At 37.0% G+C, this 144,179-nt stretch overlaps 2 pseudogenes; one reads left to right on the forward strand and one right to left on the reverse strand.

Moving 5' to 3' along the window:
• Window positions 1-5,070: 5,070 nt before the first annotated feature.
• LOC121482467 lies at window positions 5,071-98,883 on the reverse strand (annotated as a pseudogene).
• A 15,246-nt stretch (window positions 98,884-114,129) lies between these two features.
• LOC121482385 lies at window positions 114,130-114,535 on the forward strand (annotated as a pseudogene).
• The last annotated feature ends 29,644 nt before the right edge of the window (window positions 114,536-144,179 follow it).

Below are 144,179 nucleotides of genomic sequence, written 5' to 3' on the forward strand. Positions count from 1 at the left end.
ACCTATAAAATCTCTCTTAAAATTTTCCATCATTCTTCAAGATAACTATTTTTAATCCTCATTTTATAGAGAAGAAAACAAAGGCTCAGGGGTAAAACAATTTGCTCAGAGTCAAATAAGGAAGAAGAATCAGAGTTTGAACCAGATCTGCCCGATACAATGTTAATAATATTCTATCCTCTATATTAAACTACACCATGTTTGTCACTGTAGTGATGACAGCATACTAGATTTTTCTTGTCAGTTATAAACAATATACACAGCTTAAAATGTATACATTGTCATTCAATGCTACTATAAACATATTACAAAATGGATGAAAAGAAAAAGTAAGAGCAAGGTCAATATTTTTACAAGCTGTACTACAGTATATTCACATTCTTCATAAGTCACTTACTTGAATCAGAAATTTAACTACACCATCTCTCATTGCATTCAGCCTAGGTCCATCCTCATACCGGCAGGGTTGATGAAATAGGTACTGAATGAAAAGCACTGTACATATCTGGATAAACTGTCAGTTCTGTTTAAAAGGATTAAGTAGCAGATGTTTCAACAAAGGCAAGAATGTTCTCCCACTTGTGATATGGTGAGCTTGCTCTGGAGTGTGTGTGGGGGGGCTTGAAGGTTGCTTGATTTATGCAGCTTCTTTAAGAGAAGAGAGTATTAAATTAAAATTAAAAAATTAAAGGGGTGCCTGTGTGGCTCAGTCAGTTGAGCGTCTGACTCTTTATTTTGGCTAGGTCATGATCTCTGGGTCCCGACTCAGTGGGGAGTCTGCTTGTCTCTCTCTCCCTCTGCCCCTCTGTCTGCTCTTGCACACATGCACACTCTTTCTTTCAAATAAATAAAGAAGAGTCTTTAAGATAAATACATAAATAATACAATTTTAAAATTAGGTTTGAAAAGGACTATTTATTGGGGGTGCCTGGCTGGCTCAGTTGGTGGGACATGCAACTTTTGAGTTCAGGGTCATGAGTTTGAGCCCCACATTGGGTGTAGAGCCTGTTTAAGAAAAAGATTAAATGAAAGAAAAAGACTATTGAAAATGGGAAAAGAAATAACAAATTATAAATTTTGAAAGCTGATATATACTGTAAGCACCCCCCCAAAAAAAAAACCAGAAAAAATATATATAACTTAATTAATTGCTTGAGACATCTGTGAAACATTTATATTCCTGTTTTTTCTTGTCTACATACTTTTTGATTCCCTTTACATGTTGTAGGAATTTTATAATATCATTTTCTATACATAATCCACTTACAATGATTAATTTTATGTGTCAACTTGATTGGACTAAGGGGTGCCCAGATAGCTAGTAAAACATTTCTGGATATATCTGTAAGGCGTTTCCAGAAGAGATGAGTATTTGAATCAGTAAACTGAATGAAGGAAATCTCTTTCACCAGTCTGAGTGGGCATGATCCAGTCCACTGAGGGCCTGAAGAAACTAAAAAGTGGAGGAAGAAATGGGCCCCTGGGTAGCTCAGTTGGTTAAGCGTCTGACTTGATTTCCACTCAGGTCATGATCTCAGGGTCATGATCTCAGGTATTACAAGATCAAGCCTGCTTAATATTCTCCCTCCTTCTCCATCTGCTTCCTCCACTTCTTTCTCAAAAAAAAAAAAAAAAAAAAAAAAAGTGGAGGAAAAATGGATTTGCTCTGTGCTTGAGCTGGGATGTTTATCTCTCCTGCTGTCCAATATCAGTGTGCCTGGGTTTCTGGCCTCCTCGAACTAAGACTTGCACCTTTGTTTCCTCTGGTTCTCAGGCATTCAGGTTTGGACTGAAACTCATCACCAGCTTTCCTGAGTCTCCATCCTGCAAATGGCATGAGCAATTGTGTTCATCTACTTGGATCCACTGCACTGTGGTAGTGGGTTTCTAAGCTTCTATGGAAAGCCTTCAGTTTTAAAGTTTCAGAATTGCTCAAGAATCTTCTCATCCTACTAATTCTGATAGGCTATGTTTAATTACTCACACAGTAGGAAAGAATTTTTGAAGGGTGCTTTGAATTTGAAAGAGTTTCTTAAAAATGCAATGATGTATAAATAAAGTAGCTTAATAAACTCCTATATCTGAGTTTCTTTTTTTTTCTTTTTTTTATTTTATTTAAATTCAATTTGCCAACATATAGTATAACATTCAGTGCTCATCTCATCATGTGCCTTCCTTAATGCCTGTCACCTAGCTATCCCATCACCCCACCCACCTCTCCTTCTGAAACCCTTTGTTTGTTTCCCAGAGTCAGGAGTCTCTCATGGTTTGTCTTCTTCTCTAATTTTTTCCCACTCAATTTCCCTCTTTTTCCCTTATGGTCCCTTTCACTATTTTTTATATCCCATTTATTAGTGAAACCATATGATAATTGTCTTTCTCCAATTGACTTATTTCACTCAGCATAATACTGTCCAGTTCCATCCATGTCAATGCAAATGGTAGGTATTCATCCTTTCTAACAGCTGAGTAATATATATATATATATATATATATATATATATATATATATATAATATATTATATATATTAAGCACAGGGAGATGCTCAACCTCTGAGCCATCCGGTGCCCCCATGTGTAGGTCTTCTTTGGAGAAATGTCTGTTTGTGTCTTCTGCCCATTTCATGACTGGATTGTTTGTCTCTTAGGTGTTGATTTTGATACGTTCTTTATAGATCTTGGATACTAGCCGTTTATCTAATATGCCATTTGCAAATTTCTTCTCCCATTCTGTAGGTTGTCTTTTAGTTTTGTTGATTATTTCCTTTCCTGTGCAGAAGCTTTTTATCTTGGGACACCTGGGTGGCTCAGTGGTTGAGCATTTGCCTTTGGCTCAAGGCTTGATCCTAGGGTCCTGGGATTGAGTCCTACATTGGGTTCCCTGCAGAGAGCCTGCTTCTCCCTCTGCCTATGTCTCTATGTCTCTCATGAATAAATAAAATATTTTTTTAAAAAATAAACTTTTTATCTTGATGAAGTCCCAATAGTTTATTTTTGCTTTTGTTTCCCTTGCCTTCATGGATGTGCCTCTCAAGAAGTTGTTGTGACAAAAAGGTTGTTGCCTGTGTTCTCCTCTAGGATTTTGATGGATTCTTGTCTCACATTTAGATCTTTCAAGCATTTTGGGTTTATCTTTAGGTATGGTATAAGAGAATGGTCCAGTTTCATTCTTCTGCATATGGCTGTCCAATTTTTCCAGCACCATTTATTAAAGAGACTGTCTTTTTTCCATTGGATATTCTTCCTGCTTTGTCAAAGATGAGTTGACCATAGAGTTGAGGGTCCATTTCTGGATTCTTTATTCTGTTCCAATGATCTATGTGTCTATTTTTGTGCCAGTACCATGCTGTCTTGATGATCACAGCTTTATAATAAAACTTGAAGTCAGGCATTGTGATACCCCCCATTTTGGTTTTCTTTTTCTTTTTTTTTTTTTTTAATTAATTTTTATTGGTGTTCCATTTACCAACATACAGAATGGTTTTCTTTTTCAACATTCCCTTGGCTATTTGGGGTCTTTTCTGGTTCCTCAGCTTCTCATATAAATGCCTTACATGAGAAAAGCTTGCCAAATCACCTTTTCATTTGACTATAAATAACCAATCACAACATATACAAAATCTTTTTGATTGGCCAAATGGGACACACACATGCCCACACATGCATGCACATACACAAAGAATTTTATCTTCTCCATATAAGTGCAAAATGTATCCTGGCTGTTCAAAATTCAACAAAATTTTGTTGTTATACAAAATATCAAGAGTGGATTAATCAGCCACTAGAGCCTTCTTCCTAAAGCAATCTGAATTTATATTCAATAGAGCATCTACAGCCTGTCTTGCACTCCTAGGAAGAACTATGTCTCTAGCACATAATCGAGAATGCAAATTAATGTTGTGCCAATTTAATGAGGGCTTCATGGTAAACAGTGGAGTTACAAGAGTGTCTTTCTTTCAGCCTGACAAGGTAGATACAGTTGTCAAATTCATACTTTTCTTCAGTTTGTATATCTTCCTTGCTAGTGTTCTTGTATTTAATTGTGCTCCTATTATTGCAATAGAATACAATTTTAGTTTTGAAATGTCTTTCTTCTTCCACTCACTATTGACAGGATTCCTGCTGCCAAATGCCAGGTATTCATCTGGAGGCCAATGCTGCCCTGGTAGGTAAAGGACAGATCATCTTATGTAAAAACAGAAAGTGCAGAATATGTCATCACTCACTGATTTATTAACATGAATGAATTTATCCCTAAGCCAATCATCTGGACCTACAATTAAAACATTTCCTGATTTGAAGGATGGGAACAGAAAGAATAAGTCAAGCGCTCACTAGCACTGGAACATGACACCATGAAGGTGGCTGGAGCTATCATGAAACATCAGAGCCACCTGGGGAAGGAGAGATGGAAAAATAAAAGCAAAAAGGAGAGTCTAAAGGACCATGATGGGATCCAAGCAAATCTACTCTTCTTTCTCTGAAGTATCCCAAGGCACTGATTCTGATTTTGCAATTCATTCCTGTCCTCTAAAAGAACAATAAAATGGTTTGTAGCAACCAACACTTGAAAAACCAGAGGCACCTTATTGGTTTTTATGCTTCTACATCTATGCGACAGACCACACTGATCATGGGAACAAGACAGCAAAATACAAATGCGATCTCAGCCAAACTTTGACACTATGCTTCCTGGCTTTCTCAGTGAGACAAACTAGTAGAAGGTAGAAGCCAAATGGAGTCCAAAATCCACATATACATGTATCATGTGAGAGAGTTTTCAAAAAAGAGATGTATAACATCTGGCCATAGCTTTTTAGGCATTTTCCTGCCAAACTAAGAAGAGAATAGTGAGAGGAAAGAGAAGACAGAAAAAGCAAAAGCTTACACTAGATAATATCTTAGCATTTTCTGTCGTGTTATAGTCCCTAAATTTAGTTTCTTTCTTTCTTTCTTTTCTTCTTTCTTTTTTCCTTCTTTCTTTCCTTCCTTCCTTCCTTCCTTTCTTTTGTTTGTTTGTTTTTTTTTTCCTTTTTTAATGATAGCACTAGGATTTATTAAGCTGTGTCTTAGTACAGGTTCTGGGGCTTGCCCATGATGCTCTTGATGTATAAAGCTCCGCCATTCTTCCAATTCTTCTTGAACAATGACATCAGGAAATTGACAGTTAAGTGGATGCTGTACACAAGCTCATCATCTGTAATTTTTATGTGGCCAATAGCTAGTGCCAGACACTGCATCTTCTTCATCTGGAATTTGATATGGGCTTCACTTCATCTACTTTGGCCACCATGTTCTCATTGTGGGTTAGCAAGGAAGGGAAATTCCCAGCTTTATGTAGGTCTGGGTCCTAGGATTCATAGGATCTGCTTAATTAGTGATTCTTTTTTTTTTCCTTTTTAAATTTTATTTATTTATTCATGAGAGACACAGGGAGAAAGCAGAGACATAGGCAGAGGGAGAAGCAGGCTCCCTGCAGGGAGTCCGATGGAGCACTCAATCCCAGGACCCTGGGATCATGACCTGAGCCAAAGGCAGATGCTCAACCACTGAGGCACCCAGGTGCCCCTTGATCAGAGATTCTGAAGCCAAAAAGGCATCATAGCTCTTGTATTTTTTTTTTTTCAATTCTTGTTGAGTGTCTGCAGCGCTTCAATGTCCATGTGGGGAATATCCACAGCCTTGGACTCATCATAGTGTTGCTAGTTCCCCAGAATACATATGGAGAACTTGAGGTGAGGACTGGATGTAAGCCTGATTGTGCCCAAGGAGAAGCATCTGTCTTTCTGAGGGTCAGAGTTCTTCAAGTCAATCTGCTGCTCCACCATCTCCAAAAGCTTCCAGCACTTGCACTGGTTCCTGTGCAGGACTTCCCACACAGTCTCCTACAGGGTGTCAGGGGAGACTTTGCTGCTCAGCGTGCTGTGCTGCAATAACTGGAAAAGAGCCTCACTATGTTTCTTAAAGAGAGATAGTATGGCACAGAAATACTAAGCAAAGATTCTAGAAACAAATTGCCATAATTCAAATCTCTGCTTTGCCACTGACAAGTTATGTGAATGTCAACAACTTACTTAAACTCTTTTGTGCCTCAGTTTCTTCCTTTGTAGAACAGTAGAAATAATTGTACCTTTATCAAATGTTCTTAGGGATTAGAAAAGAATACATATACATATACATACATAAATATATACATACATACAGGCATATATACATATACATATATATGTTGTTAGTATTTACTTAAAAAAATTTTATTTATTTATTTGAGAGACAGAAAAACAGCTAGAGTTAGGGGATGGGGAGAGGGAAGAGAGAGGGATAAGCAGACTCCCCACTGAGCACGGAGGCTAATGGCAGGACTCCATCCCAAGACACTGAGATCATGACCTAAGCTTAAGTCACTTAACTGACTGAAGCATCCAGGTACGCCAGTGTTAGTACTTTTTAAAAAGGAGTGCTGTGTTGTTCAGCAGTTATTAGATGATATAGAAAAATGAAACTGATCACCATTTTACATTTGTGCCTTGCATCTTCTAGGCCAGCTGTATAACAGATTTTCTCTGGGGCATGCTTTATTTGAAGATTAAAAGGTAAATGTCAGGGGTGTCTGGCTGGCTCATTCCATTAAGTGTCTGCCTTCAGCTCAAGTCATGATCCCAGGATCCTGTGTCAGGCTCCCTGCTCTGTACAGAATCTTCTTCTCCTCTCCCTCTGCCCCTCCTCCTGCTTGTGCATGTTCTCTATCTCTCAAATAAATATTTTTTTAAATCTTTTTTTTAAAAAGGTAAATTTCTATTAACACAGTGCTAACATGCAAAATATGCTCCCTACATTATTTTTCCTATGTTGAAAACTCTGTTTTACAAAATGTGAGGGTCAGGGATAAGGTAGAGATGAAAATTACCATATTAAATAAGAGTGATAAACATTAATTGAGCCCCTACTAGATTAGCACATTTCATTTATTCTCATTTACTGCCTATACCCATCCTGAAAGGTTAAATATTATCTGTCTTTTCCAAATAAGAAACCTGACATTCAGTGAGGTTAAGTCAATAACTCAATGTGACACAACCAGAGAATAACATAATTGGGAGTTGAAGTCATGTTTATCCAATTGCATAAAATGATAGGGAGACCTAACATTTATTGAGTGCCTTCTGCATGTTCTATGCTAGGGGCTGCACAGCACCATCACCCATTGATGGCCTAACAGTTCATTATGTAAGGAGTATTTATATTATCATTCCATGGATGAGGAAATTGAGGATCAGAGGAATTGAATAACCTGGCTCAGGTTTCAGAGACAGTAAGTGATAAGTAGATTCAGAGTCTGTTTTCCATGTAACATGGGAATATAAAAAGCAATCATATTTTGATGATGAACTTTGATTTTTAAAAAATCATTTTTGAAAAAATATTACATATTCTTAGGATACATAAAATAAATCGAAACTAGATTTTATGTAAGGTGATTCTTAGTTATTACAATATTGTTGGAAGCCCTGAAATAGCTGCACATCATTTAAATGACAAAAATTAAAGGATGGCTTACTCAGGATATAAGAAGTAGTTTGGCTTATATTCAAGAAGGAAGAGAAATCTCAAAGATCTCTCAATTAAAAGAAAGAAAAAGGAGTGTTTTGGGGCTTAGTCAGTTAACAGGCAACTCTTGATTTTGGCTCAGGTCATGATCTCAGGGTCCAGGAATTGAGCTTCATGTCTGGCTATACACTCAGTGGTGAGCCTACTTCAGGATTCTCTCTCTGCCTCTGCTCCCCATCCCCCCCCTTAAATAAACAAAGAAATAAATCTTTAAAAAGAAAGAAAAGGATTTCTTCATTTATTGATATTTTAGAAAATAATATATAAAATATATTTTATAAAAGTAAAAATGGAGTAAGCTTGTTATAAATGCTTTGTGTTTAGAAAAAAAGTTGTTCTCATGGGGGACCTGAGTGGCTCATATGGTTCATATGGCTTCCTACTCTTGATTTTTGGCTCGTCATGATCTCAGAGTCCTGGGATGAAGCCCGGCCTCACCTCTGCCCTTCACACAGAGTCTGCTTGTTCCTTTCCTTCTGCTTCTCCCTCCCCATCTGCTTCTCCTGCCTCTCATGCTCTGTCTCCTTTCTCTCTCAAATAAATTAATAAATAAAATCTGTAAAAATAAATGTTTTTCTCAGGTCAACTGTTATGATTATGGGATATTGTCTTAAGAACAAGGATAATGCTAAAAATCAATAGAAATATAACCTTCACTTTACCTTGAAATGTTTTCAAAGGGATATTTTAAGAAAGCATTGAAAACCAAATTGTTTGGCTTCTGAATATGTTCTTTTCGCAATAATAGTTAAATAGGAAATTGCAAAGTATGAGACATGCCATTTTGCCATTACAATGTGGTAGATAACATAAATATTCTTCCCAAAGTTAAATGAAAATACAAAACTAAATGGTAATACTTGTGTTTGGCATCACTTTTTAAAAATGCACAGGGCAAGTGGTGCTTCTCATTACACATAATATTAGAAATCAAATTTTGAATTGAATTTGTCACTTTAAAGATGGCAGTTGGTAATAAATATCTTTCTGGAAAGTGTATCATTTCAGAGAGTGGCAGAATGTTGACTATAAAAACTATTTCTATCTTGCTTTAATGTAGGCCTAACATAAGAACAACTTTATTGTGCTCACATTAAACATTTTATTTAGACATTAAACAGAAGTTTTCTGATGTCAAGTCTTTACCAAAGCTGAATAAAAACTTGTTTGCAATTGTTTGGATGAGGCTTTCTTGTGCCAATGTCATAATAGATCTCTTTCCAGTGTTCTAACTTCTGAATTGCAAATTTTTAGAAATGTGTTTTAGCTATAATTCACACTTTTGAGAATTAAATGAATACAATCACTTTTCAAGCAAGTAAAAAAACACTTTTACAGCTCCTATTGAACAAAAATATAAAGTGTTTGTTAATTATGTTAAAATTAATCATTGTTACTTATCTTCTGGAGCTACAAACTTAACTATTTGTTACTATTAAAGGTCATGAGTAATAGGACTGAATTTCAGACTACTATATTAAGAATGTTCAGTGTAGGGGCACCTGGGTGGCTCAGGGGTTGAGCCTCTCTGTCTTTAGCTCGGGTCGTGATCTTGAGGTCCTGGAATTAAGTCTCGCATCAGGCTCACTGCATGGATCCTGCTTCTCCCTCTGCCTATGTTTCTGGCTCTTTCTGTGTTTCTCATGAATAAATAAAATCTTTAAAATAAAAAAAAAAAGAATGTTCAGGATAGAGATTAAACTTACTAAATATTACTGGAAATCACCTTAATTATGAGTTCTCAGGATTTAATTCTCTAACATAAACAAAGTTAAAGCAGCTTGTGGACAGCTTGAACTGTGTCCATGTAGTGTGCTAGAACACTTAAAGACTTGCCACTGTAAGTAAATGCTATATGAAAATATTCTTGTTGTTTAATGTTTGGAAATATTTTGGTCCATCAGTCAAGGTCAACATACTAAATTTTTAACAGCAAAATCTTTCCAAATAATGTACAGATTCAGTACAATCCCAATCAAACCCAATCAAGTTTTTTTTGTAGATATTGATGAACTTATTCTAAAGTTTATACAGAAGAGCAAAAGAGGGATGCATGGATGGCTCAGTGGGTAGAGCACACAACTCTTGATCTCAGAGTCATGAGTCCAAGTTCCAGTTGGGCCTAGTGCTTACTTAAAAAAAGAAAAAAAAAGTGAAAGATACAGAATAGCCAACACGCTATTGAAGGAGAAGAACAAATCTGAAAGACCAACACTACCCAACTTCAAGTCTTACTATCAAGCTATAGTAATTAAGACAGTGTGGTTTTGGTGAAAGAAAAGACAAATAAGTGGATAGGACAGAATGTAAAGCTCAGAAATAGACTCACACGAGTATCAACTGATCTCTGACAAAGGAGCAAAAGAAATACAATGCAGCAAAAGTAATCTTTTCAAAAAATGGTGTGGGAACAACTGGACATCCATATGGGAAAAATTAATCTAGACACAGAACTTAACACTCTTTACAAAACTGAACTCAAAATGAATCACAGACCAAAATATAAAATCCAAAACTATAAATCTCTTAGAAAATAACACAGAAGAAAGCCTAGATGATCTTGGGTACAGCAGTGACTTTTTTTGACATAACATCAAAGGCCTGATCCATGAAAGAAATCATTGATAAACTGGATTTCATTAAGATGAGAAACTCTGGCTTGTGGAAGACGTTGTCAAGAGAATGAGAAGACAAGCCAAAGGCTGGGAGAAAATATTCGCAAAATCACATCAGATAAAGAACTATTGTATAAAAATAACTCTTAAAACTCAACAATAACAAAACAAACGACTACATTAAAAAATGAACCAAAGACCATAATAGACACCTGACTAGAGAAAATATTTTGATGGCAAATAAACATATGAAAAGATGCCCCACATCAAATACCATCAGGGAAATGAATATTAAAACATCAGTGAGAGGGACTCCTGGGTGGCTCAGTGGTTGAAAATCTGCCTTTGGCTTTGGTTATGATTCTGGAGTCCTGGGGTTGAGTCCTGCATCAGGCTCCCCAGAGGGAGCCTGCTTCTTTTTCTGCCCATGTTTTTGCCTCTCTCTGTGAATAAATAAATAAAATCTTTTAAAAATTAGAAAACATCAGTGAGATATCATTACACACCTATTAGAATGGCCCAAATTCAGAACAACACCGAAATACTGGCAAGCATGTAGAGCAAGGGAAGCTCTCATGCATAGGTGGTGGGACAGCAGAGTGTTATGGTCACTTCAGAAGACAGTTTGGCAAATTCTTTCTTTTTCCCAGCATTATTGGGATAAAATTGATATATAACACTGTATATGTTAGAGGGTACAATGCGATGATTTGATACATGTGTGTGTTGCAAAATGATCACCACAGCAAGGTTAGTTAACACATCAGTCACCTCCCATAGTTATCATTATTTATTTTTGTGGTAAGAATCTTTGAGATTTACTCTCTAGTAACTTTCACATATATAGTACAGTGTGGTTAACTATAGTCGCCATGCTGTACCTTTGGCCCCAGAATCTGTTCACCTTATAACTGCTTACCTTATGCAATACTGTTCTATTACTTTGTCTTCTGTGTCTGAGGGTCTTCTTTCACAAATTCTCCACTCCTCCTTCATGTAGCATCCCCCAAAGTATTGTTTTACCCCTCTGCTCTTCTCTTGTCCTGTACCTCGTTCCTCAGATATCTTACCATACTCACAAATCCATATAGCATCTTTTTTAAAAAAGATCTTTATTTTTTTATTAATGAGAGACATAGAGTGGCAGAGACATAAGCAGAGGGAGAAGCAGGCTTCCTGCAGGGAGCCTGATGTAGGACTCAATCCCAGAACCCCAGGATCACGACTTGAGCCAAAGACAGATGCTCAACCATTGAATCACCCAGCACCCATCCATACAGCATCTTGTTCCATATGACTCCCAAACTAGATCTTAGATCAGTCTCCCCCAGAACTTCAGTTCAAGATTAACAAATGCCCATTGGACATTTCCTCAGCCATTAAATGATACAAATAACCTTGCTTCTCCAGACATATTTTAACTTCTCATTTCTCTGCTTTTGTATTGTAACAACTTTCCTATTTACTTGGCCAGGAAATACTATCAGTGAGAGCTTTGCCACTTTATTAAAATTCCACATTCACCGGGTCCTAATAATTCATCACCCTGCCTACTAATTCATTCTTCATTCTTAAGATCAGGATAGAGCCGATGATAGATCAACTCAACTCCTATTTCCTCTTTATGCTTTGCTCAACACTGGCCTCTTGCAAGCCATTTTGTTCACCACTAACAGAGTTACAAGGATAAATCCCTGCTTGCATCACACTGGTGTACTATCAGAAGAGTATCAAAGGCTGAAAAATGTCTATGAATTAAAGTTTAAACCTCTTGTTCAGGAATGTACATTCCTTCACCATCTGGCATCATTTACATCAAAGGAATGCCCTCAGAGAAGGGTTTCATTGAAGTAGATGGTGCAGAGGGACCACTGGACTGACTTGTCAATACTCAATTCACCATAAATGTGGCCCTGGCAGAGGGCAATAGAGCAGGACCTGTCATGGGTTTCCAACCTAGCATCCATGGAGTCTGGCCCCCCAAGATGCCCAAGTATAGGATTCAGAGGATTGAAAAGTGTTGAAGAATCAGAGGAAAAAATAACATTTATGTTTTCACTAACATCTCACTGAAATGTATCGTTTCCTTCAAGTATGAATGTGGACCACCTAATGAGGAAGAAGTACCTATGACTAGGTCACCAGTAAACCTCCCAGGTATTTGGAAATCATGTAATGGTTGTGATATACATCTTGGAATTATAAAAATTATGGGACCACTCCCTATATTGTGTTGTTCACTATGTTAAGGAGCACATATCCTACATCACAAATGCATTTCATTTTTATTTTGACAGCACTATTTCCAAATTATTGCTTTCCTTTGCTATACATATATTTTTATTTATATACAAATAGTATTCTGGGTATATATTTTTTAGACTGCCAAAAGAATCTGTGTCAAAAAATGGGCTAAAAACAGCTATACTGTACATAGTAGGTTCTGGAAGTAGGGAACTGATAACACAGAAAAGTGGTCCTGAAGGTGGCCCTATAAGTTTAAGCACTTACCTGTTTATTGTTATGGAAGTTTTCTTTTTAAACGTATATTATTGTCCTGATATTCATAACCTGGCGAGCATCAAGCTGATAAGTGTAACATCCTCATAAGAAATTCAGACCTGTTGTGCCTGAGACACACACCTCAGAAGTATGAGTTCTATGTAAATTATTAAAGAGCAACTGGAGAAAATTATCAGAAAAACGATGTGCAGGTTATACCACATTATACAACCTCTAATTGTGCAAGTTAATTTTCATAATACTGCTTTAGAAGTGAGATCTCTCTATCTTATGAACATGCATCTTTTATAACTATCTTTAAATTACGTTTGTGAATCATATTATGTCATTGCAATCAAAATAAATTTAAGGATGCTGTTACTAAAGCACAAGTTAACCACTTAGGCCCAATCATATTCACTTAAATTTGTCTTGTGCAAAACAAACTTCTTCCTGACAAAAATGGAAATCTACTTGCATATTTCACTACTTCAAGTAAATAACAGGCCATACTACTACATTTCTACAACTTGTTCTGTAGCAATTCTGCAATAATAGACAGTAAAATTGGCTTTTCTAATTATAATTTATATCCACACCAGAGAGGTCATTTTATTGTTATTCAAAAAAGAATCTTAACTTTCATCATGTCTGAAAGTGTGATATCATTAATATTATTTCTGCCATGGTCTTAAGAAAAATGAACTTCACACATAGTGTGTTTGCTTGCTTGCTTTGTTTTGCTTCTTTTTCTCTCACTGAGATGATGTGGTATTTGTGAAACTAGCTTTCATATTTTCATATGTAGGACAACTTATTTAATATATTTTCATTTCCTGATAATCTGTTGGCAAAAAAAGGTAATTTTGACCTCAAAATTTAACTGGGATTTTATCTGCTGAATTTCCCCCTCTCTTTAAATTACTGGCATCACCTGCTCTAGGGTCTCTCAGTGCCATTACCATATTTGCCTATTTTTTCTCCCTAGTCTCTCTCTATCCAATCATCATCAAATGTACCTGTGGTGCAAATTATCAAGTGCCAACCAGGAATTACTCCCTCAGTTGTTGGGGTCCTGTAGGGTCCTTTTGGCTACTAGCCTTCTGTCAGGTTTTCCTCAGCTGAAGAAAACGGCTACATCCAAGATCATGCTTCTTTCCAAAGCAAACCAACTTTCAATGACTGACCAACACAGGGCTATAAAGACCTGGCCCATTTGCCCTGACTGGTGGCAATTCTGGAGGGTGAGCTCAGTTGTTGCATGCCCCATGAGGCTGACAGAGGCCTCCATTGGGACTGCATCCCAGCTCAACATGTACCTACCTTTCTCCATTTCTGTTTTATACTCTCTCCGCCCCCACCAACACACACACACACACACACACACACACACACACACACACACACGATGGCATCAGCAGTTCCTAATAAACATCTTGCATCTTCAAAACTGCTTCCTCTGGAACCCAACCTGTGACAGACTCTTTTACTGTTTATTTCTCTTAAAACTATCTTCCTGAAAAAAAAAAAAAAAAACTATCTTCCTGTTCCGCATGGACCTATATTCATTTACCATTAACTTTGATTTCAAGTGGCCATTCTACTTTTATTCCACATCATGTTGGCTTTATTTTTTTTATTTTTTAAAGATTTTATTTATTTATTCATGAGAGACAGACACACACACACACACACACACACACACACAGAGGCAGAGACACAGGCAGAGGGAGAAGCAGGCTCCATGCAAGGAGCCCGATGTGGGACTCGATCCCCAGTCTCCAGGATCACACCCTGGGCTGCAGGCGGCGCTAAACCGCGCCACCAGGGCTGCCCTCATGTTGGCTTTAAAATAAATGTTCCTCCCACAGACATGTGGATCTTGATTGGAGGTCAGTAAAGGGACACATTTCAACTTCACCTTCTCTTAAAAATTTTTCCTATTCACCTATATGCCGTGATGCCCATTGAAGCACATACTGTTCCTAGCTCACCTACTCTCCACAATGGTTCTCATATCCACTAATGTTTTCCTGCATCTCTCTGCCTGAAGGCATTCTTTGTCATGGGAGCATACGTAGACTGTTTATGTCAGAAATATTTAGGGGATAATATCTCAAGGGTGTCCTTCAAATAATGGGATATGATGAATACATATCCAGCTACTTCATTGCATATTGTGCAATTCTGAGGGGTATTCCACATTGTCTCTAATAAGGTCCCCAGTGAGGTACTCCAGATTTTGGTAGTAATCTGTTTCTAATTCTACCTATTATTGGCTTTCACTCTTTGGGCTCCTACTTTCCCACTTCAGGTGTTTCCTAAGATAACAGGTGTTTCCAAATAAATTATGTGCATTCAAATCCCTGTTTCAGAGTATGCTTTGTGGGAAACTCAAAATAAGGTACTTAACGCTAATAACTGATGATCTAGAAAAGGAGTGAACAGGCCTGTGTGCCAAAGCTGGCTTGCCATCTGTTTTTGTAAGTAAAGTTTTATTGGAACACAGTCACTCACATTCATTTAGATATTGTCTAAGGCTGCTTTCATGCTATAACAGTGGATTCCAGTAGTTACAACAGAGACCAGATGATCTGCAAGCATAAAACCTTTACTCTCTGAACATTTACAGAAAAGATTATTGTTACATGATCTAGATTATTACCAAAAGCTTCTAGATGATCTCCCAAATTTAGGTGTTCTATCTCTTCCTCACCATTTGTTTAATATATTAATCCAGATTTCTAAATTTATTGACTCATGCCTCTTGACTCCTTCTGAATCTTCAATGGCTCCCACTTCAAAAAGAAGTAAAACAAAAACTCCACCCTACAAATTCTGCCCATATGTCATTCTGCATTCAAATCATACACACCTTCCAAACATACCTCTTTATTCACTATTTATAGAAATTGCCTCCTCTGTGTTTAAATTAAGGTTGTTTCATCTGCGGAAATGCCCTCCTGCATCCATATTGGTTGATAAATCCCAGTTCATCCTTCAAGATTCAGATAAATCCCTATATCTCCTAAGAAGACTTCTCAGATCCACACTGTTGTGATTAATCTCTTTCCACCATGCTCCCCAGCACTTTGTTTAAATTTTCGATATATCAGAGTATACCTTGTACTGAGATGATTTATGACTATCTATTTCTATCACCAGATATAAATTCCTGGGAGGCAGAAGCCATATCATATCCATCTTTCTATCCAGTAATAATATTAAATATAATTAAAAAGCATAGATTAGAGTCTTTACCAATCTGAAAGGACACCTGAGCAAGATTCTGAGGCCCCCTAATACACTATGTATTAACTCCTTAGTTGTTACCAGATTACTGGGAGATCCAGAGGGTTCTGAGGGAGGGCCTGTGATGGTTAGAATGGCAAGGGTTACACTATAATAAAAGCAACTATTGCAGTATTTTAACAAGCAGAACATAACTGGTTGAAGGTCAGCCTTGTTCAGAACTACTGTGCTTATCAAGGGTTTCTTAATTATAGATCCTTGGTGAATAATTGCTTTATACTTAAGAACAATTGAAAATGAATGCAACTTTTTTTTAAGACTGCTGCATGCACACACACACACACACACACACACACACACATATGTTAATACACATCTTTGACCAGAACAAATAGGGAGATTTTCATATATGTGTGAAAATTTATAGTCTAGTTTTCTTATGTTATTTCATATTAGTTAACAGCTATTCAAAAACAATTGTACTTAGTGTTTAAAAGCATGTACAAGTCTTCCAATAGTAATATCAATAAAAATGAAATTAGCCTTTCCTTGACTGCTCAATTTTTTTCAGAGCATAATGGCAACATTAATTCAACTGTAAGGGAAAACTCTGGGCAGAGCTATCATAATCATGTTTCACAAATATTTTTCAAAATAATAAGACCTGCAAATCTCTTATGTAACCAGCAACATTTACAGTAATCCATCCTCACTTTGCATTTTACACCCTGACTTGCCTTTACTTCCCTAAATTCCTTCTGAAATTTTCTATGCAAATATGTCAGAAGAGCACATATTTGTTAAGCATGTCTTAAAATGTACAGCCTTACAAATGATAATTAGACCAGTACAAAAAAGCTTATATAAAGGAAAAGCATATCAAGTGTAATTATTTAATTATTCTGTTCATTTCAATAACTACTGGCCCAGAAGCTTCTTTCATGGTTGTCACAAATATTCTTAATTCAACAATGCACAGTTCATGATCCCTCACGTGTTCCTTCTCATAAATAGCAGACTTTGCTGCCTTATATACAACAGGACACTGAGGTTCATTATGTTTTGTCTAAAAATAATCATGCCAATTCTGAGGGAGTTGTTGCTCTTCACAAAAAGAATAGTTCAATTGTAGAGTTGTCATTTGATGATTAAAAGTGAAATTCATTTAGTCAGTTTACATCCCTGGATTACATGCAAAAAAATGACGAAAGATACTACTTCACTGAAAGTTTTAAAATAGATTTATACTACTCTCTTGTGAAATTTTCCCCCTAATGTTATAAAGGAAAAGAAACGTAAAGCAATAGACTGGAAGTAGAACAAGTGAGCCAGAATTCCAGACGAGGACACATTAAAGTGAAACTCAGGTAGTGTTCATAAAACAATCCTACCAGCCACTGTTGTTACTTTATCTCATAGAAGCCATACACGAATTTTTGAGATGAATATTTCTATTCTCATGACCCTGAGATCATGACCTGAGCCAAAATCAACAGTTGGACATTTATGGACTATGCCACCCTTTTTTCATGAATTCTTAATGGACTTTGTAAAACAAAATTCTTGAAAGTTATGAGAAGATTTCAGAAGATGTTAAGGACTACTGTGGTGGTGACATTTGATGTGAAGTACACCCAAAGTTGAGGAGTGAGCCAGTGGATGCCTCCATTACAGTATGTTCTGTTACAGTAGCAAAGGATGATGGAGTGAAACAGAACTAAAAGTTTATGCCATGTTTATGCCTTTTAAAAATTTCCCTCCTGCTCACTAATAGTATTTGAATTCAGTCTACTATTTATGCACTATCTTCTTTGCTCCAGTTCTCTACACCTTCTGTGTTAGTTATGGACCTTCCCATCAAACAATTTTTGATTCTACCTTTCTTACCTGGTTCAGTTCCTTAGTTTTCTGTGATCTTTCTGCCCATCCTACCCACTCTACCCCTAACTGGGTTCAAATTTATCCATATCTTCCTACCTAAGCTTGAACTGCTATTTCCTTAAATATTTGCTCAGTCATCTGCAAATCTATTCCCCAGACTCAAAAGAAGGCAAATGGAACACGGATAGAACATCATAGATAAATTCAGACCATTATTCTTCAACTGTCATTCATCATAAGTTTATAACCTAAACTTGTCTCTCTGCATCATTTATTTACTTCTCTACTATCATTTTTGAAAAAAGATTTTATCTATTTATTTGAGACAGAGGAGAGAGAGCATGTACAAGTGGGTGGAGGGGTGGAGGGAGAGGGAAGGGCAGACTACCCTCTGAGAAGGGAACCTGATGTGGGACTTGATTCCAGGACCATGGGATCATGAGATGAGCTGAAGTCAGACACTAAACTGACTGAGCCACCCAGGGGACCCTACTTTAATTTTTTAAAATATGCTATCTAATCCCAGAATCAAGGTTTTCTTTTATTTGTCTCTTGCCATTATCTTTGGAAATGTAAGGTGATGTCATAAAAATGTCTGATAGTCATCTTGGTAATTAGCATAGAGCTCATGATCAGTTATTTCAAATGTGCCCTTGAATCTCTTACTTATTTGATGTTCCTCGATGTTACAGAAGTTTATCTATCGTAGATTAACCTCACCCCTACTATTTTATTCGAATTCCTGCAAAATGGTAAGGAAAGCACAAATATGGGTTATTCCTAAAATTTTGTGCACTCTCACTGTCTTTTCCACCCCTGCTTTGCCATATTTTCATCAATTTCATGTTTTCCTAACATGGTAGTTTCCAAAGGACTCTTCAGATCTTTCCCTGAGCACTTTAATTACCAAGACTCATCTCTTCTCATGTTGAGTAGACGGTCTCATTTCCTAGTCTCTGTGGTAATCACAGATACATAAGATTTTGTATGCGAATGTTTACCTGGCCCCAGCTCTGTATGATTAATTTAAAGAGCAGAACATACACATACACAAACTTTTCCACAGGCTACACCTGATCTCACTCAGTATGGGTTGCATTGATCTCTAAGCTGGAGAAACTATGGAAATCCTGAGAACTTTTTGCACTCATATTTATATCCTCAGCCCAGTCAAAGTCATTTGAACTTTTTTTTTTTTAATTTTTTTTTTTAAATTTTTTATTTATTTATGATAGTCACAGAGAGAGAGAGAGAGGCAGAGACACAGGCAGAGGGAGAAGCAGGCTCCATGCACCGGGAGCCCGACGTGGGACTCGATCCCGGGTCTCCAGGATCGCGCCCTGGGCCAAAGGCAGGCGCCAAACCGCTGCGCCACCCAGGGATCCCTCATTTGAACTTTTTAACCTATGTGAAAGCAAAACAAACTTGGTTTGACTAACCATTTTGATAATCTTTGTAATTGGAGTAGTAGTAGTGTTTGTAGGCTGGCTTGGCATACAAGTCCTACAAAACATACTTTGATTTTTCTTTTGCCTCTGCCCTTATTTGTCCATATCCATTATCACCACTTTAGTTCATGATTTTGTGACTTAACAGCTAGATTACTGCAAATATCTACCAAATTGATTTCATAAACCTAAAATATTTTCTCTAATCTTAGACTGCCATTGTAATTTTCCAAAGAACTATTTTATGTTATACTTCCACATAAAAATTTCTCATGACTCCCCAGTACTCAGTGAGTGCTGCAAACAATCACTGACATGAATATACCTTTGCAGCCTCAAGTCCCCAAATTTCCCAAAGGTGCAGTGTCTCAGTCAATTTGGAAAATTCCATATTCTGAGAATTTATTCTTGTCATCCACTTTCCCTGGATTTACAACCACCTCTAAGTTTACATATAAATGTGCTAGTCATTCTCCAAGCCTCAATTACAGTGCTAGCTCCTTAGAGAGGCTAGTAGATTGCCTTTCCTTAATACCTTAGCTTAAAGGGATCCATCATTTTAAGGATTCTTTTTTTTAAAGATTTTATTTATTTATTTATTTATTTATTTATTTATTTATTTGAGAGAAAGATCACAAGCAGGGGAGAGTGGCGGAGGGAGAAGCAGACTCCCCACTGAGAAAAGAGCCTGATGTGGGGCTCAATCCCAGGACCATAGGACCAAGACCTGAGCCGAAGGCAGATGCCCAACTGACTGAGCCACCCAGATGCCCCGTTTTATGGATTCTTAACATTTATCAGTCATATGGCACTCACTTTCCTCTAGGGAGGAGATTTCTGAGCTTGAAGAATATTCTCGACCATTTATTCTGGTGCATAAAAACAATATTTGGATCTTAACAGATGTTCAGGCAAGTGGGAATAAAGAGAGAGAGCACTCATCAGGATCCTGGAATTGCTGCTAGCTGTGTGCTTCTCACATGACAAGTTTGACTCTATTAACTTTTACCAGCCTTTGATCACAATCCCTAAGGCTCTTTCTAGATTATATGTTTGTTTATTGCATTACTCAGATCAGCTAACCAACTTGCTTTCCTCTGAAGCCATCAATGCTTTAGATCCAAAGGAAAGATGGACCTTTTAAAGTCTATTGAAGCCTGGTGAAAAAATAGATTTGTACAAAGACATTTTGGCACCACTGATGTCACACCATCTAAGCAGATACCTACTTAAAGTCAGCTGTACAGAGGTTGATGGGCAGGAAAAAACTCAGGAAAGTTTGGCACTTGAACTTTCTGTTTAGAAATTTAGTGATAACTGTTTCCTGGAGCATTAGCATCCCTGAGAGACATGTTACATTTCTTCATTTAATATAAGATAAAAATTTGCACCTACTATTGAAATATTCTGAGTCACCTCAACCACTGAAGGCTGTGGAAAAAGGAACCTGTGAAACTGAGGCTGAGAGAGGTTAAGTAGAGGTCATAATTTCATGGTTCCTGAGACCCAGCCCTGTGTGGAACTCTATGCTCAGTGAGGAGTCTGCTTGAGTTTCTCTCTCCCTCTCCTTCTGCTCCTGCCCCCCGCCCACTGTCTCTCTTTCTCTAAGTAAATAAATCCTTAAAAAAATATGTTTTTATTTTTAAGTAATCTCTACACCCAGCATGGGGCTCAAATTCACAACTGGGAGATCATGAGTCTTACGCTCCACTGACTGAGCCAGTCAAGTGCCCCTAGATCATTTCTGTTTACCTGATGAATTAATAATAACAACAAAAACAATTAATAACATTTAATTAGTATCTATCATGTTCTACACATTGGCTTAACTGAATTAAATATAACATCATATGTTCTTCATTGAACCATCTCTGTCCCAAAATGAGACAGAGCAGTTATAGAGCAGTTCAGTGACTTGTCCTGAGGATAGTAAGAGCTGATACTAGGGTTTTAAACTTTGCCTATTTGTGCTGTACTTTACTGTCTGTCGAGGAAAGGGAAACTTCTTGCTGTTTGTTTTCATGAAATTAATATTCTCCTTGTTTGCTCTCTCATTACATTATAAACTTGACCCAAATTTAAAATGAGAACAATTGCATTACTAATATCACAACTTTATTAGGTTTCACATATTAGGTTCAATTATTTTTGAAACAAATTACTTTGTTCTTTCATAAGGTCAAGATTAATGACCTGTTAATTTGAGAATTGTTATTTTCTCTGTTTTTTTGTCGAGCAAAATGTTATACCTACTGGGGGATAGTATTGTAAGTATGTCATTTCTTTTGCATATAATTAATCTTAATTAAACAATTTACTTTAAACAAAATTCATGAGTATATTTTCAGTATACTTGCCTATAGTCAATTTCATCCAGTTAGAGAAATACAGGAAACACTGTACATGAGCACTATACTCACATTCTTTTTTTTTTTTTTTAAGATTTTATTTATTTATTTGAAAGAGAGAGAGAGGACAGATGAGCAGAGGAGAGGGGCAGAAGGAGAGGGAGAAGCAGACTCCCCACCGAGCAGGAAGCCCAACATGGAGCTCGATCCTAGGACCCTGAAATCATGACTTGAGCAGAAGGCAGACACTTAACTGACCGAGACAGTGCTCAAAATTGCTCAAATTCTACTTTAATATGTGCATTTTATTTTAAAGAATAAATTTATGACATTATGAGTTTCACCATGCTATATTGCCCTGTGTTTAAAAATAAGCATAAAGTCAAATGTAGACAAATATGTTAAAGAAAACATGTTTCTGTAAAAGAGGAAAAATAAAAAGTATTATTAAGTAGGTACACTGAAAGAGGTTTTTGAAAACTCCAAATGACATTCCTCCCTCCCCAAATATGATCTTTCCTTTTCATAGTCACACTCTTGAGTTTCTTTGTATTTTACCTAGATTGCAGGAGGCCCATCTCTCACCTGGCCCTCCTCAGTCTTCAGTATTTCTTCTCATATTATTGAGAATCACTTCTGACTTTTACTGCTCCTGGATTAAGCTCAAAATTACATAATTTAGTTTCTTGAAAACACTTGAATTTCAATATGCCTAATTTTTAAAAAATATTTATTTATTTGAGAGAGAGACAGAGAGAGAACAGGGGGAGGGGCAAAAGGAGAAAGAGAGAGAGAATCTTCAGCATAGTCTCCACTGACTCAAAGCCCAAGGCAGGGCTCCATCTCACAACCCTGAGATCATGATTTGAGCCGAAATCAAGTTAACTTAACCAACTGAACCCCTTAGGAACCTCATGTCTATATTTTTTTTAGTCTCCCATCTGCTGAACATTTTTTTCTCAGACACAATTTCTGACTCTCATAATTTGTTTTCATTGTTCAGACCGTCATATCTACTACTAAACACAGATTCTGTCACATATAAGAGCCCACCAGCATTACCTGAATGAATGAATAAATAATTGATTTTCAGTATTTTAGCATGACATTCAGAGATTTCCGCCTGCTGGTCTGAACTTCATTATATAATTTTCTTTCTTTCTTTCTTTCTTTCTTTCTTTCTTTCTTTCTTTCTTTCTTTCTTTCTTCTTTCTTTCTTCTTTCTTCCTTTTCTTTCTTTCTTCTTTCTTTCTTTCTTTCTTTCTTTCTTTCTTTCTTTCTTTCTTTCTTTCTTTCTTTCTTTCTTTTTCATCAGCACCTACAAGATAAAACTTTTCTGTAATTCCCTAGTAACTTCAGCATTGATTCCTCCCTTAATTGTCCTGCTTTATCCTCACCATAATATCTTAGGAGATTTTACTTTTCCTTCACTCCAGACTCTTGTTTTCCTTCTTAAATCTGTGCAAATTATATTATTGAGGATCGCAGGTAAATAATTTAAGATGCTTGATTTATCCAACTGAGAGAAAGAGGCAAGAACAATTTAATGATCTTTTATTTTTTAAATGAAAATGTGGTATTAATTGGGGCACCTGGGTGGCTCAGTTGGTTAAGCATTGGATTCTTGATTTATACTCAGGTCATGATCTCAGGACTGTGGAATTGAGCCCCATTTCAAGGTTTATGCTGGGCATGGAGCCTGCTTAAGATTCTCTCTCTCTCTCTCTCTCTCTCCTTCTGCCCCTCCCTTCAGCTCTCTCCAAATAAATAAAGAAATGATAAGGGATGCTATTAATTTTTTAAGGAGAAACTGTATCTTCAAATCTCACTTCTAGACCTTCACAGGATATTCAGTCTACTACTCAAATACCATTAAGAATGGACAACATCAAGGCACCTGGGTGGCTCAGTGGTTGAGTGTCTGCTTTTGGTTCAGGGCATGACCTGGAGTCCCGAGATGGAGTCCCACATTGGGCTCCCCACGGGGAGCTTGCTCCCCCTTCTGCCTATGTCTCTGCCTCTCTCTCTCTGTCTCTCATGAGTCTTAAATGAAAACTTTAAGAAAAAGAAAAAGTAAAAAGACGGTAGAAGGCAGACAGCTGGACAACATAAGCATAATAATTACTCTTACTTTGTTGAAGACATTCTCATTACCTTGCTGTTTAGCCAGGGAAAGCTTTGCTGAATTTCTTCAAGGCCTCACACTGGCTAGGCAGGCTATCCTTTGTTTCACTTATCTATGCTGATTTTCCCTTTGAGCAATGTCACTTTTTCTCGAAGGTTACCATTTTTGTAATCCTAGTGAGATCCCAACATCATTCTGAGTATCTTTTCAACCCTAAGGTAGGACACAGTATAAAAAACATAATACAAATGTATGAATTTGTTGAATCACATGTTGTACACCTGAAACATGAGATATCAACTATAACTCAATAATAAATTTGAAAAATAATAATAAAAATTAAACCATTTTACTTTTATTTCCATTTACTGCCAATATATGTAAGTAATCGATAAACAACTAGTGATAAAAACTGTCCTGAGGCCTAACTCCATATGAGGAAATTCTCTGGAAAACTAGAAAGAAAGTCAAGCACATCAATCAGACAAGTATCCATGACAATGAGACTGATTGGCTAGAATTTTAATTCACTATGAGAAACATTTAACACATCAAATGTTAAAGATGGAAACTTTATTTTCAAACACACTGAAATCTATATGTCAAGAAAATCAGTTCCTCTTGCAAGAATATTAACTTCTTCAAATCCTTTGTAAAACAAATCTAGCTATTGTGGTTATGTTATATGTATGAACTATATTTTATATCACAAATTAATTATATGATACATATTAATTATATAGCACATATTGTTATATGCTGCTATGTGCATATACCATAGTATAATTTAATATTATACAGTAACACACATTGGCAATGAATCACTGTTGGAATCCATACTATGTATAACCAAAGCCCCAGCATTCTCAGCTGGTCTATGGGGGAAACAGGTAGTCTCAAAGATTGTCAAAATATTGCTATTTTAATTCCATCCTACTCAAACACAAATATATAATTTTAGAATGTAATTTTCTCTTGGCAAAAAAGGACTCCAGGCACATTTTATCACCTTTGTTCATTGATAACTTTCATTCTGAGAGAAGTATTTGGGTTGTGGCAATCTCATTAAAGCAAATCAGGAGAAAGAATTGTTTGATCAAAGTGTGTTGTTTTATTAACAGAAATCGCCCAAAAATATGCCTGATTTTGCTCACACAGGAACAGATTGAGATGAAAACCTTTAGAATAGGAAATTTAAGTAAAAAGAAATATTTAGAATAGGAAATTTAAACATCTCAATAGTATTATTATTTTTTTTTTCTCAATAGTATTATAATGTCATCAAAGATAAAGAATCACCAGCTATTTTATAGTCTACAAAAGTGGAAACGCACAAGTTAAAGTATGAAGCTTGTGTCAAAAGCTTTATGTTATACACCATTCGTTTTTCCTAAAAATATTTACTTCTTAATGATACTGAGCCTGAAAGTGGAAGCCAAGGACATTCTTAAGTGTACATTTTCCAATTCAAGAAATGTTCATGAGTTAAGACCCAAAGGAATGCATAGGGCCAGTCTCTCTCCTTCCAAAAAGGAATTCATCATAACAGTGAAGCTCATGGTAACATAGTTCTGTTTTTGAAGATGTACTGTTAAAATAACATGTATCTTTTCTTAAACATGCAAAGTAATTTGATTTGTGTAATAAACATAAATAGAAGTATTATCAAATATTATAAATAAGAAGCCACTTCTGGATCAAGAGATTCATCCTTCTGTATTCATGTCCCTTCAGATGTAAAATAGCAGAGGTAGATGCCATTTTGCTCTTTAGAAATTTGGAAATTTTACTGGCCACATTATGCCATCATACCATCATTCTCTTTAAGGGACATGTTTTCTCAAAGACTCGTCCAATTCTGCACTGTAGCAGATGCCATCCATGCTCTGCCAGGTCCTCTGGGGATTTAAATCTTCCCTGTAGGTTAATGGCTTGAATGGAAAGCTTCTTTCTCCTTGAGGGCTTTCTCTGGCTATAGGGGAGTGCTCTGCCCTTGGAGCACTCCTGATCCATGGATCAGGCCAGAAGTGGCCGTGAAAGCCCACAGGAGCAGTTCTCAACGGATGATGGATGGGGATTAGCAGAGAAATAACCCAGCTTCCTCACCCTTTGGTTAGAATAACCTGAGCTGAATTCTTCCAGAGGTCCTCAACAGGATTAAGCTCCAATTGCCCACAGTGGTACCCTGTTCATTTAAAAAAATGTTTCTTTAAAGGTTTAAAATTTTTAATTGAAGTATAGTTTGACATAAATATTAAATTAGTTTCAGGCATACAATATAGTGATTCAACAATAATACACGTTACAAAATGCTCACCATAAGTGTATTACAGTATTTTTTACTGTATTCCCTGTGCTGTTCTTTTAAAACGTGGTGGCATTTCTTTCTTTTTTTTTTTAAACTATTTTTTTTAATTTATTTATGATAGTCACAGAGAGAGAGAGAGAGAGGCAGAGACACAGGCAGAGGGAGAAGCAGGCTCCATGCACTGGGAGCCTGATGTGGGATTCGATCCCGGGTCTCCAGGATCGCGCCCTGGGCCAAAGGCAGGCGCCAAACCGCTGCGCCACCCAGGGATCCCGGCATTTATTTCATAACTGGAAGTTTGTACTTTTCAATTCCCTGTATTAAAATCACCTGACTTGATCTCCTCTCTTCACTGTCTCCCACTCCCCTATCTATGCTTCTTGAGATCACCTATTAAATAAACTATTTGTAGGGGTGCCTGGGTGGCTTAGTTGGTTAAGCATCTGCCTTCAGCTTAGGTCATGATCTCAGGGTTCTGGGATGGAGCCCTGCTCCATCTGCTCAGCGCTCTGTTCAGTGGGGAGTCTGCTTCTCCTCCTCCCTTTGCTGCCCTCCATCCCCCCACCTCCGACCCCGCTTATTCTTTCTAATAAATAAATAAATAAATAAATAAATAAATAAATAAATAAAATCTTAAAAAAAAAAAACCCTATTTGTTCTCAATGTGTAGTCTCAATATCTGCTTCTGGGAGTATACAACCTAAAACCTCCTTTCAAACCAATCAACTGAGGTCCCTGCCCTAGGCCTCATGCTTTTCAGAGCCTCACTTTACCCTTTTTCTGTCTTTGCCACTCCTCACAGGGCAAGGAGGCTGAGGATCCAACGGAACGTGTCCATCCCCCCTCACATTCCAGGCACCTGTAAAGCCAAGATTCCTTACTAGTTAGCCTGACTCTACTTCTAGCACTTGCACAGGACTTCTCTCTGAATCAGTCCTCCTGAAGGTAGACTCTTAGGCCCAAGAGAAAATGAAGTGGTGCCTGTTAGAGGAAAGATGTGAACTGAGTTACAGCATGCTGGCTAAGGCATCTATATAATTCAAAACGGGGTCCCCCACAATATGGGTTAGAGTCCATAGTATCCTTCATGTGTCAGAATGTCTCTTGTAGTTTTCACTTATGTCTTCCTATGCAGAATTCTGGATTCTGAATTAGTTTACTCAAAACTTTGTTGCAGTTCTCCATTTCTGTCATCATCTGCAAATATTTGCAACTTAGTACATCAATTGAATATATATATATTTTTAAAAAGTCAGTGCCTATATTTTTCACTCAGAAATTTCCAGTTCTTTTGTTATTTTTTTAAAAGTCTCATTGTTCTAAAGATTTTATTTATTTATTTATTTTATTTTTAGAGAGAGAGAGAGTGCACCCAGGCATGCATGCAAGCAGGGGAGGGACAGAGGAGGAGAGAGAGGGAGAGAGAACACTGAGCCTGGAGTCCTACACAGGGCTCCATCCCATGACCTTGAGGTCATGACTTGAGCTGAAATCAAGAGTCAGACACTTAACCAACTGATCCACCCAGCCAGCCCCTTCCTGTTTTTTTTAAAAGGATCATTTTTCATTACTGTTTCTTTCTTTTGTTAAATTACTATTTCAATTTCATTTTTTTATGTCTTCGCCATTTAAAAAATGCTTATATTTTATCTCACATTTGTGCAGTATTTGCTTATGTTATTTGGGCTCTACTCTTTCTGACCATTAGACTCATGATTCTTTCTTTTGATAGACTGCTTCTTTATGTGCTTTTGTGTTCATCCCCACACACCCCCTTGCCTCCCTGTGCAGCCTGAATTGTATGAATTCCTTTCTTGAATTACTTTATGTTTGCTTTTACCAGTAATCCTAGGGGATATAACAGTCCCTAGACTAATTTCTATGTAAAGTTCTTGGTTTGGGGTTCCTGATCCATTCAAGTAGAATGATACAAACCAAGAGTGCACTGGATGAACAGACTGCCCATGCTACCTCCTGGGAAATGCTTTTTCTCATCTAGCAGTCAGACAAAGACACACAACAGAGTGTTTGTAAACTTTTGCTGGATTTGATCTAATCACTTATTTCAACAAAGGTACACATATTTTGAAGTTCCCATTTTATGCAGAGTTTTCAGTTACAACTTTAATTTTCACATGAAACCCAAGACCTTATCTCATGTTCTCTTTTGTCACAACATAAGCCGTTTTGACTGAAAAAACAAACACCACCTTTTCCTGAATCTCTGCCCTGCCTTTCACATGCTTTTCTTGTTTCTATCATCTCTATTTTATAAATTTTGTTTCAAATCCAATCAAATATCCATAATGACAGTTTTAATTATTTCATGTGAATAATGCCTTATCATTATAACAATACAGGTTATATTTATTGAGTGCTACAGTGCCTCAAGTATTGCAAGAATGTTAGTAACTCATCATTATTGTGGAGCAACTTTCTAGCATTATTTTCCTCACAACAGCCTGTAATATAGTTAACATAATTATTTTCTCTATTTTATAAATAGAGAATATAAGGCCTGCATATATCTTGTTTCAGTTTTCAGATCAATAAAGCACATTAGGATATATTGTTAAAGATGGTTACTCCATTAAGTTTGCAGTCCACGCTGAAAGTAGAGACCACAATTCTGTTCTCATGTCTTTGTTCCTCTCACCACAGGAGCACATGTCATGTCAAAGGGAGGAGAGTAGAGCTCTGGGCTTGAGGTCTCTTTCTCTCCCAAGTAAAGAGTATATATAGAACAGATGAGCTCTCTGATCAAATTGGACTTAACTTCTGCCAAAACATGAAGCAGAGCTTGTTTGCATATCATTTCATAAGTGCTGTTTAAATAAAGCATCTGTTTCAATTAGTGACGAACATTTTGGGATCAATAAAACTATTCAAAGCATTAGCACACAAGATTAGAAGATGATACATTTGTTAATGAAAGTATGGGTGACCCCAGTTCAACCTTGATATTAAAAAATGCATAATTGCTACCCTCTATTAAAGAATTTCACTACAAAGGGAACTCCAGTACTGTTAAAAATTAACCTGTATATACATAGTAAAGGAGTCACCCATAAATCTTCAATTTTTTTTTTATAGTCTATGTAACAGTTCACAACACAAGGTGTGAGGGAAATTTTGACCTGGGAAGTAAAAGACTGTTTTATGTACTCCATAAACTCCTCTTTCTGGTGGTTTGAAAATATGGCCACAAATTGTTTGACACTGCCTGGAATGTGGTGATACAGTGGGCCCGGTTTAGTGACTTCATTCTAGCCTAGTATGCTAAAATGCAGAAGAAATGAAGTGATGTAATTTCTGACACTAGATCAGGAAATTTTATGAAACTTCTTGCCTAATTCTCTGTCTTTTTGACTCACTCTCCATTAGAACCAAACTACCATCCTATGAAATAGACTGAGTTGCACGCATAGGCATGTACAGGCCAACAACCCCTGCTAAAGTCTTGGCCAAAAGGCAGCATTGACCAACAGACATGTGAGTGAGAAAAACCTTTGGATGATTCAAGCTCCAACCTCCGTCTGACTGGAACTACAGGAGAGACTATGATCAAGAGGCACCAAGCTTAGCTTAGTCGCCCCAGAAGTGTGACAGAAAATAATCATAATTGATTTTCTTTGTTTAAGCTGCTACATTTGGGGCAGTTTCTTTTGTAGCTAGAGATAACCAGAACATTCCTATATCCATTGTCCTATCTATCATTCTATCCATCTTTTCTAAAGCTTCAGTTATTTCATAAAACAAAAAAAAAAAATCTGTGTTCTCCTTATAATTTTAAACATGGTGATATCCATCACCTAAATAGGTTTAAACCATTCAGAAAAGCCAAAAGAAACATAAAAGTCATTGCTCTAAATACATTCATTGTATGGGTAAGGAAACTAGGATTTGCAGTTATCAACATAATAGTAGGATATTTTAGCATTTATAAGAAAGATCATACAGAAAGTGGACAGAACATAAAAAAGAATAGAGATATTTTCATATACGTACCCAAGTGGCTATCTAAAGGACAGTAAAAATGGGATGTTTGCTACATTTCATACCCCTTTGCATCTGGGAAATTGAGTTATCTGAAGCAGCTCTAACCTGGGGCCCAAGAATAGTCGATATGCAAAATCCCATGTTTATTTTCACTGACTTTTTAACTGCAATACAGCATTCCCAAACCACAACAATATTAGTCGTATCTATAACTTGGTCATCACAGAACTACAGACATGTTTATATTACATTTCAGTTGTTAAAGATATCTTGAAATATTATTTATATTTATCACTACTTTTAAAGTATGACAGTTATAATAGCCCCACCATTAGATCTTATTATGCATTGTGTTAATGAAGAAGTACACATTTTAATGTATTATAATATTTTTTACTTTTTGATAACCTATTGGAATGTTATTATTTTTTTCTATAATCCTTGTAACTTTTTTTTTTTTTTTTTAAGTAGGTTCCTCTCCCACCATGGAGCCCATTGTGGGGCTTGAGCTCACAACCCTGAGTTCAAGAACTGAGCTGAAATCAAGAGTCAGATGCTTAACTAACTGAGCCACCCAGGCAGCTCTGTAATTCTTGCATCATATTTTATGTATTTATGTATGAACTCCTTGTTCTGTGAAAAGGCATAGGCTTCACCAAACTGCCAAAGAGGCTGATGGCATAAAAAAAAGGTTAAGAAACTCTGAACTAGAACAAGAGGGTCAAAACACATTATTACAATCTCCTCTTAAAAAAATTTTTATTTATTTATTTGAGAGAGAGAGATGGCAAGCACGGGGAGGAACATAGCAAGAAGGACAAGCAGACTTCGCATTGAGTGCGGGGCTGGAGGAGAAGGAGCTGGCCCACAACCTTGAGATCAGGACCTGAGCTGAAACCAAGAGTAGGAGGTTCAATCAACTGAGCTACCCAGGTGCCCCTCCAATCCCCTCTTATTCAGTTTCACTTTATGCAGTTTCGGGTCTGCAGTTTTGTGTCTGGTTTCAGTTATACCTGCGGTCAACCTGGAAGCCGATGATCCTTTCTGACGAATCATCAGAAGTCAATAGTAGCCTACTGCTACATCCCCATGCCTGTGTCATTCACCTCACTTCAGCTCATCACATAGGCATCTTGTCAGATCATTACAAGAAGGCTGAGTACATATAATAAGATATTTTGAGAGAGAAAGACCACATTCACATTACTTTTATTATGGCGTTTTGTTAAAATTGTTTGATTTTATTATTGTTGTTGTTAATCTCTAATAAAATTGTTTGATTTTATTATTATTGTTGTTAATCTCTTACTGTGCCTAATTTATAAATTAAACTTTATCACAGGCATGTGTGTATAGGAAAAAATATAGTTAGGGGGATGGTGGGATAGGTGAAATAGATGAAGGGATTGGAAGAGGTACAAATTTACAGCTATAAAATAATTAAGTCTCGGGGCACCTGGGTGGCTCAGTAGTTGAGTGTCTGCGTTCACCTCAGGTTGTGATCCCGGGGTCCTGGGATCGAGTCCTACATTTGGCTCCCAGTAGGGAGCCTGCTTCTCCCTCTGCCTGTGTCTCTGCCTCTCTCTCTGTGTCTCTCAAGAATAAATAAATAAAAATCTTTTAAAAATAAAATAAAATAATTAAGTCTTTGGAATGAAAAGTACAGCATAGGAAATATAATCAATAATATTGTTAATAACCTTATATGGTGACAGATGTTAACTACACTAACTGTGGTGAGCATTTTGTAGTGTATATAATTGTAAAACCAAATATGTGTTATACCTGAAACGAATATAATTTTGTATGTCAACTATTCTTCAATTTAAAAAAAAACATTAAAAAGTAAGAAAAAAAACATAGTTATATAGTTTTGTATAGTTTATAGTACTATCCGTGGTTTCAGGCATCCATGGGGTATCTTGGGATTTATCCCTGGTGGTTAGGGGGAGACACCTGTACTTAGTATGTACACTTGGCTTGTGATCTGCTCTGTTTCTTTAGAGACATGCCTAATTCTAATTGCTAATTCAGTGCAGTAGAATGAAATATTTTAAAATCATGGCTCTCTAGAATCCAGCTTTTGGTGAGCTTTTAGTAAGGTCAGGACACACATAGAAATCTCCACTCCAGCATTCTTTCACTTGACTGACTATTCTGGGTCAAGCTACTCTGGGACATAGGATGAGTGATGAAGCCCCTAAGCTCATGTACCATTTCTTCCACAAAACGCAGGCTTATAAGAAATAATTACAGTGCAGAACGGTAAACAGTTCAGCATCTTTTCAGCCTTTATTCACACTCTTCTATGCCAACCTTGTGGTCCATAGGCACAAGCATATGGCTTGTGCTATCCCTTTGTTGTTCCCCCATTACATCTGTTATTCTTTCTTTGCCTCCTTTTCTTGAAGGGAACATCTTCCCCTTCTTTCGACTCTGGCCATCAAGATCTTATTCATTTTTCAAGGCCTCATTTGTACATGATAAATAAAAGCAACAGAGTACAGTATATACATGACTATAATATCTAGTGATATTCTTCTTTTATCAACTCACATATCATTTTTTTCATATATATAATACTGGAAGCATCCTACCTTGAGCAACTGCAAACATTTGTGTAGTTTTTGTACTTGATGATGGGCTCCGCGAGGACCAGAAATAACTGACTCATCATTGTATTCTTTAGTACTAAAGAGTACTTGAGATACCACCCAGTATGTATTGTTGAATGAGTACATAAGTCAATATTGCTGGAAAGAAAAGCAAATCATATTAGTGTAGAATATTATTTTCAAAGGGGTCATTTTTGAGCATAGAAGATCTATCGATCAATTTTAAATTGTGTCTAAAACTGGTCCTTGCCAGCCTATTCTTTTGGGATTGATTAGAATAAGAATTTGTAAACTGTTCTTGCTTATGTTAATGCCTCATATTTTCATAAAATAAAATGTGTGTGATGTTTATAAAGTCTACCTTCCACACCATTTAAATTTTTTAGGGCTTATTTTTTAGTAATCTCTACACCCACCACGGGGCTTGAATTCACAACCCGAGACTAAGAGTTGCATACTCTTTCAATTGAACCAGACAGATGGCTCTAAATTTTTAAAATATTTATCTATTGCTTATAAAGAACAGTTTGTAAAAATATTTTATTTTTTAAAAATATTTTATTTATTTATTCATGAGAGACACACAGAGATAGAGGCAGAGACACAGTCAGAGGGAGAAGCAGGCCCCCTGCAGGGAGCCTGATGCGGGGGACTTGATCCCAGGACTCCAGGATCATGCCCTGGGCCAAAGGCAGGCGCCAAACCGCTGAGCCACACAGGTGTCCCTGTTTTAATTTTTTAAATAACATTTTCTATTATATTTTTAACACCTGAAAGATAATTTCAGTACCATAAAGCTCATTTGAGAAGAGAAAACACATCCTTTTGGACACATCATACCAAATCAGTGGATTTACATAATAGTTTAATTCTTGCTCATAGTACGTGTTCATCATAGATGGAAAGGGTATACTCAGAGGTACACTGAGAAGGTACACCCATGCTGAGTGAGGATCAGTTTCTACATGTGGCAGGGAAGGGGAGCTTGAAAAATCATCCAATGACATTCAATTTGGAAATAACATACAGCACTTTTTCTCACACATTTTTGGTCAAAGAAGTTATATGTTTATATTTAACCTCAATATTTGTAAGGAAGTGTAGTACTACCATGTGCCTCAAAAGAGAAGAAACATGAATTTTTTTAAAAAGTTCAATAGCAATTAAGTCAGTTTATGGGGGTTTTTTTTGAACCTTTTCTTATTTCCCAGTGTTACCTTTCTGATTAAACCTAGAGACCAGACTAAGGGTTTTTTAGACAATGTAATGTTGTTACATTTTAGATTACATAAAAAAGTTAACCATAGAGATACTCTACAGGACTTCTAGTTCTAGCTATGATCTTAAATGTCCATTCTTTTTATTTTTTAAGATTTTATTAATGTATTCATGATACACATAAAGAGAGAGAGAGAGAGAGAGAGAGAGAGGCAGAGACACAGGCAGAGGGAGAAGCAGGCTCCATGCCAGAAGCCCAATGCAGGACTTGATTCCGGGACTCCAGGATCACGCCCTGGGCTGAAGGCAGGTGCTAAACCACTGAGCCACCCAGTGATCACCTTAAATGTCCATTCTTACATTTTATTTGTGTCTGGAATTTTTTTCAAAGTCAAATAATAATAACATTAAGAAAAATGTTATCTTGCAACATTACTATACATTATTTATTAAGAAATATTTAAACATCAAAAGGCCTCATTATGCCAATGAAAGCAGATTGATGAGATATTATTATTATTTATTTTTTTAAAAGATTTTATTTATTTGGGATGCCTGAGTGGCTCAGCAGTTGAGCATCTGCCTTGCCTTGGGGCATGATCCTGTAGTCCTGGGATTGAGTCCCACACTGGGCTCCCTGAATGGAGCCTGATTCTCCCTCTGCCTATGTCTCTGCCTCTCTCTCTCTCTGTGTCTCTCATGAATGAATAAATAAAATCTTTAAAAAAAGAGATTTTATTTACTTATTTGAGAGAAAGAGAGAGTGAGCATGAATGGGGGGGCAAGGGGTACAGGCAGAGGGAGAAGCAGATCCCCTGCTGAGCAGGGAGCCCAACACGGGACTGGATCCCAGGACTCTGAGATCATGACCTGAGCCAAAGGTAGAGGCTTAACCAACTGAGCCACCCAAGTGCCCCAGATCAATGAAATATTAGATAACTTTGTGCTATTTGTGATTTAAAAAACTCTTTTTATGAGCTTTTGTGGAGGAGACTGTTGATTGTTTACCCCAATAACCATTTGTCTTTTCCTCCTCACTGATAAGACTTTGATTTTATTCAGTCATGTAAGGAGGAGAGAGAGGATTCTCAGTCTTCATTCTAGCTAGTTTCAGTAATCAGGTTAATATTTGGCCAGTGGGCTATAAGCAGAAGTGCTGTGTTGAATTTTTAGGCAGCTTTTCAAAATGGAGAGGTCATACTCTTTCCATCGTCCTTCCTCTTTTTCTGCTGCTGTCTAGAATGTGGATATGATAGTTGGAGTTCATTCTGACTTGGTAATTATTTTAGATGAGTACTTCTAAGGTTTCCTTTCCTGCCAAAATTATATTATAAATATTTTTATCCTCATGGATTCCATTTTATTTTTGGCTTGGCAAATATACCATAACAAGGAAAATACCTTTACCTATAACTTTAGTGTCTATGGCTTCAATAACTTTGGAACTTTGGATCTAGGAATGTGTTTGGGCATTCCAGAACATTATATAAAGAAAGTAGGGACGCCTGGGTGGCTCAGCGATTGAGCATCTGCCTTCAGCCCAGGGCATGATCCTGGAGTCCCCGGATCGAGTCCCACGTCGGGCTCCCTGCATGGAGCCTGCTTCTCCCTCTGCCTGTGTCTCTGCCTTTCTCTCTGTGTGTCTCTCATGAATAAATAAATAAAATCTTAAAAAAAAAAAGAAACAAACATGGTAAAGTTTGTAAGACAGAAAGAATTCTTATATTGCCTCCCAAATTGTGAAAGTAGACTTAAATTTGCTGTTCATTAAACCGAGTCAATTTTTTGTTACGTATGCTCAGAGATACCTACTCCACTGCTTTGAAGTTTGACTGTAGTTTAATATGTGATACTGTAAATTATTCAAAATTACAAGTAAAGAAAATTTATTGAGACTACTTAGGTGAAATCTACATCACAAAGGAAGCATTTAGTTAAGAAGATGCAAGGGGGGATCCCTGGGTGGCACAGCGGTTTGGCGACTGCCTTTGGCCCAGGGCGCGATCCTGGAGACCCGGGATCGAGTCCCACGTCGGGCTCCCGGTGCATGGAGCCTGCTTCTCCCTCTGCCTGTGTCTCTGCCTCTCTTTCTCTCTCACTGTGTGCCTATCATAAAAAAAAAAAAAAAAAAAAATTAAAAAAAAAAAAGAAGATGCAAGGGACTGAAAGGTTAGATTTCTAGACGAATTGTTTACTAAAGTGTTTGGCAATGATAATATTTGCTATCCACAAATAAGTTAACATAAGATACCTAAAATTTCCTGGTATGGTATGTTATAGCATGATATGTAGTGTGGTATGGTACGGTATAGTATTAAAGCTCAACTTATTAATTCATGTTGTATTGTTTATGGAAGCCAAATGAGAAAGCAAATGGTATCTTAACATCTTTTCTTGCAGAACAATCAATAGAGAAATCATACATCTTATAGAACCTTTAGAAATTCTTAAAATTATTGGCTTAAGTACAATTCACTTTTGAAAATTAAAATACGCTAATTTTAACCTTGGTGAGCTTAGACTAAGCATTGTAATAATTTCAGATGACTTTAACATTGGGAAGTCCCATGTAACCAAAACTACCCCAGCTTTTACCTGTTGAACCATTTTTACATCTAAGAGGATCACACAGACAGAGACAAGGGTATAAAATACGTTAATGGCATAGCAGTAAAGGCTAATATATCAATCCATTTCATTAGTAAAAGTCTACATTATTTTCCTTTGCCTTGACATTCCATAATTATCATAACAATACTTCTTAATCTATTTTGCCCTTGAGAGTTTTCTGTAGTTTAAAAGATATTAGAATTTTAAAGCAATTTAAGTTTTAAAAACTACTTCTATATTCAGAATTCAAAGACTCTTTTTAAACTGTAAACACTGACTTCACAAATCTGATGGAAGAAGCTTAAATAGTAATGCTACCAGGTGCATATTTATTCAGTTACCATGCACATAAACCTAGTAACACATAACCAGATATATTTGAATAAAAGTGTGAATAATATAAATTATTTGATTAAATTAAAATCAATATGTAAATTTATTTTTTCTGGGGATTCAATATGTAATTTTAGATAAATGATAAAATGAAATGATACTGAATTCCCTTTGACAATTAACAGTTATAAAATAAAAATATCAGTGGTTCAAGTAGTTAGCTAATTGTCCAGATTTAGTTCATTGTTATGGTAAAGATACAATTAGTCAGGAGTCCATCAAAATGGCACTGGAATAAATGAAACAAGAATTATTTAGAAATCTACTGCACCAACATCCACATGATCACAAAAAATTCTTCCCCTTTTCCCGCCATTCATGAAAAATCATTATAATTAGAATGAAAAAATTTAAAAAGTCTAAGTCTTCTTACTCTGCCATTCAAAATATGTATGCTTGAAGAGAAAACACAGATTCCCAGGTCCTTGGAGAGTCTGATTCAGTTGATGTGGAAGGGGTCCCAGAAATCTATGTATTAAAGGAAATATCCCAGAGTAGCCTTATCAGAGAAATTGAGAGGAAATGAACTAGCCTAAGGAGATTTTGGGAAAGCCCATAATCTACCAAAGGCCACTTCTGTGCCTCTGTCAATCACTCTTCATATTGCCCTGCCCATTCCTACCAGCAGAAAGATCTTAGGGTAAGTGAAGAAGGTTTATTCTTCTAGCCCACTTTTTCATAATCATTTTGGCGTTCCTCAAACCAATATTCAAAGAAGAAAAAGAAAAAAAGGAGGAGGAGGAAGAAGCCATAACATGTATACACATGATGCTGTCCTGTACATATCTTCTGTTTATCATCTTTATGCCAAATCTTAAATACTTTATTCCTTATATCAACATTTTGATTTAAATACTTTATTCTTTATATCAACATTTGATTGGGTACTCTTCTTTAATAGCTGTACTAGCAAAAATTTAGAATAAGTAATATAGGACAACTTCTGAATGCAGAAAAATCGAATCAATAAAAAACAGGCCAGCAATAAGATTAATGAAAGTTTGTTTACATTTTTGCATACATATGTGCACACCTACCCACACACACCCACAGTCACACAACTGTAATATTTTGGCATTTGAAAACTAACATCAAATTCTCTCCTCTTTTTTTTAAGTATGTATGTATGTAGGTATATATGTATGTATGTATTTATTTATTAGAGAGAGGAAGTGGGAGGAAAGGACAGAAGGAGAGGGAGAGAGAGAATCTTAAGCAGGCTCCACACCTAGTGCAGAGCCCAACATGGGGCATGATATCACAACCCTGAGATCATGACCTCAGCTGAAATCAAGAGTCACCCACAAGTTTTTATTTTAATCACCTACTTCTCATAATGACGAATGTACTCTTTATTCATTGTTACCCATTTCACCCATTCCCCCACCACCTCCCCTCTGGTAACCATCAGTTTGTTCTCTATAGTTAAGAGTCTGTTTCTTGGCTTGTCTCTCTCTCTCTTTTTCCCTCTGCTCGTTTGTTTTGTTTCGTAAATACCACATATAAATGAAATGGTATCTGTCATTCTGTCTGTTCATGTTCTGCACATTTTTTATTTTTATTTTTATTTTCCTGCCCATTTTATTATTGGATTATTTGTTTTTTGAGTGTTGAGTTGTATAAGTTCTTTATATATTTTGGATACTAACATTTTATTGGCTATGTCATTTGCAAATATCTTTTCCCATTCCATAGGTTGCCCTTTAGTTTTTTTGATTGTTTCTTTAGTTGTGCAGAAACTTTTTATTTTGATGAAGTCCCTATAGTTTATTTTTTGCTTTTGTTTCCCTTGCCTCAGGGGACCTATATATAGAAAAAAAAATGCTATAGCCTATGTCGGAGAATTCATTGCCTGTGTTCTCTTCCAGGATTTTTATGTTTTCAGGTCTCACATTTAGGTCTTTAATCCATTTTGAATTTACTTTTGTGTATAGTGTAAAAAAGTGGTCTAGTTTCATTCTTTCGTGTGTTGTGTGTTGCTGTCCAGTTTTCCCAACACCATTTGTTGAAGAGATCTCCTTTTGTTCTAACCTGAAATATATCTATCTATATAGATATAGATAAAGATTTTTTTTTTTAAAGTAGACTCCACATCCAGCATGGAGCCAAATTTGTGGCTTGAACTCATAACCCTGAGATCAAGACCTGAACTGAGATCAAGAGCACTTAATTATGCTAATTAAGTGCTTAACTAACTAAGCCACCCAGGCACCCTTTTACCCTGATATTTCTAATGCCTTCCTATTTTTTAAAAAGATTTTGTTTCTTTATTTATTTGAGAGAGAGAAATCAGAAACAGGAGGGGCAAAAAAAAAACAAAAACAAAAACAGGAGGGGCAGCAGGCAGAGGCAGAGGGAAAGGAGACTCCCTGCTGAGCAGGGATTCCAATGCAGAGCTCAATCCTAGGACCATGGGATTATGACCTGAGCTGAAGACAGATGCTTAACTGACTGAGCCACCCAATTGCCCCTAGTGCTTTCCTATTTGAGTTGTAAGGTATACCATTATTATTTACTAAAAAATTTTCACTCTATAAAATTAATTATAGTAAAGGCAGTGTATGAATTATGCAAGACATATGACAGACATTCAGATGTACCTATATCACTATGAAGTTATAGTTAGACAAATATGTAAGGAAGTGTTCCTCTCCAGAGAGTAATTTAAATTTAAAATCAGGCACCGCATTCTCATTTAAATTTCATAAAATTATGAAGCCAAAAAAAAAAAAAAAAACCCAAACAAACCTCCAATGCTTCTTAATATTTCTGTGAATCTAAGGTGAATCATTGGTGCAATTTATTTGGGTAATAATCTATTGTGGCTATTACACAGGCACAATGATAAGACATTTTGACATACAGATCAAAAGATTAAGCCAATATAATAAATATTTGATCTTGTATATGCTGTAATGTACTATTTAGAGATAAAATAGCATTCTTGTTGCTTCTGTTTGATTAGCCCCAGCTTAATTATGGTAAACACATTGTCTTTAAAATAAATGGAAAAATTAATTGTAAAAGTGAGATACAAATTGCTTGATAAAAAATGTACTTGATGATTGCAATTTTTAAAGTAGCAGTTCTCACATTTCAGTGGACATTATAATCACTTGGGGTGCTTGTTTAAAATTCAGATTCCCAAGGTTTTACCTGCTGAGACTCTCATTAGGTGAATCTGACATAGATTCCAGGACCCTTCATTTAAAGCTGTATTTATTTGAGGGGGAGGGAGAGGGGTCCAGGAGAAGGGTACAGGGAGAGGGAGAGAGTCTTAAGCAGACTCCACGCTGAGTGTGATGAGCTGGACACAGGGCTAGATCTCATGACCCTGAGATCACGACCTGAGCCAAAACCAAGCATTGGACACTTAAGCGACTATGCCACCAAGCTCTGCCCAGGACCCTGCATTTCAAACAAACTCTCCAGGTGCTTTTGATGTAGGTTGTCCATGGATTTACCTCTGATAAATCCTGTCCTAGACCTACCCTTCTCTAACTTTATTCTGTATAGGAATCCCTTGGGGATTGTGTTAAAATTCAAATTCTGATTCAATAGTTCTAGGGGAGGGTTCTGAAGATTCTAGCTTGTTTCTGTAGTGAGATCAATGCTTATTATCCATGGACCACACTTTTTTGAGAATCAAGTTTCTAAAACCTAATCATTTGATAAACTTACACCTAGATCCTCAGAGATAAAATAACTTATGACAAAGTCAATACTTACCAGTAAGTTAACTGAGTAGAGATGGGAAATGAGGGGTAGGATTCAGGGATTTTTAGCTAGGGGGTTATTTAGTGATCATCTTAATTAAGGATTGTAAATGATCACTTTAGAGAGGATCTGAATAACCCATTGGTTTGTATCTATTGGGTAAAAAATTAGTGCTACTGTTCATTGGACAAAAGAGCCTTTAGTCAGGTCCAGTGAGATTCATTCAAAGATAATAGCACTTTTTTAGCTTTAAGTGTTGGTTATAGCAGTTGTGATGGAGTTTTATACCACCTAGACAAATGCTGCTACAGATGGGAAGTTTTCCCCTTTACTGCAAAGAATTTGCCCAGCAAAACAGGACAGATGATTATGAAGTCATAAAAGCTTGGTTAGCAGAGTTTTTTCCTTAAGTTTTCTCAAGTACCTTTTTTCTGACTTTATTATATTTTTTCATTTTATGTTAAGAAATGAATTCAACAATTAGGAGAACTCAGTCTCCTGATTTATGTATTTATTTTTAAAATATTTTATTTATTCATGAGAGACACACACACACACAGAGGCAGGGACATAGGCAGAGGGAGAAGCAGACTCCCTGTGAGGAGCCCAATGTGGGACTAGATCCCAGGATCCCAGGATCACGACCTGAGCCAAAGGCAGATGCTCAACCACTGAGCCACCCACCCAGATACCCCACTCCCCTGATTTAAACAACAAACAGATTAATGCTTTAATGCTTCCTATATTATGTGTAGAGTGGAGAAGGAACTCCCAGCTTATGGTCTATTTCTTTGAGTTGCCTCAGGCAGACTTAAGGATCTCAAATATGTTCAGGTGGCTGGGTATAAAAAAAATCTGTGATTTTCTTTGGCAATACATGAAATACAGATGCTAAGTTTAGCTAATGACATAATTTTATGCAATACTAAATACTTCGGCAAATGTTAGTATACATAAGTTTTATGAACAGTCATAATTTATAAGAAAAATGTTCTTGCTAACTCCTTCAGGCAACATCAAACCTGCAAAAGCTGTAAGGTGAGAAGCAACTTACACAACAACCACAATGAACCTGGAGAGAGGGAAGGTTGTTTAGGACTGTTTGGGGACTGAGGATCATGTGAACAGTTGAAGGTGACAAGAAGGAAGCCATGAGAGGAGATACTGGACGAGCATGTGAGGTTCTTTTCTTCACCTCTTCCCTGGGCTATCTAGGTACAACCACCACCCTCCCTACATTACAGAAAAAAGTGTCAACAAGCTAGACCTCTGGATGCCTGAGTCCAAAGTTGGAGTGAGGAAATAATGCAAAGCTGGGCACATGGACTTTTCAGATAGTCCCTCGTCACCCACTCCTTCCAGGTCCCCAAGGGTTAGTGAACTGATGGATTATACCTTTAGATATAATTAGCACTACTGCTAATCTCTAAGGAGTTCAAGAAAAGCTCTGAAAAAAGGAGTTGCCTGGGAAGTGGGTAGCAAACTGGAGTGACTGACAGCCATTCATGTCATGCCTAGGGGTTTGCATTTAAATTTCCTGGGATTGACATAGACCATGCCTCAGCTTGGGTGCTTTTCCAGTGCAGCAGGCCAGACAAGATGGCTGACCTCCCTTACCTATACTCACATGAGTTCACAAACCAAAATAACTAGCCATCTGAGAGGTATAACCACGTTAAGGAAGTCTCCCAAAAAGCATCATGCAAGCATCATGCAAGGAACTCTCCCAAAAAACATCATACAGATAAACAATATTTCAAGGAGAATTGATTTACTGTTATTATTTATTTATTTTTATCTGATGATGCTTATACATTTATAGGATTATAAATACATATAATTTCTTTTCAAAACAGTTCTTGTTGAAAAGATGCAGACAATTATGTGTTTTTCCTGAGTGGAAAATGCTAATTGCAGTGAATACATACAAAGACAATAACTTATGTAAGTCCTCAGTACTTTGGAAGGAGTTTGACGTTCACGGTGATTTCTTTCTGTTGTGGGGTTTTGTAGTTTATGACTTTCTAAGATAAGAAACAAATAAATTATAATATCTGATAATAACAAAAAAATGTATCTTAGATTAGAAACTATAAACTTAAAAATATGCAAAGATTTTCATTATAAATATTACATTGAAATTAATCTATGTAATTCTCCTTTTCCTAGACATAGTCTGCTGCTAAAGTCTGGGTGTAAAAAGTATTGTCTCTAACATCTTATTTATACTCTTTAAGTCCAAGCATTATTTCTAGTAATGGGCTAAATAAATCAAGAAAGCGTGTTTTCAGTTAAATATGTTTTAATTTTATTTTTACATCATAATTAAAATTTGTGTTTAAATATTAACTAACATAACTTCTTATGCTTCTGAAACTTTATCCTGAAGTAAAAAATACTGCAATGTAATTACAACACTTGGCCTGTTAGCCTCTATAGCCCTTGCACGTCATTGCAGTTGGTGATACATCTTAGTAAATACTGCTGAAGAGATTTTCTTATAAGGTTTGAATCTCTTCTTGGGACAAAAACAGAAAGAAATAAAACCAAAAGAAAAGAACACATCTTAATATTTGTTAGCAGAAAATGGCAAAGGAGATGCTTTTCTTTCTCTAATCTGGGCCCTTTACACTTTGAGACAAGAATTTTTTTAACTTTTTATTTTAATTATAGTACAGTGTCATCTTAGTTTCAGATGTACAATATAGTGATTCAATAATTCCATACAATACCTAGTGCTCACAACAAGTGCCCTCCTTAATCCTCTTCACCTGTTTCACCCATCCCCCTACCACCTCCCCTCTGGTAACCATCAGTTTGTTCTCTATAGTTGAAAGTCTGTTTCTTGGTTTGTCTCTATCTCTCTCTTTTCTCCTCTGCTCATTTGTTTTGTTTCTTAAATACCACATATGAGTGAAAAGGTATTTATCTTTCTGTGATGGACTTATTTTGCTTAGTATCATACTCCCTAGCTCCATTCATGTCCTTGCGAACAGCAAGACATCGTTCCTTTTCATGGCTGGATAATATTCCATTGTGTACTTATACCACCTCTTTATCTGTTCATCAATTGATGGACACTTGGGCTGTTTCCATATCTTGGCTATTTTAAATAATGCTGCTCTAAACATAAGAGTGCATGCATCCCTTTGCATCAGTGATTTTGTATTCTTTGGTTAAATACCTAATAAATACCCAATTGCTGGATCACGGTGTAGTACTATTTTAAACTTTTTGAGGAACCTCCATACTGTTTTCCACAGTAGCTGCACCAGTTTCCATTCCTACCCACAGTGCAAGAGGGTCCCCCTTTCTCCACATCCTTGCCAACACGTGTTGTTTCTTGTGTTGTTGATTTTAGCCATTCTGACAAGTGTTAGGTGATATCTCACTGTGTTTTTGACTTGCATTTCCCTGATGATGAGTGATGGTGAGCATCTTTTCATGTGTCTCTTGGCCATCTGGATGTCTTCTTTGGAGAAATGTCTGGTCATGTTCTGCACATTTTGTTTCCCTTGCCTCAGGGGACCTATATAGAAAAAAGTTACTATAAATGATGTCAGAGAAGTTACTGCCTGTGTTCTCTTCTAGGATTTTTATGATTTCAGGTCTCACATTTAGATAAGACAAGAATTTGGTTTTTTTTCCCAATTTATAACTGAATCCTTATAAAGCATCAGTCACACTTTTTTGCAGGCTGCACTGTTATTTTCTCAAGGAAATTACAGTTATAAATTAAAGATCACCGGAACACACTTTTGAAGATCAATATGGATAAGTTTTCAACATAAGAATATTTTTATCCTAATAAAAGTTTGAATAAGAATACATAGAACAGTTTAAAGAAAAAGAATTAAAAAAAGAAAAAGAATAAACATGAATCAGATCAAAGCTGTAAAATATTTATACAAAATAAAGTTATATCAGCCCATTGTGTGCTGAGAAAAAAAGCATGGGGAAACAGATAAATCTGGTTAATGATTTTATGAAAAGTAGTAGTAGGGAAAATCTTAGATAAATATAAACAATTTAAAATTGTATGCTAGACAATATTTCCAAAGTGGTAATACAGAACAAATAATTTGAAGAAAAATGGGTTTAATGTAGCCTGACAAGATATAGACAAGAATAGAGAAGTATTTCCACCACAAAGATGACAGTTGCAAACACTGATGTAATTCTATATAAATGTTATCAGCACCAGACTCAAGTTTCATTTTCAATTTCTTCTGCAAATTGATAAATATATAATTACACTTTCAGCAATTCTAGTGTATATAGAACCAATTACTGGGAATAAGATGATCCTGTTCAGGAGAATTTTCATCTTTACTCCTCTTTTTATGTCCACATTTGAAAAAAACTTAACTGTAAATGACTAAAGAAAAGTTGAACATATTCAGATCACTAGGTTCCCCTTAAAGTGTCAGTCCTTTCATGCATGAAATGAGTCTCAAGTAGCCTGAAGGGGTAGGATTTTTAAAAGTAGTTAACTTTCATTTTCCACCTCCTCAAACTCAATTAATTTCATAAATAAGAAAGGACTCTGATTCATTGAAAGTGGTTATTATTAAGTATAAAATATCTCTTTTAGTCATAAATCCTGGGCCTAAAAGGGGCACATTTGCGAAGTCATTCAATTTTAATAAAATTATATAGAAAATTGCTGTTATTTGGGGCTTATAAAAGAAATATAAAAACCTCAAGATAGGTGCTTAACTAACATTTATTTTGATACCAAAGATATCCATGTCTGTCTCAGCATAGTGTCATATACAGTACAGTGAAAAGTTATCACCTTCTTGGAGACATGCATTAGAAATAATTCATACATGTAGTCAGAAGGTATGAACATTGGAATTGGATTTGGGTCACAAATGTCAGTGACTCACTTTCAAAGAAGAAATAAATAAATTAGAAGATATACAGATTATTAAAATACATAAAATGAGTTAAAACGGTACAGCAATCATTGCATTATTTTTTAAGAAGTTACTGATTGCCAATAGCACTGACATGTAGAAACAGCAAACAGGAAAATGAAAGCAAATCAGAAGAGCTTGCCCTATGTGCTGAAAGATTAATTAGAATTGCTGAAAGATAAATGAATCGTGTTCTAAGTAGAACATTGACCTCACGGCTTCAAAGACTCTATAATAACCACTCAGAGCCCAGGAGAATTACTATAGTCTAGAAATGACTGAAATGGCTAAAATATTATCACTCTGTTACAGAACCACATAATGCAGGAAAATTCAAACGGCAAGTAGACATGAAAAAAGGATGGGAAAAGATTCTGAATGAAAAACCCACTGGGGGAGGTTGCATTTGAGATGGGCCTTAAAGAGTATATGATATTGAATAGGTTGTGTTTGAGGCAAGGATAATGGTGTATTCTATTGGAAGGGAAAAGCTGTATAAGACACGATATAAAGATATATGAGTCTGTATAAGCTATATAAAGCACTTTATGGAAGGGGAGAAGTAACATAGTGCCATTCAAGGAAGAAAAAGAAGTACAACTTGGAACATGCCTAAGATAAGAGCAGACAAGTAGTGGGTGAAAAGATTGTCTTGTCAGGGCCGCATTGTGGAGATATTAGATATCAGAGTACAGGACTTGGTATATGAACAAGAAATGATGCAACAGTCAGGTAGATCAAACAGAAATGGTTAGGAAAAATACTTTTCCCAGGAAAGACATATTATAATAAGGCAGAAATGATAATTGTGTTGATTAACAAGATAACTTAAGGATGGGGTTTGGAATAAATTTGAGATAAAATCCTAAACTATAGAGGAATAACAAGCAGCAGGGCCAATAAATATAACCAAAATGTAAGTAGGAATCAAAAATAGGCTCCAACTTATTGGAGGACCAGGATCAGGAAAAGAAAGGGTTCTTTCTGTCAGTGTATATAGTGCCTAAGATCTAGAAAAGGATGGAGGTAGTGGGGAAGAATTATTCAGAGCAAAAGAGTGTTGAGGTTGGTGTGAGGCAGAGATTAAAAGACGCACTGACACCAAGTGAGCTGTAATCTTTCTGCACTTCCATGAAATGAAAATTTGCTGTGTTTTAATGGCACATATTCAAGTTAGCAACTTAAAGTGATCTGGGCCTGCCCTAGAAACACAAGTGGTTAAATGTTACAAGTGACTTAAAGTGTCCTGTGGAAGTAGGAAGATGATATTTGGTAGCAGTTATTGGAGAATCACACTGTCCTCTGTAATAATCCAAAGTCAAGGAAAGGGTTTTTTGTTGTGGTGGTTGTTTTGGATTTTTTTTTTTGTCAACAAGCAGTAAGATTTACCAATAAAGGTGTCTTGGAAAAGGATTGTTAATAAAAAGAATAAGACAGCTGGTTTGCCTCCATAGGAAATTTGCCTGTGATTATTATTTGAGGAAGATTAAGAAATACATCAGGACCCCAAAGTTTCTCATCAGTATGTGAGATGTGATCTCACATTTCTTCAGTAGAGAAAACATTAGACACTAGACATAGGGAAATGATTTCAGAGATTAATAGAATAAAAACAAAAGTAAAGAATTTGATTTTCAGGTTCACTTTTGTAGCCTGAGGAGGTAAATTTCAAAATGAGAAATGTGTCCCTTCACGGCCTTATGTGTGAAGGACCAGTTTATGGGTGTGATGTAAAAAGCACTGTTGAGGGTGATGGGAAATGTGTTTTTTGGGAAATCGGGGAAACTGGTAGCAGAACACTCAAGGTTCAAATCTGGGCTTAATATAATTTTTGAACCCTTTCTTAGTATACATGACTTAAAATAGGTAGCAATATAAAATTTATTTCAAAAACTAATCTTTGAAAAAATATGAGCATGTAATAATTTATTTGGTAAATGAAAATAATGTTTATCTTAAAGGAAACTATACTTGATAATTAAGACAGTACAGTGGGGAACCAGATAAGACTCTAAATGAAAGAACTTTCATAACTTTCCTTGTGATATATTTCAATGAGAAAAGCAAGAGAAATTACACTTTGCCATTATTGTATTTAAAAAGTGTTCAAATAAATATCAAGTTTTTTAAAAACAAGATTGACATATGAAATATATTTCTTTTTTTTTTTTAGGATTTTATTTACTTATCTATTTGACAGAAAGAGCACAAGTAGGGGGAGCAGCAGAGGGAGAGGGAGAAGCAGGCTCTCTGAAGAGCAGAGAGCCGATATAGGCTCAATCCCAGGACTGCTGGATCATGACCTGAGCAGAAGGCAGACAAGTAACCAACTGAGCCACCCAGGCACTCTGAAATATATTTCAAAACATAGCAATTCCTTTGTATTTATCTAACCAAAAAGAATTTCAATTGTTTAGATCTTTGATATCCCTCTTCTGAGGATCATGTTACACTACTTGACTCGCAAAAACCAGAGAATTATACCAACAAATTGGGGGGAATCTTATAGAAAAGACACTGGAGCAGAAATCAGGTAAACTAGGTGCAAGTCCTGCTACTACATAAAACTATGACCTCAGATTGGATGGTATTGAATTGGATTACCTGGGTCTCCCTTTCCTTGACAGTAACTAGAAGAGGAAAGATGATCAGGAACTTAATGGTGGAGTTAATATGCTATAACTTCATGATTTCCCCAGTTTTCACACTAGACTCCAACTATAAGTAGCAGTACCATTGATATACTGTAACCCTAGAAAGCACTGTGTTGATTGCCTTCCTAGCAGTTATTTTTCCTTTATTCTTCACTAATTATCCCAATTTTTGTGAATATACCATGCCTTTTACCAAAGACTAGTTTATCCACAAGCGTGGTATACATTTCTCAAAATGAAATGCAAGGGGAACTCTGCTGTGTGGGACTGGAAAAGTTTTGCCTCCTGGAAAAATAGAAGTGCAAAGAGAATTAACATTTGTCTTCCACCAGGAATAGCTGAATGAAAGTGTTATATAAGATCTTCTGTAGCTTTTTTGGGTTTATTAGTGTATATACCTAAAATGAAGCCAGCAGGGTAGCTGAGCAAATGATAGAATCTTCAGCACACTCCCCACTGAGTATAGAGCCTGACGTGGGGTTTGAGCTCACAAACCTGAGATCATGACCTGAGCTGAAATCAAGAGTCAGATGCTTAATGAACTGAGCCACCCAAGTGTCCCTGCATTTTCTTATCTTTAAACCACTTGGATTCATGTGTTCAGTTATTTGTGGCTGAAAAATCCTAAGTGACAAAAACAAAAATAAAAAATTATTTAAGGGGATCCCTGCCTTTGGCCCAGGGCGTGATCCTGGAGTCCCGGGATCGAGTCCCACATCGGGCTCCCTGCATGGAGCCTGCTTCTCCCTCTGCCTGTGTCTCTGCCTCTCTCTCTGTGTGTCTCTCATGAATAAATAAATAAAAATCCTTAAAATAATTATTTAAGAGCAAAGTAAGAGTATTTATTCACCTTTAAGTCCCCTCACTGCTCAGTATATACTGCATAGTAAAATCTACATAAATGTTTATTAATTTCATTTTATTTTATTTATTTTTGGGGGGGATGCCTGAGTGGCTCAGTCGGTTAAGCATCTGGGTCTTGGTTCATCATTTCAGGTATGTGATATAAGTCCCACATGGGCTCTGTGTTCAGCATGGAGTATGCTTGAGAAATTCTCTCTCCCTCACCCTCCCCTCCCGTCCTTCCTTCTGCTCATGCTCTCTCTCTAAAATAAATAAATAAAATAAAATCTTATTTTAAAAAATAAGATTTATAAATAAATCTAACAAAATCTTAAAATTTCTAAATCTAACAAAAGAAATGCCTGAGGAAAATGCTAAATTCTAACAAAAGAAATGCCTGAGGAAAATTCTAAAACTCATGAAAGAAAGAAGTGGAGAGATGTTCCATGTTTATGGATAGGAAAACTCAATATTGTCATGATGTCACTTCTCAACTTACTCTGTAGAGTCATTGCAATCCCAATCAAAATCCCAGCAATTTATTTTTTGACATCAACAAACTCATTCTAAAATTTATATGGAGAAGCAAAAGATCCCGAATAGCTAACACAATATTGAAGGAGAAGGACAAAGTCAGAGGACTGACACTACCTGACCTCAAGACTTATTATGAGGCTACAGTAATCAAGACATTGTGGTACTCATCAAAGAATAGACAGGCCAATGGAAGAAAATAGAAATTCTAGAAATAAATACACATAAGTATAGCCAACTGATCTTTAACAGAGGACTAAAGGTAGTACAATGGAGCAAAGATAGTCTTCCCAATAAATGGTTCTGAAGAAAACTAGACATCCAGGGCACGTGGGTGGCTCAGTGGGTTAAGTGTCTGCCTTTAGCTCAGGTTGTGATCCAGGGGTCCTGGGATGGAGCCCGGCCTTGGGTTCCCTGCTCTGAGGGGAGTCTGCTTCTCTCTCTACCACTCCCCCTGCTTGTGCTCTGTCTCTCTGTCAAATCAATACATAAAATCTTAAAAAAAAAAGAAAACTGAACATCCACATGCAAAAAAAAATAAATAACCTAGATGCAGACCTTATACTCTTCACAAAACTTACCTTGTAATGAATAAATATAAAATACAAAACTATAAAACTCTGAAAAGATAATATAAAATAAAAATCTAGATGATCTTGAGTAGGGCAAAAAAATATAGATACAACAGCAAAGGCATGATCCATGAAAGAAATAAATGATAAGCTGAACTTGTTAAAATATTAAAAATATTTGCAAAAGATAAATGTGATAAAAGACTATAATCAAAATATACAAAGAACTTTTAAAGCTCAATAAGTAAACAAAAATTCCACTAAAAAATGGACCAAAGATCTGAAGAGACACCTCACGAGAAATGATAGGCAGACAGAAAATAAGGATATGAAAAGATGCTCCATATCCTATGTCATCAGAGAAATACAAATTAAAACAACAGTGAGATCCCACCACACATCTATCTGAATGGCCAAAATCCCCCACACTGACATCAAATGCTGACGAGGATGTGGAATGTGTAACTTCCATACATTGCTAATGGGAATGCAGAATGTTATAACCACTTTGGAAGACAGTTTGTCAGTTTCTTACAAAACTAAACACACTATACTATATGATATAGCAGTCACGCTTTTTGCTAGTTTCTCAAGTGAGTTGAAAATTTATTTATCTTTTTTTTAAGGTTTTTGTTTGTTTGCTTTTTGCTTTTTAAGTAAGCTCTACACCCAATGTGGGGCTTGAACTCACAACCTTGAGATCAAGAGTCACATACTCTGCTGACTGAGCCAGCCAGATACCCTGAAAACTTATCTTAACATAAAAACCTGCACACAAATGTTTATAGCAACTTTATTTGCAATTGCCAAAACTTGAAGGCCACCAAAATATAAATGCTTATAACTAAGTGAAAGAATCAATATGAAAAGGCCTCATACCATATGATTCCAACTATATTACATTCTGGAAAAGGAAAAATCATGGAGACAGTAGAAAGATTAGTGATTGCTAGGGGTTGGGTGGGATAAGGAAGGAATAGGGAGAGCACAGAGGATTTTTTAGGTCAGTGAAACTGTCCTGTATGATACTATAATGGTGGATTACATGTCATTACACATTTGTCCAAACCCAGAGAATACTTGACACTAAGAGTGGACCCTAATGTAAACTATCTACTTTGGGTGATAATGATGTGTCAATTTAGGTTCATCATTTGTAATAAACATATCAGTTTGGCATAGGGTGCTGAGAGTGGGGAGGCTGTGCATGTGTTGGGGCATAGCGTACACAAGAACCCTGTGCTTTCTGCTCAGCTTTGCTGTGAATCTGAAACCATTTTAAGAAATAAAGCATATTTTACTGGGGAAAAATGACAGGAAAAGGAGAATATATAATGATGATATATTCCTACTGGCAGTATTCTACAACAGGACATATCATTGGCGCAGCAACTCATCCAGCTGCCCTTCCATTTGCCCAACAGGACATAAGAAAAAAATTAAACATTAATAAACAAGCACAATGCTGAATCACGCAGTATTTTGTTGTGGTACAGTGCTAAACATTAGTAATAATTACCAGTGGAGACATCAATTTAATATTGACATTTTAAAATTTAACTCTCTCTACCATGTAATGTGGTCAATAAATTTGACTGATAAAAAATTAGTGTATTGGGACTGACTGGTGGAAGCTGGATTATTATTTGCTAAGTTAACTGACTGTTTCTCCATTCAGCAAATCTTAGACATCTGTATGCTCTTGCTGAAAATATGCTTAAACTTGCAAATTTAAATTTTTGGCTATGCAATAAAATAAACGTCTTGAGTCAACATATCTGTGGAAATTTTATAAAAAAGCAAAACACTGGATCACAATATATGGTACTTACAATGAGTTTTATATTCCTCCAAGCTTATATCACTGCATTCAACCAAACTTTAAAAAAGGTTTAAAATACAGTAAGTATGCAAAATATTTTAGATAGTTGCAATTATGGACTGGATGTGAAAGCCCAAATAGAATTACAACTCAGAGGTCCAAATAAAATGAAATATAGTATTACTATAGAGTTCTTCACACATATAACTTACTTAAAAATAAAAGTGAGAAAAATGATATTTTAATTTTTGCTACCAAATTAGAAAATGATAAAAACGGGACACCTGGGTGGCTCAGTGGTTGAACACCTGCCTTCAGCTCAGGGGGTGATCTTGGAGTCCCAGGATCGAGTCCCACATCGGGCTCCCTACAGGGAGCCTGCTTCTCCCTCTGCCTATGTCTCTGCCTCTCTCTGTGTGTGTCTCTCATGAATAAAGAAATAAAATCTTTAAAACAAAAGAAAATGATTAAAAAAAACCCCACTGCTATGCATATAATTCTACTCCTTAAATTCATTCATGAGTTCTGGTAATGTGTTTTGTTGTTGTCGTTTTTTTAACAAGAGGAAAAACCCAAGTTTTATTACATGCACTCTGAGGACTATTGATGAAATTGAGATGCAAAGAACGACTGAGGCAGGAAGCTTTTATACATTTCGTGGACAAAGAAGCATAAATCTGTGAAGAATGTGCAGGACAATTATCTTCTTTTGTTTTGGAGCTATAATTAGTAAGGGATTCTAAACAGGATTTGGACTGGGTAGTAAATTAGTGAAAGTAACAAGATTTGTTTATGCAGGATTCTTGGCCCTGAGTTCCATATCACTGACAATGAGGTTGTCTCTCTACTTCTGGCGTATGAGGGAATAGCATTCACATGCAGAATTTATTTCCTCCTTCTGGAGACAAAGGAAAGTCTTAGGTGTTCTTGCATTGGCTATTTCTTAAGTAGCTTTATTTTTTTTTTAAAGATTTTATTTCTTTATTCATGAGAGACACAAAAAGAGAGGCAGAGACATAGGCAGAGGGAGAAGCAGGTTCCCTCTGGGGAGCCCAGTATGGGACTCAATCCCAGGCCCTCCGGATCATGACCTGAGCTGAAGGCAGATGCTCAACCATTGAGCCATCCAGGTGTCCCTCTTAAGTTACTTATTTCAAAATAAGCAACACATTACTGTGGAACATTTTGGTGGGTTGGACACCCTAGGTCCCGAGGGTTCTGTCCCCTGAAACTTCCCTGGAAGCTTCACATACTAAGGACCTGAATGTGGTAGCTTGTTCTAATGAATGGCCAATGATTCAATCAATCAGGCCAATGTAATGAAGCCCCTATAAAACCCCAAAAGAACAGGGTTTAAGAGCTTCCAGATTGGAGAACCAGAATGCTTCATAGACAACCATGCTGGGTCCCAAACTCCATGAGGACAGAATCCTTCATCCAGGACCTCACTCAGCTCTTTAATCTGGCTGTTGAATTTGTATCCTTTAATATCTTTTGTAACAAATTGATAATCCACCTGGGTAAATGGGTTTTCTCTGAGTTCTCTGGGCCCCTCTAGCAAATTAATCAAACCGTAGTAGGGGATGGTGGGACATTCCAGTTTGTAGCCAGTGGGTCAGAAGCACAGGTAACAACCTGCACTTGCCATTTCATCTGAAGGTGGAGGGCAATCTATGGGACTGAGCCTATAGGATCTGACACTATCTTCAGGTGGGTAGTGTCAAATTGAGTTGAATTTTAGGACATCCAGCTTATGTTGTCTGAAATTGTTGGTATGGGGAAATATCTCCCACACATTGGAAATTGGGTGATCAGAGCCCTTACATGTGTAATCACTTCACAAACCAGGATTGTTTTACACCTGAAATTTGAAGACTTAGATTCCTCTGGAACCACAAATGTCTCAGATGCTTCATAGTAATAGTGCCTGGTACTTTTTCATCTGAGGTGGCCATACCCTAGAGTATTTCATAACATGCCAATGCAAAATCAGTCTATCAAAATACCACTAAAGATCTGAAGAGACACCTCACGAGAATGATAGGCAGACAGAAAATAAGGATATGAAAAGATGCTCCATATCCTATGTCATCAGAGAAATCCAAATTAAAACAACAGTGAGATCCCACCACACATCTATCTGAATGGCCAAAATCCCCCACACTGACATCAAATGCTGACGAGGATGTGGAATGTGTAACTCCCTACATTGCTAATGGGAATGCAGAATGTTATAACCACTTTGGAAGACAGTTTGTCAGTTTCTTACAAAAACTAAACACACTATACTATATGATATGCAAGTCACGCTTTTTGCTAGTTTCTCAAGTGAGTTGAAAATTTATTTATCTTTTTTTTAAGGTTTTTGTTTGTTTGCTTTTTGCTTTTTAAGTAAGCTCTACACCCAATGTGGGGCTTGAACTCACAACCTTGAGATCAAGAGTCACATACTCTGCTGACTGAGCCAGCCAGATACCCTGAAAACTTATCTTAACAAAAAACCTGCACATAGGGGGGAGGGGGGGGGTGGGGGGGGGGACAAAGGTATAAATAGCAACTTTATTTGCAATTGCCAAAACTTGAAGGCCACCAAAATATAAATGCTTATAACTAAGTGAAAGAATCAATATGAAAAGGCCTCATACCATATGATTCCAACTATATTACATTCTGGAAAAGGAAAAATCATGGAGACAGTAGAAAGATTAGTGATTGCTAGGGGTTGGGTGGGATAAGGAAGGAATAGGGAGAGCACAGAGGATTTTTTAGGTCAGTGAAACTGTCCTGTATGATACTATAATGGTGGATTACATGTCATTACACATTTGTCCAAACCCAGAGAATACTTGACACTAAGAGTGGACCCTAATGTAAACTATCTACTTGGTGATAATGATGTGTCAATTTAGGTTCATCATTTGTAATAAACATATCATTTGGCAAGGGTGCTGAGAGTGGGGAGCTGTGCATGTGTTGGGCATAGCGTACACAAGAACCCTGTGCTTTCTGCTCAGCTTTGCTGTGAATCTGAAACCATTTTAAGAAATAAAGCATATTTTACTGGGGAAAAATGACAGGAAAAGGAGAATATATAATGATGATATATTCCTACTGGCAAGTATCTACCAACAGTACATATCATTGGCGCGCAGCAACTCATCCAGCTGCCCTTCCATTTGCCAACAGGACATAAGAAAAAAATTAAACATTAATAAACAAGCACAATGCTGAATCACGCAGTATTTTGTTGTGGTACAGTGCTAAATTAGTAATAATTATCCAGGCATGGAGACATCAATTTAATATTGACATTTTAAAATTTAACTCTCTCTACCATGTAATGTGGTCAATTAATTTGACTGATAAAAAATTAGTGTATTGGGACTGACTGGTGGAAGCTGGATTATTATTTGCTAAGTTAACTGACGTTTCTCCATTCAGCAAATCTTAGACATCTGTATGCTCTTGCTGAAAATATGCTTAAACTTGCAAATTTAAATTTTTGGCTATGAGCTGAAAATCAAGAGTCAGATGCTTAATGAAATGAGCCACCCAGTTGGTCCCGCATTTTCGTATCTTTAATCCACTTGGATTTAATGTGTTCAGTTATTTGTGGCTGAAAAATCATAAGTGACAAAAAAACCAAAATAAAAAATTTATTTAAGGGGATCCCTGCCTTTGGCCCAGGCGTGATCCTGGAGTCCCGGGATCGAGTCCCGCATCGGGCTCCCTGCATGGAGCCTGCTTCTCCCTCTGCCTGTGTCTCTGCCTCTCTCTCTGTGTGTCTCTCATGAATAAATAAATAAAAATCCTTAAAATAATTATTTAAGAGCAAAGTAAGAGTATTTATTCACCTTTAAGTCCCCTCACTGCTCAGTATATACTGCATAGTAAAATCTACATAAATGTTTATTAATTTCATTTTATTTTATTTATTTTTGGGGGGGATGCCTGGGTGGCTCAGTCGGTTAAGCATCTGGGTCTTGGTTCATCATTTCAGGTATGTGATATAAGTCCCACATGGGCTCTGTGTTCAGCATGGAGTATGCTTGAGAAATTCTCTCTCCCTCACCCTCCCCTCCCGTCCTTCCTTCTGCTCATGCTCTCTCTCTAAAATAAATAAATAAAATAAAATCTTATTTTAAAAAATAAGATTTATAAATAAATCTAACAAAATCTTAAAATTTCTAAATCTAACAAAAGAAATGCCTGAGGAAAATGCTAAATTCTAACAAAAGAAATGCCTGAGGAAAATTCTAAAACTCATGAAAGAAAGAAGGAGAGAGATGTTCCATGTTTATGGATAGGAAAACTCAATATTGTCATGATGTCACTTCTCAACTTACTCTGTAGAGTCATTGCAATCCCAATCAAAATCCCAGCAATTTATTTTTTGACATCAACAAACTCATTCTAAAATTTATATGGAGAAGCAAAAGATCCCGAATAGCTAACACAATATTGAAGGAGAAGGACAAAGTCAGAGGACTGACACTACCTGACCTCAAGACTTATTATGAGGCTACAGTAATCAAGACATTGTGGTACTCATCAAAGAATAGACAGGCCAATGGAAGAAAATAGAAATTCTAGAAATAAATACACATAAGTATAGCCAACTGATCTTTAACAGAGGACTAAAGGTAGTACAATGGAGCAAAGATAGTCTTCCCAATAAATGGTTCTGAAGAAAACTAGACATCCAGGGCACGTGGGTGGCTCAGTGGGTTAAGTGTCTGCCTTTAGCTCAGGTTGTGATCCAGGGGTCCTGGGATGGAGCCCGGCCTTGGGTTCCCTGCTCTGAGGGGAGTCTGCTTCTCTCTCTACCACTCCCCCTGCTTGTGCTCTGTCTCTCTGTCAAATCAATACATAAAATCTTAAAAAAAAAAGAAAACTGAACATCCACATGCAAAAAAAAATAAATAACCTAGATGCAGACCTTATACTCTTCACAAAACTTACCTTGTAATGAATAAATATAAAATACAAAACTATAAAACTCTGAAAAGATAATATAAAATAAAAATCTAGATGATCTTGAGTAGGGCAAAAAAATATAGATACAACAGCAAAGGCATGATCCATGAAAGAAATAAATGATAAGCTGAACTTGTTAAAATATTAAAAATATTTGCAAAAGATAAATGTGATAAAAGACTATAATCAAAATATACAAAGAACTTTTAAAGCTCAATAAGTAAACAAAAATTCCACTAAAAAATGGACCAAAGATCTGAAGAGACACCTCACGAGAAATGATAGGCAGACAGAAAATAAGGATATGAAAAGATGCTCCATATCCTATGTCATCAGAGAAATACAAATTAAAACAACAGTGAGATCCCACCACACATCTATCTGAATGGCCAAAATCCCCCACACTGACATCAAATGCTGACGAGGATGTGGAATGTGTAACTTCCATACATTGCTAATGGGAATGCAGAATGTTATAACCACTTTGGAAGACAGTTTGTCAGTTTCTTACAAAACTAAACACACTATACTATATGATATAGCAGTCACGCTTTTTGCTAGTTTCTCAAGTGAGTTGAAAATTTATTTATCTTTTTTTTAAGGTTTTTGTTTGTTTGCTTTTTGCTTTTTAAGTAAGCTCTACACCCAATGTGGGGCTTGAACTCACAACCTTGAGATCAAGAGTCACATACTCTGCTGACTGAGCCAGCCAGATACCCTGAAAACTTATCTTAACATAAAAACCTGCACACAAATGTTTATAGCAACTTTATTTGCAATTGCCAAAACTTGAAGGCCACCAAAATATAAATGCTTATAACTAAGTGAAAGAATCAATATGAAAAGGCCTCATACCATATGATTCCAACTATATTACATTCTGGAAAAGGAAAAATCATGGAGACAGTAGAAAGATTAGTGATTGCTAGGGGTTGGGTGGGATAAGGAAGGAATAGGGAGAGCACAGAGGATTTTTTAGGTCAGTGAAACTGTCCTGTATGATACTATAATGGTGGATTACATGTCATTACACATTTGTCCAAACCCAGAGAATACTTGACACTAAGAGTGGACCCTAATGTAAACTATCTACTTTGGGTGATAATGATGTGTCAATTTAGGTTCATCATTTGTAATAAACATATCAGTTTGGCATAGGGTGCTGAGAGTGGGGAGGCTGTGCATGTGTTGGGGCATAGCGTACACAAGAACCCTGTGCTTTCTGCTCAGCTTTGCTGTGAATCTGAAACCATTTTAAGAAATAAAGCATATTTTACTGGGGAAAAATGACAGGAAAAGGAGAATATATAATGATGATATATTCCTACTGGCAGTATTCTACAACAGGACATATCATTGGCGCAGCAACTCATCCAGCTGCCCTTCCATTTGCCCAACAGGACATAAGAAAAAAATTAAACATTAATAAACAAGCACAATGCTGAATCACGCAGTATTTTGTTGTGGTACAGTGCTAAACATTAGTAATAATTAACCAGTGGAGACATCAATTTAATATTGACATTTTAAAATTTAACTCTCTCTACCATGTAATGTGGTCAATAAATTTGACTGATAAAAAATTAGTGTATTGGGACTGACTGGTGGAAGCTGGATTATTATTTGCTAAGTTAACTGACTGTTTCTCCATTCAGCAAATCTTAGACATCTGTATGCTCTTGCTGAAAATATGCTTAAACTTGCAAATTTAAATTTTTGGCTATGCAATAAAATAAACGTCTTGAGTCAACATATCTGTGGAAATTTTATAAAAAAGCAAAACACCGGATCACAATATATGGTACTTACAATGAGTTTTATATTCCTCCAAGCTTATATCACTGCATTCAACCAAACTTTAAAAAAGGTTTAAAATACAGTAAGTATGCAAAATATTTTAGATAGTTGCAATTATGGACTGGATGTGAAAGCCCAAATAGAATTACAACTCAGAGGTCCAAATAAAATGAAATATAGTATTACTATAGAGTTCTTCACACATATAACTTACTTAAAAATAAAAGTGAGAAAAATGATATTTTAATTTTTGCTACCAAATTAGAAAATGATAAAAACGGGACACCTGGGTGGCTCAGTGGTTGAACACCTGCCTTCAGCTCAGGGGGTGATCTTGGAGTCCCAGGATCGAGTCCCACATCGGGCTCCCTACAGGGAGCCTGCTTCTCCCTCTGCCTATGTCTCTGCCTCTCTCTGTGTGTGTCTCTCATGAATAAAGAAATAAAATCTTTAAAACAAAAGAAAATGATTAAAAAAAACCCCACTGCTATGCATATAATTCTACTCCTTAAATTCATTCATGAGTTCTGGTAATGTGTTTTGTTGTTGTCGTTTTTTTAACAAGAGGAAAAACCCAAGTTTTATTACATGCACTCTGAGGACTATTGATGAAATTGAGATGCAAAGAACGACTGAGGCAGGAAGCTTTTATACATTTCGTGGACAAAGAAGCATAAATCTGTGAAGAATGTGCAGGACAATTATCTTCTTTTGTTTTGGAGCTATAATTAGTAAGGGATTCTAAACAGGATTTGGACTGGGTAGTAAATTAGTGAAAGTAACAAGATTTGTTTATGCAGGATTCTTGGCCCTGAGTTCCATATCACTGACAATGAGGTTGTCTCTCTACTTCTGGCGTATGAGGGAATAGCATTCACATGCAGAATTTATTTCCTCCTTCTGGAGACAAAGGAAAGTCTTAGGTGTTCTTGCATTGGCTATTTCTTAAGTAGCTTTATTTTTTTTTTAAAGATTTTATTTCTTTATTCATGAGAGACACAAAAAGAGAGGCAGAGACATAGGCAGAGGGAGAAGCAGGTTCCCTCTGGGGAGCCCAGTATGGGACTCAATCCCAGGCCCTCCGGATCATGACCTGAGCTGAAGGCAGATGCTCAACCATTGAGCCATCCAGGTGTCCCTCTTAAGTTACTTTATTTCAAAATAAGCAACACATTACTGTGGAACATTTTGTGGTTGGACAGCCCTAGGTCCCGAGGGTTCTGTCCCCTGAAACTTCCCTGGAAGCTTCACATACTAAGACCTGAAGTGGTAGCTTGTTCTAATGAATGGCCAATGATTCAATCAATCATGCCAATGTAATGAAGCCCCTATAAAACCCCAAAAGAACAGGGTTTAAGAGCTTCCAGATTGGAGAACCAGAATGCTTTCATAGACAACCATGCTGGGTCCCAAACTCCATGAGGACAGAATTCCTTCATCCAGGACCTCACTCAGCTCTTCATCTGGCTGTTGATTTGTATCCTTTAATATCTTTTGTAACAAATTGATAATCCACTGGGTAAATGGGTTTCTCTGAGTTCTCTGGGCCCCTCTAGCAAATTAATCAAACCTTAGTAGGGGATGGTGGGACATTCCAGTTTGTAGCCAGTGGGTCAGAAGCACAGGTAACAACCTGCACTTGCCATTTCATCTGAAGTGGAGGGCAATCTTTGGGACTGAGCCTATAGGATCTGACACTATCTTCAGGTGGGTAGTGTCAAATTGAGTTGAATTTTAGGACATCCAGCTTATGTGTCTGAGAATTGTTGGTATGGGGAAATATCTCCCACACATTGGAAATTGGGTGATCAGAGCCCTTACATGTGTAATCACTTCACAAACCAGGATTGTTTTACACCTGAAATTTGAAGACTTAGATTTCTCTGGAACCACAAATGTCTCAGATGCTTCATAGTAATAGTGCCTGGTACTTTTTCATCTGAGGTGGCATACCCTTGAGTATTTTCATAACATGCCATTGCAAAATCAGTCTATCAAAATACCACTAGAAGTTTGTAGCCAATAAAATTAGTTGAAACTCTACAATTTTTGGATTTTTAAAATATTTTCCCTGCTAGAAACCTATTAATATTTTTAAGTGTCAAATGCAATTCAACTAAGGAGATGGATTTTAACATCATTATTTCTTCCTGGCCTAATATCTATAAACGAAGTATGTTTCTTTTAATGTGCGATCAACATCCATAGCTTTTAATAATAATTAAGATTCTCACTGTGTACCCATCATTCATTTTCTCTCTACGGAAAACAAAGATGCCTTTTGATTTGAAAATAGTTTACTAGCTTTTTAAGCCCTTTACATAGTACACTCTTCTTTCAAAGGAGTAATAGCAAATCAGTCAGTTAACAGTGAATATATAATGTGTCCCCCAAACATATATAATGTGTCCAAAAAATATACCAATCCCGGAGCTCTTGAGTGGCCCAGTGGTTCAGCAACTGCCTTTGGCTCAGGTAGTGATTCTGGAGTCCTGGGATAAAATCTTGCATCAGGCTCCCCGTGAGGGGCCTGCTTCTCCCTCTGCCTATGTCTCTGCCTCTCTCTCTTATGAATAAATAAATAAAATCTTATTAAAAAATATACCATCCCTGCTGGCTGTCATCATTGTGTGAATTTAAGTAATACTGAACCCACTTCTGTTAAGGTGAGATGTAAGTCCGTAGGTATTAAGCAATTTATCCTCTCTCTCTTTATCTCTGTGTTTCTTTTCTGAAAAATTGTTCTGTAGTCCCATGCAGTTGTTCTCACCTCACAGTTTATTGTGAAGATCTATATATTTATTTGCCTCCACTCTTCTCACCTCAGGGGAATACTGGAAACTTGATTATAAAGCAATGAATCTAGTTTTCAGTTGTGATTAAATGGTTACTCATTGTTTCGAAGTCACATGAAGCATATTAACGACATGATGACATCATGTAGCATGTTGTTTTTTTTTCAACCTGTGAAGTCCAAATTTCAAAGATAGCAACTGGTGATCTAACCACTCTTTCAAGAACCAAATTTTATCCCTTTTGCAGAGTTTTTCCTAACATCTTCCTATCACTTCACTGTCATGATGGCCTCATTAATATTCCTAATTTACCCCACCATAGTGATTAATATTTGACAATAAACATTTTTTGAGTGTCTACTATGTGTCAGTCACTGTATGGGTCTCTAGAATTATATATAACAATCTCAGTCCTTAAATTGCATATAGACTAGGAAGGAAGGCAGATGAGCGAAGAGTTTTGAATAAATTCTAAATGATTGCGTAGAATGTCCCATGGAAGCAAAGTGGAGACATGCCTGATCTTACCTTGAACTTATCTGTGTTAGTTATCTATAGCTGTGTAAGAAATTAACACAAATTTAGGAGCTTAAAACAATATACTTTTATTATCTCACAGTTTCCTTGGCTTAGGAGTCCAGACAAGACTTAGATCAGTCATGTGCTTAGGGGCTCATACATTTTCAGTTAAGCATAGGCCAGACTTACCTTACACAGAATCACTTACATATGAATAAAAATAGAGCATATTAAAAATGTAAAATATAGTTTAATTTTACACATAAAATTACACGTATAATGTTGTTGTATGGTAATAGTAAATTTTGTTTCTCTTTTTCAATAAGGGAGCTTCTGATTTAACTAAATTCTCCTATATAAAAATTGTGAAAAATATGAACTGCAATATGATCAGTGATTTAATGAAAAGCTCTAAGTCCCCGTGTATTAATTCATAATATAGCCTTAGAAAAATGCTAATGTTAATTTATAATAGCATAGTAACAAAGTCAATTTTATTCTTTGAATTAGACAATGGGAATATTAATATTTTACTCCATAATTTTATATTAGTTAATCAAAATATAATTGCTCTTAATTTGGCATCTCAGCTTACTAAAACATCACTTTTGATTGCATGTAGTTTGTCTTCTTACAGAAAATATCAGGAAAAAACAACAATCATGAAATTATATTGCTGTCAAATGAATACTGCTCTCAATATAATAGATTATATTGAATTACAAACACTTATGTAGAAATGGATCTATTAATTCATACATTCAATTATATTGGTAAGTATATTGAAAAATGGAAGTATACACTTAAATATGTAATCAATCTCTAAGCCCAACTAGTTGGCTCTTGTTCTAATTAAATGTGCATTAACTTCTGTGCCATTAAGAACCACATGTTGAAACCTATGAAGTAATTAGGCCTCTGTTTGATGGCTTTATCCATGTACAATAAAAACATTTCTACAAACACTGCTATCAAGGAAAAGCCATTTGTTTCTTTTTATTCAACTTGAACTTCCAAATAAAAATGAAATGATTTATGTAAAAGCTCTATGAAAGTAGAAACAGTTCTACAAAACTCCCACTGAGATTTGTAAAGATTCTAAGATTAGGGTCAATCCTACAAAAGCCCTGAAAATTCATGCTGTCAAATATTAGAAATCCAAAGAAATTTCTCTTTTTGTGTAGACAGGGCAGATTAAGTCATAACCCAGTACATCAGAAAACATATCTTCTGGGAAGAGCAGTTGACAGACCCCTACACAAAGCACACAAACAATGCAAAGTACAAAACAATGTATTGACATAACCCTTGGGCTCTGTTTTTACTGTGGTGCCCTGCAGGTGAGCACCTGCTCTGCATAGTCCTGGATTCCCAGGTAGGAAACCACCAGGCATTGCCGGGCTTACCTGTATGAGAGAGGGTCAAATCCATGTGGGCATCAATTATTAGGGTATTAGGGTGAGGGGGAGGCAGGAAATCCTTGAGCTTCGGGCTGGGTTAAAAGAAGGTTCCAATTTCAGCCACTTGCTTGGTCAGAATCGTCCCTCTCAACCAAACCTTATGCCATTTTTGAGATTCCTCCTTCCCCCAAATAGATTTACTTCCAAGCCTTTTTTTGGTCCTTTTTAAAAATTTTATTTATTTATTTATTTATTTATTTGAGACAGAAAGAGAGTGCATATGCATGTGAGGTAAGGGAGAGGCATAGGGAGAGAGAGAGAGAGAGAATCTCAAGCACACACCCCATTGAGCATGGAGCCTACCCAGGGCTATATCTCATGACCCTGAGATTATGACCTGAGTCAAAATCAGGAGTTGGGGGATCCCTGGGTGGCTCAGTGGTTTAGCGCCTGCCTTTGTCCCAGGGCATGATCCTGGAGTCCCAGGATCGAGTCCCATGTTGGGCTCTTGGCATGGAGCCTGCTTCTCCCTCTGCCTGTGTTTCTGCTCCTCTCTCTCCCTCCATTTCTATCATGAATGAATAAATAAAATCTTAAAAAGAAATCAGGAGCTGGATGCTTAAGTGACTGAGCCACCCAGGCACCCCTTTTTTGTCCTTTTCTGTCTACACATCTTGGTCAGAAACAATAGAGACCAAAATCTAGGTATTGCTGTGTTAAGGAAGCTGGGAAGGGAGTGTGAATTCCTGACAGTTTATGTAATTTTATTTCAGGCCCACACTAGTGCTCCACATACCAAGGAGTTTCAACTTTGGCACTGCAAACAAAAGGTTGACAGGGCATGGCTCCTCATTTCCAGGTAGAAGACCCTGTGAGGCCTTTTTGATGATTTGTGTTCTACAACAATTTGATGTAGGCTACACCATACAAGTTGTTAAATAGAGTGAATGCCACCCTGGCCTCTCTTATGTTCATCATGTTATAGCATGTATCAGTACTTCATTTCTTTTTATGGCTGAATAATATTCAATTTTATGAATATACCCCATTTTGCTATCCATTCATCAATTGATGATCACATGAGCTATTTCTAACTTTTTGTGATTAGCGCTGCTATAAACAATTGTGTACAAGATTCTAACATTTGTTTTTAGTTTCTTTGAGAATATAACTAGGAGTATAATTGATAGGTCAATGATAAATCTATGTTTTGGCTACTCAAGCTCCCTCGTATTTTTTTTAAAGATTTATTTATTTATTTATGATAGAGAGAGAGAGAGAGGCAGAGACACAGGCAGAGGGAGAAGCAGACTCCATGCAAGGAGCCTGACGTGGGACTCGACCCCAGGACTCAAGGATCATGCCCTGGGCTGAAGGCAGGCACTCAACCGCTGAGCCACCCAGGGATCCCCCTGTATTTTTTTTTCTTTAAGATTTAATTTATTCATGAGAGACACAGAGAGCAAGGCAGAGATATAGACGAGGGAGGAGCAGGCTCCCTGCAGAAGGCCTGATGCAGGACTCGATCCCAGGACCCCGGAATCACAACCTGAACTGAAAGCAGACGCTCATCCACTGACCCACCCAGGTGCCGCCTCCCTTGAAATTTTATATGAATTTTAGGATCAGCTTTTACATTTCTGCATAATAGGGATTCTGCATATTGGGTTTTTGATAAAGATTGCCTTGAATATATGGATTGTTTTGAGTAGTATTGTCATCTTAAGAAATTAAGTGTTCCAATTAATGATCACAGAATGTCTTTCTTTTATTGGACCTTATTTAATTCCTTCAGCAATGTTTGCAGTTTTTAGTGTACCATTTTTGTTAAATTTATTCCTATTTTGTTCTTTTTCATGTAATTGTAAATGGAATTGTTTTCTTAATTTCCTTCTTAATTGTTCATTATTAATTGATAGAATATAACTGATATTTGAGCTGATTTTGTCTCCTGCAACTTTGCTGAATTCATCATTCACTCTAGATTTCCGTATGAATTCTTTAGGATTTTCTATACATTACATGATGTTATCTAAGCTTATAATTAGTTTTACTTCTTCCTTTCAAATTCGGGTATTTTTAATTTATTTTTCTTGCCTACTTGCTCTAATGCTCTAAATCCAATGTTGAATAGAAGTGGCAGAAGTCACTGATCTTATGGGGAAAGCTTTCACTCTTTCATTATTGACTAAAACGTTAGATACAGCTTTTTCTTAAATGCCCTTTATGAGGTTCAGAATGTTTCATTCCATTTCTAGTAGTTTGAATGTTTTTATTAAAGACTGGTGGATTTTTTCGCATGCATTTTTTTCACTAATTGAGATGATCATGTAGTTTTTCCTTCATTCTGTTAATATGGTAGATTACATTGATTTTCTGATGTTGAACAACTTGTGAGTTCCTGAGATAAATTCCAGTTGGTCATGATACATAATTCTTTTAATCTGCTGCTGGATTTGGTTTGCTAGTATTTTGTTTAGGAGTTGTACATCCAGGGACACCTGGGTGGCTCAGTGGTTTAGCGTCTGCCTTGGGCCCAGGGCATGATCCTGGAGTCTGGGATCGAGTCCCACATCGGGCTCTCTGCATGGAGCCTGCTTCTCCCTCTGCCTGTGTCTCTGTCTCTCTCTGTGTCTCTTGTGAATAAATAAATAAAATATTTTTTTTTAAAAAAGGAGTTGTGCATCCATTTGTAGTTTTATTTTCATATGATGTCTTGGGTTTTGGTATTAGAGTAATAATACTGGTCTCATAGAGTTAGGAAATGTTCCCACCTTTTCTGTTTTTTAAAAATCTGTTTTTTTTTTAAAGATTTATTTATTTATTTTAGAAGGAGATAGAGAATGTGTGAGTGTGTGAAGGGGCAGAAGGAGAGAGAGAGAGAAGCAGACTCCCCACTGAGCAGTGAGCCTGAAGCAGGGCTCAATCCGAGAACCTGAGATCATGACTGGAGCTGAAATCAAAAGTTGGTTGCCTAATTGACTGAGCCACCCAGCACCCCAACTTTTTTGTTTTTAGAAGAGTTTGAGAATCACTAATGTAAATTTCGTAAAATCTATATTCTTTGTCATGTGTGGTTACTAATTATTTATTCCTCTATTCCTCTAGTTTAGAGGTCAGCTATTTTTCTGAAACAGCAGTAGCAAAAAAATAAAAAAGAAAAAGAAAAAGAAAAAAAAGAAAAAAAAAGCAAACACCCCTCTATCTATCTATCTATCTATCTATCCATCCATCCTCTTATTTATTATCTATACCTTCCATTCTTTTGCAAGTTGGGTCTGTCTTGGAACACTCATTCAGAGTTTAACCATGTTTTTTACAACTCTACCATAGCATTCAATTTCTTCCTGCATGGAACTAAAATATCAGCCAGTAGTGGAAGGTCATGATCTTCTTAGGCATTTTCTGAGTATGCCTCTGGCCCTGGACATATACATAGCCTTCTAGATTTCCCAGTACATGTAGGAACTTTTCAAAGTGTTTTTTTTTTTTTTGTTTTGTTTTTTTTAATTTTTTTTTAAGATTTTATTTATTTATTCATGATAGTCACACAGAGAGAGACAGAGAGGCAGAGACACAGGCAGAGGGAGAAGCAGGCTCCATGCACCGGGAGCCCGATATGGGATTCGATCCCGGGTCTCCAGGATCGCGCCCTGGGCCAAAGGCAGGCGCCAAACCTCTGCGCCACCCAGGGATCCCTCAAAGTGTTCTTTTTTTTTAAAAAGATTTTATTTATTTATTCATGAGGGACACAGAGACGGAGAGAGAGGCAGAGACACAGGCAGAGGGAGAAGCAGGCTCCATGCAGAGAGCCTGATGCGATACTCAATCCCGGGTCTCCAGGATCATGCCCTGGTCTGAAGGCAGCACTAAACTGCTGAGCCACCAGGGCTGCCCTTTTCAAAGTTTTAATTTCTCCAAACATCTTCTTCACTAGCTTCTTCCTTATCAGGCTTTCATTCAGTATATTGTTTGTACAGATTTTTTTGTCCTTTACCCAGGTGACATTATTATTATTATTATTATTATTATTATTATTATTACATTTGCGCTTAAGATTGGTTTTCAACAATGCTCAGAAAGCAAAATAAGCCCTGGGAATACTGTATGCAGGTGAAACAAATGCAAGTGCTTCAGTTGAATCTTCAGGGATCTACCACAGTTCAAAACACACAACCACTTTTCTTTGAGAATGAGGTTTGTATTAGCCTCTCCGGTACCAGAAACTTTTACCAGAAATATGGGCTTTTGTTTTTCATGGCTGCTGCCAAGCTGGTGAGTAGGTTATGGTAAACAGTTAAAACATCAGAGCATTTTTTTTAAACCAAAACTCAGCAGCTTCTTTTTCCATTGAGTTTCCCTGGGTTTTGTTTTGTTTTAGCTTTTTTAATTAGATTCTAGAATTTTAAAGAACTTGATTTTGGAAGTTCAGATCAGCCTATCCATTCCTTTTGTGAGGGGGCAAAATTTTGAAGTGTCCTATTCTGCCCTTTTTGATTATTTATAAGAGTTATTTTTATTTTTATTTTATTTATTTTTTAAGATGTATTTATTTACTTTTGAGAGAGAGAGAGAGAGAGAGCAGGGGAAGGGACTGAGGGAGAGGGAATCTCAAGCAGATTCCCCACTGAATACAAAGCCAGACATGGGGCTCAATCTCACAACCCTGAGATCATGACCCGAGCCAAAATCAAGAGTCACTTGACACTTAACTGACTATGCCACCCAGGTGCCCCTATAGACATTATTTTTATATCTAAAAGAACTAAGTATTATTTGAGGGTGGTTTCTCTTTTTTCCATAATTTGATGACAAGTTCCAAATCTGTATGCTCTTTGATATTGATTCAATTTATGATCATTGCTCCTTTTTTATTTTGTAGCTATACTCCTCTCCCCATGTCCAAATCAGTGAATTATGAATTATCTGGGTAAAAGAGAGATGAAATCTCATCTGACTATCAAACACCTGAAAGCAATTGTTGATTTCATTGTGACTGCTGGAATTTGGGAGGAGGCTACATGAAAGCTAAAGTCTTAATCAAAGCAGTAAATATTCATAAAATTACACATACTACAAATCCCCTCTCTATGTGGTAGCCTCTCCCACTGCAGCCACCCTCCTTTCCCTTTTACCATAACTTGTCATACCACAGTAAGCTACTGCATGCTTTTTAAAGAACAATGTGAGGAGAAAAATCTGGAAATGAGAAACTTGTACTCAATTGGTATTTAATTATTATTGGAGATTGCATCTGAGTTCCTATCAATGGCACTATTATTTTCTCTGTAAGATGCCACATGTTTTGAGGGTACTAATATTATAGTACAAAGGGACATCTCCTCAATTGCTTTTTGCCAGATGAAGAAAGTGTTGATGATGTTAAAAAACAAACAAAATCAAACCACAGGCCCAAAATGTAGTTATTTATGCTAGGCCATGTCACTAAACATTGCCTTACTACCTAACTTAATTGCAGGTTTTTTCTTTTAACTTTTTTTTTTTTTAAAGTAGGCTCCATTCCCAGCACAGAGCTTGAACTCATAACCCTGAGATCAAGACCTGACCTGCAATCAAGAGTCAGATGCTTAACTGACTGAGCCACCTAGGTGCCCCTAACCTAATTGCAGTTTTTGACCTCTCCCAGAAATGGAGCTCTGTCTGGTCAGGAATTTTCTAATAAGCACCAATTAGGGAATCTGTCACATGGACCCTCTCCATCCTTTAAAGGAGGATGAGGTAATCCACTTAATAAGATCCTTTTGACCCCAAAAGAAGGTGACCTCACCCTAAACAATCCTTTTTTTTTTTTTCTTGTTTATGATTTGTTGTCCTGCCTTTGGAAATCTTTCCCTTTCTGTAACCCATTGGAGCATCATTCTACTTGCTAGATGGGATGATGCCCAACTCATGAATTAATTGATACAGTCAATTAGATCTTTAAAATTAACTCAGTTGAATTATTGTTTTAAACAATGTTAATTGTATGGATCTACTTACTATTTCTTTTGAACTCACTTACTCTCCCAATAAACTGTAGGATATGGAGAAAGACTATAACAAATTTTAATGTTTGCCACTTTCAAGCCTGAATGAGTGGATGAGAATAGCTTGCTGAGCATATGTCACATTCAAAAGAATTAGAGAATACATTTCTTGCTTCAGTGAATGCAGCCAGCCTTGTGCTAGAACAACTTTGCCCTCAATAAGTTGCCCCTTGCAAAGCATAATTTTTGCTAGTATACATGGTGTCCTAATTTCCATAATACATGTATACATGGTGTATACATGTATACATGGTGTATACATGGTGTATACATGGTGTCACTAATTTCCATAATACAGTTAGACACACACTAACAATTTCTAGAGTAAAGAATACATTTTTATATGTGATAGAGACAGGAATAATTGCTTAACAAAAAAGCTTGATCAAAGAAGATGAGCAGAAACTTGCCAGTAAAATAATGAGATGGCAAGGGACAGATGCGCTTCGGAGAAGACTGCAAAAAGAGCAGCTAAGCATGAAATTTCATGGATACTTGAGTGGCCAATTTTGAGAATGGTTTGTAAGAAATGGCAATAAATTAGTTGCATGGATAAGACAAAATGTTATTGAGGAAGCCAGTAAATTTTAAGCTGAATGACTTAGGTTTTATTTTATTGAAAGCAGGAACTCAATGGAAGATATCGATCACTGGTAAAATCTTATTTCATCTTTGTTTTAGAAAGAGTCTCTGGAGAGTGCATTAAGAGTTGGAGATAGACACCAGAGTCAGGCACACTGGCTAATTAGCTCTGGCAATTTATCTCTACTGCTTTCTGGTTTTCCTTACATGATTCTGGCAAGGAATACCCTAGGGTAAATATTTGATTACTAGTATAGAAACAGAAAGAAGGATGTGAGAAGTAACAGTGAAAAAAGAGGTGACAATATTGCACTTGAGGGAAGGAATAGGAAGGAGGGAAGGGGAAGGGGAAAACAGTTAAGATGAATCTGGTTGTAAAGATCAATTTTGATGATGGTTTTGGTGATAATCACACTTGAAGGAAAGCAAATTTCAATTTACTTGCAGAGCAAAGCGATGGCAAAGTTTTGAACTGAAACTCTTTTCCAAGAAACATAGTAATAGTGGGGAGGAAAAGTGTTAATTTTATTGCCACAGTTCTAGAGTTTAGGCACAGCTTCCTGGTATTTGCTGAGATAATGTCCTATAGCACACTATGTTGGTTAAGCAATCCACTTATATGTTATTCTATTTAAATATGTATTACCTTTTTAAAATGTCTATGGAATAATCTCTCATGCATGCAGATAAGATTATGTTAAAATGACTGAAATTTTCAGTGCAGGCATACAAATCTTTGAGTCTTTAACCCTCATTGAGTCTACCGGAGTATCTCTCTGACTTATTACAAGTTATTCAACTGAAATTTATTTTTTTTTCAAAATAACAGCAATTAATCTGCCCTGGTCAGGTTATCCTATAATTTTAAAAGTCAAGTAATCATCTTGAATGATTAATGACTTCTTTCTAGGCTATTCTATTTAACATTTTATAATTTCAGTTTAGCTCTCATTTGGCCTATCTAGCCTTCAAACTCATATAATTTGCCTATACAGTTCAAGCAAATAATTTACAAAAACCCAACATGATCTAGGCTCAAGATAAGAAAATAAGTTGAATTTAGGATCTAAAAGACAATACAGGTATTATCTAGGTCAAAATCTTTTTAAAAGATTGAGGTTATTTGTATCTGGAGGGCATCCGTGACATGTCCAAGGTTTCTCAGCTAATTAGTCACAGAGCTGGGATTAGACCTTTTCTGCCAATTCAGTTTTGTGTCCTTCCTTTCTGGGTCATTTGTAGTTGGTCTTTTTGCAAAGTTGCATGCAACCGTGCTATTTGAGGAATACAATTATCCAGATAGAATGAAGAAAATATTTTTTTGTGAATGTTCTTAGCTTCTCCCAGGAAAGTATAATTACAATTAATCATGTGTACTGAAAATCTGGAATTAAAACCAGGAAGGAACTGGTTCAGGTGACTATAAGAACAGCTTGCAATGACCAGCATCTGTTATCTTTCAGAGAATTTCATTTCTCTGGTCACAACCTCTAGACTTCAAAATTAAGGAATTTCTCTTTTTTTTCCAACTTTACTGGTGTATAATTGGCATAACATTAAAGTATACAATATAATGATTTGCTATAAGTATATGTTGCAAAATGATTACACTAAGGATAACACCTCTATCATCTTACATAGTTACAATTACATGTATGTGTGTGTAGAGAGCTTTTAAGGTCTATTCTTTTAGCAATTTTTAAAGGTACAACACGGTATAAACTATAGTCACAATGCTGTACATTACTTTTCCAGGACTTATTCATCTCATAATCTACAACATTCCTTATTGTATTTGCACTCTTTAATAGGTCTGATTTTATTTCAAAAAAAGTAGAGAAAAATTATTACATTAGACTGTATTATACTCAGATTATAGTCTCCTGAATAAATTCTCTGACATAAGCAAAATAATAATTATTTTAAATAATCATTTAATTATTAATAATTATTGTTACATAATAAATAAGAGAACATATTCAAAGTGAACAAGTTGAATAAAATAATTTTTAGGCAAATGGTAATACACTGTCAGGGAGGAATAATTTCCTCTGTCCTTCAAGGTCCTTCTAGTTGGACTAAAAATTAAATTGATATGAGACAGATTAAAAAGAGAAAATCAAACTTAATAGCATACATACTGATGGGACTCCACACAGACATGGAAATTGCAAAGACTGCAAGGCAACATGAAGCTCACATGAGGTAAGGGTCTGAGGATAGTGAGCAGAGAGACCTGTAGCAAGAAAGTGAGAGGAGACCATTGGAAAACAAAGTTTGCCCTGCATAATGCAGACAAGGTTCTTAGATAAAAAGGAATCTCTGTTAATAGCTCTCTTCCTGGTAAAAGAAGGCAGTTGAGGGGAGGTAAATCTCCTGGGTTTGGATTGTTTTTAACTCAAAATAACATTCTTGCCAAACTGGCCCATCTTGGGGCAGCCTGTCCTTGGTCACTACAACACCATCTGTGTAAGATGTAGAAATAAATGGAATTGAATAGGGAGTGATTTCTTGACATCTTAATAAAAATTGGCTAATCAATAGATGGGACACTGTAATTTATTTTAGAGAAAGATATCTGGGCAAACAGTTTTCTCTTTTTAAATAGACTCTCATGGCTTAATACTCAAACTTCAGCTCAGGTTTCCTTCAGCCACACACAAAAACATTGAAAATTGTGACAATGTTATAATCACTCAGTCTAATTGCTTATGAATACTATATTTGGGAGTGAAGATAACAGAATTTTAAATTAAAATAAGGATGCCAAGACAATTTGGATAAAACTAAAAAACTGATTTCTTGTTTTCTCAAGCCTCTGCTTTGTTGAGTTGATGCATTTTTGTCCTCTAATTACTACTGAAAATTTTCCATCGTTGGCATTGATCACTCAGCTGAATTAGTACTAAAAAATTGTTTTTTGTTCCCTCAAAATGCATGGCTGCTTAGAAAATATACTGTATGCTTATTCTATAAAATATTATTTATTTCCTGGAGTAACTGAACTGCAGACAATTGTATATCTTAATTAATGATATTCTAAGAGGCTTTATCCTATGGAAGCAGACTACCAAATGAATTATATTATAAACAAATATCAATTTGAGAAGAAGGTAATGAAGCTAGGAACAGCATGACCTTGCAAACAAATTATTTATTTCTACATTGTTTTCCTATTTAATTTTCTCTTTCCACCATTTCACTTCTTATCTAAGATATTTATATTCTTTGGAACATTTTACACATGATCCATTTAAAAATTGGTTGCCTATTTAAATATATCTGTCTTAATAATCTCTCAGGCATGCAGTTAATATTGTTTTAAAGTTGTGGGGCACTTAAACACCTTACATTTCTTCTTCAAAGCTAAATCTGATACCCTTTGGTTTTCTAGTAGTTATCTGCATGCCTGTTACAAGCCCACTCAGTTGCAAGATTCTCCACTGTGGAGCCAAACCCACGTTTTCCAGCTTTGGTTTTCATTGGCTCTCTCAAGTCTTGATCTCTCTAGATCTTTTGTGTCAGAAGTTGAGTCACAAGATCCTCAGATGATGTGTATGCTCATGATAATTTGAGAAGCCCTGCTCTCAAAGAATGGTCCCACTGCATTTAGATGGATCTGGTGTCAAGGAGCAAGAATTCCTGTCTCCTCAAAGGTCCCTCTAGCCAGAATAAGATTTTTTAAAAAATATTTTATTTATTCATGAGAGACACACAGAGAGAGGCAGAGGGAGAAGTAAGATCCCTGCGGTGAGCCTGATGTGGGACTCTATCCCAGGACCCCAGGATCATGACCTGAGTCAAAGGCAGATGCTCAACCACTGAGCCACCAAGGCGCTCCTCAGAATAAGAATTAAATTGACATGAGACAAAATAATAGGAAAAAATCAGATTTAATAGCATAGCTACCAAGAGAGAATCTGTTACAAACTTAAACTTGTCTGTACACTTGATGCACAGTAAGCCAATGTCTGAGACATCACTTTTATTTATTTTTTTAAAAAAATATTTATTTATTTATTTTAGAGAGAGAGAAGGAGAGAGAGAGAGAGTGCTTGCACATGCATGCACATGGTGGGAAGAGAGGCAGAGGGAGAAGGAGAGAGAGTCTTTCGCAGAGTCAGTGCTGAGCACACAGAGCCTGATGCAGGACTCAATCTCAGGATCCTGAGATCATGATCGGAGCCGAAACCAAGAATCGATCGCTCAACTGACTGCAGCACCCTGAGACACCACTTATAAAGCAAAGAAAACTTCATTATCAGAAATGCAGCCTAACAAAAAGGCAGAGGATCATTCCCAAAACTCTCTTGCTCTGTTGAGCCTAGAGACAGCTTATATACGTGAGAGGAGGGTAAAGTATTTCTTGAAAACTTGAAGCAGGGGTGGGGGCCAGGGGGTGGAGAGCTTGGGACTCTCTGGAGGTTAACATTCTTTCAGATGTTGAAGCACTGTTTGGTACCTGGTATGATCAAATACCTTGAGACAAAAGTTACCATCCAGTCTGCATTAGGTTTTTATAATCAATGAGTAAACAGAGCATGGAGGTAAAAAGGCAAAGTTAATGATTGATCATGCACGAGGTTAGGAGGTGCATAAAACATAATTAAGTAAAGAACAAACTTTAAAACAGGTCCAGGGGATGCTTGGGTGGCTTAGTCAGTTGAGCATCTGCCTTGAGCTCTCAGGTCATGATCTCTGGGTCCTGGGATTAAGCCTTTTGGGCTCCCTGTTCCTCCCCTCCCCTGCTCCTGCTCTCTCTCTCTCTCTCTCTCTCTTTCTCTCTCTCTCTAAAATAAATAAATAAAATCTTAAAAACAAAACAAAACATAGATCCAGGAACCAAGCATCTGACCTCAAATCCACATAGACATGGAAATTCCAAAGATGGTCAGGCAAAATGAGATATGTATGTTATCTTGAACTAAGGAGAAAGATGTAGGGGTCTGGGACATTAGAGGAAAAAAATATACTTCACAGGGTGATAGGAGGAGCAGATGTTTGCTAATTAGATGTTTACCCTATTGCCCAGATAAAATTTAACTCTGCTAATAACACTTATTCTGGGAAAGACTCCCAATTTAGATTCTTCTGTGTAGTTAAGGGAGGGGCAGAAGTTTCTCTTCAGCCCACAGGGTCTGGATTGCCTTAAGTAGCTCAAAATAATCCGCATGCCAGAGTGGTACATTCTGGGGAGTCCTTAACCCCTTCACTGGTAACTGCCAGGCAAAGGGTTAAGTTTTTGATATGTGTTGCCTCATGTAGTCTACACCACATCCTTTCCATCCTTCTGCTTCTTAAGATATAGGAATTAAAAACATTTTTTTTATTATGGAAAATATAAAATATATATGATTACAGAGATAAAACTAAAAATAAATCCCTCTATCTCCTTCTCCCAGGTTCACTAGTACATGGCTAAACATTTTCATGATTATTTCAAATCAAATCCCAATCATCACATCATTTTATCCTTAAATAGTTCAGTTTTTCTAAAACAAGTAGACTCTCTCTCTCTCTTTTTGACACAGCCATTACTAATAATACTTTTAAAATTTTTCCTTAATATCATTAAACATCCAGGCAGTGTTCATATTTCCCTAATTGTCTCCTAACTGTGTTTGTGTGTTTGCTGCCATTTCCAAGTACCTATGTTTCAATTAGCATATAAATAAGGTTCATCCATTGTTATTGTATGATATATCTTTTGACTATCTCTCTGTGTAATATTGTGATTTATAAGTGTTAAAAAACAAAATTTAACTGAGTAAATGTAAAGATCTAATTGGCATTATTCAATGATTTATGACTCGGACGACATCCCAATAGTAAATAGGCACCTAGAGTAGCTGTACAAAATGGAGAGATTTTATAGACAGAAACAAGATGGAACAAGGAGCTTATTAGCAAAAGAAAAGATAGAATTATTTCAGTTAAGGTTACCTTCCCAAAAGGGAAGGCAGGGGGTTTTATCAGGCAGATTACCTCAGTAATGCTGACCAGGGCTGACTGGTTTAAAATTGCACCGAGAGAGACTAAAACTGCACTTATCTTGGTTTGCTGTCCTAGGCGGGAAGTGACTCCATCTTCAGTCTGTTATTTCTTTTTTTCTTAACGTAAGAAATATATATATTTAGTCATTGGGATGATCAAAATGTATTTCTCATATATATTTGGTCTTTGCCCACCATTTCTGAATCACAGCTCCCAATACCTTTGGAACTTTTGGATCTGTAAGAGCAGCAAAAGCATCTTTTGTCAATAATATTTGGTCCTTTGTCTTTAGTTCTGGAAATTACTTCAGAGCCATAAAGGTGAATAGGTGTCTTCTTATTCATGACAAGCCCTTTTCCACCACAACTGGGTTTATGTTAATGAGGTGGTTTTAGAAAAGTACCTAAGGATGGAGTCTTTTTGCCAAGAGAATCAACCACTTATTAAAGGTTTGAAACTTTTGGTCCCCTCCCCGACCCTTGACCTCAGGGGAGGGGAGAGGGACTGGAGGTTGAAAGATCTTGCCTATGTACTGTAACCTCCTTTAAAAAAAAAAAAAAAAAAGAATGGGGTTTGGAGAACTGGATTGGTGGACACATAGAGATTTTGGGAGCGTGTTATGGAAGCTCCCCACCCTTTCCCCCTACCTCGCCCTATACAACTCTTCCATCTGGCTGTTCCTGAGGTCTATCCTTTTATAATAAACAGTGATCTAGTAAGCAAACTGTTCCTCTGAGTTCTGTGAGCTGCTCTAATATGGAATATGGAAACAATTTTGTTTTATGACAACACAATTTTTATGAACTTAAGTTTTTGTCACTGTTATATATTGCAGAATTAATATACATTGTGTGAAGAACAAGTATGATTCCCTTACCTTCCATCTTCCTTCCAATAAATTCTTTAAATCTACTTAACTAATCAGTATTCCAGAAGAAGTTAGAAATATATATATGTTACATTTCATTTATAATGCTATTCTTCAGATAGTCACCTAACTATCCTCATAGTAAACTATTCCAGTAAACAATTGTATTTTGGAAAGCACCCTTTCAACTTTATTATATCAGCATGTATGTAATAGAGCAACATATTACCAACTAAAAATGTTGATTATGGTGCCTTTTTAAAAGTTTAATTTTCAATCTTGAAATTAATATCAAAATTTGATATGCAAAACATTTAGTCAGCAGAACATTCTATTTCTCAAATAATTTGGAAAACACTATACTTTCATAATCTATGTATTACAATATGACCTGGAAGTCTATGTTCTATTTTCTTCATCAATAATCACTAAAGAATCAAATATTAAGTGGTAAAGTTGTGACCAAGTATTCACTATTGCCCACTATATACACTTCCCTTAGCTCAACTAACCTTTAGTCAGGATTTTCTCTGCCCCACAGACTCCTTAATTTTGGCTTGCCCTCAAGTTTGATTAAACATTAAAATGCAGAACATCCTCCCACAACTTAGCATGTCATCCTGACAGTTAGCTGACCACACTGAGAAACAGCTCTGATCTTGTAGTCTGCTCACTCTCTCATTTGCCCAATTTCCCTTCAAGAGTTCCTACTAGCCCTGCTTATCTCTTCATTTAAAAGAAAAGTGAAAAATAAATAAATAAAAGAAAAGTGTTTTTATTTATTTATTTATTTATTTATTTATTTTTAAAGATTTTATTTATTCATGAGAGACACATAGAGGCAGAGATTCAACCACTGAGCCACCCAGATGCCCCAAGAAAAGTGCTTTTAAATTTGATTTTGAGATATGTTCAAATCCTAAGTTCAGAGCATTCTCCCTATTTCAATACTAGTTTTTGGTTTGTCTGTTTTTTAATTTATTTGTGAGAGATCCAGGGACAGAGGAAGACACATAGGCAGAGGGGGAAGCAGGCTCCCTATGGGGAGCCTGTTACGGGATCATGGCTTGAGTTGAAGGCAGACACTCAACCACTGAGCCATCCGGGTGTCCTCAATACTGTTTTGAATAAAGTTTCTCCTTACCTTTTTTTTTTTTTTTAAGATTGTACATATTTATTCATAAGAGACACAGAGAGAGAGGCAGAGACACAAGCAGAGGGAGAAGCAGGCTCCCTGAGGGGAGGCCAATGCAGGACTCAATCCCAGGACTCTGGGATCATGCCCTGAGCAGAAAGCAGACACGCAACCATTGAGCCACCCAGGTGCCCCAAGTCTCTCCTTATCTAAGTCCAGATTTGTTTTTATTGACTTGTTAGTTTTTCTGACGTGGTATGTTTCAGTTCATTTGTTTCTATTTCCTTTGCCTTCTAATGCATAAGCATAATGGTCACTAATGTTTTGAGCGTGTTAATGTTTTTTTGAGAGAACCATTTGATCAGAAGACATATTTGATATTATCAGTAAAATGCCTTTTCTTTAATTCTTCTTCAATCACTGAATTAGAGCAAACAGAAATGTTACTCACTTATTTTACCCTGCTTAATGAAGTTTATAACCGCAGTTTCATGTTGCATATCTCCCAGGGCCATCCTGGATAACAAGGACAAGAACATAAATGATCATCACAGTCATGAATGTTTTTGCTTCCCCTAGTGTTTAGTAAGGAAAACCCAGTTCTGTATTTGGAATGCAAGTTCCTTTAAATACTGAATGTGGAGCTCAAATTGCCACTGACTAATGGAGCCAAGGAGAAGACTTTGGCTTTTGCGGCAAGGCAACAGATGTCTGATATGAAGTATGAGCAAAGGTCGGTGACAGGCCCGCAGAGAGCAGTAGTGTTAGAATAGTCGTTGCCTTTCTGAGGGTGACCAAGGTCCTGGTGGGAATGGAGGACAGATGATGTGCTTAAATTGCTTTCTTTTGAAATGTGTACACAGCTGTCACTACTTACTCAGTATCAATATTTGTCATAGAAAAAGTTGAGGTTTGCACTGAAGGCTTTTTTCCCCCTGGAAAGATAGATCAGGTGTTTTTTTTTTTTTCTTACTAAATAATATATTTGAAACAAAGTATTCTGCTGTGTAATCTTAGGCATTGCATGTAGCCGTTATTGCACAGTAACCCTCAATTGTGGCTGCAAGTTAGAGTGCCCTGGAGAACTTAAAATAATGTATCCAGGCCCTACCCCCAAACAATTAAATATGAATCTCTGCAAAGGGGTAGGTGGGGACATGTTTTGAAAGTTTCCCAGGAGGGGCTCCACGGTGGCTCAGGTGGTTAAGCATCTGCCCTTGGCTTAGGTCATGATCTCAGGGTCCTGGGATCCTGCTCAGTGGGGAGCCTGCTTCTCCTTCTCCCTCCCCCAGCTCATGCTCTCTCTCTCTCAAATAAATAAATGAAATCTTATTTATTTATTTATTTATTTATTTATTTATTTATTATTTTTTAAGAGATTTTATTTATTTATTCACGAGAGACAAAGAGAGAGAGAGGCAGAGACACAGGCAGAAGGAGAAGCAGGCTCCGTGCAGGGAGCTTGAGGTGGGACTGGATCCCGGGTCTCTAGGATCACACCCTGGGCTGAAGGTGGCGCTAAACCGCTGAGCCACCAGGGCTGCCCATGAAATATTTATTTATTTATTTATTTATTTATTTATTTATTTATTTATGATAGTCACAGAGAGAGAGAGAGGCAGAGACATAGGCAGAGGGAGAAGCAGGCTCCATGCACCGGGAGCCCGACGTGGGATTCGATCCCGGGTCTCCAGGATCCTGCCCTGGGCCAAAGGCAGGCGCCAAACTGCTGCGCCACCCAGGGATCCCGAAATCTTTTTTAAAAAATAAAAGTTGCCCAGGATGTTCTGTGCATCCAGAGAGGATTGTCTCTGGGATCAGATCACCAGGCTGAAAATCCAGACTCTAATAAGCTGGCTGACTGTAGGTGGCTACCTAAAACCCCCGAAGCCTCAATTTGTTTTATAAGACACATAGCATTAATGAAAACTAAGTGAAATAATTATGTAAAAAGTTAGCATATGATATGAGCTGGTATATACTAAGTGCTCTCTATATGTATGGCATCGTTATTGTTATTACTATTACTATAGACTCTATTATAGCTTGAACTCCATTTTATAATTTAAATAAGGCCAATCTACTTTCCACAAAGCTGCCAAAGTGATTCTTCTAAAATGTAAACCTATTCATGTTGCACTTCTACTGGCAAAATAAAAAATAACATTCTCAGGATGGTCTTCATGACTTTCCTGGTCAGTTTTGTCCCCTTCCCTGGTTTGCAACATCTCCACTGAAGCCCATTCACTTATGTCTCTCCTTTAGCACAGGCCTCTTTGCTCTTTTGCAAATATGGCAAACATACACCCCAATGGCCTATGTGCTTTCTTTGTTGCTTTTCTTTAGATATTAGAGGCTGCCTCCCTTAATTACTTCAGGCCTGCTAGACTGGTACCAAGGAGGTTCTGCTTTATCAACTTAATTTTTTTATTTTTTTTATTTTTTACCTCTCATACTTCTATCAGCCATGCTCCAAATCTTAAGTTTTCTTCAACTTTCTTTGTAGATAGCATTTACCTCCTGAAAGTAATATATTTCTTTGTTTACTCTTTATCTCCAACAGGGGGATTTGTGAGAAGATATTTGTTTAGTGAACTGTTGTATACCACAACTGCCCAGAAAAGTGTGCTATGTCACTGGCAGTCACTAAATTTGTGTTCTGTAGAGGAATAAAAAACATTTTTTTCATCCTGCTGGTTTAATTTTAACTTTAATTTACATATATTACAACAAAACCCTTGGCATTGTAGGGATAATTTCTTTTGTATTTGTGGGAATGCTAGAATCGATATAGAAGGAAAAACAAAAAGCTTCTCAACAATTAGTGATGGCTTTTTAAGGATGTCCTGAAGTTTTAAATTTGTTTTGGCACCAAAACATCAAGATCTGAGGTTTTGATGCCCTCTTGATCCATCCATACTGTACTTCTAAGACGTTGGTGGCTCTTTGCATCTCATCTCAAAAGGTCTACTTCTACTACAGAACAGTGAATTTGGGAAGGTTTGTGTCAACTTTTGGTACACCTTTAAAATAAAAATGTTCATTGATGGGCCATTTCAAACTTTAAACCTATCTTAAGGTGGTGTTCTCTTTCATTTTATTTTATTTTTTATTTTTTTATTTTTTTATTTAAATTTTTTTATTTATTTATGATAGTCACACACACAGAGAGAGAGAGAGGCAGAGACACAGGCAGAGGGAGAAGCAGGCTCCATGCACCGGGAGCCCGACGTGGGATTCGATCCCGGGTCTCCAGGATCACGCCCTGGGCTAAAGGCAGGCGCCAAACCGCTGCACCACCCAGGGATCCCTCTCTTTCATTTTAAATTCATTTTCTTCATTCTTATGTATTTCAAGAGATTTTCTTGACATGAAAAGTGGTTGTAGAAGGTAGATTCTGTAGAAGAACCAACTTTCTATGATGAAAGCACTTAGTGCAAATTTTTCTTCTTTTCCCTTTGGCTCTTTCCTTGGAATCTGGTACATGTACTGTGTTAATTAGTATATTTATTACATTTACGAAATTATATTTTGTATTTATTTACTTTTACATTTACCTGTATTTCCCACTAGATTGTAAATTCTTAGAAATCTAAAGATTTTTTTGTCTGTCTCCCAATGTTTTATGCATAATATGTGCTCTGTCATTGTTTAATTGAATTGAACAAACAACTGAACAAAAAATAGCACTTTTAACCTCCCCAACTCACACTTGGAGGGATGAATTTATCTCCAGTGTGCCATTTTTTATAGAACTGCTTTGTACTAGATTATGTCTAGAGAAGTATATGTATGGAGGTATAATATGAGTAATGACTAAAGAAAATGAAAATGTCTAACCTACATAAGAAAGATTTTGGACAGCTGTGGAGAGGTGGGTACTAGTTGTTTTTATATATTCACAAAATTGTCATTAGTAAAAGAAAGGGGACTCACTCTGTACTGCTAATAAGAAAATATCTGATGGGTAGATGTTAAGGAGTATAAGTTTCAAATCAAGGAAGGAGTCCTTTAATCAAAGGTATTCATCAGTACAATGATTTCCTCCAAGGCAATGATTATTTACTTCAACATTGAAAACATTAGAGCAGGAGACATTAAGCATCTCTCATGTCAATAAAGGTGATTCCACTGGTTATGTGAACAGCTTTGTGTTATCCTTAACTAATTAAGTAAAAATTTGACTAAAGAAATAATCAAACTCAATCTCTTGGTGGGTCTTTCCCCAAATATAAAGTCTAAATACATGATGCTCTCTTTCACATTTTGGAACTCAAGATAATTACCTTTTATTTTACTGTATTTATTTGCAGTCTTTTATGCTCTTTAATATCTCAGAATTGAAGAAGATTAGGGCACCTGGCTGGCTCAGTCAGTAGAACATGTGACTCTTGATCTCAGGGCTGTGAGCTTAAGCCCCACCTTGGGTGCAGAGATTACTTAAAAATAAAATCTTAAAAAAAAAAAAAGTTGAAGAAGCCTACATTTATTTTATACATAACAGAAATGAGCCTTCTAAGATATTTTGATATCTGCAAGAAAATCTACACTCCTCAGATTCTGGAAATTCAAGATACATTGACTCAATCTCAGGAAGATAAACTTAAAAAAAAAAAAAAAAGATTATCAGTAACACGTGTACTGCACTATCTAACACTGTCCCAAGTACTGCAAAGTACTAAAAGGAGAGTATCCTTACTAATAAGATATTTATAATACAATTGAGGAGAGGTTCAGCTACATGTATATCAATTATTGGATGATATTTTACACTGTAAATAAGCAACATATTACATCACATTAATCTAAATTGTGTACTGAATTTGGGTGCTAAACACTGGTACTGAAATTTGCAGAACTGTCTTTTTTTTTTCTTTTTAAAGACTTTTATTTATTTATTCATGAGAGACACACAGAGAGAGGCAGAGACACAGGCAGAGGGAGAAGCAGGCTCCATGCAGGGAGCCTGACTTGGGACTTGATCCGGAGTCTCCAGGATAATGCTCTGGGCTGAAGGCGGCGCTAAACCACTGAGCCACCAGGGCTGCCCAAGACCGTCTTTGTTAAAGAGTATATATCATAAAGACAATAAGTGTACTTTGAGAAAGGTGGGCTCTTGCTTTGACAGTGAACTTGGTTATAGAATTTGTGCTAGATTTAAGGCTCAGGGTGGCTGTAAAGGAAAGGAGGAATATTGATGGCAAAAACATATCGGAGGAGAACAATATATAATTTATGAGTAATTTATTTATGATCTAGACCAAGCCTGTATTTTTTGAGTGCTTACTCAAGAGACTCCTGGTGCTTTGTTGTTTTATTTTTGTGATCAAGAAGAAATAAGCCAGATTTAATATAAATATTGATACACTAATATTATTACATACAAGTGATAACATATAAACAACGTGACTAATGATTTTGAACTATTCAAAATTACCTTTCTTTATTCTTATAGTTCCTTCCAAATTGCTGCATAATAATAAGAATGTAATGTCTTCTCTAGGGCTATTCCTAGAATGTACACTATAGCCAGTATATATGGATTCTAAGGGGTTTTTTTTGTGCTAAATTTGCTTTTGTTAAATTTTCATTGATGATTTATGTTAACCATAATATAATTTTTAAGTATGAAAGAGTGAGGGCTACAAATTTTAAGTTACAGGGTACTCTGTTCACATGATTTTCCTAGAGACGTGGGATCACAGATTCAAATGCTAAGTGGCCAAATAGACAAGAAAGATGTTAGAATTAGATCTAGCATAAGCAAAAGAGGTGATTTATGGACAAATGGCAAATTAGAAAGTAAATGCTCTGACTGAATACTCAAACAAAAATTTCAATGCTTGAGCCAGCCAAACAAATATGAGCCAAACTCAGCTTACCAGCTACCAATTTGGGATCCCTCATCTTCAGGTGGTTTTTGCTTGTTTTGTTTTTATTTTTGTCTTGATCCTTGTTACCTGAAGCTTTTTAAATGTGCTTTTAACATTTTTTTCTTTTTTAAGTTTTTATTAAAATTCTAGTTAGTTAACATACTATGTTATATTAATTTTAGGTATGTAATATAGTGATTCAATGATTACATATATCAGTCAGTGCTCATCACAAGTTCACTCCTTAATTCCCATCATTTGTTTCACCTGTCACTCTACCCACCTCCCCTCTGGAAAGCATCAATTTGTTCTCTATAGTTAACAAGTCTGTTTCTTGGTTTGCTTCTCTCTCTCTCCCTCTCTTTTTTTTCCCTTTGCTCATTTGTTTTGTTTCTTAAGTTCCACATATGAATGAATCATATGGTGTTTTTTTCTCTGACAGACTTACTTCGCTTAGCATAATACTCTCTAGCTCCATCCATGTCCTTGCAAATGGCAAGATTTCATTCTTTGTTATGACTAATATTCCATTATCTATCTATCTATCTATCTATCTATCTATCATCTATCTATAATCTATATCTTCTTTATCTATTCAATCAACATGATACATCACATTAACAAAAGACAGAATAAGAACTATATGATTATTTCAATAGATGCAGAAAAAGCATTTGACAAAGCACAACATCTATGCATGATAAAAACTCTCAACAAAGTAGATGTAGAGGGAACATACCTCAACGTAATGAAGGCCATATATGAAAAACCCACAGCTAGTATCATCCTCAATGGGGAAATACTAAGAGCTTTTCCATGGTCAGGAATAAGACAGAGATGTCCACTCTCAACACTTTTATTCAACATAATACTAGAATTCCTAACCACAGTAATCAGACAACAAAAAGAAATAAAAGGCATCCAAATGAGTAAGAAGGAAGAAGTAAAACTTTCACTATTTGCAGATGACATGATACTATATACAGAAATCCCTAAAGACTACCAATAACCTGCTAGAACTGGTAAACAAATTCAAAAGTCCTAGGACACAAAATCAATGTACAGAAATCTGTTGCATTTTTATATACCAATAATGAAGCAGCAGAAAAAGAAATTAAGGAAGCAATCTCATTTACAATTGCACCAAAAACAATAAGATACCTAAGAATAAACTTAATCAAAGAGGTGAAAGACCTGTACTCTGAAAATTATCAAACACTAATGAAAGAAATTGAAGATGACACAAACAAAGGGAAAGATATTCCATGCTCATGGATTGGAAGAACAAATATTGTTAAAATTGTCTATACTGCCTAAAGCAATCTATATATTTAATGTAATCCTTATCAAAATACCACCAGCATTTTTCACAGAGCTAGAACAGACAATCCTAAAATTTTTATGGAACACCAAAAGACCCAGAATAGCCAAAGCAATCTTAAAAAGGCAAAGCAAAACTGGAGCCATCACAACTGCAGGCTTCATGTTATATTACAAGGCCATAGTAATCAAAAACAGTCTGATACTGACACAAAAATAGATACATAGATCAATGGAATAGAACAGAAAACCCAGAAATGTACTCACAATTATATGCTCAACTAATCTTCAACAAAGCAGGAAAGAATATCCAGTGGGGGGAAAAAAACCAGTCTCTACAACTGAACAGCAAATGCAAAAGAAAGAAACTGAACCATTCCCTCACCATATACAAAAATAAACATAAAATGGGTTAAGGACCTGAAGGTGAGACCTGAAACTATAAATGTGTTATGAAAATTTTAAGTGAATTTTTTGGGACTTTATTTCTCTATTTTTTTAAGACTATTTGAGAGCGAACGAGAGAGCACAAACAGGAAGAGCAGCAGAGTGAGAAGCAGTCTCCCTGGTGAGTAGAAAGCCTGATGATACAGGGCTCAATCTGAGGACACTGGAACCATGACCTGAGTGAAAGGCAGATGCTTAACCTACGGAGCCACCCAAACAACTTTGTAATCCCATTTGAAGTAAATGGAGAAAGATTTGTATGTTTTAAACTCAGAGAATTAATTGACAGTCCAAGCCATTCACTTATTCAGCCATTCATTTAACATTATTGAAGATCAATTCCCTTGGCCAAAAGATGAAATGGCAATAGTTTTCTTTTTGGAGGTCTCACAGATAAGTAGCTTTTACAATATTATGGAATATATGCTGTTAAGAGAGAGTCATTTATATAGAATTGTTTATAAAAAAAACTAAGAATTAATATAGCTGACTATATAGAACAACTCAAATTTTAATGAACTGTTATTTTGAGAAGTTAAAATATTTCTAAAGGGGCTCTGGGTTGCCAGTTGAGCATCTGACTCTTGTTTTTGGCTAGGGTCATGATCTCAGAGTCCTGGGATCAAGCCCCATGTGGGACTCCCAGCTCAGCGAGGAGTCTGCTTGTCTCCCTCTCCGTCTGCCCCCCACACTGCTCATATGCACGCACACACTATCTCAATCTCTCTTTCTCTCTAAAATAAATAAATAAAATTTTAAAAAGATATTACTAAAGATAGATATAATTGACATGAAACTTAAAGTATAAACTTGCTAAACACTAATGAAATCTGTGACATATTAAGATAGTTTTGAATTTTAAATTAAGGTGAAATTATTATATTGTTGTCTAAGGAAAAGTAGAATTGATTTATAAATACAAAAAGAAAGAAACTACTTATTATTGTGATAATGAGTTTTAGGTCACTCTGTTCCATAATGGTAGGCAAAATCCATTCTTCTGCATAGCTATGAGACGACAATGTTATACCTGCCCTTAAAAGACTGCCATGTATATCTTCTATTCAGAACACACTAAGAAATCTAGTAAAGCTTATGCTCAACTCTGCTTATAGATGATCTATGTCTCATTTGAAAGAAACTCTTGAATACCATGAATTTTTTGCCTGAGAATGGTCCACACCTGACAACTGCCTGCCCCTTCCTGTTCTACTGGGATTCTGTGGAGCTGGCACATGCTTAGGGTTTTAGTTTTTACTTTTTTTTTTTAAGATTTTATTTATTATTCATGAGAGACACAGAGAGAGAGGCAGAGACACAGGCCGAGGGAGAAGTAGGCTCCCTGCGGGCAGCCTGATGTGGGACTTGATCCCAGGACGCCAGGATCACACCCTGAGCTGAAAGCAGACACTCAACCACTGAGCCACCCAGGCATCCCTGTAGACCCTTTTAATGTCAGGGATGCTGACCGAGTATATTTGGTGATGTCCCCTTGCCCCCCTTGTCCCAATGCTGCCACCATAGAAAGCATTTTGCACCTGCTGGCAGTTCCCATCTGTGAGATACTGTTTGACATTTCCACTATGTTTCTGTGAAAAAACTGAGCTTGGACAGGTTAGGTTAAGAGATGGGCCTGGATCTCCCAACCAGAAGATATGGGAAATACTGACTCTAGGCTGAATCCCAGCATGCCTGCAGGATTCTTGGCCAATAGTCCTACAATTCATTCATTCACCCAGTATTTTCCAAGTGCCTGCTCTATTCTAGGCACTGAGGATGCTGTGGGAAACTGGGAAGGCTCCTGCTCTGTTGCAAGTTACTGTCAAGAAGCACAGCCATCATTGAAAACATGGACCTTGAATGTTGACCTGTCCTGGTGTCCCCTCTTCAATAGTCAGGCCCTGTGTGAGTCACATAGCTGAAATTGCTTGGGTTAATATAATTTGGAAGCTCATTTTGAGCCCTCTGTCTCTTTTTTTAAAGATTTATTTATTTATTTATTTATTTATTCATTCATTTACTTATTTATTTTAGAGAGAGAAAAAAAGAGTAGGGGGAGGGGCAGAGGGAGATGGAGAATTCAAGAAGACTCCCTGCCAAGTGCAGAGTCCAATATGGGGCTCAATCCCACAACCCTGAGATCATGATATGAGCCAAAATCAGGAGTCAGGCATTCAACCAACTGAGCCACTCAGCTGCCCCTCATTCTGGGTCTCTGAGACATCATTCAAACACTGTTCACCCTTGTTATAATCCCTGTTGTTCTGGAATCTTAAAGACGAATCACATTTGCAAGTGTCTGGCACCTTTAGGACCGTTCCAGGGAACTTAAAGTAGATTAAGCAGGGAAGCTCACAGTTGAGAAGGTTGAGGATACATTAAGAGTTTAGTGGTCTTATTCTTCTCAGCCCACTAATTTGGATTTATTCCATAGTCTTATCATCATTGTGGTATATTAAAACCATACTCACTGTATACTGTGATATGGGGAGAACTGTAACTATAGGTTGCAGGACATCTTAGTTCCTGCATGCATGACTTTTGCTGCAAGTCCATGTGTAATCTCATATGGCTGAAGCAAAGCACATATTCATCCTTACGGAGCTCTGAAGAACAAAGGGCATCAAAAGATTACAGTGCTAAATGTCCACAATAGCCAAACTGTGGAAGGAGCCTCAGTGTCCATCGAAAGACGAATAAATAAAGAAGATGTGGTCTATGTATACGATGGAATATTCCTCAGCCATTAGAAACGACAAATACCCACCATTTGCTTCGGCATGGATGGAACTGGAGAGTATTATGCTGAGTGAAATAAGTCAATCGGAGAAGGACAAACATTGTATGGTCTCATTTATTTGGGGAATATAAAGGATAGTGAAAGGGAATAAAGGGGAAAGGAGAAAAGATGAGTGGGAAATATCAGAAAGGGAGACAGAACATGAGAGACTCCTAACTCTGGGAAACGAACTAGGGGTGGTGGAAGGGGAGGTGGGCGGGGGGTGGGGGTGACTGGGTGATGGGCACTGGGGGGGCACTTGATGGGATGAGCACTGGGTGTTATTCTATATGTTGGCAAATTGAACACCAATAAAAAATAAATTTAAAAAAAGATTACAGTGCTAAGAATCTAACTTAGGAGCAACTGGAATGTACTAGGCTTAGAGATTGCTCATCTTCATGGATGCTCAACAAAGAGAACCCAGAACAGGCAACACAGTGGTTTATTTTGAACATTGCCCTCCATTGTACATTTCCTGGAACCATAGTTTCATTGAACTTTCTGTGAGAAATTTTACTTCTATGGATTTCATAACAAAAGATCAGGCATTTCACTGCTATAGACAGGTTGAAGAACACAATGAGTAGGCAGCCTTATATTTCCGGGAGCTTGATATCAAAGCCCCCTTCTACTCTCTGAAAGGAAGAATATGAAAAAAAAAATGGAGCATAGTCCCAGCAACCCAACTATTCCAATAACAGAAGCACTTTAATTTTCTCTTTGGGAACAAGTTCAATATGGTACACTCTCTCACAAATAGTAGCTTAATGATCACATCATAGGTAATCTCTATTAAATATAGTCTTTTAAACCAACTGCAATCTTAGATGATTTTTGATAATGACTGTCAGAATTACTTTAGTAAAAGGTAATATATTGTCATAGGCTTTTTGTAGAATATGCACAATTTTATTTTTCAGTCTATTTTTATGTAGGATAGATTGAAGTTTTTCTAGAACCCTAGCCAATTTCCTCTTTGCTTTCTCATTTTCTGTTAGAGTGGATAGGGAACTGGTCTTTAAGTTGTACCTAAGACAGAAACTGCCATCCTGAATATACAAGGAATATCTCAGCTCAGAGCACATATAACAACTAAAGCTAGGACAGAGCTCATCAGAAAATCTTGATCTCTAAGGTATAAGATTGGTTCACAACAAAGTCAGGCTGGGTAGATTTGCCTTCGGGCAAATAATACAAAAGTCGTGTACCAATACATGAGCATTTGCCATTCTCTCTCCACTGGTATGTTTTGGACCTTGATGTGTACTTTGTAGAGTGTTCTTATAACTTTCTGAATGTCCACTTCAAGAGGTGTCTGGGAATGCATATGGTGCAGGAGAGCTTGGTTCTTTTCTCACGGAGTCAAAGAATGAATCTCAAAGGAGATTCAAAGGAGACAAAGACAAAGGAGAATGAGTAAAGCAATAGAAGTTTATTAAGCAGAGAAACAGAGAAAGCTCTCAGAAGTGAGAGGGGTCCCAGCAGGGTTACCACTGAGGGCTTTTTTGGCTGGCCTTTTATAGAAAACCTGACTAGGGAGTTGATGGACTTGAGATTTTTTGTGCCATCCTGAGTGAATGATATATGATTTGTTTTGAGTCTCAGTGATTACTTGATAGCCATCAAAGGAAGATACTCCCTAGCATTTTGGAGCCAGGGGGCCAGATTTACTTCCTTATCTCTGTTTTTGTTGCATCTCAGTGTCCTTGGGATTTATGGGAGCCTGACCTTGGGGCCTCTCAGGGTCCTTGAGTTTTATGGGAGCCTGGAGATTTGTGGGAGCCTGACTCTGGGCCTTTTCCTTGTCTCTCCCTGCCTAGCCCTATGTGTCCCTAACTCACAGAGGTTGGACAGACCTTGGGAGCACTCTCTTTGCAGAATGGATGGCATGTGAATGAGCAAATCTCCAAGCCATAGCCTTGTTGCATTAGTCCAACCATAGTGAGGTGCAATGACCATAGTGGGTAAAATTGGAAAATGACGTGATGTTAAATCAATGAGCTTTTGACTGATCCAGCTAGCAAGAGAACCTGTGTGGTGTCAATGGCACAGCAGTTGGTCTTTGCTGCAGCTGAGACCTGCCTTGTTCTTCTCAGGACACTTCTGGATTTGGAGTTTATGTTTCTTACAAGCTGAACTAGTTCTATACTTGGAAAATCTTGAAAATCTAGAATTTTGAGCTCTGCATGTATTCTAAATTCTTCTCCATGTCAGCTAATCTCTACTTGTTGTTTCAAAATCCCTTAGCTTATTTCCATAAAAGAGATTTGTATCTTTGACTTTTCTCAGTTAATTTTGCACAAGTTGCCTGGCCTGGTTGCCTGCCACAAGAGCAGATGGCAAACCCTGCAGACATGCCCAGCTTCTAACTATCCTAACCTTTACAAAGTGGATCCAGCAGCGTTCTTGATCTCAGACTAGAACTTTTCTGTCTTGCACTTTTTGATCATCTTAGAAACAAGAGCTTGAAAATACTCCTGGACATTTCTTATTGTTGATCCAATGCATGATTCTGCAATCTAAGCTTGCCTGCAGGCAACCTTCTCTTAGCGCCAAATCCTTAAGCTCACTTTCACATGGTTTATTTTGAGCTGTTAGATTACCCACAATAGATCAAAGCCTTTCATTTTCACCCATTAATTTCTTGTTTTCTTCACACCTCATTGCACTTTCTTTTTCAAATATGTACCTTTTACCATGTCTTCTGCCTTTTCCATTTTATCATGATAGTCTTGTTTTGACTTTTATAATTTCTCTTCTAACTTTAATATTTCTTTCTGCAGGATAAGCTGTTGAATCACACACCTCATATTTTGCATTTTTCTTTTTTGCTTCTAAGACACTGGAGGCTTCACATCCAACATATTGCTCTTCATAAAACAAGACTTTCTTTTCAAGTTCAGATTTTATTTTTAAAATCTCTTGCTGATGTCCTAAAGTGACACCTGGATCTTAACCTCCTTGCTTCATCATGAGGACTTCAAGCTCACTTCCTATTTGTCTTGAAGAAGTTCTGTCTGCGTTGATAAGGCCTCTGTTCCTTTCAAGCCTTGGCAAAGTATCTGTGCACTAAACGAGTTCTTTCCTGAACATCTTGGAGTCAGAGATTTCCTGTTTCATGGAGTCACTTTTTTGCAAGTCTATTTCCACCCCTTCTTCTTCTGGAAAGTAGCTTCTATAAGCCAGGTATTTATTCTTTTATTTCTGAGAATTCCTGCAGGGCCAGCTTTTACTACTGAGAGGTATCTTTGTGGTTTTTATTTTTTATTTTTTTTTTGGCTGGGATTTGGGGCTATCTGTAGGTTCAACCAGTTGTTTATGAAAATCTTACTTTTCCTGGCTTGTGATTCAGTTCTGTTTTTTTTTTTTTTAAAGATTTTACTACTACTACTACTACTACGACTACTACTATTACTATTTTAAGTAATCTCCACATCAAACATAGGGCTTGAACTCAATGACCAAGAGATCAAAAGTTGGATGCTCTCTGTACTGAGTCAGCTAGGCACTCCACAGTCCTGGTTTTCTAGTCCTTTCAATATAAGTGTGGATCTTCATGTTCTTGGTAAATTGTCACTGTATTCTCAAGTTTCTTGAGACTATTTGAATCAGCTATTTATTCTTCAAATATATACATTTTTTCATTTAATTTTTTAATTTCTTTTTCTGGTTTTGAGTTTCTATAGCATTAAGTGAACAATGAAAGGAATGTAGAGTCTGTACATTCTGGTAACTTCCTACTCAGTTCCAGTTTCTCTTGTTCTAATCTACATATTCTTTCACAAGCTTCAGTTTGCAAGCTATTTTTTCTAAATTTCGCTGCACATCCTCATATGTGGTTAATGTATTTATTGGATTGCATTGTGCAGTTCAGAGATCCTATGATATTGTTATTTATAGTATCACACACACACACACACACACACACACACACACACATTTGATCTACATCCAGTTTCTGGCCCAGAGCTCCCAAAACCCTTGGAATTTCCTAAGTGATAAGAATGACAATGGTATCTTTTGCTATGTTAATAGTGACTTTGAGATTGCACCTTTGGCTGGTTGCCAGTGGAACCAATCACAAATAGAGAGTTGGATTTTTCATTTCTACATATTGACTTTAGAGAACGGGAGAGGGACTGGAGGTTGAATTCATGAGCAATGGCCAATGATTTATTCAATTGTGCCTATGCCATGAAGCCTTTATAAAAAACTAAAAGGACAGGATTCAGAGAGCTTTCAGATTGGTGAACACATGGCCATTTGGGAGGAGTGGTGCACCTGGAGAAGGCATAAGAAGTGCCTTGTCCTCTCTAGAGCTGTTGTTTTCAACTTTGGCTGGGCACTGGAATCACCTGGAGAGTTTTAGAAACTGCACATGTGTTCTTGCCACCCCAAAATTGATATTATCTATTTGAAGGGTGATGGGGCCTTTGAAAGTATTAAATGCTCCCCAGGCAATTCTAATGGGATGCCAAAGTTGAGAACTCTTGCTCTAGAACACTGATTTTCAAACTTTACCCTGCATATGACTCACCTGGAAGACTTATTAAAATAGATTCTGAGCCAGAGCTCCTGGTTAAGTAAGTCTTTGGTGGGACCTGAAAATTTCCATGCTAAGGTTGATAGTTGAGGACAGACTTAGAGCTTGTTTTTAAGGCAGAATTTTAGGTCCCTCTCCAGATCTAAAGAATCAGCAGCATTTGTATTTTTAAAACATTCCCAGGTGACTCAGGTGCTCAGGAAAGTTTGTGGAGCATGGGATCTAGAAAGACTGAATAAGGGGAAAAAATGCCATCAAGAACGATTATATTAAACACTGGTAAACGCTTTGGCAGGAAATGACATTAGTGCTAGCAATGATGTGGGAATTTTTAGGGTAGAAACATATCTTTCTGACATTAGAGCAGATTTGGTTTCTCCTACTAATAATTCTCTTTATATATAACCTAATGAAGTACAAAAACAAATATTAACTTTATCCTACTAATAGCTCCACATCATACAGTATGTAGTCTCCAAATGACAGCAGAGAAACAGAAACATTACTAGGCTACTTAGTTTTTGTATTTTCAACCAGGTCTTAGATGAAAGAAGCTAGATTTGAGATCAAGTGTTATTATACCTAGTCTAACATTTTGCCTTCTTCTAACTTTACTTAAAAATTTTTTTTAATAACAGTTTTAGATTTACAGAAAAGCTTTGGAAATAGTACAGTTTCTATATCACTCACACCTAATTTCCCTTCTTGTTAGCATTTTACCTTAGTATGGCACCTTTGTCACAACTAATAAATGTATATTGATACATTATTATTAAAGTTTACACTTTTATCACATTTCCTTAGATTTGCCCTAATGGTTTACTCATCGAGGAGCCTATCTAGCACAACACATCACATCTAGTTATCCTGTCTTCTTAGGTTCCACTTGGCTGTGACAGTTTCTCAGACTCAACTTGTGTTTGAGTATTTGTCAGGTATTTTATAGAGTGTTCCTCATTTTGGTTTTGTCAGAGGTGTTTCTCACAATTAGACTTGACTTAGGTAGGCTTGGAGGCAAAAAAAACAGTGAGGTAAAAATACCATTCTCATCACATCATGTCAAGGGAACTTACTATCACCAGGACTTATCACCATTAATGTTAACCTTGGTCACCTACCTGAGATTAACCGTCAGATTTCTCCACGTAAATTACACTTTCTTCCTCCTAACTATACTGCACCCTTTGGAATGAAATCATTATGCTGTTTCTCCATTTAAGGAGTTGGAAGTTACATTACACCTCTTTGAGGAGCCTGAGTATTCACATACATAAATTACTTGGAATTGTTCTTCAAAGGAGATTTGTCTGCTTTCTTCCATTTATTTTTATTTATTCAATCATTTATTTATATTATTATGGATTCTTAGATAATAATTTTAAACACTAGATTACAATCTTATACTATTTTATGTATCTTGTTGCTCAAATTGTTCTAGTTTTGGCTATTGAGAACTTGTTCTGTTGGCTTCTTTGTCCCTTTGTGGTTATTTTTGAGACTACTCATACTTTTGGGGCACCTGGGTGGTTAAATGTCTTCCTTCAGCTGAAGTCATGATCCTGGGGTCCTGGGATCTAGCCCTGGGTTGGGCTTTCTGCTCAGCGGAGAGCCTGCTTCTCCCTCTCCCTTTGCCCTGCCCCCTTGTTCATGCTCTCTCAAATAAATAATTAATTTTTTAAAAAGAGAGAGAGAATATTCATACTCTCAGTATGAGATGCTTCACAGCCATTATGTATATTCCTGTCCCAACCTTGGAATTGGCCATTTCTTTAATTCTGGTTCCTTTTATTGGAATATGGTATTATGTATTGGAGAATGCGTGCCAAGTGTCAATACTTCTAGGCCATCTCAGCTGACAGAGCAAGGAAATACATGTGGGTATACTAACTCCTACCCATACACATACCTACAAATATTTCTCTTTTTTTAAAGATTGTATTTATTTATTCATGAGAGACACAGAGAGAGGGGCAGAGACATAGGCAGAGGGAGAAGCAGGTTCCCTGTGGGGAGCCCAATGCAGGACTTGATCCTGCGACCCTGGGATCACACCCTGAGCCAAAGAGATGCTCAATCACTGAGCCACCCAGGCATCCCCCTATAAATATTTCTATATGTATTCATCCATATCTATATTAAACTAAAACATGAGTTCTTTCTGCTATCTCCAATTCTAATTCAATACCACATGGATCATTTTAACTTTTCCCCATTATTTTTCTGTAACTTCCCAATCCAACAGTGAGGGAGCTGTATCCATCATCCTCCATCTATTTAATTGTTAAATTTGGTTTACATGTGTAGTGCTTTTGGTATTGTGATCTGCAACACCATGGGAACCAGCTTTATCAACCATGTTTTTAATGATAATACATCATCAGCTTACTAAGAAACTTGTATAAAATTATTTTTAAGTTGCACAAATCCATTACTTATATAGCAAAACTTTGATTTAGTGAATGTTAATCTATATATTATGTCCTAAATGAGAGGCCAATTCAAAATGCACAGTAAGAATGCTACAGAGTATATTTGGTAGATGAGTTTGAACTAAACTCAAGGCTGTTTGGTGTTCTACTGGCACACAGTTGGCATATGTTTGTGATTGGATAAAGTCTTGAGCTACTTCTTCACTAGATGATAACTGGCCACTGTCTTCACTGCCCATGCCTGATGTCTGGGCGGTCTACCCATGCTCTCTAGACCTCATAACCTATTCAAGAACTAGTAACCAAAAGGTTAATGCCTGACAGAGTTGGGATTCTCCAGGATCCTGTGCTATTTATCTGTAGCTCCCCTTTTACATTGTAGGATTCATTATGGAAGCTAATTCTTCTGAATATTGCCTTTTCTCCATATAAAACATGATGGTGTTTCCAAAAAACATTGTTATTATATTTTAATAGCATCAGGAGCAGTGGTCCTGCACATTTGGGACTGGCTGGTGTTCAAAAGCTTCAATGACATTTACAGCAAAGCTGTCACCGAAATGTCTCCTCTATGAATTTATTGGCACACAAACTCCTGCATCGCGTCTGATTTATTTACCCACTCTAAACTAATATTAATTAGTGCTTTTCTAGTTATGAGCAAGATATGTTTTAGCAGAATTCTTGAGCTTTTCTTAAAAACAATTGGACATAATCTTGTTTATTTTGATATATGCTGGGTTTAAAGTACTAGATTATATAATTTTTTCAGACTTTAAAACACATATAAATGGGTTCTTGCACACACATTTAAATATGTTAAGTTAATAAGGAGGTTGAATGATAATTAAATTATAATTTATACCTCATTTGTTAATATGATAATTAAGCATTCTACTCTAAATTTATTTTAATTTTTAAAAAAGATATTATTTTAAAAATTAATTTAATTTGTTGATTTATTTTTTTTAATTTAAGTTCAATTAACATATAGAGTATTATTGGTTTCAGAAGTAGAGTTCAGTGATTCATCAATCTTATATAACATCCAGTGCTCATTATATCATAAGCCCTCCTTAATGTCCATCACCTAGTTACCCCATCCCCCAAAGATTTCATTTATTTCATTGAGAGAGAGGAGGAGAGAGAGAGCATGTGTACTAGCAGGTGGGGAAGAGCAGAGAGAGAGGAAGAAGCAGACTCACCACTGAGCAGGGAGCTGGACACCTGACTCTATCCCAGGACCCTGAGACAAATGACCTGAGCCTAAGGTAGATGCTCAACCAACTTAGCCACCCAGGTCCCCCTCTACTCTAACTTTAAAGCTAAAATAATGCTGAATCTTTATCATAAAAACATGAAATATTATGCTGATGGGCAATATATTTTAAAATGTGTAAATCCGATATTAAAACTGAGCATGTAAAACGCTTAATTATATTTACTGTTTTCTTATATGGCAGTAACATATTGTCAGCCTTGTTATGGGATCCTAAAACTTTGATATGAATAATAAACCTTCTTATGCTCATTTCATTAACAAGACATTGCCATTCAAATGAAAATTATGCTTTTATTTATTTATTTTTTTTTTTTTTTACTCTTCACTTTTTAAAAAGATTTTATTTATTCATGAGAGACACAGAGAGAGAGGCAGAGACACAGGCAGAGGGAGAAGCAGGCTCCATGCAGGGACCCCGAGTGGGACTCGATCCTGGGACTGGATCCTAGGTCTCCAGGACCAGGTCCTGGGCTGAAGGCGACGCCAAACTGCTGAGCCACCCGGGGCTGCCCCAAATTTTACTCTTTAATGAAAAACTTCATGACTACCAGAACTGCTTGGAAACACAATCATGTTAACATACACAGTACACTACCACTTAAACATGTAGTCTCACCAAATCCTCACATCAGTCCAGGACAGGAGGTAGGATGCGCAGTTTATGAAGTTTATGGTTGAAGAGGAAACTGAATCCAGACTGGGGTGGATAAAGGACTTGTTAAAGCTCACACATCTGGTGTGGTCAGGAGCGGAATCAGGGATGATTGCTAGCTCTAGAAGAGGCTGGTGGGTGATGGAGCTTAATGGGGGGGTTGGGTTCGAAGAACTGCCGTTTGACAGAAGGCATGATCCCTGAAGGGGAGGCTGACTCAGCGGTTACCAGAACAGACTCATCAACAAAGGACTGGGAGAGATGACGAGGTTGACCACTAAAGGTATTTAGACCAGTCCCGGAAAGGGCAACTGAATTCCCCAAAAGTGGTGTCCTGAGGCTGACTGGTCACTGAAACCCATACATGAACTCAGACGCAGAGCTGGACAGGCAATCGTAAGAAACCACTGCGTCCACCGTGGGTCTGTGGAGCCTGGCTTCTCCACTGGACTGGAGGTCTACGGGGGCAGGCACCGTGTTCTAGATTCACCCCCCCCCCCCCCCCGGCTTCTAGCAGAGCCTGGAATACAGTAGGGACTCAACTATTTCTGCTGAAGTCGTACATACATGCACCAACCAAGAAGCTGAGGGTGAGAAAAAAGCGAAAATTATGCTTTTAAAATCTTTCAATGCATATTATGGTATTTGGGAAGGGCGCATCTGGGCATGTTTGTTCAGATTCTAGTATTTATTAAAGTATTTTTAAGCATGCCTCTTCTAAATATCTTTGTTTTTGAAAGAGATAGGAACCCGCATGACATAGAGGAGACCAGCAGAAAAATGAATCAGATCCAGAGTAAAACCATTTGGAATGCACTCAAGTTGGCAACAGCATAGTAAATGTAATGTAGATAAATCTGATCCTTCTGTGGTTTTCTAAGATGAATGCTATATATATATATTTTTTCCCCCACAACAAGGAAAATGTGATTTAATTCTACAAATTTACAAGCCAAGATAAAATAAAAATGAAACGTGGAAAAGCAAACAGAACAGGCAGTCTGAGACGTGAGGTGGAGATCCAGAGCCATCCTGGCCTGTGGCAGCTGAGTACACACAAAGCAGGGCTTGGGTCTGGACCTGCATGCTGCCTCCAGCACCGACCCCCGCCGAGTGATCCTGAGCAGCCCCCCGTGGAGCTGGGGTGGGCTCCGTGCAGAACCTCAGAACTTGAGGCTGAAGCCAGGGCCTACGGCTGAGGCCCCCTGGTTTGTAGTCGTGAGGTGGAAATCCATCTCCTTCAGGTTGTCGTCGCCCAGCTGGCTGTAGCCCAGGCCTCCATCCAGCGGCCACCGGCTCGTGCCACGCTTAACCCTTTGCTGCTCACTCTTGGCAGGCCACGTGGGGAAGACCGACGGGTCGATGGGGAGGGGCATCTCTCGGAAGTACTCATGCTTGAGGCCACCCTCTGCACTGACTCTCCGCCCAGAGAAGTAGGTCAGGAACTTGTTCATGAGGTCAAAACCCTGGTCTGAGAGCAGTATTATATATATCTATATATATATATATATATATATATATATATATCTATATATATATATTTAGTTAAGTACTTCTAAGGAACAATACCATATAGCTAGAAGCAACTTTTGAGGTACTCAAAGCTCTCTTAAGGATTAATAAGAGTAGTACTCTAGGATATTTTCATCTTTTGGAAACTTCATATTTAGTGTGAACTAAGAATGTGCTGAATGTTTATATTTGCTTTTAAACATACACTAGCTTCTGGGTTTGTCTACTCTGAATTTCAAATTCCTCCAGACACATTATCTGATATTGTTGTTCTATTATTTAAAAAAAGAGTTTTGTTCAGATACATTAGGTAGAGCATGTTGGGTTTTTTCCCACTGACTAGTAAGATTAGCTTCATGTTGTCTATGGCTTTTGATTATAATCTTGGTTTGGGGACAATGTAAGGGTGTATTTTAAAATGTCCAAATTCTGAACCTCCAGCAACAATTTCATATTTGCAGAGAAATTTCCAATCACTTCAAAATTACAGTCAGTGGAAACCATACCAAATTTAATTTTCTGTAACAGGGGAGTGTGAATTAAGGGCATTTTGATTTATTGTTAGTTTATTAAATAATTTTTTGCTTATTTTTAAAAGTTTTTTTCCTTGAAACAACAAAGAGGAAATGACTTAAAACTTATTTTGCATATTTAAAAAATTAAGTAAATGCTCCTGTATCTATAACTCTTGTCAAGAAATAAAACACTACTGGGACACCTGGCTGGTTCAGTTGGTCAAGTGTCTGCCTTTGGCTCAGGTCATGATCTCAGGGTCCTGGGATCAAGCCTCGTGTTGGGATCCCTACTCAGCAGTGAGTCTGCATCCCCTCTCCCTCTGCTCTCCCCCTCACCCTCCACTTGTGCTTGCTCTCTCTCTCACTCTCTCTTTCTCCCTCAAGTAAATACATAAAATCATTTTAAAAATACATTTTTTTAAAAAAACAGAACAATATTGAGACTCTGGAGGTTTAATGTATAGATATCCTTTCCCAACAAAAGCATGTTATAAATTCTGTAGTTATTGGTTATTTTCAACTATTGCTTTCTATAATTTTGGACATTTTGTGTAACAGAGGTGATGTATTAATCAGGGTTTTCCAGAAACACAGAATCAGTATGATGTGTGTATACAAAATAGGATGTGGTTATATATCTATATATGTATCTATACACACACATAAATTGGCTTACACAATTATGGAGTAATTGGAGTTCCAGGGTACTATAATGATGGATACATAGCATATATTTGTCTAAACTCATACAATATATAACACCAAGAGTGAACCCCAAGCTAAACTATGGACTTTGGGTAACTATAGTCAATATAGGTTTATCAAGTACAATAAATGTACTTTCTGGTGTGAGATATTGATAATGGGGGAGGTGATACATGTGAAGAGGCAGTGGGTATATGGGAGATCTCTGTACTTTCCTTTTAACTTTGTTTTTTCTACTAAAAAGTAGAAAAGTGCATGGAGCCTGACACAGGGCTAGATTTCATAACCCTGAGATCATGACTTGAGCCAAAACCAAGAGTTGGTTAATTGACTGTGCCACACAGACACCCCACCCCCCCAAAAAGAGAGGTTTTGATGTGGATGTAGAGAAACTGGAATCTTGGTGCACTGTTGGTAGGCTTATAAAATGGTGTAGCCACTATGGAAAACAATATGTAGTTTCCTCAAAAAATAAAACTACTGTATAATTCAGTAATCTCACTTGTGGCTATATATCCAAAAAACCAAAAACAGGATCCTGAAGAAATATTTGCACAATAGTATTCATTCATTATTCACAACAGACAAGATGTGGAAAAAACTCAAAAGTCCATTAATAAGTATGCTGGGTGCCACTGCATCCAGCCATTGTCACATACCATGCCCAACCTTTGGCAGCCCTGGCACACAGCCCCCAGCTGCCAGAGTACTTCAGGTGATCTAACATAGTATGAGTGGCCCAGCACAAAGCTCACTAATACTCCTGCCCTGTGACCAAGTTCCCCAGCGGGCACAGACCCTCAGAGTTAGCCTGCCTGGGTCCCATTAACACCGCAGAGAACAAGCATAGCTCACAACAGGCAGAGTCAGTGCAGATATCTGAACCAAAAAGAAGTGACTCACACATAACACCAGGGAGTAAGTAACACAGATAGGATACTTTCCTGAAGTGCTAGGTTCTGGTGAACAGAGGACGTTGGACTCTAGGGCACCCCAGGACTTCTTCATAAAATCACTACTTTCAAGAGCAGAAGACACAGCTGACTTTCTTAAGACATAGAAACAGACACAGAGAGGCAGACAAAATGAGACAGGTAATTTTTTTAAAAAGAGTTTATTTATTTATTCATGAGAGACACACAGAGAGAGGCAGAGATATAGGCAAAGGAGAGAAGCAGGTTTCGTGCAGGGAACCTGATGCAGGACTCAATCTCAGGATCTCAGGATCATGACCCGAGCCAAAGGCAGATGGTCAACCACTGAGACACTCAGGTGCCCTGAGACAGAGAAATTTATCCAAATGAAAGAACAGGCCACAAGGCCACAGCCAGAGATCTAAGCAAAACAGATGCAAGTAACATGCTTAATAGAGAATTTAAAGCAATGATCATAAGGATGCTCACTGGACTTGAGAAAAGAGTAGAAGACATGAGTGAGACCCTTAATATAGAGATAAGAAATAACATAGCAGACATAAAGGGCTCAATAAATAAATTGAGAAACACGTTGATGGAAATAAACAGCACGATGGGAGAAGCAAAGGAACAAATTAGTGACCTAGAATACAGAGTAAAGGTAAGTAATCAAGTGAAACAAAAGAGACAGAAAAGAATTATATAAAATGAGAATAGACTTAGGGAACTCAATGACTTCACCAAATGTAATAAATAACATTCATATTCTAGGAGTTTGAGAAGAAAAGAAAAAAAGTGGGCAGAAAATTTAGCCAAAAACTTTCTTAATCCAGGGAAGGAAACAGAGAACACACACAGAGAACTCTCACTAAAATCAACAAAAACAGACCCACCAAGAAATATTATAATTAAATTTGCAAAATATAGTGATAAAGAAAAAATCTTAAAAGCAGAAAGACAAAACATGTCAGTAACTTAGAAGAGGATACCTATAAGAGTAGCAGGAGATTTTTCAACAGAAATTTTGCAAACTAGAGAGAGTGGCATGATACATTTAATATGCTGAAAGGGAAAAATCTGCAACCAAGAATACTCTATCCAGCAGGCTATCATTCAGAATAGAAGGAGAGGTAAAAAGTTTCCCAGACAAACAAAAATGAAAGGAGTTCATGAGCATTATTCTAGCTGTGTAAGAAATATGAAAAATGACACTGAATAGAAAGGAGAGACCAAAAGTGACAGTATAGGAGTAGGAAACACAAAAGCAGTAAAAAGTGAATATTAATATAAAAAAATATTCAAGGAACTCACACAAAAAAAGGATATAAAATATAATAACATGCGGAGAGGAGGAGAAAAGAATGGGTTCTAACTTAAATGACCATCAGCTTAATATAGACTGCTATATACAGAAGAGATTATATATAAAACCGATGGTAACCATATATTAAAATCCAGTAATAAATATGCAAATAATAAAGAGAAAGAAATCCAAATATAACACTAAAGAAAATCACAAAATATGAAAGACTAAAAAAATCACAGAAAATCTTCAGAAATGATCACAAAATAAATAATAAAATGGTAATAAATACATATCTTTTGATAGTTACTTTTTTATTTATTCATGAGAGACACAGAGAGAGAGGCAGAGACATAGGTAGAGGGAGAAGCAGGCTACCTACGGGGAGCCCAATGAGGGACTTGATCCTAGGACCCTGGGATCACGACCTGAGCCAAAGGCAGACACTCAACCATGGAGCCACCCAGACATCCCTCAATAGTTACTTTGAATGTAAATAAATGGTCTAAATGCTTCAATCAAAACACATAGAGTGACAGAATGAACTTTAAAAACTATCTATCTTTATGTTGCCTACAAAGACCCATTTTAGACTTAAAGAAATATGCATTTTGGAAGTGAGGGGATGGTGAAATATCTCTCAAGCAAATGGATGTCAAAAGAAAGCCAGAATAGCAAAATTCATATTGAACAAACTAGACTTTAAAACAAAGACTGTAACAGAAGACAAGGAAGGGCACTATATCATCATAAAGGGAAAATCCAACTAGGAGATATAGTAATTGTAAATAATTATGGACCCAACATGGCAATACACCAGTATTTAAAACAATTAATTAGAAACATAAAGGAACTAATTGATAATACAATAGTAGTAAGGGACTTTAACAGCCCACTTACATCAATGGACAGATTACCTAAACAGAACATCAACAAGGAGATAATGCCTCTGAATGACACACTGGAATGGATGGATTTAACAGATATATTCAAAACATTGCATCCTAAAACAGCAGAATGCATATTCTTTCCAAGTGCACATGGAACATTGTCCAGAATGGGTCACATATTAGCCTACAAAGCAAACCTCAACAAATTCAAGATCAAAATCATACCATAGATATTTTCTGACCATAATTCTATGAAACTAGAAGTCATCCACAAGAAAAAAGTCTGGAAAGACCACAAATACATGCAGGTTAAATAATGTGATACTAAACAATGAGTAGGTCAACCAGGAAATCAAAGAAGAAATAAAAAATTACATGGAAATAAATGAATATGGAAACGCAATTGTCCAAAACCTCTGAGATGCAGCAAAAGTGGTTCTAAGAAGAGAGTATATAGCAATGCAGACCTATTTTAGGAAGTAAGAAAAATCTAGAATAAACAACTTAATCTTGCACCTAAAAGAATAAGAAAAAGAAAAACAAACAAAACCTAAAACCAGCAGAGGAAAGGAAATACTAAAGATCAAAGCAAAAATAAATGATAAAGAAACTAAAAAACAATGAAAACCAAAAAACCAATCATAGAACAGATCAATGAAACCAGAAGCTGGTTCTTTGAAAAAAAAAAATCAATAAAATTGATAAATGTCTAGCCAGACTTCTGAAGAAAAAAAGAGAAAAGACTGAAATAAATAAAATCACAAATGAGAGAAGTAACCACCATTGCAGAAATAAAATCATGAGAAAATATGAAAAACTATATGCCAACAAAATTGGATAACCTAGAAGAAATGGATAAATTCCCAGAAACCCAAACTACCGAAACTAAGGGCACCTGTGTGGCTTAGTTAAGTGTCTTCCTTCAGCTCCGATAATGACCCCAGGGTTCTGGGATCATGCTCTGCATCAGGCTCCCTGCTCAGCAGGGAGTCTGCTTCTACTTCTCCTTCTGCTCCTTCCCCAACTTATGTGCTTTCTCTCCCAAATAAATAAATAAATAAAATCTTTAAAAAAAAAACTACCAAAACTGGAACATAAATAAACAGAAAATTTGAGCACACCAATAACCAGCAAAGAAATTGAGTCAGTAATCAAAAAACTCCCAAAAAATAAAAGTCCAGGACCAGATGGCTTTAAAGGCAAATTCCACCAAACATTTAAAGAAAAATTAATACCTCTTCATCTTAAACTATTACAAAAAATAGGAAAGGAAGGAAAAGTTCCAAAATCATTCTATAAGGTCAGCATTACCCTGATACCAAAGCCAGATAAAGATATAACTAAAAAAGAGAGATATTGGCTAATATTCCTGATGAACATAGATGCAAAAATCTCAACAAAATACTAGCAATATGTTAAAAAAAATCATTCGCCACAGACAAGTGGGATTTATTCCTAGGTTGCAAGTGTAGTTTAATATTCAGAAATCAATAAGTGTGATATATCACATCAATAAGAGAAAGGATAAGAACCATATAATTTCAATAGATGCAGAAAAAGCACTTGACAAAGAACAGTATTGATTCATGATGAAAACCCTCAAAAAGTAGAACTAGAGGGAACATATTTCAACATAATAAAGGCCATATATGAAAAATCCACAGCTAATATCATCCCCAATGGGGAAAACCTAAGGGCTTTTCCTCTATGGTCAGGAATAAGACAAGATGTCCACTCTCATTACTTTTATTCAACATAGTACTGCAAGTCCTAGGAATAGCAATCAGACAACAAAAAGAATTAAAAGGCATTCAAGTCAGTAATGAAAAAGTAAAACTTTCACTATTTGCAGATGACATAATACTATACATAGAAAACCTGTAAGTCTTCACCAAAAAACTGCTAAATGAACAAATAAATTCAGTAAAGTGTAAGATACAAAATCAATGTACAGAAATCTGTTTCATGTCTATACACTAATAATGAAGCAGCAGAAACAGAAATTAAGAAAGCAATCCCATTTACAACTGCACCCAAAATAATAATATACCTAAGAATAAATCTAACCAAAGAGGTGAAAGACCTGTACTCTGAAAACTATCAAATATTGATGAAAGAAATTGAAGATGATGCAAAGAAATGGAAAGACATTCCACGTTCATGGATTGGAAGAACAAATATTGTTAAAATGTCTATACTACCTAAAGCAATCTACATATTTAATGCAATCCCTGTCAAAATATCAATACCTTTTTCTAGCTAGCAAAAAATAATCCTAAAATTTGTATGGAACCATGAAAGACTCTGAATAGCTAAAGAAATCTTTTTTTTTTTTTAAGATCTTATTTATTTGTTCATGAGAGACACAGAGAGGCAGAGACATAGGCAGAGAGAGAAGCAGGCTCTTTACAGGGAACCCGATGTGGACCCCAGGATCATGCCCTGAGCTGAAGGCAGACTGTCAACTGTTGAGCCACCCGGGCATCCTACCAAAGCAATCTTGAAAAAGAAAAGCAAAACTGGAGACATCACAATTCCAGACTTCAACTGGCATTACAAAGCTGTAGTAATCGAAACAGTCTGGTACTGGCACAAAAAATAGATCAATGGAACAAAATAGAAAACCCAGAAATGGACCCACAATTATATAGTCAATTAATCTTTAACCAGGCAGGAAAAATGCCCAATGGGAAAAGACAGTCTTTTCAACAGTGTTGGGAAAACCGGACAGCTACAGGTAAAAGAAAGAAACTGGACCACTTTCTTATTCCATACACAAAAACAAATTCAAAATGGATTAAGGACCTAAATGTGAGACTTGACAGCATAAAAATCCTAGAAGAGAACACAGGCAGTAACTTCCTGAAATCAGCCATAACAATGCCTTTCTTGATATGTTTCCTGAGGCAAGGGAAACAAAAGAAAAATTAACTACTGGGACTACATCAAAATAAAAATCTTCTGCACAATGAAGGAAATAATCAACAAAACTAAAAGGCAACCTACAGAATGGGAGAAGGTACTTGTTAATCACATATCTGATAAAGGGTTAATATGCAAAATATATAAAGAACTTATAAAAATATCTAAAAAACAAATAATCTAATTAAATAATGGGCAGAAGACGTGAACTGACATTTCTCCAAAGAAAACATACAGATGGCTAACAGACAAACAAAAAGATGGTCAACATAACATCACTGATCATTAGAGAAATGCAAATCAAAACTACAGTGAGCTATCACGTGACCCTTCTCAATGGCTAAAATTGACAGTAACAGGTGTTGGTGGGGATGTGGAGAAAAAGGAACACTGATACACTGTTTATGGGAATGCAAACTGATGCAGCCACTGTGGAAAACAGTATGGAGGTACCTTAAAAAGTTAAAAATAGGATTACCCTGTCATCTAGCAATTGCACTCTTGTGTATTTACCCAAAAATACAAAAACACTAATTCAAAGGGATACATACAGCATTATTCACAATTACCAAGATATAGAAGCAGCCCAAATGTCATTTGATTGATGAATGGTCAAAGAAGATGTGGTATATACATGATGGAATATTATTCATCCATAAAAAAGAATGAAATCTTGCCATTTGCAATGATATGGATGGAGCCAGGGCAACATAAATACTATATGAATATGCTCATGTGGAATTTAAGAAATAAAACAAACAAGCAAAGGGAAAAAATAAGAGAGAGAGAGATAAAAGAGAGATTAATTATAGAGAGCAAACTGATGGTTACCAGAGGGGAGGTGGGTGAAGGGATGGGTGGAATAGTGTGGACGGGGATTGAGGAGTGCATGTATGATGAGCACTGGGTGATATATGGAAGTGTTGAATCACTATATAGCACACTTGAAACTAATATAACACTGTATATATATATATATATTTTTTTAATGATTTTATTTATTTATTCATGAGAGACAGAGAGAGAGAGAGAGGCAGAGACACAGGCAGAGGGAAAAGCAAGCTCCATGCAGGGAGCCCGATGTGGGACTTGATCCCAGGTTTCCAGGATCATGCCCTGGGCCAAAGGCAGATGCTAAACCACTGAGCCACCCGGGCTGCCCCATAACACTGTATATTAAGTAACTGGAATTCAAATGAGAACTTTTTTAAAAAGTCCATTGATAGATGAATGTATAAAGAAAATGCAGTATATACATATAATAGAATATTATTCAGCCTTAAAAAAGAAGAAATTCTATATCATGAGTAAATCTTGAGGACATTATGCTAAAGAAAATAAACCAATTACAAAAAGACAAATACTGCATGAATCTGCTTCTGTGAGATATCGAAAATAATTACACTTCTAGTAACATAAAATAGAATAGTGATTGCCACGGAATGGTGGTAAGGGAAACAGGGAGTTGTTCAAATGGGTATATAATTTAAGTCATGTGAGATACAAATATTCTAGGGATCTATTGTGCGATATTGTGCACAAAGTTAAAAACACTGTAGTGTATATGTGAAAATTGTTGGGGGTAAATTGAAAGTATGTGTTTTTATCACAATATTTAAAAAGTGGATTGATGAGTACACCTCTTAGTGCTTCTTCAAGGTGTGGGACATGCTGCCCAGTCATCTGGAGTGTCATCAGCTGACTGCCTCTATTTATCACCTCCTACAACATCTTGACCGCCTGGCTTGAGGTTAATCCTACTCATGCAACCTCTTGTCACAATTAGGGATTGAATGTGGCACTTTTGGAATTCATGCTGATGACTGCAGTCTTTTCTGGTAGTTCAAATATGTCTTGAATTGGGGATATCACCCTTTCTCCATCCCCCCATCTATCCATCTAATTCCATATATACAGTCAAAACTTCAAAGTATCTTTTACATACTGTGTGCTGGTCTTTTCCTTTAAGGCACTTCTAACGAGATGAAAGTGGCAAGATATTTATGTGCAAGTGGCTGTGGAAAGAGAAAGGGCAAAAGTTCAGAGCAGTAAATAAACTCCCCGACAGATGCTGTGTGGAGGTGAGATCTACAGTGGTGGGAGTTGGCAAGAGTAAAAAGGAGTAATTTTTGATAGAATAAACAACAGGATATGCAGACTGATGGCAATGTGTGGGGCCTCTAAAATCTTTTGAAAGGAGGGGCGCCTAGGTGGCTCAGCCTGTTGAGCATCTGACTCTTGGTTTCTGCTCAGGTTGTGATCTTGGGGTCATGGGATGGAGTCAGGTTCCCTGCTTAGCAAGGAGTTTGCTTCTCTCCCTCTTGCTCTTCCACTTGCACATGCTCTCTCTCTTTCTCTCTAAAATAAATAAATAAATCTTTAAAAAACTAAAATCTTTTGGAAGGAAATAGTACTAAAAGGCACCATGTATACATGTGAATAGGGCCCTGTGCAATCATAGACCAATCTCTGTAGCTTGCTCTACACACCTAGAAAACTTAGTCATTAAAACAAAGTTTAAGCCTTGATAACAGAAGTCATGTTCTGATTGTAACTAGTACACGGTTTCAAAATGGCTGGATTTTTTTCTTGTTTGCTTGTTGTGATTAATAAAGTATTTTTAAAATTTTATTTGTCAATAACATGCCCTCTATGCTACTCAACTCCCAGATAGAACTGTTACAGTAGCTAGTAAAACCTCAAATCTAATCTAATCTAATCTAATCGTATCTATTGATACGAACATGCAAATTGATTTGGTTTTATATCCTTTTTGATGCCTCTCATTTCTTCCCCCTACACTCTGTTTTTTTGATAACTGTTAAATTCAATGTCTATTGTATTTTAAGGGATTATTTTCCAGTTTCCCAGTCCAGCAGTAAATTTTAGCTCCACAAGTTTAATAATCTAGTCCCTAACCATGAGAGTCAGTCTCCAACTGGATTTTGTAGCCATAACATAGGTGTTAGTAAACGCTCAGATGTGACCTTTTCCAGTGAATTGTTAGCCATACTGCTTTCTTATTACTATGGGGAAAGTCTACATAAAGAAGCATTAACATCAGGAAGTTAAATTCATTTCTCCCCTGCTGAAGTACAAAAAGTAGTTCAGAATTCTACTTTTGGGCTTAAAGCTGCACCTGTTTTCAATGCACTTTAAATGATCTTCATTTCAGTCTTGCATAAACTAATGGGATCCTGGTGTGCTCTATTCTAGACTACTTTCAAGCTGAAGGGCAGTGGTTTCATAGTTTTCTAGTACTGCAAACTCTTTTAACAGCAAACCAATTACTAGATCCTCTACTTGAGCATATTTTACTGGTGTGTGTGTGTGTGTGTGTGTGTGTGTGTGTGTGTGTGTTTGTGTGTGAAAATCTGACCAGAGTTTACTCTAAATTCAGCAACTCTTTAAAGTAGAAACTTCATTAACTATTAGAGCATTCATTGATACCCATAAGATCATGTTTAAAAACATATGTTAGGCAAATTATTTGCCAAACTATTTGATGTACATAAGGCAATACAAAACCTAAGCTGTTTTCCAGGTTTCTGCTGCCCCTTAGCTCTCTGTAGCCCAGAGATTAGGAACTATTTTCAAAGATGACAGAAATCTGCTGGTAATGTTGTCATCACAAGTCTTTAACTGAGATTCAATACAGATGTTTTGGATGCATTTCACTGACCTTGTATTAGAAAGGAACAAAACAATGCAGTACAAACATAGTTTGTCTGTTTTCCTATCACTGGACGTACATCCAATGAGAATATTCTGAAAAAGCTCATCTATCTTCAAAAAATTACATGAGGAGACTGCCTTATGCTATATTTTGTACACTATAGTTCCTGGTTAATTTTATTGTTTGCTTCCCTTCTGAGCCACTCCTAGAATGTCAGGAGTCCCCAGGTGATACCACCCTCTACAACCATATTTCTTCTGAAAGTGATGTGACTACCTGCTGGCTTCCCAAGCTGCTGTACTGATTTCATAATAGCCTAGTTCATCTCTAATATATGTTCTCTTACTTAAGCATCAATATTTTACCTTTAAGTTACAAATTTATAATCAATTTTTCTCCTTCAGCATCTCTCTGATCAATGACAGCACACATTTCATGGTGGGATTTCAGGCATTGGATTGCATTGTTAGGGAAATACATTTTAATAAGAGTTTCTATCAGAGATTCCTATCATGACACAGAATCAATGACCTTTAATAACTCAGCTCTGACCTTAGTTTCTGTCTGTTTATAAAAACCTCTTCAATGGAAGTTCAATGGACTAGTTTAGGTCCAAGTATTTCAAGCAGAACTATACCTTCTTTTTGTTATGCTCGTTGAAAAAAATTCCTAAAATTTTCCAAGAGATAAAATGGGAATAACCTATAAATATTACCTACTCTATGTTTTAGCTAGATTGTGGCTGCCTTAAAATAAAATGCATTAACAAATTTGAAGGAACAATTTAATGAAAATGAGCTTACTGTGCTCATATGAGTTTATGTCATCACAGTGGGAGTTTTAGCTTTTGGTTACCAGCAGGATGCAGATGTTGATTCACATAATATATTTAATGGCTTTTGCCTCTTCTCAAAATTCATTGGAATTAACTATTAAAGATATAAGGATGAAAAGAGAAGAAAAGCTATTGTATCATAGAGTTTACAAATAATTTTTAGATTCAGCTTTATTAGGCATTTTAAGGCTGATCACATTACCAGAGCAATCTACCATATATCACATTCCTACTTCTTGGGCATTAAGACAATGTTATTTAGTGCTGCGTTAAAGTACTATATATATCTTTCTGAATACTTAAAGTTTAAATTTTACCTTTGTATCTCTTTGTATTGATAGTTATTTACCTATGTCTTTTGTAAAGACAAAAATTTGTAAGATTTGTAAATTTATAGTATATATATTTATATAATTTTGCTCAAACAGAAATATGTTTAGGGATTGACAATTTCTCTTTTTTGTCACAATTCATTCCTAAAAGGACATTTCGGAATTTGTTAACAATAGACTATAGTGTTTTCCTCTAGGAATACTCTTGAAAATTTATATTGGTAGATACTAATCAGAGGTAATATTTTAAAATACTGAAGATACCCCCTATGAGAGATATTCAGATTTCTCAAATGTTTTATAGAAAATGCAGTTTCTGCTTATTTTACCAGATTATTTGGTATCTAGCAAGTGAGATGATTCATGTGAAAATAATATGAATTTAAGTTGTTGCTAAAGGGACATATGTTTCTATACTTGTTGAATATCTACAAATCTCTTATGTGACCTAAAGAATTATCTGCCCTTATTCTTCTGTTGATGTAAATCAATGGAAAACATTCACCCATGCAATGTATTCCCATGGATTTAGGAAATTTTAGATTAAACCAAAAAATCTCTTTTAGGGCACTAAATTAGTTATAATTGCTAGAATTATTAATTTTCCTATATAACAGTGACTTGATGAACTGCAGATAACATAATTTCTGAGTTATTGCAATACCTAAAAGAGTAGCTGTAACATTCTATTTCCTCCTCTAAAGAAAGGATATTGAAAGACAAATAAGTGGGGCACCTGGGTGAAATAGTCAGTTAGGGGACCGAGTCTTGATTTCAGTTCAGATCATGATCTCTGGATCCTGGGATTGAGCCCTGGGTCCAGCTCCACAATCAGTGGGGAGACTGCTTCAGGATTCTCTCCCTCCCTGTGTCCCTTCCCCTGCTTTCTCTCTTTCTGAAATAAATAAATAAATCTTAAAAAAAAAAAGACGAATAAATGAGAGTCACATTCTCACCAGGAATATTTGAGTCTGCTTTGTATTTGAAAATAAATGAAAACAAGAACTTTATTCCTCATTAACAAAAAGATAGAAATATTCTTATGTTCTACAACACCATGGATGAACTCTATCATTACAAATATACTACTGCATACGAATTAAAATTTACTTATCCTGTCAATTGTCCTAACATAAATAGGCTATCCATAGTTCATATTACATATTTAAATAAACATTCATTAGCCTTTTTGTGCATAAGTGAATTTAAATGTGAATATTTTTGTTACCATTATTAAATTGATAAAAATATATATTTTAAAGATTTTATTTAGTTTTTTGAGAGAGAGAAAGTGGGAAGAAGAGGGGAGGGAGAGGGACAAAGCAGGCTCCATGCTGAGGGTGAAGCCCAACATGGGGCTCAATCTCAGGACCCTGAGATCATGATCTGAGCTGAACCCAAGAGTTGGTGGCTTAACTGACTGAACTACCCAGGCACCCTGAAAAATATTTTGAATAGATACTGGTAGTTAAAATTAGCTTTAGAAACCTTGCTGAATGAAGTTTGTTATCTGTAATAATGTTCTCTGCAGCAAGCACAGGCATTCAAAATCAATTTTATTGATTTTGTTTTCACTTAACTAATAGATGGATAGTAATAAGCATTTCTTTTGAATGGCGGTAGTGGTAGTAGTGGATTTTATAATATAAAGCACTTTCAAAGGGTTGACCCAGCATGGGTTTTTCTGAGTTTATTTAGCCCTATTAAAAGACTTGTGGTGTGTCAGTCTAAAGCAGTGTTAGCAGTAAACTCTTCATTAACTGTAGGCACTGCCCATTTTATCAACACGTAATTTTTAGCTTAGCTGCCTTGTGGAGAAAGTTTAGATTACACAACCATATTAAGACTAGAGAGACCTGCTCCTAAAAACCACATACTGGAGTCTTGTTGCCTCCTCTTGCTCTGACCCTATTTCTATGAATTAAAGCCATATTTAATTAAATTCCGTTGTGGACCCAAGGTCTGTCTTTCATCAGTACAAATAGGAATGGAACCTTAGCTAAGAGCAGAAAGATATAAATAATTTCACAATTTTATAGTACATAGCATATTTTCAATACGCCTTCACTGTTGTTCATATGCTATTGGAAAGCAATAAAATACTGTAATTACAGAGCCCTTTATCACAGATATTTACAATGAGGACTCAAAGTTTCAACTCCACCATAATTTGGAAAGAGAAGGATAAGGGTTGTTTATCTTCGCTAATGATGGGGAAAGTCAGATATGTGATTTGAGTGTTTCAATTACCCAGTTAATGACCAAGGTGATGAATGGTGAGACTTTGCACACCTTCTCTAATGTGTTATACATACTCATCCTGTCATTCAACCTCAAAATCATGGTGCTCAAAACCATCATTTGCATTGTATTGGTTATTCTTGACTGTGAATTTAAAACTTTTTGAGTGAGTTACACTGATGTTTTCCGTTTATTAAAAGATATTTTTGTTTGTTTGCTTTCCCCTTTGATAGGAGAGTGACTTTTCCCCTACAATTTGGCAATGGGGAGAAATGGAAAATTGAATTAAGATAGTAACGTGTACCTGGACATGGGGAGAGGGATATGGTATTTATAGGTGCGTGCAAATCTGTGTGCATGTGTGTATACGTGTGTGTGTGTGTGTGTAAAACATATTTGGGAGATAGATATATTAAATGAATCAAATCAGATTGTCATTTTTATACTTGGCAGTTTCATATGGTTCAACCCAATATTTAAAAATTCTTCTGATGCAACCAGCTTTAGTAATGATTTAATAAGTGCCACTACAGCTTCAGGCATATACCATAATTATACTCACACTATCCATAAGTTATCTTTTTTTTTTTAACTAAGAGGAAATAGAAGCCCAAAATAACATCATGAAGGTATAAATATACGAGTGAGAGTTACATCATTATCAGGAAACCTTTGAGTCTACTTTAATTCAATAAAAGTCAATACATATCTCAAAAACTCTGTTTTATTAACAACTAAAAATATGATGCTGTCATAAGAGATTGAGACATGCTTGAGTGTTCCAGCATCAAAAACTACTTATCGCTCTTCCTTGGCACTGCCTGCGGAGGTGGCAGCCATCAATTGCTGGGCATCATGGCTGCTGTCAGACCTCTGGTAAAGCCTCAGATTGTTAAAAAGAGGACCAAGAAGTTCATCTGGCACCAGTCAGACCGATATGTCAAAATTAAGCACAATTGGCGGAAACCCAGAGGCTTTGACAATAGGGTACGCAGAAGATTCAAGGGTCAGATCTTGATGCCCAACATTGGTTATGGGAGCAACAAGAAAACAAAGCACATTGCTGCCCAGTGGCTTCTGGAAGTTCCTAGTCCACAATGTCAAGGAGCTTGAAGCGCGGATATGCAACAAATTTGACTGTGCAGAGATTGCTCACAATGTATGCTCCAAGAACCGCAAAGCCATTGTGGAAAGAGCAGCCCAGCTGGCCATCAGAGTCACCAATCCCAATGCCAGGCTGCATAGTGACGAAAATGAATAGACAGCTTATGTGCATGCCATATTTGTGTTAATAAAACCATAAAACTACAAAAACAAAAACAAAAAAACACTGTCTAGGATGAAACTATAAACTCACTGAAAGAAAATATTAGTATCTCTATATTAGGTTTGTTTAAAACCTACAGACATTAGAATGATACATTAAATAAACAAATGAAATTTGTACAAATAAAATTGAAGTAAATACATTCTCATTTCCATAATAATAGTTTTAAATAATTTACTAATTTAAATAGCTCGTAAATTTGTTTCAGAAACTGTGTTAATGAAGTTTTCTGATCTGAAACAAATCTGAATTAACATTCTTTAATTACTTCTCTGATTATTTATATAAAAGAAACAATGGAATCCTCTAAGATACATGGAAATTGTAAAGGCAGTGTCCATTATCCTAGTTTTCTGTATTTAATAAGCTATTATTGAAAGCATCCATGCTGTGAAAACATAGTCATTATAAATGTTCATTTTGATAATCATGGTATTAGAACTAACATTCCAACTGTGAATCTGTGATATCTATTGTATAGTGATTTATACCAGAGATCAACAGATTTTTGTCATAGAATCTTTAGCTAAACTTAGACAAATTATTTTATTGAATAAGCTAATTTAAATCCTACAAAATGTGGACCAAGATTAATCCACTGTGTTTAGAAATTAAGTTATACAAAAAGTGTACATCATATTAAAAGTATTATCATAAGAATAACTGGTTTGTAATGAATTAGATCAACTACCTTCCTAATTCTTAGTTTCTTGTGGCTCTGAAAGACTTGCTATTATTAATTCCTTGGAGGAATGCCAAAAACTTTATTTCCTATAGAAATAAAGGGACAATAATTTCTGACTGTGTTACTTGAAAGGAGATGCACTGATTCTATAAATTTGTACCTATAGGATATAAAACAAATTTACGTACTTATTTCCTCATACTGTTACAAGAGGCATCTGGTTTCTTTCTCATTTTCTGTTGCTGCTGTCCTGTGCTGCACTTTTCAGTTTGGGAATCTGGCTCAGTAGTTTTTAGTCCTGAGAACTACTGACCTAACTGCTTGGAGTGAGCCCTTCCAGAAGGCTTTACACAGCCCACATGCAGGACCACTGAGGGCAAGGTTGATAAAGAAATGGGTGTTGGGATGCCTGGATGGCTCAGCGGTTGAGCACCTGCCTTCAGCCCAGGGCATGATCCTGGAGTCCCAGGATTGAGTCCAACATCGGGCTCCCTGCATGGAGCCTGCTTCTCCCTCTGCCAATGTCTCTGCCTCTCTGTATCTCTCATGAATAAATAAATAAAAACCTTAAAAAAAAGAAATGGGTGTTTACATGGTCTCAAAGTCTCATCTATGGTTTACTTATTAATTACCAAAGGAGAAGGATAGATTTAACATGAGAACATTTGATGCATACCACAATAAGCAAATGAGCAAACTCAGCATTACTAATGACTTGGCACTCTTGACCTTCTGTGCTTTTTTTTTTAAGATTTTATTTATTTTAAAAAAAGATTTTATTTATTTATTCATGAGAGACACATTGAGAGAGAGAGAGAGAGAGGCACAGACACAGGGAGAAACAGGCTCCATGCAAAAACCCTGATGTGGGACTTGATCCTGGGTCTCCAGGATCACACCCTAGGCTGAAAGCAGCGCTAAACCACTGAGCCACCCGGGCTGCCCCCTTTTGTGCTTCTTGATGGTTCTTTTCCTGAGAACTATACTTCAGTACATAGAAATTTTTCTTGAAGAAAAAATGTAAACTCCTCCAGTCGTGAAAGGACAGCCAGAGAGTTCAGATAGCTGGCCTTGACCCTTAAAATATGTCAACACCATGAAGGACCAAAGAAGGCTGTCCTAGATTAAAGGAGACTATATTTAATGGGTGGTCCCAGTTCGGACTCTGACACTACTGGGATTCTTGAGTATCTAGTTTCTACAAATTAGATAATGTTGTTATAAAATTGTTAAATTTCTTGGCTGTAGCGATGGAATTGCTGTTATATAGGAGAATTTTTTTCTTAGAAGATGCATGCTAGACATTTAGAGGTGTGCATGTGTGTGCATGTGTATTCGCACACAAGCATATACCTTAAGAAAGTACATTGTAAATAAAAGAGGAAGGTATTATTGTAGGGGCCAAGGGCAGGCGGACCCAAGATGGGCCACTTTGCATGAAGAATATTCTGAGATAAAGGCAATCAAGATCCTAGGGGCTCAAGAGAAACTACTGTCCCTGCCTTTACTACATAAAAGAATCTATGGTGGAGGGAGGGTTAATTGAGAGGTCATTTCCAGAATAAAGGCTATTAGCAGAGGCAAATTTTATCTGAGTAGCCCAATTGTATGGCAGGGCAAACATCTAATTACCAAACATCTGCTTTTCTTCTTATTGCCCTGTGAGGTACATTCCTCTTTTCTGAAGTCCCAAACCCTTACCCCCTTCCTTCTCCTTAATTCAAGATGACATATATACCTCATTATGCCTGTGTTTGGAATTTCCATGCCAGTGTGGATACCCTATATGTACACTATTTAATCTTCTCTTGTTAATCTTGACCTTGAAAGACCTCAAAGGGGACAAGGCATTCTTTTTCCCCAACAGTAGAAAGCAGCTATGTCACAATGTTAATTGGTGAACTAATGTGCGATGCATATGTGTTTATTGTCCTAGTCTTCAATCCTTGTGCAAGTTTAGAATATTTTAAAGTAGAGAGTTAGGGGTGCCTTGGTAGCTCAGTTGGTTAAGCATCTACCTTCAACTCAGGTCATGGTCTCAGGGTCCTGGGATCGAGCCTGGAGTGAGGCTCTCTGCTTCAGCGGGGAGGCTACTTCTCCATCTCGCTCTGCCCTCTGTTCATGCTCTCTCTCTCTTGCTCTCAAAAAAAAAAAAAAAAAAAAAAAAAGAAAGAAAGAAAGGATAAAAACTAAACTGTATATTCCAGATTTGTCTTTCAATGCATTACTGTATTTTTTGTTTGATTTATTGCACTGATAGATCAAGAGTCTGTACATGAGAATGACATGTGAATCAGCATTAGACAGAGATTGCCTAGAATTTCTTTTCTATTGTTTCACTTTATGGTGTTCCTTGGAATTCAAGAGTACCTTTTTTCTGTACAAAACTTCAAACTTTCTGCCATTGTAAGAACTTCTGTGCTCCATAAAAGTATTCGGTCAAGTCAATTTTGTAAGTAGGGATTATTGTTTCCCCTGGAGACTATTTAAATCAAATGGTTTCTTCCTGAGAACCAGGAGAAATTTATAGCTTCTAAAAAGACTACCATTTAAACTATTTTTTACTATGAATATATGCAATTGCACATTTGTAGAACAGCTAGAAATGACCAAAGTGTGTGTTAATGATATGTGAGAAAATAAGCTAGTGGAAAAAGGTTCTAAGTGCCTACACTTATCATTGTCTATATGGTTTTACCCAGATTTCCTAAATTTAAGCATTTGTGCAGCAATATGGATCTGGAAACTGTTTTCATTCAGTGACTAAGAATATAGCTTTGTTTCAGTCCAGTTGAACTTGGCCCCACTCTTTTCTAATTGTGTGACTTTAAACAATTAATGACTATTCCAGGGCCTTGTTATAAACAAAGTCTGAGAAAGATAATAACATCTACCCTATAAGAATATTGAGAGGATTTATAGAAATGAGATAATGCACCTTAAGTATTCACCAGAGTACCTGACACAAATAGTAGAAGCCCATTACCATCACTTTCATCAAAATCCACACCAGATCATCCTCCCTGTTGTCACTAAGAATGTCCATCCTCATTTATGCCCCGTAGAAACATTCTAAATCACTAATGTCAGAAGACTATAATTTAAATCCCAGAATGGAGTTGAAATTCATGGTTTCCTGTGCCTTTTCATTTTGCTGCCACTCTAATATTGACTATTTTTAGAATAAAATCCTTACCACTAACTATTCATCTCTGTGTAGATTGCCATAAGGAATCCATAAATATTACCATTGTTTCCTGATAAAGTACCACAAATTGTCCTATATTTCAGGAAATATTTTTACCAAAATAAACTATTTTACTTAAATTTAATTTTAAAAACTTTAATAGTATTTATTATCTTTTATAATATATTAATATATTATGGTATTATATACAAAATCACTATAAATGTATTAATATCAGGGGCACCTGGGTGGTTCAATCAGTTAAGTGTCTGACTCTTGATTTCAGCTCAGGTCATGATCTCGGGTTTATGAGAAGGAGCCCTGAGTTGCACTCCATGCTGGGTGTGGAGCCTGCTTGAGATTCTCTCTCCCTCTCCCTCTGCCCCTCCTGCTCCCTGCTCACACACACTCTCTCTCTCTCAAAAAAAAAAAAAAAAGAAGAAGAAATAGTAATATCAAATTATACTTTATTTAAAATTAAAATACTGTCAGGGAGCAAGAATTTACTGTCCCTTACAAAAGTCCTAACTGGACTAAGAATCAAATTAACATGATACAGATTAATAAGAGAAAATAAAATTTAATTTCATATGTATGGAGAATCCACACAGACATCGAAATTCCAAAGACAGCCCCGTAAACTGAGGTGTATATGTCATCTTGAACTAAGGAGAAGGAGGGTAAAGTTTTGGAACTTGAGAGGAAGAGAATGCAATTGACAGGGCACTAAGAAGAGCAGATGATTGTAATTAGCTGTTTGCCCTGCCATACAGATGGACCACTCAGATAAAACTTATCTGTGATAATAGCCATTATTTTGGAAAGGACCCCTCCCTCAGGTGGACCCCCTCATAGATTCTTTTATGTAATTAGGGAGGAGCAAAGGGCTTCTTTTGAGCCCACAGGGTCTCAGTTGCCTTCAGCTCAAAGTAATCTTCATGCCAGCATAGCCATTTTTTTTTTTTTTAAGATTTTATTTACTTATTCATGAGAGACACAGAAAGAGAGAGAGGCAGAGACACAGGCAGAGGGAGAAGCAGGCCCCATGCAGGGAGCCCAACATGGGACTCGATCCCGGGACTCCAGGATCAGCCCTAGGCCGAAGGCAGGTGCTAAACCCCTGAGACACCCAGGGATACCCCCAGCATAGCCATCTTAGGGTAGCTTGCCCTCAGCTCCTCTAGTTCCCTCCTCTGAAACTTTCCTGAAGTTTTACACATTAAAAGTTGAGCTGGTAGGTTGTTTATCTTGTTGAACCAGTCTCTTAGTCCTGAGAATAGGTTAGTTTAGCCAAACTCATTTCCGGAGACAATGATGCAGGTGTAATCTCAAAGTCAGACCTGTTACCGAATCCCAAATTCGGCTTCCTGTTGCTTGAAAGAGACAAGTGTTGGTGGGAAAGGAAGGAATATGAACTTTATTCAGGAGGCCAGCCACCTGGGGGGACGTAGACTCTTTTCCAAAAGCCACCTCTGAGGTTTCTGCCTAGCCAAGAGGATTTTAATTTTTTTTTTTTTTAAGATAGTCACACACACAGAGAGAGAGAGGCAGAGACACAGGCAGAGGGAGAAGCAGGCTCCATGCACCGGGAGCCCGACGTGGGATTCGATCCCGGGTCTCCAGGATTGCGCCCTGGGCCAAAGGCAGGCGCCAAACCACTGCGCCACCCAGGGATCCCGCCAAGAGGATTTTATTTTTTTTTTTTTATTTTTTTTTTTTTATTTATTTATGATAGTCACAGAGAGAGAGAGAGAGGCAGAGACACAGGCGGAGGGAGAAGCAGGCTCCATGCACCGGGAGCCTGACGTGGGATTCGATCCCGGGTCTCCAGGATTGCGCCCTGGGCCAAAGGCAGGCGCCAAACCACTGCGCCACCCAGGGATCCCGCCAAGAGGATTTTAAAGAGACAGGGGGTCTTTAATCCAATGGGGCGGGGGGTGCCGTGGCCTCCAACATTTCCTGACTGCATGTAAATTTAATGGTGTCTGTTTATAGCTTTTAGATGCTATTTCAGTGCTTGAAGGTCATGCAAGAGATCTAATTCCTGTTCTGTGACATGTGAGGGCTTTCTGTTCTCTTTCTAGAAAAGAATATAAGATTTATAGATCCACAGGGAAGGTTAGTAAATCAATCATATGAACTTAAGAACATCTTTGAAGATCACCATGCTGGTTATGAAGATCAAGGTGGCCTCAGTTCTCCACTGTTAATTTTACCATTCCATATCTGTGGGATTAAGGATGAAGGCCAATCCTCTATAGCTTCTTCATGCTGATATAATGCATAGTCAGGACCTTGGAATGGAGTATGTTAACCTGGGTTTGGAGCATTTCTTTAGGCACAACGATGTGGCTTGCTTGCACAGTTTTGTTATATACCTTGTAATGAGCTTAATTCCTATGTAAACACATAGTGCCCCTAGCATGAGGATGAATCCTAATTTTAGAATGCCTTCTAATATGGACCCAAGTCCTGATGGTATCCAGGATCATAAGTTCGTAAACCAACCCCATACTCCCTGGAACATGGGGTATGATGATCTAGGGTTTGCTGTTTGGTTTTATCAATACTGGTTTCCACCACCAAGGAGGTATTTATATAAATGCAGCAAGATGAATTAGCAACAACACAAACTCCCCCTTGCTCTAGGGGCCTACGCTTATCTAGGACAACTTTAGGAAGGGAATCTAATGGTTTTTGTAAGTTAGGCAAAGATTTGGCAGTTTCATTAGTCAGGATGGTTAAAGTTTGGGACAAGTTGCAAAGCATATGCTGGTGGACAGCAAGCCCTCACCATGGCAATAAAGTATAACCAAAGAAATATTTACCCCTATCAGAGATATTGCTTGAAAGGTCACAAGTTGGCAATAATTTCAGGGAGCTAGCCCAATGTTTCTAATTGGGGAATATATGTCTGAGTATATGTCCTTTGAAAATAGCCTCTTTAGTACAGTAATTAGAGGGACTATTAGATATAGAGGTGCCTAATGATCATTTTGAGAGAACCTAGCTGTTCTAACCCTATACATTAACATTTGGGCCTCAGAAACCAATTGCCTTTGGGGATTTCTGAGGTATTATAAACTGAATGAATCAAGGGATCGCTATGGTCTAGTACTGATTGGGCTTTTGGATGACATGTCCAACAACCAGCACATGTAGCTGTAGCCAAAGTCTGTTACCTGTACTAGTGCATTGTCTTTCTGACCTAGGGAGAGAGAAGACATGGTTAATATGGATCATAGAATGAATATTATTGTCATGGGTTTCTTTCCTAAATAGGTATTTTAAATCCAGAATAGGATAGCTTTCCCAGCGGTGTGTTTTATTGGCTTCCTTGTCATCAGTAGGTTGAGCCCTCATCTCTCTGGTGTGGTGTACCCATGGCTTTATGCCCGTTAGTTTTAGAGAGGTACGAGTGGTTAATAAGATGTCATAAAGCCCCAGCCATTTCTCAGCCAACTGATGATTGGGTCCTTGATTTTTCCAGATCTTTAACAATACTGTATCCCAGCCTGAAAAGATGAAGTGGCTCATCTGAACACTACATAGACCTGGAGAGAACAAACCTGTGCTACACAGTTAATATTTGACTCATATGTTGTATATACTGTCTAATCTTGTTATCACTTTCAAAGTCTAAAGGTGGTATCCCTAGAGCCAAGGCCAGAAAGGGTCTCCCGTATATAATCTCAAAAGGGCTTAATTTTAGCTCACTTTTGGGAGCAACCCTAATGTGGAATAGGGCAATAGGTAGATCCTTACCTCATTTGGGGTTTGATTTTGGTCAAAGTCTTTTTCATATGTCATTCATTTTTTTTTTTCTGTCTTTCCTATTGATTGAGATCTCCATGAAGCATGTAATTTCCAGTTGATATGGAAAGCAGAGCTTACTTTTACCCTACACCTGATACAAAACCTGGTCTGTTATCACTCTGAATGATGTTGGATAAACCAACCCACTCCTAAGGAAATTAGGAGTAATTTCCTTTAGCAAGAGTCTTACAATGGCTGAAGCTTTTTCTATTTGGGTGGGGAAAGCTTCAACCCATTCCCAAAAGATGTATATAAACACTTGTAAATATTTAAAATTCCCAGTAGTTCTAGGCCTTTGGGGAAAGTCTATCTGACAGTCCTCAAAAGGACATTCTTCTTTATATTGTATCCTTTGGCCTGTGGGTGTCTCTCATTTGTGTGTGTGTGTGTGTGTGTGTGTGTTATTCTTTCCACATATCAGGCATCTCTGGGGGACTTTATGGACCATTTTCTTTTTTTAATTTATAAATTTATTTTTTATTGGTGTTCAATTTGCCAACATATAGAATAACACCCAGTGCTCATCCCATCAAGTGCCTCCCTCAGTGCCCATCACCCAGTCATCCCCACCCCCCGCCCACTTCCCCTTCCACCACCCTTTGTTCGTTTCCCAGAGTTAGGAGTCTCTCACGTTCTGTCTCCCTCCCTGATATTTCCCACTCATTTTTTCTCCTTTCCCCTTTATTCCCTTTCACTATTTTTTTATATTCCCCAAATGAATGAGACCATATAATGTTTGTCCTTCTCCAATTGACTCATTTCACTCAGCATAATACCCTCCAGTTCCATCCACGTCGAAGCAAGTGGTGGGTATTTGTCGTTTCTTTTTTTTTTTTTTTTTTTTTTTTTTTTAAACTTTTTTTGTTTTATTTATTTATGATAGGCACACAGTGAGAGAGAGAGAGGCAGAGACACAGGCAGAGGGAGAAGCAGGCTCCATGCACCGGGAGCCCGACGTGGGACTCGATCCCGGGTCCCCAGGATCGCGCCCTGGGCCAAAGGCAGGCGCCAAACCGCTGCGCCACCCAGGGATCCCCGTATTTGTCGTTTCTAATGGCTGAGGAATATTCCATTGTATACATAAACCACATCTTCTTTATCCATTAATCTTTTGATGGACACCGAGGCTCCTTCCACAGTTTGGCTATTGTGGACATTGCTGCTAGAAACATCGGGGTGCAGGTGTATGGACCATTTTCTGTGGCTCCTTTGTTGTGTTTCACCCCAACTATAGAGACTACCTTCTGGGCATTCCATGTCAATTTTAGTATTCAAGACACTGTATGTGGCCCCTAAGTCTACTAAAAAGTCTATCAGTTGCATCCCCACTCTCAGCTGTACCCAGGGCTCCTGTGGGGTAATGGTCAGTGAGGTGGTAGGGAGTCCCAGGGTCTCCTCATTCATTTTTATTGTTTCTTTCTACTTTTGGACCTTTGTCCTTATATCAGGGGTGCTCTGTCCAATGAATGTCATGTTTATCATGTGAATTTTTTTCTGGAACCTCTGGGTTTATATCTGTATATTTCCAATAGGCTTGATAAATCTTTCTTACCAGGTTGCTGGGTTTTCCATTGTTTCTTGCCTCAACTCCTGAATTTGTTGAAACTATATTGCTTAGGTACCCCCTTATTCAACCTGCCAAGACATACCGCTGCTAATGCTCAAACCTGGGTAAACCTCCTTGGTGTAGGTCCCAGTTCGGTTCAAACAATGGGATGGCAGTAGCTGGGTCCACGGTCTCATGATGCAGGTGCTGGGCTTCTTCATATGCTTTGGCCAATATTTGCCATCTTTCATTGGTGGCTAACATCATATTCATTAAAGCTTTTATGTCCACCCAAGTCAGTTGATGGATCACAAAAATGCTCAAAAAGAGTTCCATCATTTCTTGGGGGTTGTCTCAATAAGAGGAATTGGCATTTTTCTATTTCATCAAGTCTGAAGTTGAAATAGGAGTGAGTATAGATCCAATAATCCAATAATATCTGAGAAACTGTCCTTGAGCACCAATGCCCCCTACCCTACTAGGTATTATCTTAAAGGACGTTGCCCAGCACCTGCAGTGGGTACTCCTTGTCCAAATTGGGAGCCCTGTCAGGTTTTGAAGGGAGAGACCATTCCAGGATTGCTTGGAATCATATCCCATGGGATGATGAGGCCAAAACCCCAAAAGAGGGATGAGGTGGTAGAGGTCAAAGCCCTGGAGGAGGGAATGGTAGAGCTAGATTTACCATATATCTTTCTCCTCCTTCTCTCTTTGTTTTTCATTTGCATCATCAGGACAAATTTTTGGTTTTTCTCCTTGTCTCTGCACCATTAACTTTCTGTTTTCCCCGGCAGCATCATCTTTGTGTAAGGACATGTAGGCCTGAATATAAGGTATTTCATCATTCTTTCCTGCCATTTGACAAAACAACTCAAATTACAAAATGGTGTAAGAGTTTAAAGATCCATCAAGGACTATCTCATCTGATTCTAGATAGTACATTAGGCACAGACAGTATTGCAATAGAAAATCATCTTTTTCTTAGTTAGAGGTTCCTGGCTATATTCTTTACATATATTCAAAATTTGAACCAATGAGTTTGTTGGTCGGTGGGATAGAGATAGAACCTCCCATTATACTAAAGATGATAAACACAAACACATACACACCAGAGACAGATCTGCCCCAAATCCCAAGGGCTTGACTTAGTTTCTCCCAAATGTGCCTCTTCCAGAAGGGAAAAGCACAGACAACAAAAACAAAAACACCTAACACTTCACAAAAGAGAAACTGTCAATGTGCACTTCTGACAAACATCTGTACCCAGTACAGACACTCTTGCCCCAAATGCTCTTTTCCTTTCCATTCAAGTCAAAAGGTGAAACTGGCAGTGTCAGTAGGGAATCAACAAGGAATTTCCTCTAGACAAAAGAAACCTCAGCAGCTGAAGAGACAGATCCCTCAGATTCCCTCCTCAAGACCAACTAGCCCTGAGGAGCTAACGTTCTATAGTCATCCAAGTTAATAGCCTGGGAAGCAAATTTGTACTGCCAAGGCTAACTACTTCCTCTGCCCAAATATGGGTGAACCCTAGTGAGCAGCCATAGCCAACTGCTCCACTTTGCAATTCCCAGGGTAATCGGACCCCACAGGGACATTGGTTTCTGGCTAGCTGGCCAAAATTTGTTACCAAATTCCAAGTTTGGCTGCCCTTCACTCAAAGGTCAATATTCAAGAGACAAGTGCTCATTGGAAAGGATTTTGAGTTTTATTTAGAAGGCAGGCCACCCGGAGAGAGGGCAGGATCTTTTCCAAAGCCAACTCTGACATTTCTGCCTAGCCAAGAGGGTTTTAAAGGAACAAGGGGTCATTAATCAGTGAGGGGGTGCAGTGGCCTGTAACATTTCCTGACTCCATGTAGATTTAATGATACCTATTTACAGCTTTTAGATGTTATCTCAGTGTTTGAGGGTTGTACAAGAGACCTAATTCCTGTTCTGTGACTTGCAGGGACTTTCTGTTCTTCTAGAAAGAAGTGTAAGATTTATACATCTACAAGAAGGGTTAGTAAATCAATCGTATGAATTTAAGAACATCTTTAAAGATCACCAGGCTAGTTATGAAGATGATGGCAGATTCAAGATTGTGGTTTAAGTACTCAGGTATTGAATAAGAAGTATTTCTATCAAAACAAAAGAAAAACAGTGGGTTAATGATTGGTTCAAATGTTAAGCTATTTTCTGAGTTCTGCAGGTAACCAGCTGAGAAGACTTCTAGATGTTAGACTCAAAGCATCTTCAGATAGAGTGAGGGCAGGTAGTGGCAATCTCAAGATCTTCCTGGTTTGTAGTTCAAATGTCTCTGGTGATATCTGAGTGGCCTACAGAGCAATAGGCATGAAGATTGTCTATTTGTGAGCTATTGTGGGGATTTCTCTGAAGTTTACATCAAGTCATTTATATTTAGTTTGCTGGGCTTCAGGAAAAAAGGAAGTTTTAGTTCTCAAATGATTCCAGCTTAGAATGGTGGTGGAAAAATCAGAGTGTTACTTTGGAGAGTTGTAGCCAGATATTGGAGGACACTAGAAGAAATCAGGATCTAGTCCAGTTTATAATGAATACTATTACAATTGAATATCTACAAAAACATATTATTGAAATGTATTTTCTCTCTATAAATCACCCTCTATCTTACTAAAGATAGCCAAATTAATATTAATTGTTTGCAAAATAAGATGAGTTAAAAAAAAAAAAAACTTGGCCTGATTATTTACACAAGTGCAGCAAGAATATAGTCTTTTTAAAAGACTATATGGAACTTTTTCAAGAAAAAGTTTTGCTGGAACTTTTTATAAGCAATCTCTAGATTGAACTTTTAACAGCTTCTCAAGGCCAAAAGCCAAGCCAAATACTTGCCATCAGACTTTGTTTGCAATATACTTATAGATTTGGGTCAGTTCCTCTCTTCTTGATGTCCTGAAAATATCCTGAGATTCCCGCACCTGCCTGGAAGTGACCTTCTTTACTCACCTGGTAAGGCTGCTGGGAACTCTGTAAGCAAGGTATCAGGCTAAGAGATGCTTTATTGGCTCCATAAAGTCAACCTTAGTTCCTTAAAGCTGTCTGGTCATATTTGAGCCTATACATGTTTTTCCCAGATAAGATATTCCAGTCAAATCCTTGGTAATATAACCAGTTTCCAACTGTGGTCTGTCCTAAGGAGAACAGAGTCTTATTGAATTTATACAAATAAATATTTTGCCATTAAAATATAAGAATAGTCACTGAGAGTTTCCGAATTCTGGAGGGTTCAAGTAGGGAGCAAAGATAAATGTTTCAATTTCTTCATAAAAGTTTATTTTATCAAATTGCTGTAAGCCAATTAGCTTAAGAGAAACAATGTTATTGAATTTGGAAAAAATAAAACATTTTTTAAAAGTCAGCAATGTTTTAAGCAAAAAGTCATAAACAGTATAATTATCTTCCTCAGTTCATTCAATGCCATGCTATTAATTCTCATTCTGCTTGAATCTGATTTTTCCATTAGTTCTGGAAATTTTATGTAGTTCAGTTTTATGATCTAAAGTTATTAGAAACCTGTACTCAAGAGTTTTTTCCATGAGTCTCACTGAAGATGAAGCAAACTTGCAGGGAGTTTTTATGAAAGCATCTGAGTAGAAGTATAACTGTAAATAAGAAAAGACTTAAAAATGGACATGGTTACAGATCTGATTAGAATGCAGTTGACAAGGAAATTTGTTATTTCTGTGACTCACAAAACTGCAAGATAATAACATAGTAGGTAGGACATCAGATTTCTAGGAGTTCCATTTAATTTTTAGAACACTTACTTGAATAACATACCTACTAATCTACGAGGGTTTAATATCATTTATTTGACAGGGCTTTTGTAGGGCCTTAGGGCGGGTTGCCCCATGATCAGCCACTTTGGCATGAATATTATTTTGAGTTAAAAGCAATTCAAAGCCAACAGATTCAGGAAAAGCTCTTTGTCTTACCCTCAATTGCCTTCTTATACCAGGAAGAGAGCTATTAACATTTTCTTCTTTATCTAAGAAACTTATCCAAATAATACAGAAATTGTTTTCCAAACATCATTCACCTTCCTGCTAATGGTCTTTCTCCCCTTTATATCCTCAGACCCCTACACCTCTCCTTAGCTCATATAAGCAACATGTTATGTCCCTGTCTTTGGAATTTCCATGTCTGTGTGAATTCCCTGTAAGTACATACGCTATTAAATTTGATTTTCTTCTGGTAATCCATCTCATGTCAACTTGATTCTTAGTCCAACTAGAAGGACTTTGAAGGGCAGAGGAAATTCTTCTTCCACAACACTGTCATACAAAATTAACATAAACCCAATGTCTTAAAATAATACCACTTACTTCAGTTCTGTACATCAAATTCCAACCTGATATGGCAGGGCTCTCTGCTCAGGTCCCACAGGCTGAAATCAAGGTATCATCTAGACTACAGTGCTCATCTAAGTCTTGGTTAGCTCCTTTTCCAAATAGAATAATTCTTACAAGAATTTGTGTCCTTTTGGTTTTAAGACTAAGGCCCTATTTTCTTGCTGGTTGTCAAGCAGGGTGGCTGTCAGTTTGTAAAGGCCTCACACTCAGAAGTCATCCCACAATATGGTGCAACCAAACTTAAGTGAGTTTGCTCTTTGGTGAGTTATAGATACAACCTGCACCATGTGGAGTTGTCACACAAAGGAAACTTTATTTCCACAAATAAGGAGATCATGGGGATTAATTTACAGAACTGTGACTCCTGAAGCAGAGGTGAGCAGTTTGTATGAATGTATATGTATGTGTGTATTTATTTATTTATATTTAGGATTAGGGTGGAATATCCAGAAAGGAAAGCTTTTCATTGCATGTATAGGTAGGTATAAGGTCACACGTGCCTACTTAGGAAACATGCTTGCACATGCATTATATATTCCATTAATGAGATGTATGCTCCCCTGGGCAGAGATTTTAACTTTATAATAAGGTAGAGGTAGCTGGCACTCCATGGTTCATCTGTGCAGGAGTGAGGAGGGGGCCAAGCTCAAACTGGTCTAGGCCAGCCAGAACTCTTCTTGATGTTTACCTATAAAAGATAAGGTTAGAAAAAAAAAATAAAAATAAAAAAAATAAAATTAAAAAAAAAAAGATAAGGTTAGGAGTGCCTGGATGGTGAAGCTGGTTAATTATCCAACTCTTGGTTTTAACTCAGGTCTTGATCTCAGATCAGGTCTTGATTTCAGAGTCCTGAGATCAAGCCCCGAGTCGGACTCCACTCTCCACGGAGTCTTCTTGGAATTCTCCTCCCTCTCCCTCTGTAACTCCCTTCTCTCTCTCTCTCTCTCTCTCTCTCTCAAATAAATAAATCTTTAAAAGCCCCAAAAGATAAGGTTAACCTTCCTGTGAAGAACAAAGGGGTCAGTGAGGGTCTTGCTGGTGACATTTTTAACCTCATTACGTGTATGGGGCATTGTTTCAATGGTACTTCATTCCTTCTTCCTTTAGGCCAGCAGGAGCAGATGCCTCTGATTTCTGCATATCTGGAGAAACAACTGTTTAGCTTCTCACCTGATTGAATCAGGCCCACCATAATTTCAGGTAAACTGATTTGGAACTTTTGATTACATCTGTAAAACTTCTTAGCAGGACATAGATCAGTGTTTGAGTGAACAACTTGGGGGCTGGAATCTTGGGGAACTATTTATAGAATTCTGCCTATGAGAGCATATAAATGCAAATTAACACTCAACAAGGAAATCCAATATATGTGTGTAGGCTACAGTTAATAGTATGATTGGTTTAGATAAATGCTTTGAAAAGAACACCTAATATGTGTATTTTGCATAAAATTTTGAAGATTTTTAAGTGTTTAATATGAATGAATAATGTACTCTGCAAGGAAAAAATAACAAATGTAGGACCATGAAATAAATAACAATTTAGATACATAGAGAAGATATGTAGGCTTAATGTCATTGAGAACTTCTTATATTTGAACTGAAACATTTTTCTTGATTCTGTGATAAGTGAGTTAGCATAGAGGTCAGAAACAAGTGAGATGAATTTAGTCTTAAGATTAATTAATAAAGTAAGTTTACATCATTTTCCTTCTGCATTATGTGTACTGACTTCCTTCCTCTTTTCTGCAACAAACATACACCATTCATATGTGCACACATGCATACATACACATGCACTAAGTAGAACACAAAAGAAGCTTCTTAATCCATCAATTACACAGCTATAGCATGGCATCCAGTTGTAAGGTCACTCAGTGAACTATTTCAATAAATATAGTTGCTTCTCTGCTCAGTTACAAAATCCATCAACCAGTGCTTGGCATAATCCAGGCCTGGAAAAATAGACTATGCTCATGTAAGGAAAAAGAGGAATAATAGAAGTCAAAGAAACGTTCTGGAGGAGCAATGTGAACAGAATTTGAAATTTTTTGTCATGGCAACAACAACGTTGAAAATGGTTGAAAGTCCAATGATGCTTTTGAAGGGGAGCAGAATATGCCACTTCAAAATATGCCTCTTTGGCATAAGGATTAATCTGAGCCGATAGCTTTGAGAAACAGCAGATGTAGGAGAAGCTCTAAACAGAGAAGTTACCTCTTTGTAGGAAAACCTACATTTATAAAGGAAATTTATATTGGAAAGGGGTCCTTACCAAACAGACAGACAGCTATTACCAGAGATAACTTTTTTTCATGTGAGAGATTGATCTGCAAGGCAACCTTTGTGTAGCAAATATTTCCATAATTTACCCACACCCCCAGCATCTCTTTTGTCTTAAGCTGAAGATGGTATTTAAGGTGGTGACTAGGGTCTTTTTGGGAAGTTACTCAATTTTTCTGAGTCTCTGTATATGGGAGGTATACATGTTACTAAACTTTTATTTGTTTTACTCCTGTTACTTCATCTTTCATGGGAGGGGGGCTCTCACCCAAGAACCTAGAAAGATAGAAAATTATTCAGCAGATACTTCATTCACCAAAGAACTTATCAGCTTTGTAAGGGAGGAATAAATTATCCCTCCAACCCCTCTTGAGTTATTTTGGTTCTTCTAATAATTAAACTTACACCAAACAAATTAATAGGAGAAAAAAAAACTTTAATTAGTATGTGTGGAGGTCTTATAGATATAAGAAAGGACCAAAGCAGGCAGCTTTTATAATTTTTAGACAGATAAATGATAAATTTTTGAGGAATTAATAAAACAAAGAAAGGTAGATTTGGTTATTCATTCATGAAGAATCTAAGCAGGAATCGTTTATATAGTTTTCTCAGCCCTGAATTCCCTATCTCAGATGATAAGGATGTCCCTCTACCTCCTGGTGCAGAGAGGGTACCTTTCACATTAGGGATTTATTTCCTGCTATCAGGCAGACAAAAAGAAAGGTCAGAATATTCTTTTTGCATGGGCTGTTCCTCAGGTAATTTTAATTCAAAATAATCAACAGGCCAGAGTGGCATATTCTTCGGCAGCCTGCCCTAAACCCCATTATCTATCATGCAAAGAGTATGAAGACTGGAATAGAATCTCACTCCAAATCAAGGACAAATAAATGGCAGGGGAAGTAACAATCAGTTAATTGGAGGAGGGCAATGATAATCGCTAAAATTTTAGTGAAATGTTGTGATCACATAATTACAATGGTAAGAAACCGGCTAATCTATCTGTTTCATAATGTAAATTAGTTAATAGACTACTGTAAAATTTGATGAACTGGTAGTAGTTAGACGGGGAGACTAGAGGACAACTAGTGAATCAAGGATCTGAGAAAAACTTCTAAAATTCAGGAAAGCTATGGAAGAGAGTTGGAATTGGTTTGCTAAAGAAAGAGGAGGCCCTAGAAAAGAACTGACTGGTTTGATCTGTTGTGGTAAGTCTCTGTTTCCATGATCCATCATATTAATCACATTTTCCTAACCAAATTATATTATCTCATAAAATAAAATTTAAAGTTCTCATACATTATAGCTTCCTTAAGCAATCTAAAGGAAAGGTAAAGCAAGGGTGGGTTGGATAAATTTAGTTGACACAAAAACAAAAAATTAGATGTCATACATGAAAAAGAAATAGACACTTTATGATATAATAGTATCCAGATATTATGATAGCAAAGGTCAAGAATAATAAGTTTTCAATTTCTGCAGGAATAATAAGTTTTAATCCTGAAATAAGCAATGTTGATGAGTACTCGATATCCTGCAGGCAATTAAACCACCGAGATTGAGTTCAAATGAATGGGTTTCAATGATTAGAGTGTCTCGATATTCATCCCAATGATCATTAAGAAAGAAAAATGCTTTTATGAAGTGCATGAGGTTGACTGGTCATGTTTGTTATCTGATGGATGACTTAGACTATTTAAATCATCAGGATCTTTGGAAATTAGAAGTATGCAAAGAAAAATCAATTAGGTTAACCAAATGATGCAAATAATTTATGATTTATTTTGTAATTAGAAATACAAAATATAATTCATTCTCTGTGTAATTTAAAAGCTCATATAGACTTTTTCCACTTAGATGGGATTTATCATAAATCTCCATATAGTTAACATTTGTTATGTTCATGGATTCCCATTGTTGCAAGTCTCCATTGCATGTTCCCAGTTCATGGCTTCATTCTCAGTTCTGGATACCTTTCCCTCTTCGTCCGTGGCACACTTGGTGGGAATCAGTCTGTTGGGTTCACATAACTGATCTATTCTTACAAACTAGCTCTGCAAAAAATATGATTAAGTTTTTTTCCCATAAATTACATATCAAAGACCATGGACCTTCACAACTTCCTACAGATAGTTAAGTCAATAATTTTGTTAAATTAATGCCAAGTTTTCTGGGATATATTCAGATGTATGTCTGTATATGTGTGTATCTATGATGGTTACATGTCTACTGTATGACAGGCTAATGGTAGTGCCATTCTGAAACTGTACTGCAACACTTAGTAACTTAATAACGTGGATACTGGGAATTTTTAAAAAATGTTTCTTTGCTTCATTTTTTTTATTTTTTATTTTTTTAAAATTTTTACTTATTTATGATAGTCACAGAGAGAGAGAGAGAGAGGCAGAGACATAGGCAGAGGGAGAGAAGCAGGCTCCATGCACCGGGAGCCCAACGTGGGATTCGATCCCGGGTCTCCAGGATCGTGCCCTGGGCCAAAGGCAGGCGCCAAACCGCTGCGCCACCCAGGGATACCTTCATTTTTTTTAAACATGTGAAGGCAAATAAGTTTATAATGAGAATTAAATATGAAAATGTACATAAAGTACATGTTCTTAACACATGGTATGTAGCAAACATTAAGGAATAGTTATTAATGTGTATATGTAGCTTCTCATATATATATACACACACACACAGGTATAATAAACACAGACGTGTACATATTAAAAGATGAGAGAGAAATTGACCAATTGTTAATTAAACACTGGTCATTGTAAACTGCAACTGTAAATGGGATTGATTCCTTAATTTCTCTTTCTTCAGTCTGTTAGTGTATAGAAATGCCACTGATTTCTGGGCATTGATTTTGTATCCTGCCACACTGCTGAATTGCTGTATGAGTTCTAGCAATCTTGGGGTGGAGTCTTTCGGGTTTTCTATGTATAGTATCATGTCATCTGTGAAGAGGGAGAGTTTGACTTCTTCTTTGCCAATTTGAATGCCTTTTATTTCTTTTTGTTGTCTGATTGCTGAGGCTAGGACTTCCAGTACTATGTTGAATAGCAGTGGTGAGAGTGGACATCCCTGTTGTGTTCCTGATCTTAGGGGAAAGGCTCCCAGTGTTTCCCCATTGAGACTGATATTCCCTGTGGGGTTTACATAGATGGCTTTTAAGATGCTGAGGAATGCTCCCTCTATCCCTACACTCTGAGGAGTTTGATCAGGAATGAATGCTGCATTTTGTCAAATGCTTTCTCTGCATCTATTGAGAGGATCATATGGTTCTTGTTTTTTCTCTTGGTGATGTGATCTATCACATAGATTATTTTATGAGTATTAAACCACCCTTGCATCCCGGGCATAAATCCCACTTGGTCATGGTGAATAATCTTTTAATGTACTGCTGGATCCTATTGGCTAGTACCTTGTTGAGAATTTTGCATCCAAGTTCATTAGGGATATTGGTCTATAATTCTCCTTTTTGGGGTATCTTTGTCTGGTTTTGGAATCAAGGTAATGCTGGCCTCATAAAATGAGTTTGGAAGTAATCCCTCCCTTTCTATCCTTTGAAACAGCTTTAGTAGAATAGGTATCATTTCTTCTTTAAATGTTTGATTGAATTCCTCTGGGAAGCCATCTGGCCCTGGAATTTTGTGTTTTGGGAGGTTTTTGATGACTGCTTCAATTTCCTTGGTGCTTATTAGCCTGTTCAGATTTTCTATTTCTTCCTGTTCCAGTCTTGGTAATTTGTGGTTTTCCAGAAATGCATCAATTTCTTCTAGATTACCTAATTTATTGGTGTATTGCTCATAATACATTTTAAAAATCATTTGTATTTCCTTGGTATTGGTTGTGATCTCTCCTCTTTCATTCGTGATTTTATTAATTTGAGTCTTTTCTCTTTTCTTTTTAATAAGGCTGGCTAGGGGTTTATCTATCTTATTCATTCTTTCAAAGAACCATCTCCTGGGTTTGTTGATCTATTCTACAGCTCTTCTGGTCTCTATTTCATTGAGTTCTGCTCGAATCCCTTTTTTTTTTTTTTAAGATTTATTTATTTATTTATTTATTTATTTATTTATTTATTTATTTATGAGAGACACAGACTGAGAGAGAGAATGGCAGAGACATAGGCAGAGTGAGAAACAGGCTCCCCGCAGAGAGCCTGATGCGAGACTCAATCCTGGATCCCAGAATCACAACCTGAGCCGAAGACAGGTGCCCAACTGCTGAGCCACCCAGGCATCCCTCGAATCTCTATTATCTCTCTTCTTCTGCATGGTGTAGGTTCTATTTGCTTTTCTTTCTTCAGTTCCCTGAGGTGTGAGGTTAGCTTGCATATTTGAGGTTTTCCAATTTTTTGAGGGATGCTTGTTTTGCGGTGTATTTCCCTCTTAGGACTGCTTTTGCTGTATCTCAAAGATTTTGAATGGTTGTATCCTCATTTTCATTAGTTTCCATGAATCTTTTTAGCTCTTCTCTAATTTCCTGGTTGACCCTTTTATCTTTTAGTTGGATGCTCTTTAACCTCCATGTGTTTGAGTTTCTTCCAAATTTCTCCTTGTGATTGAGTTCTAGTTTCAAAGCATTATGGTCTGAAAATATGCAGGGGACAATCCCAATCTTTTAGTATTGGTTAAGACCTGATCTGTGACCCAGTACGTGGTCTATTCTGAAAAAAGCTCCATGTGTACTTGAGAAGAATGTGTATTCAGTTGCATTCAGATGCAAAGTTCTGTATATGTCTTGAAATCTATTTGGTCCAGTGTATGATTTAAGGTCCTTGTTTCTTTGGTGATGTCCTTCTTAGAATATCTGTCATTTGCTGAAAGTGCCATGTTGAAGTCTCCTGCTATTAGTGTATTATTATCTAAGTATGTCTTTACTTTGGTTATTAATTGATTGATATACTTGGCAGCTCCCACATTAGGGGCATAAATATTTGTGATTCTTAGGTCTTCTTGTTGGATAGACCCTTTAAGTATGGTATAGTGTCCCTCTTCATCTCTTACTACAGTCTGTGGGATAAACTTTAATTTATCTGATACGATTGCTACCCCAGCTTTCTTTTGAGGACCATTTGAATGGTAAATGGTTCTCCACCCCTTCATTTTCAGGCTGGAGGTGTCCTCAGGTCTAAAATGAGTCTCTTGTAGACAGCAAATAGATGGGTCTTGCTTTTTTATCCAGTCTGAAACCCTGCGTCTTTTAATGGAATTATTTAGCCCATTCACATTCAGAGTAACTATTGAAAGATATGAATTTAGTGTCATCATAATACCTATTCAGTCCCTGTTTTTGTGGATTGTTTCTTTGGGCTTCCTCTTTATTTTACAGGGTCTCCCTTAATACTTCTTGCAGAGCTGGTTTGGTGGTCACATATTCTTTCAGTTCCTGCCTATCTTGGAAGCTCTTTATCTTTCCTTCTATTCTGAATGAGAGCCTTGCTGGATAGAGTATTCTTGGCTGCATGTTCTTCTCATTAGGACCCTAAATATATCCTGCCAGCCCTTTCTGGTCTACCAGGTCTCTGTGGAGAGGTCTGCTGTTAACCTAATACTTCTCCCCATATAAGTTAGGGATCTCTTGTCTCTTGGTGCTTTAAGGATTTTGTCTTTATCTTTGAAATTTGCAAGTTTCACTATTAAATGTCGAGGTGTTGAACAGTTTTTACTGATTTTGGGGGAGAACCTCTCTATCTCCTAGATCTGAATGCCTGTTTCCCTCCCCAGATTTGGGAAGTTCTCAGCTATGATTTGTTCAAATGTTCTTTGTGGTCCTCTCTCTCTCTCAGCCTCTTCTGGAATCCCAGTTAGACGTATATTCTTCCTTCTCAAGCTATCATTTATTTCCCTAAGCCTTTCCTCGTGGGATCTTAATTGTTTTTCTCTTTTTTCCTCAGCTTCCTTCTTTACCATCAACTTCTTCTATGTCGCTCACTCTCTCTTCCACCTCATTAGACCTAGCAGTTAGAACATCCAGTTTGGATTGTATCTTTTTAAATCTATTTTTAATTTCAGCTTGTATAGATCTCAATTCTTCAGTAACGAAGTCTCTAGAGTCCTTTATGCCTTTTTCCAGAGCCACCAGTAGCTTTATAATTGTGCTTTTGAATTGACTTTCTGACATCATATGGGAATCCAAATTCTGTAACTCTGTGGCAGAGAGTGCTGTTTCTGGTTCTTTATTTTGCAGTGAATTCTTCCTTCTAGTTATTTTGTCCAGTGCAAGTGGCTGTATAAGTGGACTGAGTCAAAAATATCAACCACGTCCTAAGCAAAATACACCCTAGATGATTCCAAACAAGTCAAAGACCAGGAAATAAAAGAAAAAGAACAGAACAAAATAAAACAAAAGAACCACTAAAGTGAAAAACAAATTTTAAAACAAAGTAGTAGGTTTGCACAGTGGCAGTATCATAGCCAATGAGGTCTATCTGAGGCACGATTATTGTTAATTAAAACAAAGTAGTAAAAATAAAAAGTCAAAAACCAAAAACAAAGAAGAAGAAAGAAAAAGAAGAAGAAGAAAAAAGTTAAGAAAATAGGAAAATGAGAAAAAAAGGGGGGATGGTTGTGGTGAGGAAGTGGTAGTGGAGAGAGAATGTAGTCTACCTGAAGGGTCCTACAGGGTGATCCTCTTGATCTGAGTGTATTTTGTTCTTTATGTTAGAAGATGCTCAATTCCAAATTTATATAAAACAGCAATACTTATAGAAAGGCCCAACACTGACCACCAAAGCATAAACAAGATAAAAGAGGGGGGCAGAATGGGAAGGAAGAGAAAATATAATCTCTCAGAATGAACCAAAACAGTGTTCCACTTGGTTCTGGGTGTATGTTGGCCGTGTTTTAGAAGGTACTAACTTCCACCATTGTGAGGCAGAAAAAACAAAAAACAAAAAACAAAAAACAAGAACCCTATCTTGTATATCTCCCAAAATGAAATTAAATACATTGAAGGGAACCCAGAAGTGAAAAAGAAGTGAAAAATATATCTAAGACATGTAATTGTAGAAATATGAAAGTTAAAAAGGGAAAAACTTAAAAATGAAGAGCTAGTAAAATATTGTAGTTAAGGTGGGAAAAATATTGGAAATTTTTTGTGTGGTATAAAAGAGTTGTAATGGAAAAAAAGGACCCTCTAGTTCTATATACTATATTCTCTTAGTCCTGGAGATTTCCAGTGCTGCTTGGTCAATAAACTTTCTCTTTCCTTGTTCTTCCAGCTGGTCTTCTGGGGGAGGGGCCTGCTGTGCTGATTCTCAGGTGTGTGCACCTGGGGGAGCTGCCCCTGTTGGGGACTCGGTGGCAGCTGTTTATCCCGTGAGGCCCCTGTTCCCTGGCGGCCTCCCCTCTCCCGGGCACAAGGTGAAACAAGGAGGAAAAACAACAACGGCAGTGACCAGATTTCCAGCTCTGGAGTCAGCCTCCCGTGAGTAACTAACCGCAGTCTCCCAGTCCTCGCTGGCCTAGATGCTCCTGGGGATAGGCACAGGTGCACTGATCTGCACAGCTTGCGGGCGCCCGGCGGCAGGAGCGACCTCGCTGTCCTGTGCCCTCCCCGCTTCCGCCTGTCCCAGGTGGAATGCAGGATCCCTGGCCTGTCCTAGGGGGAATGCAGGATCCCCAGCTTTGTCTGCTTCGGTGCCCTGGGATCTGGGGCCCTGTGCCACTGGATCTCATGAAGGGAACTGGGTACAGCCACCTCCATCCAGAGTCGGCTGGCCTAACGGACTGGCTTCTCCTAAATGCCCTAGAGGGCTGCAGTGCTCCAGCCCTTTACCAATATGGGACCACGGTTTGCAGTGAGTTTTCGCCCTGCATCTTCTGAGCTTTCGCCCAGAGTCTTATAGTGACTCTGGGAAACTGGAGGCTTCACTGCCCCTCCTGCAATTTGGCCCGATTTCCCTGCTAAGCACTTTTCCATCAGGGAAAACTCTGGCACATATTTTTAAAGTTCTCACTTCTCCAGGCCTGGGCTTTCCTGCCCCAGAGGCTTTCACTGCTCTGCTTTAGCCTGGCTTCTCACGGTTCCCTTCTCCCAACTTGTTCTTTATTTTATTTTTTCCACCTTCCTACCTTGTTAGAAGTGAAAACTTTTCTCTCTGTACATTCCAGCTGTTCTCTCTTTAAATCTCAGGTCAAATTCGCAGGTGTTAAGGATGTTTTGAAAGTTATCTAGATAAGTTTGTGGGGCCAGGTGAGTTGAGGACCCCTACTCTTCCCCCATCTTGCCCCTCCCCACTCTGTATTTTTCTTTATACTTAGCTGCACATTTCAAATTTTCAGTTTCAAATTTGCAGTTATCACATTTGCAGTGATATATATATATATATATATATATATATATATATATACATACTTTGGAAAAGGTGATCCTAAGCTGACACATAAGAGAGTGTGGTTACCAGGAATAATTTTTTCATAATCAGAGTTTTTAAATAATGCAAAAGGCTACCGTGAACAATTATGAATAGGCTTTCTTTGTGGACATAAGATTTCATTTTCTGGGATAAATACTCAGTTGTGCAATTTCTAGTTATATGGCGAATATATATTTAGTGTTTTGTTTTGTTTGTTTGTTTTTACTTTTCACCTATATTCAGAGTTGCTGTACCATTTTACATTCTCACCAGCAATGTATGGGTAATCCAGTTTCTCTGCATCATTACCAATATTTGATATTGTTACCGTTTTAAAAATTTTTTAGCTGTTCTGATAAATATATAGAGGTATCTCAACATGATCCTTATTTTGCATTTTCCTGAAGTATAGTGAAGTTGAATTTCTTTTCATGTGCTTATTTGCTATCTGTATATCCTCTTTAGGGAAATGTCCCTTCATGTCTGTATAGGAAAAAAGTCCATTTTCCACCTTCCTCTGTAAGGAAAAATCCAGTTCTTCCCTACTGTGTATTTCTGTCCTGTGTGTCTCCTTTACTAGATACACAGAATACTCATACATCTTACAGTTCTGGTCACCAAATATATGGAGATTTTTTTTTCTCCACAACAAGTAATTCTCTGTAACACCAGATGGGTATCCTACAATTTAATTCAATTCTGACACTATCTACTGAAAGATAGTGTCTGGCCCCACAGGTTAAAGGCTCAAGCCTCCAAGACTGTCACTTTCTCCCCTTACCCCCTGACAGCACACACAAAGTTCAGACACCAGTTTAGGCCCAGGTTGTCATCTATGCTTCTGGCCAACTTCAGAGATGCCAAAGACACCCTCCTTGGCTTTGATTAATTTGCTAGAACATTTCACAGACTTTATTAAAGGATACGATGAATGACACAGTTGAACAGCCAGATGAAGAGGTACTTGGGGTGAGGTTTGGTGTTTTCCCACCTGGAAGTTCCCCAAGTCCACTAATGGGAATTTATGGGGGCTCCCTCCTGTAGGCATGATCAATTATTAACTCCTTTTCTAGCCCCTCTTCCCTCTCTGGAGAATGGGGACGAGGCTGAAATTTCCAAGCTTCTAATCATGGCTTGCTTGGTCTTTCTAGTGACCAGCCCCCATCTAGAAGCCATCTAGAAGCCATCTAGCCATCTAGCCAAAATTATGCAACTAGTACCCTCATCACTTAGGAAATCACAAGGGTTTTAGGATCCTTATGTCAGGAATGAGGTTAAAGACAAATATTTCAACAAGAGATGTAAAATGTTCCTAGTGTTCTTATCATTTAGTTAATTATAAAGATTTTAGGAGCTCTGTTCTAGGAATGGGAGAAGAGACCACTATATGTATTTTTTAAATTTCACAATGTCTTATCCATTTTCTTTTTTTTTGTTTAAAGGTTTACTTATTTTTCTTTTAGAGAGAGAAAGAGCAAGCATGAGCAGGGGGAGGGACAGAGGAAGAAGAAAAAGGAGAATCCTGAAGCAGACTCTCCACTGAGCACAGAGCCTGATGTGGGACTCAATCTCATAACCCTGAGATCATGAACTGACCCAAAATAAAGAGTCAGACACTTAACCAACTGAGCCACCCAGACACCTATTTTCTAATTAAATTATTTCCTTTTAAAATATGCTTTCAGAGGTCTTTAGATATTCCATATATGAATTTTTTTTACATAGATGGATGTTCAGCCAACTGAGCCACCCAGGCACCCCGCTCCAACATCTCTTTAAAAAATTTTATAGCTTGGGAACCCTGGGTGGCGCAGTGGTTTAGCGCCTGCCTTTGGCCCAGGGTGCGATCCTGGAGACCCAGGATCGAGTCCCACGTCGGGCTCCCGGTGCATGGAGCCTGCTTCTCCCTCTGTCTGTGTCTCTGCCTCTCTCTCTCTCTGTGTGACTATCATAAATAAATAAATAAATAATAATAATAATAATTGTATAGCTTTACATTTTACATTTAAATATGTTATGTTAGGATGCCTGGGTGGCTCAATGGATGAGCATCTGCCTTTGGCTCAGGGCATGATCCCAGGGTCTAGGGATCAAGTCCCACATTGGGCTATTTGCAGGGAGCCTGCTTCTCCCTCTGCCTATGTCTCTGTCTCTGTCTCTCTCTCTGTGTCTCTCATGAATAAATAAATAAAATCTTAAAAAAATAAAATAAATCTGTTATATTTGAATTTATTTTCATGTAAGATGTGAGGTTTATGTCAAAATTTATTTTTTCCTAATGGATATTCAATTGCTCCAGCATCAGTTTTTTTAAAATCTATCCATCCTCCATGTAGTTGCTTTTGCAACTTCGTTGAAAATCAGTTGTACATACTTAATGTGGTGTTATTCCTATGCTCTATATTCTGATCCAGTCATCTGTATGTCCATCCAGCCATCACTATCAAAGAATCATTACTATAGTTAAAGAATAAGTCTTGAAATCTGGTAAAGCAGTTCTTCCCATTTTATTTTTCTTTTAAAAAATTGTTTTAGCTATTCTAGTTCCTTTGTCCTTCCATAGAAATTTTTAGATAAGATTAGCTATATAGAGAAAAATATTGCTGAAATTTGGATAGAAATTGTGTTAAAACCTGTTTATTAATTTGATAAGAATTGGTATCATTATTATGTTGATTCTTTTAATCTGTTAACACACTATATCACTCATTTATTTAGATACTATTTGATCTTTGGGTTTTGCTCTTTTCAGCAAACAAGGCCTGTACATGTTTTGTTAGATTTATACCTTTGTATTTCAGATTTGGGTTTTTTGAGCAATTGTCAATGGTATTGCATCTGTAGTTTCTATGTGTTTGTTGGTAGTGTATTGAAATACAACAGATGTTTGCATGTTGATCTTATAGCCATGCCACGCTCACTTATTAGACTTAGGAGTAGTCCTATAGATTTCTAGGGATTTTTTTTTATATGACATATCATCTTCAAAGTCATGACATCTTCAAAGAGGCATGGGATTATCTACTCATACGTGATCTTTATGACTTTTATTTCCTTTCTTGCCTTAATGGGCTGTCTAGACATTTTAACACTATCGCAGTGATAAGACTGGACATTCTTGACCTTATTCCTCATCTTAAGAGAAAGTCATTCAGTCTTTCACCACTAAGTATAATGTCATAATGGGGATTTTTATAGATGTTCATTATTAAGTTAAGGGAACCCCCCTTGATTATTTCCTAAGACTTTTGTCACCAACAGGTGCTGAATTATGTCAATGATAAGAACTATTATTATTATTATTATTATTATTATTATTTTCTGTCAGTATGATGTTCTTTTGTTTTTTGTTTCTGTTTTGTTTTGGGATACATTAAGTTGTTTAATTCTTATAACAATTTAAGACTGGTCCTAATATCATCCCATGTTACCAATGAAGAAACAGAGGCACAGAATGTTGAATAACTTGCCAAGCTCATAGGTCTAATGACTTGAGAAGCTTACATTCAAACCAGGTCGTCTGTCTCCAAAAGCCTGTAGCTTTAACCATATGTTGGTTTGCACGTGGCAGCCCTCTTGAGAGCTTCCCTGGATATAATCTGGAACCAGCTCCCATATGCAAGAGGTCAGGGAGCAACGGAAGAAAGAGGCAGGCCACTCAGCTCCTTCCAGACTTTGGTAACTTTTTTCTTTTTTAATTCTTTCTCTCTCAGTCTTCCTAGAGGTTTATCAATGTTATTGATTCTTCCTTAAACACACACACACACACACACACACACACACAAACCCACCAGCTTTTTGTTTCATTAGTTGTCCCCATCTTTTTGTTGCTTGCTTGCAATTTCATTAAGTTCTGCTCTTTACCATTTTTTTCTTTCCCATGCTCTTGTGTTTATTTTGCTCTTCCTTGTCCAGGTTCTTGTGGTATGAGTTTAGATTACTGATTTGAGTATTTTCCACCTTTCCCCCCTTACTTTTTAAATGTACTATCTTAGTACTATAAATTTCACTCAACGCTGGTTTAGCTGTGCCCCCACAAATTCTGAAATATTATATATTTTATTTTTACTCAGTTTATGGATTTTTAAATTTCTTTATAGACTTCCTCTTTGACCTATGGCTTATTTAAAAGTATGTTTTTTAGTTTCCAAATATTTGGTGTCTTCTTGTTCTTCTGTTAATTGATTTTAATATTGATTACATTTTGATCAGAGAGCACACACTGTATAATTGTAGTTATTTTCAATTGGTTGAGGTTTCTTTTATTAATTAGGGTATGGTCTATCTTGGTATATGTTGCATAGGGTCTTGAAAAGAATGTGCACTCTCTTTTTTTTGTGCAGAATGTTCTATAAATGTTTATTAGATTCAACTGGCTGATAGTTCTTTTATATCCATGTTGATTTTGTATCTTGTATCTGGTGTTCAATCATTTGTTGAGAAACGAGTATTGAACACTCCTGTTATGTCTTTATTAAATGAACATTTATTAAGTGGAGCAAAAGGTAGTAGATGTTGAGCTGCATAGTTCTACAATAGACCACAAGAGAAATTGAAATCGAATTTATTACTTACACATCTTGGATGAAGTACATAGCATGCCTTGAGGAGCCAAATGGGGAAATCAAAGCAGAATGCAGAAGGAGTCAGGACATAGAGAACATGTCTTTATTATGGTTCCTGGGTGAATCCTAGGCTAAGGCTGGGTTGGTCAATTCAAAACAAAGGAGCAGAATTTTGGTAAGTTACACAGGAATATTATTTAAGGGGTGCATCAAAGAGAGGAAACTGGGAGGCAGGGGAGAGACTTGATCAAAGGGCCATTGGGGGATGCCTGGGTGGCTCCACGTTTGAGCAACGGCTTTGGGCTCAGGGCATGATCCTGGAGTGCAAGGATCGAGTCCCACACCGGGCTCCCTGCATGGAGCCTGCTTCTCCCTCTGCCTATGTCTCTGCCTCTCTCTCTGTGTGTATCTCTCATGAATAAATAAAATCTTAGAAAAAAAAAGGGGCCTTTGGCAAAGTCATAACAGGAACTTGTATTTGCTTGTGAGTCTGCAGGATGCTACCTAGGGCATGTACTTGCATGAGAGGTTACTGTCAGTTTAAGGTCCCTGCAGGCCGCTTGTCCAAACAAAATGGATGTCAAAGCAACAATACCATGGAGTAGCTTAGCTAAACTCTTAGCGCCTCTAAACATAATTATAGATTTATCTGTATTTCTTTTCAATTCTATCAGTTTTTGTTTTACATATTTTTCAGCTCTGTTGTTTGATGAATCTACAGTGAACATTGCATTTTTCTTGGTAGAGTGACCCT

Source organism: Vulpes lagopus, chromosome X, assembly GCF_018345385.1.
Source record: "Vulpes lagopus strain Blue_001 chromosome X, ASM1834538v1, whole genome shotgun sequence".
NCBI classification, from domain to species: domain Eukaryota; kingdom Metazoa; phylum Chordata; class Mammalia; order Carnivora; family Canidae; genus Vulpes; species Vulpes lagopus.